Source organism: Ornithorhynchus anatinus, chromosome 7 (assembly GCF_004115215.2).
Source record: "Ornithorhynchus anatinus isolate Pmale09 chromosome 7, mOrnAna1.pri.v4, whole genome shotgun sequence".
In the NCBI taxonomy this organism is placed as follows: domain Eukaryota; kingdom Metazoa; phylum Chordata; class Mammalia; order Monotremata; family Ornithorhynchidae; genus Ornithorhynchus; species Ornithorhynchus anatinus.
The window spans coordinates 82321349-82462490 of record NC_041734.1 but is presented as its reverse complement, the minus strand read 5'-3'; the positions used below and the strand labels follow the sequence as shown (position 1 = coordinate 82462490).

Below are 141142 nucleotides of genomic sequence, written 5' to 3'. Positions count from 1 at the left end.
AGTTTCAGTTCTAAGATTATTATCTCTATCCACTCTCCCATCCTTGTACAATTGTACCGCTGCTTGTTGGAGCCCCGTTCTTGCTCCCACCATCCGCACGTCACAGGTCCATCAGTCTCCCCCAATAGATTGTAAGTCCCTCAAGGGCAGGGGCTGGGTCTCTTTCTTCTTTTGTGCTTCCCAAACATCACTGATTACTATGGGTGATGGTGACGGTGATGATGACAAAGATGACGGCGATGATGATGACGTTGACCATTTGTTCATTCGTTCAATCATATTGAATGTTTATGGTGTGCAGAGCACTGTACTGAGGGCTTGGAAAGTACAATTCAGCAACAAATAGAGACAATCCCTCCCCAACAATGGGCTCACAGTCTAGAAGGGACTAGACTTTGACTAGTGACTAGTCTAGATCACAGGTGACGAAGAAGAGGAGGACGATAATGATGATTGTAACAGTGACATTGGAGAGGGGGAGGAGGAGAAGGAGAAAGAGGAGGAGGACGGTAACAGCAACAGCACTGGTGACAATGAAGAAAATGCCAATGATGGTGATATGGAAGAGGAGAAGGGGGAGGATGGCAAAGATGCTGCCGACGGCTAGGATTAGGAAGAGGAGGATGACAATGACTTATGGTATCAGTGGTCACATTGATGATGATGATGATGATGATGATGATGTCAGCAATGTCAGAGAAGCAGCATGGCATAGTGGATAGAGCACGGGCCTGGGAGTCAGAAGGTCATGGGTTCTAATCCAGGTTCTGCCACTTGTATGCTGTGTGACATTGGGCAAGACACTTCACTTCTCTGGGTCTCAGTTCTCTATCTGTAAAATGGGGATTGAGACTGTGAGCCCCACAAGGGACAGGGACTGTGTCCAATCCGATCTGCTTGTATCCACCCCAGCATTAGTACAGTGCCTGGCATGTAGTTTAAGTGCTTTACAAATACCATTACTATTATTATTATTATTATTATTATATCGGTGATGATGAGGAGAAGAGGAGGAAGATGATGGCGACAACAATGATGAGGATGAGGAGGAGGAAGAGAAAAATGATGACAGAGACAATGGGGGTGACGGTGATGAGCTCTCTTTAACAGCATTTCCACTCTCCCAATGTTTTCCAAGTTAGTCTTGTTGTCTTAAACCGTCAAGTCATGTCCAAGCCACAGCGATGCCATGGACACATCTTTCCTAGAATGCCCCACCTCCATTTACAATCGTTCTGGTAGTGGATCCACAGAATTTTCTTGGGAAAAATCTGGAAGTGGTTTACAATTGTCACCTTCTGCACAGTAAACTCGACTCTCTCCCATACCACTGCTGCCCAGCACAGGAGAGTTTTGACTTGTAGCAGATGGCCTGCCACTCTCTAGAAGCAGTGTGGCTCAGTCGAAAGAGCACGGGCTTGGGAATCAGAGGTCATGGGTTCGAATCCCTGCTCTGCCACTTGTGAGCTGTGTGACCGTAGACAAGTCACTTCACTTCTCTGTGCCTCAGTTACCTCATCTGTAAAATGGAGATTAAGACTCTGAGCCTTATGTGGGACAACCTGATAACCCTGTATCTACCCCAGTGCTTAGAACAGTGCTCTGCACATAGTAAGCGCTTAACAAATACCATCATTATTATTATTATTATTATTAGCCACTGCCCAAGCTAGGAATGGAATGGATATGCTTCTGCTTGACTCTCCCTCTCATAGTCGAGACTGGTAGAGGACTGGAAACTCTCCAGGTGCAACCTTGAGAGGGAAAGTTAGCCTTAGCTGCCCCTAAATGTGCTGAATTTCCCTCAGCCCTTCTCTTCGGGGCAGGTTTATGGAGCGCTTGCCTGCTCTTCTTGGATCCATAGTAATGCCTTTCTCCCTCCATAGACTGTAAGCTCATTATGACAAGGGAACGTTTCTGCTAATTATCTGGTTTTGTACTCTCTCAAGCACTTAGAATGGTGCTCTGCACATAGTAAATGCTCAATAAATACCATTGATTGATTGTTTGATCTGTACCCTTTAGATGATTGGTATTCACCCTACCCTCATCCCCACAGCACCTACATCAGATATCCAAAATTTTTTATTTATATTAATGTCAGTCTTCCTATCCACACTGTGAGCTCATTGTGGGCAGGTAACGTATCTACCAACTCTGTGGTATTGTCCTCTCCTCGGTGCTTACTACAGTGTTTGGCATTCATTCATTCATTCATTCAGTCATACTTAGTGAGTGCTTACTGTGTGCAGAGCACTGTACTAAGTGCTTGGAATGTACAATTCGACAACTGATAGAGACAATCCCTACCCAACAATGGGCTCACAGTCTAGAAGGGGGAGACAGACAACAAAACAAGTAGACAGGCATCAGTAGCATCAAAATAAATATATATATATATATATAGACATCATTAATAAATAGAATAATAAATATGTACAAATATACACAAGGGCTGAGGGGCGGGGAAGGGGGTAGGACAGAGGTAGGTAGTAGGGGCGATGGGGAGGGGAAGAGAAGCAGAAGAAAAAAGGAGCTCAGTCTGGAAAGGCCTCCTGGAGGAGGTGAACTCTCAGTAGGGCTTTGAAGGCACATAGCAAGCATTCACTATATACCACTGACTGATAGATGGATTGATTCTTCTTCTTTCACCATTGCTTGTGCCTGACAGTAAAGGGATCCCCCAAACCAAACTCCCAGGGCCTTAAGCCCCCTCTCAGATTTCAGGGATAGTATGGGCGTAAGCTCCCCTATGAATTACTTGCTAAAGAACCTATAAATCATGCCCAAAATACTTGGGGAGGGGAGTAGGGCTGGGGCCTCACCGCTGGGGACCGGTAATGAGATCCAAGACTGCTCACCTGTTACGATCCATCTTGGGTCAGAAGCGAAGGAAGATCATCGCTCCGACAGGTGCCCAGATCACTTAGGAAACGGAGCCGGGGCTGGGAGCAGTTCCTCTTTGACGCGTGTCTGCCGTGGAGAAAGCATTGCCGCATTAATTGGTAACTATGTTGGCAATCTCGACAGAAATGCCATGGACGGCCGTGCCTGAGCCCCCTGCTCGCTGTTGCGCTGCGTCGGAGAGCCCGGGCACAGGAGCCAAGATTGCCCGGTTTATCCCGGGGCCGTGTCTACCCCCAAGGTTCACCCAGCCTGGGACATGACATGGCAATGGGGGTCAATCTGGCCGTGTATGGGGCCCTGGGAAAAGGGCTAATCCAGCCCTGGACTTGGCCCTGCTGCCCTATTAATCGAAGCCTTATAGTGGCAGGAGAGTTTGCATCCTCTGATGAAGCTTAGTGCTCTGCCCTATAGGGTTACCCACAATGAAAAGATCTAAGCCTAAATGCCAAACAAAGTTCATTCACCTGTGCTGGGCAGCAGGGAAACGGGAAAGAGTCAAAGGCGGATGGTTAACCCAAGACAACGACAGAGACTCAATTTTTACTGTAGGGAAGAAGGAAGTAAGCCAACTCCGGATCTTTGCAAAAAGAACTCTGGGGCTACACGTACCAGAATGACTTTAGGACAGAAGATGGGACATTCCGAAGGAGTGTCCATGGAGTCGCCTTAGGTCGGAAATGACTCGATGGCATTTGAAGAGATGTGGCCCTGGGGAAGGGGATTAAAATCCAGGCTTGTGTGCGGCCTTGAGGAAGGGCTTGGGGTGCTAATGCTGGGAGGGCTCTCCCAACCGAGACAACTGCCACCACCCCCCGAGTGTTGGGGTGTGGGCACTCCTCAGGGGTTAACCTCCCTGCGTCCTTTCCCTCACTGTAGAACCTCAGTCAATCAATCTATCTATCAGTAGGATTTACTGAGCACCTACTCTGAGCAGAGCGCTGTACTCAGCTCTAGAGACACTGTTAGCTCATTATGGGAAGCGAATGTATCTGCTAATTCTGTCATATTGCACTCTCCCAAGTGCTTAATACAGTGGTCTGCACGTAGAAGCAGCTTGGTGCTGCGGACACAGTGCGGGCCTGAGAGTCAGAAAGTCATGGATTCTAAATCCGGCTCTGCCACTTTTATGCTGCGTGACCTTGGGCAAGTCATTTTGCTTATCTAGGCCTCAGTTACCTCATCTGTAAAATGGGGGTGGAGACTGGGAGCCCCACGGGGGACATGGACTGTGTCCAATCTGATTTACTTGTGCCCACCCCAGCACCCCAGCACTTAGTACAATGCCTGGCACACAGTAGGCGCTTGACAAATATCATAATTATTTTAGAGAAGCAGTGTGGCTTAGTGGAAAGAGCATGGGTTTGGAAGTCAGAAGTCATGGGTTCTAATCCCAGCTCTGCCACTTGTCAGCTGTATGACTTTGGGCAAGTCACTTAACTTCTCTGTACCTCAGTTACCTTATCTGTAAAATGGGGATTAAGACTGTGAGTCCCACTTGGGACAACCTCATTACCTTGTATCAACCCCAGTGCTTAGAACAGAGCTTTGTACATAGTAAGTGCTTAACAAATACCATAATTATTATTATTATTATAGAAAGTGCTCAAAAAATGCCATTGATTGACAGAGAGAATACAGTAGAGTTAAATCCCTGCATTCAAGAAATTTACCATCTAGAAGAGGAGACTGACACTAAAATAGTTTCAGATAGAAGGAAGAAGGAAAGTAAATAAATATACCCATTAGTTCTTAAATAGAAGGCTCTGTAAGACGATATGAATGGGTTTCGGGTGAGTAGGAGAGCCTAAGTGCATAGTTGGTACTGAAATGCTTAGAAGGTAGAAGGGGATTGTGACCCAGGGAGACGAGAGATTGATCAGGGAAGGCCTTCTCCAAGAGATTTGATTTCAGATGGCCTTGAAGATGGGGAGAGTGGTCATTTCAGGAAGAAGGGAGGGCATCAGAGCAAGAAGGAGTGTGGTCTAGTGGATAGAACATGGGCCTGGAAGGCAGAAGGAACTGGGTTCTAATTGTAAAATGGGGATTAAGGCTGTGAGCCCTATGTGGGACAGGGACTATAGACTACCCAATTATCCTATATCTATCCCACTGCTTAGAACAGTGTTTGACACATTGTAAGAGCTTAACAAATACCACAATTTTTATTATCATCATCATTACTAATAATAATATTCCCCATTTTACAATGAGGTAACTGAGGCACGGAGAAGTGAAGTGACTTTCCAAAGGTCACACTGTAGACAAGTGGCAGATCCGGGATTAAAACACAGGTCCTTCTGACTCCCAGGCCCAAGCTCTAGCCACTTGGAAACCCTGCCTCTCAAAATCAGAAAGGAGTAACAGTAAGGAGTTTCTCTTTGATATGGAGATGGATGGGCAACCACTGGAGGTTTTTGAGGAGTGAGGAGATGCGCACAGAACAATTTGTCAGGAAAACAATGGGGGCAGCTGAGTAAAGGATGGACTGGAGAAGGGAGAGGCTGGAGGCAGGGAGGTCAGTGAGGAGGCTGATTACAGTCATCATCTGGGGATGTGACACCCCCCTGGACCAGAATAGTGGCCATTTGGTTGAAGAGAAAGGGTTGATTCTAGAGCCACTGTGAAAGAGGAACTGACAGGATTTGACAATGGACAGAATAGAGAGGAGCAGCATGGTGTAGTGGATAAAGCAAGGACCGGGGAGTCAGAACGTCATGGGTTCTAATCCTAGCTCGGCCATTTGTCTGCATTGTGGCCTTGGGCAAGTCACTTCACTTCTCTGGGCCTCAGTTACCTCATCTGTAAAATGGAGATTGAGACTGTGAACCTCACATGGGACAGGGACTGTGTCCATCCCGATTTGCTTGTACCCATCCCAGGCCTTAGTATAATATCTGGCACACAGTAAACACTTAACAAATACCATAGTTATTATTATTATGGGTGTTAGAAGGAAGAAAGAAGTCAAGGATAAAGCTCAGGTTACAGGCTTGAGACACTGGGAGGATGGTAATGTTGTCAACAGCAATGGCAAAGTTAGGTGGGAGGTGAGGATTTAAGAAGGAAGATGAGGAATTCAATTTTGGGTTTTGGACTCTGAGGGCAGAATACTTCAAAAGATCCCAAGCAATGCCACTTCTGGTGAAACCATTTCTGGGCTACCCAGCCCAAATCTTCACCTCTGAGTAGGGCCCCAGATGCATGAAGGAACTGGGTGGTAGTTGTCCTCCTGGTTAAGCCAGTCAGTCAGTCATATTTATTGAGCTCTTATTGTGTGTGAAGCACTGTACTAAGTACTTGGGAGAGTACAATATAACAATAAATAGACAGATTCCCTACCCGCAGTGAACTTCCAGTCTAGAGGGCAGGGAACACCCCACCCCCATTACAATCATAATAATTATGGTACTGCAGTGTGGCTCAGTGGAAAGAGCCTGGGCTTGGGAGTCAGAGGTCATGGGTTCGAATCCCAGCTCTGCTACTTGTCAGCTGTGTGACTGTGGGCAAGTCACTTCACTTCTCTGTGCCTCAGTTACCTCATCTTCAAAATGGGGATGAAGACTTGTGAGCCTCATGTGGGACAACCTGATTACCCTGTATCTACCCCAGTGCTTAGAACAGTGCTCTGCACATAGTAAACACTTAACAAATACCAACATTATCATTTTTATTATTATTCTGCGCTGAGCACTGTATTAAGTGCTTTGGTTGACAAAAGATAATCAGGTTAGTCCCAGGTGCTCCCCAGTCTAAGTATTAGGGAGTAGGATTTAATCTCCATTTTACAGATGAGATAATTAAGACACAGAGAAGTGATTTGCCCAAGAACACAGAGCAGAAAAGTGGTGGTCAGAATTAGAACTCAGGTCCTCTGACTCCCAGGGCCCTGCTCTTTCCACTAGGCCACGCTGCTTCCCTCTCCATTCCTGACTTTTCCCTGATGATCCAGCCCAGATCCTCCCACATTCCTATTTCCTCTCCATCCTTGACTCTCCCCAGTGAACCCGCTTGGACCATCCCACACCTCTGACTCTCCCCTCTCTATCCTTGATCCTCTCCCAGTGACCTAGCACAGTCCATCTGGCACCCCTGATTCTCTCCCTCCCTGACTCTCCCTTCTCCTTCACTCAATCAGCACTCCCCAATTTATTTAACCTTGCTAGTTTCCCACTACAACCCACCCCGCACACTTTGCTCCTGTAACACCTACCTGCTCACTGTACCTCAATCTCATTCCTCTCACCACTGACCTCTTGCTCACATCCTCCCTCTGGACTGGAACTTCTTCCTCCTTCATATCCAACAGACCACAACTGTCCCCTTCCTCGAAGTCTTATTAAAGATCATATCTCCTCCAAGAGGCCTCATTTCTCAGTCATTTGCTGCTCAGCACCAAGTGAGTGAGAAAGAAAGAGTGTGTGTGTGTGGGTGGGAGGGAAAGGTACCGCTTGAAGAAAATTTCATTCATAAGTCTTTGTAGAGAATAAAAGCCTCCCATCTCTGAAAAAAAAAACACAAGGCCACAGTCTTAGATTTCCAAAAAACTTTTCTAAGAAAAGTTTAGAAGGCAAAGGAGAAAGTAAACAGTGAGGTTGATAGTTAACTGTAGTCTCACACGCTGGAGTATAAGTTGAAAATTAGAACTCCAGAACACATCACCATAACAGAAAACCTTTGAATCTTACAAAAGGAGCAAAATATTTTAATATAACATCTGTGGATTTCTGGACTGTGGATATTGAAAATGATTTCACTTAAAAGAAATGGATACATCTAACACCTAAAAGGATGAAATAATTCCTAATTACAATCGACAGAACGTTCAAGCATATGTAGAAATATATTCAGGATGCTACAGTATAAAATTAAGGTAACAGTACTTTATTGTGAATATCAGAATATCAACAGAGGGTTTTCTGCATCATAGAGACAATGAAATTAGAGGGATTTTGGTATGGAAATAGTTTTTATCAGTACAGCATTAAAGTTATGGAACGTTGCATTTGGATGCCACGGGCAGTAAACCATATAAGTTTCATAATCACATTATGCAGCCATCACCAATCCATAAATGGACGTTAATAACATAAAAAAATAGAAAACGATAGCAATATACCCATCTAACCGCCGGCATACAGATTTTATCCAAGTCCGCCATTTAGTCTGCAAATTGTTTTCTGCGGAAGGATGAACAGCTGCTTTATGCTTTCAGCTTCCAACACACATCGTGGGGGTCGCCACCCAAAATTGTCTGTCTCTACCCTGACCATATGCCAACGGTAAATGATAAAGGAAGAATCTCTTTACAAAACAGTCTCCATTTTACTGTAGCTCTAAGGTAGCCGTGGGGCTAGGGAAGGCAGGCTGGGCATTGAGGTGGGAATTTTTCTCCCTGACTCTGAAGACCCAGCAGGTCTTTCTGGGGACATTAGAATGATGAAAGACAAAATGGGAGACGAATCAGTCCTCTCGTTGAAACACAGTGGCCTCCCCACCAAGAGAAGGCTTTGAGAAATGAACCTGAGAAAGGGGAGAGGAGGAGAGAAGAGGGAAGGAAATGATGAGGGAGAGGGGGAGGGAAGGGGAGGGCGGAGAAGGGGACGAGAGGGGAGAAGGAAGAAGAGGGCAGGAAAGGGAGGGGGAGAAGAGGGAAGAAGGAAGGAGAGGAGAGGAAAGGGAAGGGGGAAAGAGATGGGTAAGGAAGGGAAGAGGAGAGCAGGGAGGTGAGGAAAGAGATGGGGTGAGGAGAGGAGGGGAACAGGGAGGAAAGGAGACAGGGCAAACAAGAGATGGGGTGAGGAGAGGAGAAGACCATCCAGCCGGCTTAATTAGCACCATTGGCTTGGAGTCTAGCACACTGAGCTAATGTAGGGATGAGAATGGTCCCCGGAGCCTCATCCCATCCCTAATTTGTCTTCCATTTTTGGAGGAATTTCATCTTTGCAGGGATGTGGCTATAGACACCACCCATTCCAGGGTTGGAGGGTCGTCACTGCATTGCGGGGGTGAGGTTGGGGAGGGGGGAGCGCCTCTGGCCTTCTGACCAGGACCTTGCTGAGGGAACCGTGCTGAGGGGAAGAGGCGACTGTTTTCTGAAAACGTGACACTGCACCAGGCTAAGAAGAAATGCATGTGAAAGGCCACTCCTCTAATTTCCTACAAAGCAAGGAAGGCCTTCCTTCTACGAGTCGATGGCAATGTGTGAACACACATAAATGTGATTTGATTTCCTCCTTGGTTACAGAGCTCTGCTAGACTGTAAACTCTTTGAGGGCAGGGATCGTCTCTACTAACTCCACTGGATTCTCCCAGGCGCTCAGTCCAGTGCTCTGCACACAATAGACTGTAAACTCCTTGAAGGCAGGGGCCGTGTCTACTAACTCTACTGGACTCTCCAAACGCTCAGTCCAGTGATCTGCACTCAGTAGACTGGAAGCTCCTTGAGGGCAGGGATCATGTCTAGCAACTCTATAAAACTCTCCCAAGCTCTCAGTCCAGTGCTCCACACACAGTAGACCAGAATCTCCTCGAGGGCAGGGATCTTATCTAGCAACTGCTCTGCTTTCCCAAGTGCCCTCCGCAGATTCTCCTGATCGATCAATCGATTGATTGACTGTTTAATAACAGGTGTTGAGGCAGCTGGACTTTTTTTTAACGGTACTTGTTAAGCACTTACTAGGTGTCAAACCCTGTTCCTAAGCGCTGGGGCAGATGCAAGTTAATCAGGTTGGACACAGTCTCTGTTTCCCCCGGGGCTCGCAGTCTAAGAAAGAGGGAGAACTGGCAATGAATCCCCATTTTACAGTTGAGGAAACTGGCCCGGAGAAACCAAGCGACTTGCCCAAGGTCCCCCAGCAGGTGAGCGCCGGAACTGGGATTAGAACTCGGGTCGTCCCAGGCCCGTGCTCTTTCCACTAGGCCGCGCTTCCCAGCCTTTGGCCTGTTGGCGGAGGTCTCCAATGCTCTCCGGAGTGGATGGGCCGCCCCGGGGGGCCCGTGGCGGGGGAGGGGCGGACGGGGCTGGGGGACCCCGGGGGGACCCCGGCACGGGGCCGGTTTCCCAGTTTGGGAGGCGGGGAGCGGAAGCCGACCCGGCGGGTCCGGGGCAGCGGGCGCTAAGAGCAGCCGCAGCGGTCCACCACCATGGCGGGGATCTTCCCGTAGATGATCTGCTCCTTGCCATTGAAGTAGAGCATGTTGATGGGGGACATCTTTGTGGGGGTGCAGCAGGGGCCGGCCGAGCCCCCGGGGTTGGTCTGGTGGACCAGGTGGGTGTGCGGGTACTTCTGCAGGAAGACGAAGTCGCAGTCTCCGGAGCAGTAGTTGGCCTTGTAGCGTTTGGGGGCGATGACCCAGTCCCAGCCGAAGGCCTCGAAGTCCACGGTCAGGGGGTAGCGGCAGCAGCGGGACTCGGCAGAGTGCTCGTCGCAGTCCAGCCCGAAGTCTCTCCGCGACCTCCTCGGGGTGTCTATCACCCTGACCTCCAGGAAGGGGTTCTGCGGGCGAGGGGGAAGAGAATCGCTGTGGTTACCACCCACCCCCGGGGTCAGTGTGATTGAGCAACGCCATTTATTGGCGGATCACCGTTCTGGGTGCCTTCTCTGAAGAGGGACCCTCTCCTGGGCCCCCATTCTGGGCAGATCATTGTAATAATAAGAATTGTGGTATTTGTTAAGCGCTTACTCTGTGCCAGGCACTGTGCTAATTGCTGGGGTGGACACAAGCAAATTGAGTTGAACACAGTCCCTGTCCCTTGTGGGGCTCACAGTCTCAATCCCCATTTTCCAGATGAGCTAATTGAGGCCCAGATAATTTAAGTGACTTGTTCAAGGTCACACAGCAGACAAGTGATGGAGTAGGGATTAGAAGTCACAATCTTCCGACTCCCAGGCCGTGCTCCATCCACTATGCCATGTACCGGGCACCTACATTGGGTAGAGTGCTGTGCTGGCCACCTCCTGTGTACAGAGTGTTGGACCAGGGGTCTAGGTGGACAGAGAACTGGACTGGGGTCTACGGGGGACAGAGCACTCTACCTGGGGCCAACTGTAGCAGAGCACTGTACTAGGAGAAGCTGGCACAGTGGATAGACCACAGGCTTGGGAGTCAGAGTCATGGGTTCTAATTCCAGCTCCACCACGTGTGTGCTGTGTGGCCTTGGGCAAGTCATTTCACTTCTCTATACCTCAGTTACATCATGTTGTAAAAAGGGTGATTAAGACTGTGAGCCTCATGTGCGACAGGGACTGTGTCCAACCTGATCTGCCCATAGCCACCCCAGGACTTAGTACAGTGCCTGACATATAGTAAGCGCTTAACAGATCCCATAGTTATTATTATTACTAGGCATTTACCGTGTACAGAATGTTGTAGTGAGGACCAATTATGGACAGAACACTGTACCAGCGTCTACTGTGGACAAAGCATTGTATCAGGATCTTCTATAGGCAGAGCATCATATCAGGTGCCTATTGTGGGCAGAACACTGTAATAATAATAATGTTGGTATTTGTTAAGCGCTTACTATGTGCCGAGCACTGTTCTAAGCGCTGGGGTAGACATAGGGGAATCAGGTTGTCCCACGTGGGGCTCACAATCTTAATCCCCATTTTACAGATGAGGGAACTGAGGCACAGAGAAGTTAAGTGACTTGCCCACAGTCACACAGCCGACAAGTGGCAGAGCTGGGATTCGAACTCATGAGCCCTGACTCCAAAGCCCGTGCTCTTTCCACTGAGCCACGCTGCTTCTCACTGTACTAGGCATCTACTGTGGGCAGAGCACTCTACTGGGTGAATACTGTGGGCAGAGCACTGTACTAGGAACTTACTGTGTACAGTGTACTGGAGACCAATTGTGGACAGAGCACTGTACCAAGATCTACTGAGGACAGAGCACTGTTCCAGGGTCTACTATCAGCAGACCACTATATCGGGTGCCTGCTATGGGCAGAGCACTGTACCGGCCCCCTACTGTGGTCAGAGCCCTGTACTGGCCCCTTACTGTGGACAGAGCACTGTAGTGGGCACCTACTGTGGACAGAGCACTGTATCAGGCACCAACTAGGGGCAGAGCACTGTACTGGATGCCTACTGTAGACAGGGTGCAAAGATGAGTAGTTGCATTTTAGAGGCAGTGAGGCCGAGGTGCCAGTCAGACACCCAAGTGGAGAATATGATAATAATTATAACTGTGGCCTCTAAGTGCTTACTCTGGGTCAAGCACTGTATTAAGCACTGGTCCCTCATGGGGCTTACAGCCTAAGTAGGAGGAAAAACAGGTTTTGAATCCCCACTTTGCAGATGAGGGAACTGAGGCCCAGAGCAATGAAGTGACTGGCTCCGGGTCACCCAAAAGACAAGCGGCAGAGTCTGGATTAGAACCCTGGTCTTCCAACTTCCAGGCCCGGGCTCTTGCCACTAGGCCACACTGTTTCTCAGAGAAGTGCCCGAGTCAGGAGGATTGAAGCCAACTCGAACCACTAAAGGAGCCGGGGAGAAACTCGGCCTGTGCTTTTCCAGCAGCTGAGGCTCGAGGGCCCCCCAACATCTGCTCAGCAACCAATGAGCCGGATCTGTTGACGGTCCGTGTGGCCAGAGGAAGTCTTGGAGAGGAAAGGATCTGGGGGGCGTACCATCCACCACCACTGCTCCCTCCTAGGTTGGCACTCTCTGGAGTGGCATTAACCTTTCGAGGCGTCTGGGGTCCCTGCTGACCCTCTCCCTGTCCCTTCCTGCCTCATTTTTTGTTGAATTTTTTTAACGGCATTTGTTAAGCACCAAGCACTGTACAATGCACTGGGGTAGATACAAGCTAATCAGGGTGGACATAGTCCATGTCCCACATAGGGTTCACAGGCTTCATCCCTGTTTTATAGATGAGGGAACGGAGGACCAGGGAAGCAGCATGGCCTAGTGGTTAGGGCACAGGCCTGGGCGTCAGAAGGGTCTAGGTTCTAATCCCTGCTCTACCTCTTGTCTTCTGTGTGATCTTAGGCAAGTCACTTAACTCCTCTGTGCTTCAGTTACCTCACCTGTAAAATGGGGAGTAAGACTGTGTGGGATTAGCTTGTATCTCCCCCAGCACTTAGCACAGTGCTTGGCACATAGTAAGCGCTTAATAAATACCATTAAAAAAAGAGAGAGAAAGTGAAATGACTTGTCCAAGGTGACACAGCAGACAAATGACAGAGTCAGGATTAGAACCCGGGTCCTTCTGACTCATTCTCATGGCCACGGGCACGAGTCGCCCCCTGTGCACTGTGACAGGGCAGAGCTGGAACACAGCCGGGCATCTGAGGGGATAGGGCCAAGGGAAGGGAGAGTGAAAGCTCAATCACCAAGTGGCCACCTCACTGTCCTTGGGGCTTGGTAGACCCAGCTTGGGGCTCCCAGCCCAATCCCTCCTGCTGCTGTTGCTGTTGCTACTGCTGCTTCTGTCACTGCTGAGAAGAACAGCGCAGGAAGTACTGTCCCAAGCACTTAGAACAGTGCTCTGCATACAGAAAGCACTCAATAAATATGATTGATGAATTGATTGATTGAGAAGTAGCTCCTTAGGGGAGAAGGTGGTCTCTTCAGGCCAGAAGTAGTCCCTTAGAGTGGGAAGTGGTCTCTTCAGGAGCAGAAGTAGCCCCTTAGAGCAGGAAGTGGTTTCCTTGGGAACAAAAGTAGTTCCCCAGGGTCGGAAATGGTCCCCCCGAGGCAAAAAATGGTTTCTTAAGAGCAAAAGTGATAATAATAATAATAATTGGGGTATTTCTTGAGCTCTTACTACGTGCCAAGTACTGTTCAAAGCACTGGGGTAGATACAAGATAATCAGGTTGGCCATAGAAGCCCTTTTGGATCATAAGTGGTCCCCTCAGGGAAAGAAGTGGCCTCCTCAGGAGCGGAAGTAGCCCCTTAGAGCCAGAGGTGGCCTCCTCGGGACAGGAATTGGTCTCTTTGGGAACAAAAGCAGTCCCTTAGGTCTGGCAGCGGTCCCCTCGAGGTAGGAAGTGGTTTCTTTGGGGCAAGAAATGATCTCTTCAAGTTCTTCTCCAGGGAATGGCTCCAGGAACTGGGCTGGCCCTTGGGGAAAAGAGAGCCCAGGGACCTCTCTCCCCCAAGGACTTTCCCCACCGCTGGCCATGTTGGCCAGGGCCAGGGTCCATTGTCCACCCTGCCAATGACATGTTAGGATCCAAAACTGTTGATCCAGAAGAGCAGATTGCAAGTGCTGGCCTGTGAAGGGAGACTTTGGCTTGGCTTTCATAGGCAGCTGTGGGGTGAGAGGCAGTGAGGTCTAGTGGAAAGAGCCCGGGCCTGACAGTCACTGGCCCTGGGTTCTCATCTCGGCTCTGCCGTCTGCCTGCCGTGTGACCTTGGGCAAAGAAGACACTTCATTTTTCTGGCCCTCAATTTCCTCATGTTCATTCATTCATTCAATCATATTTATTGAGCGCTTACTGTGTGCAGAGCACTGTACTAAGAGCTTGGAAAGTACAATTCAGCAATAAAAAGAGAGATTCAATACTTGTTCTCCTTCCTACTCCTAGGCACGAGTGTGTGTATGTAAAAATGTGTGCACAAGAATATGCCTATGGGAGTGTGTGAACAAAATGAGTTTGAGGGTGACTGTGAGAGGGTGCAGGTGGATGAGTGTGCCAGTGTGTGCGTGCACAGTCCTGGAGGGGGGGAGTGTATGGCATAAGGGGACATGCATAGGGGGTCTCCCAGCAAGGTTTGGGGATCTGGGCCGGAGTCAGGCAGTCAGTCAATCTTATTTATTGAGCACCTACTGTGTGCAGAGCACTGCACTAAGCACTGGGGAAGGTTCAATACGATAATATAACTGACACATTCCCTGTCCACAACAAGTTTACAGTCTACAGGGAGATGAAGAGAGGGGAGGTGGTGATGGGGATGATGGAAGCAGCAAGGTACTAGTGCAAAAAACACGGGCCTGGGAGTCAGAAGGACCTGGGTTCTAATGCTGACTCTGCCACATGTCTGCTGGGAGACCTTGGGCAAGTTACTTTACTTCTCTGGTTCTCAGTTCCCTCATCTGTAAAATGGGGACTAAGAATGTGAGCCCCATGTGGGACAGGGACTCTGTCCAACCTGATTACCTTGTATCTACCCCAGCACTTAGAACAGTGCTTGGCACGTAGTAAGTGCTTAACAAGCACCATAATTATTATTATTATTATTATTATTATTATGGGGAGGTTCGGCTCAGGGCCAGGCTGGGATGGCCCCACTAGCATAGCTTGAGTCCAGATGGGCTAGAAGCAGCGGAACCAAGGAAACAGCTTTCCACCAGGAGAGAGAGCGAGCAGACCGGCCCATCCCATTCCGTGTCTATGTCTGTGCCCGGGGCCCGGGCCCTTCTGATAATCCAAAAGCCACTGCAGGGGTCCCTTAGGCCCCCGGCCAGAAGAGTATGGCTCTGCATCGGTAGAGGATTTAATCTCCCCCGGGCCAGGACCATGTCTTGTAGTCTCATCGGGTGCTCCCCAGAGCCTGGTGCCCCACTCCACCCTCAGCAGGTGCCCAGAACAGCACTCAGCAATAATAATAACTGTGGTATGGGTTAAGCACTTACTATGTGCCAGACACTGTACTGAGCACTGGGGTAGATACTAGTTTAACAAGTTGGACACAGTTCCTGTCCCACATGAGGCGCACAGCTTCAATGCCCATTTTACAGATGAGGTCACTGAGGCCCAAAGAAGTGAAGTGACTTGCCCAGGGTCACCCAGCGGAAAAGTGGCAGAGCCGGGATTAGAACCCACGACCTTCCGACTCCCAGGCCCGGCCTTATTCACTACCCCATGCTGCCCTGTACAGTGTTCTGAACATAATCCCGGCTCTGCTAATGGCTTGCTCTGTGACCTTGGGCAAGTCACTTCACTTCTCTGTGCCTCAGTTTTCTCAACTGTAAAGTGGGGATATCTGTTCTCCCTCCTACTTGGACTGTGAGCCCCATGTGGGACAGAGACTCTGACTTAACTAACTTCTGCCTAACCCAGTCTTAGAACAATGTTCGACACACAGTAAGCACTTAGAAAATACCATAAAAAAATAGGTGCACAGTACAGTGCTCAGCATACAGGAGGTGCCCAGTACAGTGCACCACGTACAACAGGCACCCAGGTAGCAACCAGCAAAGAGTAAACGCTCAACACAAAGTAGATGCCCAGTGTAGCATTCTGCCTACAGCAGGCAGCCAGTAGAAAGCTCAGCAAACAGCAAGGGTCCAGTACAGTACTCGGTCATTCAGTGGTATTTATTGAGTGCATATTATGTGCAGAGCCTAGGTGCCCGGTACAGTACTGCACACTCAGTGGGTGCTCTGTATGGCGCTATGTACACAGTCTTGAACTGCAGATTCATAAATCCTCATAAACTCTCAAACGCTTCAAAAGTTAGGTTTTCTGACATTTTCATTGGGTTTGCTTTTCAGGGGTCGAGGAGGGGGAAGGAGCATGTTTGTATGTGTGTGTGCGCGCACATGTGTGCACATGTGTTAGTGTTTGCATTTGTGTGACTGTGTGTGCATGTGTTTGAGGATGTAATTATGTGTCAACTTGAGAGTGTGTGCATGTGTGGAAAGCTCCTCCTCTAGACTCCTTTTCTGCAGAGACTGTCTACAAACTCTATTTCATTGCACTCTCCCAAGCGCTTAGCACGGTGTTCTGCACATAGTAAGTGTTCAATAAATACCACTGATTGATTGGAATGATTTATGTATGTGAATATGAGGCTTTTGTGAGTGCTTGCGTGTGTCTCTGTGCCTGTGCGCTCGTAAGCGAGTGACTGTGTGTGTGTGTAAAGATGTGTGCATGTTTGTGTTTTTATTTTTTTAATTGTATTTTGATGTGCCAGGCGTGTTCTAAGGGCTGGGGTAGATACAAGCTAATTAGTTGGGGTTCACACTATTATCCCCATTTTGTGGGCAAGGTAACTAAGGCCCAGGGAAGTGAAGTGAGTTGCCCAAGATCGCACAGCAGACAAGTGGCAGAGTGGGGATTAGAACCCAGGTACTTCTGACTCCCAGGCCCGGGGACTAGCCACTAGGCCAAGAGAGAGCAAACGAGCGAGAGAGAGAGAGTATATGTATGTGTATATGGATGTGTGTGTGCATGCACTCTAGGGGGGTTGTGTATCGGGCACTTACCAGCCCCTCCTCTCCCGGGCCTGTGAAGGTGACAGCCAGGTTGTGTCCACTCTCGTCCAGAGCCTTTATCTCGATGCCCAGGTCGGACTCGGGCTGTTTGAGCCAGTTCTGCAGCACCGTCTTCACGTCGATGCTGTGCCAGATGCCCCCGGGCCCGGGCCCGGCCCCGCCCCCGCCCCCGGTCCCGGTCCCGGCCCCGGCCCCTGCCGTGCGGGTGGGCTGCACGTGGAGTTTCAGGGAGCGGATCCCGGGGTGCCTGGAGCTGTGTTTTCCGGGCTGGACGAGCCTGAGGATCTGCACGAAGACGGTGGTGGGCTTGAGGACGGGCCGCAGGTGGACCCAGAGCCGGGCCTTGAGCACCTTGTTGGGCTGGATCCGGGGGCTCAACCTGAAGAAGCAGCACTTGGGCCTCCCTTCCGCCTGCCACAGGAGCCCCGCTGCAAGCCAAAACAGACCACAGCGTCACGCTGGACAAATGCTCAGCGGATGGATGGAGGGAGGGAGGGAGGGAGGGAGGGATAGAGGGATGGACAAGCAGATGGGTGGATGGACAGACGGATAGACGGATGGATGGACTGATGGGAACAGCTGGCTGCCAGAGCGTCGTCCTGCGCGGCAGATGTGTCTGCCGACTCTGTTAGATTCTTCTACCATCCCTTCCCCAACCCTTAGCCCAGTGCACACAGTAAGCGATCAAGCAATAGCACCGGGTGCTTGGTCAGAAATTCCCGACAGCCCCCAACAGCCTGCCACTCTCAGCTCTCAAAGTGCCACCCTGTCATTGCCCGGGGTTTCCTCTGGTCACTTTGGCTCTGAGACCTTGGAGACCCTTTGGCTTCCTCCCGCTCCATTTCTAAATGACTTCTGCCTGTAGGTCCATCCGTCATTCTGTCCATCCATCCCTCCATCCATCTCCTCATCCGCCTATCCATCCATCCGTTTGTCCATCCATCTATCCAACCATCTGTCCATCCATTCACCCATCCATCTGTCTCCCCATCTGCCCATCCATCAGTGCACCCACCCATCCACCCGTCCACCCATCCAGGGTATTTATTGGGCACCTACCTACTCTGCCGAGAGCATGGGGCAGTATAATAAACAGGAAGACACACACTTCCAGCCTACGAGGAGTTTGTGAAATCTTGCCTGCCCGTCGTCTCCCCTTATTAAACAGCAAACTCTTCGAGAGCAGGGAAACGCACATGTCTAGCTACTGCTACTCACTCCCAAGTATCCAGTACAGCACTCTGCCCACAGGAGGCGCCCAGTACAGCATTCTATATAGAGGAGATGCCCAGTACAGCGCTCCTCCCGCGGGAGGCACTTAGTATAACACTCTGCCCACAGAAAGTACCCTGCAAATTCCGTCGATTGCTGGGTTTCTTCATTCAGTTGTTGCATTCATCGAGCTCTTACAGCCTGCTGGGTTTGCTAGAAGCTTTCCTGACCCAGGTGCCCAAGCTTGAATGGAAAAGCCATCGTGCCGGTGGATCAATCAGTGGTATCTATCAATCAATCAGTTGATCGATCAATAGCAGGGGCCTGTAACGTCCTGAACTGAGTGTGTTTGGCGTCTCTCAGGCCTGCGGGCAAGCGGGAGGGAGCCAAGGAGCCCCCGAGGAGCAGGGCCCCCATTATTGACTTTGGCTGTCCGGCTTTGAAGGGTGTCCAGCGGCCATCAGCGGCCACCAGCAGCCAGCCGCCCTCTGCCCCCAACCCCCACCCCAACCCCAAGTTCTGGGGGAAGAAAGGCTCAGACCCTGGGGTGACACCCGACTGCACTGGGGACGGAGAGGAGGAGGACGGGGAGGATAAAGGATGGGAAGGACAGAGACGGGGAGGACGGAGCCAGGGAGGATGGGGGCTGGGGACGGGAGGACGGAGGACAAGGAGGGCGGGGACGGGAAGGACAGGGGACGGGGAGGACGGGGACGGGGAAGACGGGGATGAGAAGGACGAGGACGGGAGAAGGGAAGACGGAGAGGATGGGGATGGGGAGGGCGAGGACTGGAACAGAGAAGATGGGGGATGGGGACGGGAAGACGGAGGACAGGGAGGACGAGGAGGACGGGGAAGACGGGGATGAGGAGGACGAGGACGGGAGAAGGGAGGACGGAGAGGATGGGGATGGGGAGGACGAGGACAGGAAGAGGGGAATTCGGGGAGAATGGGAATGGGGAGGACGAGGACTGGAACAGAGAAGATGGGGGATGGGGACGGGAGGACGGAGGGCAGGGAGGACGGGGACGGGGAAGACGGGGATGAGGAGGACGAGGACGGGAGAAGGGAGGACAGAGAGGATGGGGATGGGGAGGACGATGACAGGGAGGATGGGGTACGGGAAGTACGGAGGCGGGTAGGACGCGGACAGGGAGGACCGGGGACGGGGAGGACCGCGGATGGGGAGACTAGGTCAGGGAGAAGGGAGGACGGGGAGGACGGGGAGCGCGGGGACGGAGAGGACGAGAACGGGAGAAGGGAAGTCGGGGAGGACGGGGACGGGGAAGACGAGAACGGGAGAAGGGAAGACGAGGAGGACGGAGGACGGGGAGGATGGGGACAGGGAAGATGGGGGTGGGGAGGACGAGGACAGGAAAGATGGGGGATGGAGTCGGGAGGACAGAGACAGGGAGGACGGGGGAGGGAGATGGAGGACAGCGTGAGCAGGGAATCAGAGCTAGGGAGGGACGGGAGACGGGGGCGGCGAGGGGGTCGTGCAGCAGCAGCAGCAGCAGCAGCGGGTGGCGGGGCGAGCCTGGGGGTCTCAGGACTTTTCCCGGGGAAGGTCTCCGGTCCCGGCGCCGAGAGGGAAGGGGAGACCGTGGCCAGCGGCTCAGGGCCCGAGCGGGAGGACCCGGAGGGTCCCTGACATTTGGGGCGGGGGGCTGGGGTTTGGGGGAAAGGGGCACAGAACAGGTGCCAGGCCGCGCTAAACATGGGAAGGGAGAGGGGACGGCCCAGGGGGCTGATGGAGGTGTGGAGGGAGGGAGTCTCAGGACTCCTACAATCCTTGGGCAGACCCCCGGGCCTTCCGTCCCTGGAACGGGATGCTGTAAGGGCAGCCTGGGGTCGAGAGCGCCTGGGACCCTGACCCGCCTCACTCCCCTCCGCTCGACGCCCTCACCCCCTTCACCACCATCACCTCCTTCAACCCCGGGGCCGGCGGGAGATCAGCTCTCCTTTAGGACGGGAAAGTCGCTCTCCTCGGGACCCCGGGTGCCCGCAAAGCCACGAGATCGGTCGATCGATCCATCAGTGGAGTTTATTGAGCGCTTTAGGTGGGCGGAACGCCGCACTGAGCGCTTGGGGAGAGGGCACTGCCGCACAGTTGGTAGACACGATCTCTGCCTTAACAATAATAATAATAATAATAATGGTATTTGTTAAGCGCTTACTTTGGGTCAAGCACCGTTCTAAGCGCTGGGGTAGATACAATAATAGTAATAATGGAGGTATTTGTTAAGTGCTTACTACGGGTCAAGCACTGTTCTAAATGCTGAAGTAGATACAAGGTAACGAGGGTGTCTCACGTGGGGCTCACAGTCATAATCCCCATTTTACAAGATGAGGTAACTGAGGAACAGAGAAGTTAAGTGACTTGCCCACAGTCACACAGCCGACAAGTGGCAGAGCTGGGATTAGTACTCAAGACTTCTTGACTCCCAAACCCGGGCTCTTTCCACTAAGCCACGATACAAATTAATCGGGATGGACATAATCCCTGTCCCACATAGGTTCACAACCTTAAGCCCCATTTTTAAGACGAGGGAAGTGAGGCTCAGAGAAGTGAAGTGACCTGAACAAGGCCACGCAGCAGACAAGTGGCGGAGCCAGTATGAGAATCTATGACCTTTTGATTCCCGGGCCCGAGATCTAGTCACTAGGTCATGCTGCTTTTGTGACATTCATGCTACTGTCAGGGGAGACTGACGTTAAAAGAAGAAGAAGAATAATAATGTTGGTATTTGTTAAGCGCTTACTATGGGCAGATCACTGTTCTAAGCGCTGGGATAGATACAGGGTAATCAGGTTGTCCCACGTGAAGCTTACAGTCTTAATCCCCATTTTACAGATGAGGTAACTGAGGCACAGAGAAGTTAAGTGACTTGCCCACAGTAGGACTGAGAGTGAGCGTGACTAGTAAGTGCTTAAGGCTTAAGGCGATGCAGAAGAGAGAGAGAGGAGAGAGCAGGGGGAATGAGGGCTTAGTCGGGGAAAACCTCTCGGAGGAGATGGGATTTTAACAAAATTTAGAAATTTGGGAGAGTGGTGGTCTACCAGCTATGAAGAGGCAGCTTGGCTCAGTGGAAAGAGCGCGGTCTTGGGAGTCAGAGGTCATGGGTTCGAATCCCGACTCCACCGCTTGTCAACTGTGTGACTTTGGGCAAGTCACTGTGTGACTTTGGGCAAGTCACTGTGTGTTTGGGCAAGTCACTTAACTTCTCGGTGCCTCAGTCACCTCACCTGTAAAATGGGGATTGAGACTGTGAGCCCCACGTGGGACAACCTGATTCCCTTGTGTCTACCCCAGCGCTTAGAACAGTGCTCGGCACATAGTACGTGCTTAACAAATACCAACAGTATTACTTAACTTCCCTGTGCCTCAGTTACCTCATCTGTAAAAGGGGGATTAAAACTGTGAGCCCCACGTGGGACAACCTGATCACCTTGTATCCCCCAGCGCTTAGAACAGTGCTTTGCACATAGTAAGCGCTTAACAAATACCACCATTATAATCCCGGCTCCACCACTTGTCCACTGTGTGACTTTGGGCCAGTCGCTTCACTTCTCTGGGCCTCAGTTTCCTCATCTGTAAAATGGGGATTAAGACTGAGAGCCCCTCGTGGGACGACCTGATCACCTTGTTTCCCCCGTCAGCGCTTAGAACAGTGCTTCGCACATAGTAAGCGCTTAACAAATGCCATCTTCATTATCATTATTATTATTATTATTATTATTATCATTATTAGGAAGGCATACCAGGGTAGAGGCAGGACTTGGCGAGGGGTCGGCCGCGAGATAGACGAGATGGAGGGACAGCGAGGAGGTTGGCATGACAAGAGCGAAGCGTGAGGGCTGGGTTGGAGTAGGAGATCAGCGAGGTAAGGTAGGAGGGAGCGAGGGGTTGGACGGCTTGAAAGCCGATGGTGAGAAGTATCCCTTTGATATGGAGGTGGATGAGCAACCACTGGAGGGTCTTGAGGTGCGGGAAGAAGTGGACTTTGTAGGGTTTTGTAGGATAATGATGCGGGCAGCAGAGTGAAGTATGGAGCGGAATGGGGGGTGACAGGAGGCAGGGAGGCCAGCAATGAGGCTGAAGTAAGTCATCAAGGAGGGAGAGGCTAACCGCTTGGATTAACGTGATAGCCGTTTGAATGGAGAGGAAAGGACGGATTTTAGCGAAATCGTGAAGGTGGAACCGACAGGATTTGACGACAGACTGAATATGTGGATTGAACGAGAGAAATGAATCGAGGAAAACGCCAAGGTGACGGCGCTCGTGAGACAGGGAGGAGGGCGGTGCCGTCTACGGTGATGGGAAAGTCAAGGGAATGGGGAGGACGGGGTTTGGGTGGGAAGAGGAAAAATTCACTTTGGGGAAGAGATGAGAGGGGGGCGGGTTATATCTACACGGGATCCCAGCCAGGGACAGACTGCTAGGGTGGAGGCCAGGACCGGCTTCCCGGGGAACCGACTGACCGCTCCGGGCGACGGAGGGTCCACACCAGGGGACCGAGTGACCACACGGGGGGACCGACCGACAACAGCGAGAGGACTGACTGCACTTGGGGACGGACCGAACGCCTCGGGAGACCAACCGACCTCCCCGGGGGATAAATTGATCACCCCGGAGACAGACCGACCTGCCCGAGGAACCAGCTGACCGCCCCGGGGGATGGACCGACCATCCTGAGAGACCGACGGAAGGCACCCGGGGTGGGTTGGGGGGATGAACCGCCCGACCGCCCAGGGACCCGACTGACCACCCCGGAGGCCAGACCGAGCAGCCGGGGGACGGCCTGCCGGGGCGAGGGGCGGGGGGTGGGGAGCTCTCCCACCCTCCCACCCTCCCTCCGTCCGTCCGTCCGCTCGGCCCCCGGGCCCCCCGCCCCCCGCCAGGCCCCCCGGGGCGGACTGACCCTGCTGCGAGGGCATGGTGAGGATGGTCTCGGTGGTGGCGTGGGAGTCGGCCTCCTCCAGGGAGCCGCCGCTGCTGTCGTCCCTCTGCACGTCGTACTGGTCGACGAGGTCCTGGAGGGCGGGCGCTCGGGGCAGCAACCTGCCCAGGGCCTCCCGGCTGACGTTGGGCGCCGCGTCCAGCCGCAGCTTGCTGAGGATCTGGACTTTGATGACCTCGAGGCGCGAAGCCTCGGCGCCCTGCCGCCAGGCGCAGGCCCCGCACGCGGCCTCCCCCTCGGCCTCCCCCTCGGCCTCCCCCTCGGCCCCCCGACCCCCGGCCCCCGCCCCCAGCAGCCCCAGCACGCACACCGCCACCCATCCCCATCCCCATCCCCATCCCCGACCCCGACCCCGACCCGACCCCGGACCCATCCTCCTCACCGCAGAGATGGACTCCCCCTCTCCCTCCTGACGCCCCCTCCTCCTCCTCTTCCTCCTCTTCCTCCTCCTCTTCCTCCTCCTCCTCCTCCTCCTCCTGTCCCCGCTCGCTCCCGTCCTCTCTGCCTCCCGTCCGTCCCCTTCTACCTATCTCCCCCTCCTCTCTGTCGTCCCCTCTCCCTCGGTGCCCTCCTCTCTCTGTCTCTGTCTGTCTCTGTCTCTGTGTGTGGGTCTGTCGGCCGCCCTGCCTCCCCTCTCCTCCCCAGTGCCCCCTCCCCTCCCCTCCCCTCTGCCCCCTCCTCTCTCCCCGCCTTCTCAGCCGCCCCTCTCCTCTCGCCCTCCCGTCTGTCCCCTTCTAGCTCCCCCTCCCCCCTCCCTTCTGCCCCTTCGCTCTGTCCCCTCCCTCTCGGTCCCCTCCTCTCTCTCGGCCCCCTCCACTCAGAGCCCCCCCCCCGCCCCTTCACCTCTGCCCCCACCCTCTGAGCCCCCTCCCCTCAGGACCCCCACCCTCTGGGCTCCTTCCCCTCTGGACTCCCTCCCCTCTGAGCCCCCTCCCCTCTGGGCCCCCTTCCCTCTGGGCTCCTTCCCTTCAGGGCCCCCTATTCTGAGTCCCCTCCACTCAGGACCCCCACCCCTCTGGGCTCCTTCCCCTCTGGACTCCCTCCTCTCTGAGCCCCCTCCCCTCTGGGCCCCCTCCCCTCAGGGCCACCTCCCCTTTGGGCTCCTTCCCCTGTGGGGTCCCTCCCCTCTGGGCGCCCTCCCCTCTGGGATCCTTCCCCTCTGGGCTCCTTCCCCTCTGGGCCCCCTCTCCACTGAGCCCCCTCCCCTCTGAACCCCCTCCCCTCTGAGCCCCCTCCCCCCAAAGCCCCCTCCCCTCAGGGCTCCCTCGTCCCTGGTCCTTCCCTGGGGTCGGTGGGAGGCGGCGGGCGGGCCCGGGAAGAGGCGTCGCGGGGGCGGCGGAGGCGGTGGCGGGCGGGACCGGCTCTCATGGTGTCCCCCACGTGGGCTTTTATCCGGCGTCCGGGGGGGGGGTGGGGGGGGGGGGCGGTCAGGAGGTGGGACGGGGGCGTCCCGGGGGGGAGGGGGGTCCCGGAGAGGCGGGTGCCGGGGATTGGCTGCGGCCCCGACAATGAATCTGGCTGTCAGTGCCGCGGGTCGCCTGTCACAAGCCGCCGAGCCGGGTCCGGTTGCAGTCACGGTGACCTCATTCGCTGGCCCCGAGGAAAAGTCCTGAATCTACAAATCGCGGCCGGGGCCGTGGCAACCGACCAGAGGCCCAGCGAGCCAACGAAGACGGCTCCGCCCCCTGTCCGCTGCCCCCTACCCCCTGCCCCCTGCCCCCTGCCCCCTGCCCCTTGCCCCCTGCCCTCGATCCCCGACCCTCCCTGCCCCCAGCCCCGTTCTAGGCCCGAGCTTAGCCCGGGAGGAAGGGGGTCCCTCCGAGGGCACTAAGATCCCCTCATCGGGGGGCCGATAATAATAATATCTCTGCGTGCCAAGCACTGTTCTAAGCACTGGGGTTTATTAATAAATGCCGTCGAGTCGTTTCCGATTCAGAGCGACTCCAAGGATAGACTCTCTCCGGAACGTCCCGTCCTCTGCCATAATCCGCAACCTTTCTAATGGTTCTTCCGTTATCCTTGTTAGGGTCTCTATTCTCGTAGCTGCCGGCCTGGCTCTGCCACGTTTTCCCCGGACTTTTCCTGGCATTAGTGTCTTCTCCAGAAAATCAGTCCTCATGATGATGTGTCCCAAATATACTAATCTATGTCGAGTCATTTGGCCTTCTAAAGACCACTTTGATTTCATTTGCACTAAAATCCAACTGTTTGTCTTTGGGACAGTCCATGGCATTCGCAAAAGCCTTCTCCAACACCACATTTCAAAAGAATCGATACTCTTTCTATCCCGTTTTTTCACCGTCCGTCTTTCGGGTCCATACAGTGTCAGTGGAAATTCCATAGAGTTGACTATTTGAATTTTTGTGGCAATAGTTACATCAGCACGTTTCATGACTTTTTCCAGGCTCTTCATAGCAAGTCCTCCTCACATTATCTTGGGTGTATTTCTTGGCTACTATTTCCTTTATTACTGATTATCGATCCCAGGAGAGAAAAACTGTCTTTTTCAATCTTCTCTCCATCCACTACAAATACGTTAAAACTTCAAGTTGCCATGATCTTTGTTTTCTTGACATTCGAATATAGGTCCATCTTTTTGCTCTGTTCCTTAACTTTTAATAATAAGCCTTTCAAGTCTTCTTCACTTTCCGCTAGAGCACTGGGGTACAACAAAGGTAATTGGGTTGTCCCACATGGGGCTCACAGTATTAATCCCCATTTTCCAGATGAGCTCACTGAGGCACAGAGAAGTGAAGTGACTTGCCCAAGGTCACACAACAAACAAGTGGCAGAGCCGGGATTAGAACCCAAGTGCTCTGACTCCCAGGCCCGGGCTCTTGCCACTAGGCCACCCTGCTTCTCTGCTGGAATTCTCTCTGCAGGAATTCACCTAAGGAGGAGTCTAACTTTCGGGTTCTCCGCGGGCAATAACTGAGGTTTTCCGCAGGCCATAACTGGATTTTCTTTAGGCAATTAACCTTTTTGATTTTAGGTGTTAGAATGATCATCCAGAGCTTAGAACAGTGCTTTTCACATAGTAAGTGCTTAACAAGTACCATCATTATTATTATTATCGTCAGAAAAATCAATGAAGCCATTCCAGGACGAGGACTTTTCTGGGTCCCTTGAGGGCCTTGTCACCCCCTTTGGGAGTTCTGTCCACGCTGGCATGGGGGTACACTCTCCGGAGTCACCAGAATCCCGCGAAATGGTTCGCGTGTTTTCCCCAGGGGCTCCGAGACGCTGGTTCCCTCCCCCTGGCCGTGTTGGGGGGGGGCGGGGGAGGGAGGGAGGTTCAACCTTTAGTTTGACAAAGACGGCCATGGTGCCTGGCTCCAGGCTGGAAATCCAAAATCTTGAGTTCCTGGAGGACCCCAATTCTGCGGTTGTCGGTAATCTCTTTTAGGAGAAGGTCGTGCATGAGGCTTCTTGGAAGCTCGAGTTTGGAGCCCAAGGAGAGCCAACATGGGAGGGCCCACATCTTGAGCACTTTGCCTGAGCCCAAGCTGGGGCCTCTTCTGTCCACTGCTGCTGCTGCTGCCAGGCTCTCTGATGCCCAGGCCCAAGAGTCATCCAGGTGCAGGCCTACCTGCCCGGCAGGGGGTTGGGAGGAGAGGGAGGAGGAGCATGGGGGGGGACGAGGGAGGGAGGGAGGAGGAGAAGGATGGAGAGGGGGGAGGAGGGAGGAAAGAGAGAGAGAGAGGAGGAGAAGGCACAGGGGGATGTTGGAGAGAGAAGGGAAGAAGAGGAGGAAGTGATGGGGCTTGGGTGCAGTGGCAGGAGCCCACAGGTGGTCGGGGCTCTGATCAATCGATCAATCAATCACTGGTATTGATTGAGGACTTCCTGTGCGCAGAACGCTGTACTAATTGCTTGGGAGAGTACAATATAATAGAGTTGGTAGACAAATTCCCTAGCTCACAGTCTAGAGGGGGAGGCAGACATTAATATAAGTAAATAAATGACAGCTATGGACATTATAATAGTAATACTAATAATGGTACTTGTTAAGTGCTTATGTGCCAAGCACTGTTCTAAACGCCGGGGGAGTTGCAAGGCTATCAGGTTGTCCGACATGGGGCTCACAGTCTTAATCCCCATTTTAAAGATGAGGTAACTGAAGGACAGAGAAGCTAAGTGACTTGCCCAAAGTCACACAGCTGACAAGTGGCAGAGCTGGGATTAGAACCGACACCCTCTGACTCCCAAACCCTTGCTCTTGCCGCTAAACCACGCTGCTTCTCATAAACCACGCTGCCCCATAAGCGCTGTGGGGCTGAGGGAGGGGTGAATAAAGGGAGCAAGTCAGGGCGACACAGAAGGGAGTGGGAGAAGAGGTAAGGAGGGCTTAATTAGGAAGGCCTTTTAGTAATCGTAGTATTTGTTAAGCTCTTACTATGTGCCAGGCACTGTACTAAGCGCTGGGGTACATGCGAGCAAATCAAGTTAGAGTTTTAGAGGAGGTGTGCCTTCAATAAAGCTGTGAAGTCGGGGGAGAGTGATTGGGTCAGTCAGGGCCTCCCGGAGCTAGGTCCATCGGGGTTCCAGGACACCCAGAGGGACTGGGTAGGGTGCCCTCCCCCCCACCTCCCGCTCACGGTCACTCACGGGACCCTCGGCCTTCCCTTCCAGCGCCCCGACCCCCGGGGTTGGGGGGAGCTCTAGACCCGCCTGTGCCGTAGGGCGGGGGCATCTGCAGGAGGGTAGACTATGTCGTGGGGCGAGGGGAGTGGGGGGTGGTCCAGGGAACCCCTCCTATCTCTGGGTCTCTGCATTGAGGTGGGTTTAGACGGGGTGGGGAGAGGGACCTGGGGTGGGGAGGGGCGCAAATCAGGGAGGGCTCGGGGGAAGGGGGTTGGGGGGGTAGGAAGCTAGACCCTAATAATAACAATAATAATGGTATTTGTTAAACGCTTATTATGTGCCAAGCACTGTTCTGAGCGCGGAGGGTAGCTACACGGTAATCAGGTTGTCCCACGTGGGGCTCTCAGTCTTAATCCTCATTTTACAGATGAGGAAAATGAGCCACAGAGAAGTGAAGTGACTTGCCCAAAGTCACACAGTTGATAAGTGGCGGAGCTGAAATTAGAACCCACGACCTCTGACTCCCAAGCCCGGGCTTTGCCACTAAGCCAAGCCGCTACTGACTGTAAACTCATCGTGGGCAGTGAATGTGTCTGTTTACTGTTCTGTTGTACTCTCCCGAGCGATTAGTACAGTGTTTTGCACACAGTAAGCAGTCAATAAATGTGATTGACTGAAGGAGAAGCAGCATGGGCTAGTAGAAAGAGCCCAGACCTGGGAGTCAGAGGCCCTGGGTTCTAATCCCTGCTCTGCCACTTGTCTGCTGCGTGTGACCACTTGTCGGCTGTGCGTGACCTTAGGCAAATCGCTTCACTACCCTTTGCCTCAGTTTCCTCACCTGCAAGATGGGGATTCGATTCCGGTGCTCCCTCCTGGTGAGACTGTGAAGCCCCGTGTGGGAACCGATGATCTCATATCTACCCCAGCACCGAGTGCAGTGCTTGGCGCCCAGTAAGCGCTTAATCAATACCACAGTCATTATTAGGGCTATTATTAAGCCTATTAAGAGTAGTCTCGGAGCTTGGAATGAGCCGTGGCCCTGGAGACTTTGGCTTCCGTGGAGGATGGAGGAGGTGCGGTGGGAAAGGATTGATCTGAGTTCTTAACCCAGCTTTTCCCTGGTTTCTATTTTCTCTACCTTTTCTGCCCGGGCACACCTGTACACATGCACGAATATGCAGACTCACACACAGACACTTGCACACACGAACATATACACAGACTAACAAACAGGCACTTGCACACAGACACGCTCATAGCACAGACAGACACAAACACACACAAGCACACTGGTCATTCACAAAGATACACCTGCACACAGACACACTCGTAACACAGACTCACACACACACACACATACACATGCACCCAAGCACACTGTTCATTCACACAGACATACCTGCACACACAAATACAGACATACAGACACGCCCCCACCCCATGCTCTGTACACAGCTGGCATCCACTACAGTGCTCTGTAGGAAGTAGCCGTCCAACACAGCACTCTGCACCCAGTAGGCACCCAGCAAAGTGCTCTGCACACAGAAGATACTCAAAATACATTGAGGGCAATTATGCCTACTTGTTTTGTCTTGTTTTGTTGTCTGTCTCCCCCCTTCTAGATTGTGAGCCTGTTGTTGGGTAGGGGTTGTCTCTATTTGTTGCCGAACTGTACTTTCCAAGCGCTTAGTACAGCCAGACTACTTGTTTTGTTTTGTTTTGCTTTGCTGTCTGTCTCCCCCGTTTAGACTGTGAGCCCTTTATTGGGCAGGGATTGTCTCTGTTGCTGAATTGTACATTCCAAGCGCTTAGTACAGTGCTCTGCACATAGTAAGCGCTCAATAAGTACGATTGAATGAATGCTCTGCACACAGTAAGCGCTGAAAAAAATACGATTGAATGAATGAATGAACTGAATGAGTGTAGTGTGCGCATTAGGGTATATGCGTATATGAGAATGTGTGAGCTGCCTATGCGTGTGCCAGAGGTTGTGGAAGTTGAATTAAGGAGATTGTGAAAAAGGGAAAATGGGCATCCTCCCCCTCCTCCTCGTCACCATCGATCCACACCCCACGTGGTGCCCGTGTGAGACGCCAGATTCAACCTGAATCTTCTTCCCGTGATATGCCAAGTTTCAGCCCTGGCCTGACGGCTTGAGCTCCAGGCCAACGAAGCTCGCTAGCCGCGAGTGTCCGGTGTCTGGCCCCCGGGATCTGGCACCCGGCGTCCAGCAGCTGACCCCGGGCATCTGTGACTGGGCGTCCAGGGTCTGGCCCCCTGCGATCTGCACCTGGCACCCCCGGCCAGTACCTGACCTCAGCGGGAAACCAGCGGAAGGAACACTTACCCTCAGGGTCTTCCCAGTTAATATAGCATTTAATCAGTCAGTCGATCGTATTTATTGAGCGCTTACTGGGTGCAGAGCACTGTACTAAGTACTTGGAAGAGGACAATATAGGGACTGTGAGCCCTACGTGGGACAGGAACTGTGTCCAACCCGCCACCCCAGCGCTTAGCACAGTGCCTGGCAAAAAGTACGGGCTTAACGAATACCACAATTATCATTATTATTATTATTAATAAAACAGACACATTCTTTCCCATAATGAGCGTACATTCTAGTGGGGGTAACATACATTAATATATGAATAAATTACAGATATGCACATAAGTGCTGTGGGTCTGGTGGGGGGGAATGGATAATGGGAGCAAAGCCATAAAAATAACTGTGGTATTTGTTTAGCGCTTTCTATGTGCCAGGCGCTGTACTAAGCACTGGGTTGGATACAAGAGAAGCAGCGTGGCGCAGTGGAAAGAGCACGGGCTTTGGAGTCAGGGCTCATGAGTTCGAATCCCAGCTCTGCCACTTGTCAGCTGTGTGACTGTGGGCAAGTCACTTAACTTCTCTGTGCCTCAGTTCCCTCATCTGTAAAATGGGGATTAAGACTGTGAGCCCCACGTGGGACAACCTGATTCCCCTGTGTCTACCCCAGCGCTTAGAACAGTGCTCTGCACATAGTAAGCGCTTAACAAATACCAACATTATTATTATTATTATTACAAGCAACTCGGGTTGGACACAGTTCCTGTCCCACGTGGGGATCACGGTCTTAGTCCCATTTTACAGATGAGGTCATTGAGGGTCAGAGAAGTGAACTGACTTGCCCGAGTTCACACAGCAGACAAGTGACAGAGCTGGGATTACGGTTCTAATCCCTGCCTGGTCTCTATCCACTTCACTATGAACACTTAGGCTCCGCAAAGCACCTCATTAAGCATTTGGGGGAGGACAATAGAGTTGATAGACGCGATCCCTACCCTCAAGAAGTTTACAGTCTATTATGCAGAGCTCCGCACTGAGTGCTTCAGAGGGGTCAGTAAAGTTAGTAGGCACGATCCCTGCCTTCAAGGAGTTTACACTGTACTGTTTGTGCAGCGCACTGGGATGAGCGCTTGGGAGAGACTGGTTGAATTCGTAGACACCGTCCCAGCCCTCGAGGAGCTGACGATCTAGTGAGGGGAGACATACACTGAAATAAATGACCGAACGGGGAAGCAGCTGAGTATTAAGGTATGGGCATAAGTGCTATGGGGATGGAGATGGGTTGAGAACAGCCCCAAGAGCATAAACAACGGAGAAGGGTGGGGAGAGGAGAGATTAGTCAGGGAAAGCTTCCTGGTAGAGATGTGACTTTAGTAGGGTTTTCAAGGTGGAGAGCGTGGTGGTCTGTCAAGACACTCTCCTGGAATCACTCTGTCTGACTATCATTATTATTGTTATTACTATTATCGTTATTATTAATGATTATGATAATTGTGGAATTTGTTAAACGCTTACTACATGTCGAGCACTGTTCTAAGTGCTGGAGTGGATAAAAGTTATTTCCTACATAATGTTTCCATTCACGTCTCCCCACTCCTCACGACCCTTCAGTGGTTGCCCACTTATCTCCACATCAAACAGAAACTCCTCCTCATGGACTTTGAAGCCCTCAACCCCCTTGCCCCCTCCTACCTAATAGTAATGATAATTGTGGTATTTGTTAAGTGCTTACTTTGTGCTAGGCACTGGACTAAGCGCTGGGGTGGATACAAGCAAATCGGGTTGGACACTGTCTCTGCCCCACGTGGGGCTCACAGTCTTAATCTCCATTTTACAGATGAAGAAACTGAGGTACAGAGAAGTGAAGTGACCTGTCCAAGGTCAACACAGCAGGTGGCAGGGGCGGGATTAGAACCCCTGACCTTGTGGCTCTCAGGCCTGGGCTTTATCTACTAAGCCATTATACTTCTCCACCTCCCCCTCGTTGCCACCTCCCCTCATTGCTCTTCTACTCCAACCCAGCCTGCACACTTCACTCCTCCAATGCCAACCTACTCAATGAGTCTCTGTTACATCTATCTCGCCACCAGCCTCTTGCCCACTTCCTGCCTCTGGTCTGGAACGCTCTCCCCCTTTCATGTGAGCCCGTTGTCTCCATTTGTTGCTGAATTGTACTTCCCAAACGCTTAGTACAGCGCTCTGCAAACAGTTGAGCGCTCAATAAATACGATTGAATGAATATCCGACAGATAATTCCTCTCCCCCACTTAAAAAACCTTATTGAAAGCACATCTCCTCCAGGAGGCCTTCCCCGACTGAGCCTGAGAGGAAATGATTTCCTCTTTTCCTACTCCCTTCTGGGTCACCCTTGAACTTGGATTTGCACCCTATATTCACCCCACCTTCAGTCTCACAGCACTTATGTCTGTATCCATAATGTCTTAATTTATATTAATGTATGTCTTCCCCTGTAGACTGTAAGCTCCTTTTGGGTAGGGAATGTGTCTACCAACTGTGTTAAATTGCACTCTCCCAACCACTTAATACAGTGCTCTGCACACAGGAAACACTAAATAAATATGCTTGATTGATTGATTGATATATCAAGTTGGGCACACTGTCCCACGTTGTGTTCACAGCCCAAGTAGGAGGGAGGACAGGTATTGAATCCCCATTTTACAGATGAAGAAATTGAAGCCCAGAGAAGTGAAGTAACTTACCCAAAGTCACACAGCAGACAAGCGGCAGAGACAGGATTAGAACCCAGCTCCTCTGACTCCTGGTCCCGAGCTCTTTCCCTAGGCCACACTGCTACCTTTTGGCATTCACCTCCCAGACAAACACAATATGTCCAAACCTGAATTCCTTCTCCACTCAACCTTCTCCTCCCCATCACTTTCCCATCTCAGCGGAGAGTACCCCCACCCTCCCGGTCCCAGAAGGTGGTGACCTCTCACTGTCCACCTCGTTGCCCCCCTCACCTCTTTTTTCCCCTTTTTTAATGGTATAATAACTGTGGTATTTGTTAAGTGCTTATTGTGTGCCAGGCACTGGGCTAAGTGCTGGGGTGGATACAAGCAACTTGGGTTGGACACAGACCCTGTGGGGCTCACAGTCTCAATCTCCATGTTACAGCTGAGGTAAGCGAGGCACAGAGAAGTGAAGTGACTTGCCCAAGGCCACACAGTTTATAAGCGGCGGAGATGGAATTAGAATCCTTGACCTTCTGCCTCACAGGCCTGTGCTCTATCCACTACACTGGCGCTCACTATGTTCTGGGCACAGTATCTACAAAGTGCTGAGGTAGATATAAAATAATCAGATTGGACACAGTCCCTGTCTTAATCCCCATTTCAGAGTTGTGGAAACTGAGGCCCTGAGAAGTGAAATGACTTGCCCAAGGTCACACAGCAGACAAGTGCCGGGCCGGGCACTAGCCATTAGGCCACGCTCTTCCCTGTCATTCGACAGTCACATTGAGTCCCCTGCCCAGAACTTAAGGCTCTTCAGCACAATATTCCTCCACAATATTCCTCCACACACACACCCCTTCCTCTCCACCCTAACTGCTACCACCTTGGTGCAAGCGTTTAGTACAGTGCTCTGCACACAGCGCTGCATAAATATCATCGATCAACTGACTAAAAGCTCTGGTTGGATCGCAGCTGGATTTTTGCATCAGCCTCCTCTCTGGCCTCCCTGCCTCCAGCCTCTACCCCTACTCAAGCCGTACGCTGCCCAGATCATCTCCCCGAAGCTTCGCCCGGCCCCCATCTCTCCTCCCCTCCAAGTCCTCCCCCGGCTTCTGGTGTCTCTCCGCACCGAAAAGACTCTCCTCCGGGCTGGCTTCCCGCTTCTCCCCCGCCCGGCCCCACCTCCCCACTCTGCCGTCTCGTCCCACTGTCCTCCAGCCCGCCTCCATCTCTGCTTCTCCCTCGCCCCCCGGCTCTCCAGCCTCTGTCCCTTTGCTCAAGCTGCTCCGCCGCCTGGACCCCCCCACCACAACCCAATAGTCTGAAGTGCTCCCCACTTTCCAAGTCCCCCTAATACTCCAGCCCCCTCCAACAAGCCTCCCCTGATGCTCCGAGCGACGTCGACCCAACGTTCACTTCTAGCATTTCTATACTGATTTGTTCCCATCCCAGAAATTGTCCTATATAATAATGTTGGTATTTGTTAAGCGCTTACTATGGGCAGAGCACTGTTCTAAGCGCTGGGGTAGACACAAGGAAATCAGGTTGTCCCACGTGGGGCTCACAGTCTTAATCCCCATTTGACAGATGAGGTAACTGAGGCACAGAGAAGTTAAGTGACTTGCCCACAGTCACACACAGACTCGGGAATCGAACCCACGATCTCTGACTCCAAAGCCCGTGCTCTTTCCACTGAGCCACGCTGCTTCTCAATGCTATATGCTCACTCAATGCTTTATTCTGATTACTCCTTGTAAATAGCTTTGTGTCTGCCACAGAGCGAGCTATCTGTGTGCAGGGAAATACACACATCCTCCTTCTGTTGGACTCTCCCAAATGCTTAGTACAAGGCACTGACCTCAATAAGTAGCATTATTACTACTATTAATAATGATAATGATGGTATTTGTTAAGCGCTTACTATGTGCCAAGCACCGTTCTAAGCGCTGGGGTAGATACCAGGTCATCAGGTTGTCCCACGTGGGGCTCACAGTCTTCGTCCCTATTTTACAGATGAGGGAACTGAGACACAGAGAAGTGAAGTGACTTGGCCAGGGTCACACAGCTGACAAGTGGCGGAGACAGGATTAGAACCCACAACCTCTGACTCTGCTCTTTCCATGAAGCCACGCTGCTTCTCCAAGCGGCTCCGACCTCCAAGCTGCTGCTACTATTGCAGCAGCAGCTACTGCTTCTGACGTTACTACTCCTGTTACTGCCATGGAAACTACCATTACTACTACTGTTATTGCTCCTATTACTACCACTAGAACTTCTGCCACTTCTACTATTACTGCTACTATTTATTTATTTACAATGGCATTTGTTAAGCGCTTACTATGTGCAAAGCACTGCTCTAAACTCTGGGGGGATACCAGGTCATCAGGTTGTCCCACGTGGGGCTCACAGTCTTCATCCCCATTTTACAGATGAGGTAATTGAGGCACAGAGAAGTGAAGCGACCTGCCCAAGGTCACACAGCTGACAAGTAGCGGAGCCAGGATTAGAACCCATGACTCTGTCTCCCAAGCCCAGGCTCTTTCCACTGAGCCATCCTGCTTCTACTACTGCTACTGGCACTACTAACTATTAGTGCTCCTATTATTCCTACCCCTAGTCTTTCTGTTACTACTACTATTAGGTAGTAGTAGTAGAGAAGCAGTGTGGCTCAGTGGAAAGAGCAAGGGCTTACGAGTCAGAGGTCATGGGTTCGATTCCCAGCTCTGCCACTTGTCAGCTGTGTGACTGTGGGCGAGTCACAACTTCTCTGTGCCTCAGTTACCTCATCTGTAAAAGGGGGATTCAACCTGTGAGCCTCACGTGGGACCACCTGATGACCCTGTATCTACCCCAGCGCTCAGAGCAGTGCTCTGCACATAATAAGCGCTTAGCAAATACCAATATTACTCCTACTCCTACTGCTACTGCTACTGGCACTACTACTGTTACGGCCCTATTCCTACCACTAGTCCTTCTGCCACTACTACTGTTACTCTCAGTTCCCTCATCTGTAAAATGGGGATTAAGACTGTGAGCCCCACGTGGGACAACCTTGGAGAAGCAGCGTGGCTCAGTGGAACGAGCACGGGCTTTGGAGTCAGGGCTCATGAGTTCGAATCCCAGCTCTGCCACTTGTCGGCTGTGTGACTGTGGGCAAGTCACTTAACTTCTCTGTGCCTCAGTTCCCTCATCTGTAAAATGGGGATGAAGACTGTGAGCCCCACGTGGGACAACCTGATTCCCCTGTGTCTACCCCAGCGCTTAGAACAGTGCTCGGCACATAGTATGCGCTTAATAAATACCAACATTATTATTACAACCTGATTCCCTTGTGTCTACCCCAGCGCTTAGAACAGTGCTCGGCACATAGTAAGCGCTTAACAAATACCAACATTATTATTATTATTATTATTACTCCTCCTGCTACTGCTATTGAGACTACTACTGCTACTGCTCCTATTATTACTACGACTAGTCCTTCTGTTACTACTATTATTACTCCTCCTACTACTGCTACTGGCACTATTACTATTACTGCTCCTATTCCTACCACTAGTCCTTCTGCCACTACTAACTATTACTCCTCCTCCTGCTACTGCTACTGACACTTCTACTGCTCTTATTCCTCCTCCTCCTACTACTAATAATAATAATAATGCTGGTATTTGCTAAGCGCTTACTATGTGCAGAGCACTGTTCTAAGCACTGGGGTAGATCCAGGGGAATCAGGCTGTCCCACGTGAGGCTCACAGTTAATCCCCATTTTGCAGATGAGGTAACTGAGGCACAGAGAAGTTAAGTGACTCGCCCACAGTCACACAGCTGACAAGTGGCAGAGCCGGGAGTCGAACTCATGACCTCTGACTCCGAAGCCCAGGCTCTTTCCACTGAGCCACTCTACTACTAGTCTTTCTGCCACTACTACTATGACTCCTACTAATAATCATAATGGTGGTATTTGTTAAGTGCTTACTATGTGCCAAGCACTGTTCTAAGGTCATCAGGTTGTCCCACATGGGGCTCACAGTCTTCATCCCCATTTGACAAATGAGGTGACGGAGACGCAGAGAAGTCAAGTGACTTACCCAAGGTCACCCAGCAGACAAGTGGGGGAACGGGGATTAGAACCCACGACCTCTGACTCCCAAGACAGGGCCCTTTCCAATAAGCCATTACTACTACCACTGCTCCCGACACTGCTACTGCTGCTGCTAGCGGCGGGGCTCAGTGATAAGAGCCCGGGCCTGGAAGTCGGAGGATGTGGGTTCTAATTCCGGCTCCACCACTTGCCTGCTGTTTGACCTGGGGCAAGCTACTTCACTTCTCTGTGCCTCAGTTGCCCCATCTGGAAAATGGGGATGAAGCCTGTGAGTCCCAGGTGGGACAACCTGATTACCTTGTATCTACCCCAGCACTTAGAACAGTGCTTGGCACAGAGTAAGCGCTTAACAAATACCACCATTATTATCCTTCCCCTCTGCCTTCAAACATGCCCACGTCTCCCGCATCCTAAAAAAAACCCGCTCTCGACCCCACTTCCCCCTCCAGTTATCGCCCTATCTCCCTACTACCCTTCCTTTCCAAAATCTTAGAACTCGTCGTCTACAATCGCTGCTTAGAATTCCTTAACTCCCATTCTCTCCCGGACCCCCTCCGATCTGGCTTCCGTCCCCTCCGCTCTACCGAGACTGCTCTCTCTAAGGTCACCCGTGACCTCCTTCTTGCCAGATCCGATGGCTCCTACTCCATTCTGATCCTCCTTGACCTCTCTGCTGCCTTTGACACTGTCGACCATGCCCTCCTCCTCCCTACCTTATCTCACCTCGGCTTCACGGATTCCGTCCTCTCCCGGTTCTCCTCTCACCTCTGGCCGGTCATTCTCGGTCTCCTTCGCCGGCGCCTCCTCCCCCTCCCATCCTTTAACTGTCGGAGTTCCTCAAGGGTCAGTTCTTGGCCCTCTTCCGTTCTCCATTTACACTCACTCCCTCGGTGAACTCATTCGCTCTCACGGCTTTGACTACCATCTCTACGCAGATGACACGCAGATCTACATCTCCGCCCCTGTCCTCTCCCCCTCCCTTCGGGCTCGCCTCTCCTCCCGCCTCCGGGACGTCTCCGCCTGGATGTCGGCCCGCCACCTAAAACTCGACATGAGCGAGACCGAGCTCCTCATCTTCCCTCCCGAACCCGGTCCTCTCCCGGACTTCTCTATCACCGTGGATGGCACGACCGTCCTTCCCGTCTCTCGGGCCCGCGATCTCGGTGTCATCCTCGACTCGTCTCTCTCGTTCACCCCGCACGTCCTATCCGTTACCGAGACCTGCCGGTTTCACCTTTACGATATCGCCGAGATCCGCCCTTTCCTCTCCACCCAGACGGCTAACTTACCGCTACGGGCTCTCGTTATATCCCGGCTAGACTACCGTGTCGGCCTTCTCTCCGACCTCCCTTCCTCCTCTCTCGCCCCGCTCCGGTCTATTCTTCACTCCGCCGCCCGGCTCATCTTCCTGCAGAAACGATCTGGGCCTGTCACTCCCCTTCTTAAGCACCTCCGGTGGTTGCCTATCGACCTCCGCTCCAAACAAAAACTCCTCACTCTAGGTTTTGAGGCTCTCCATCACCTGGCCCCTTCCCACCTGGGCCTCACCGTCTCAATTCCCGTTTTCCAGATGAGGTAACTGAGGCCCAGAGATGCAAAGTGACTTGCCCAAGGTCACACAGCAGACAAGTGGCGGAGCTGGGATTAGAACCCATGACCTTCTGATTCCTAGGGCCGTGCTCTATCCACTACACCATGTTGATTACCACTACTGCTACTTAATAGTAATAATAATTATGATATTTGTTAAATGCTATGTGCTGAGCACTGTTCTAAGCGCTGGGGTAGATACAGGGTAATCAGATTGTCCCACATGGGGCTCACATTTTTTAATCCTCATTTTTCCAGATGAGGTCACTGAGGCCCAGAGAAGTGAAGTGACTTGGCCAAGGTCACACAGCTGACAAGTGGCGGAGGTGGGATTAGAACCCACGACCTCTGACTCTTAAGCCCAGGCTCTTGCCACTAAGCCACACTGCTTCTCTTCTACTTCTACTACTGAAGCTACTAATACCACTATTACTATTACTACTGCTGCTGCTATACTAATAATAACTGTGGTACTTGTGATTATTAATAATAATAATAACAATAATGATGGTATTTGGTAAATGCTTACTATGTGCCAAGCACTGTACTACGTGCTGGGGTAGATACAAGATAATCAGGTCCCACACGGGGCTCATGGTCTAAATCGGAAGGTGGCTAGCTGTTGAATTCCCACTTTGCACATGAGGGGAATGAGGCACAGGGAAGTGAGGTGACTCTCCCAAGATCACACAGCAAATAAATGGCAGAACCAGAATTAGAAACCAGGTCCTCTGACTCCCAGGCCCGCGCACTTTCCACTAGGCCACCCTCAACCACTACTACTAATCCTGCTACTAACAATAATAATAACTGTGGTATTTGTTAAGCTCTTACTATGAGCCCGGCACCGTACTAAGCGTCGGAGCAGATACCAGCTAATCGGGTTAGGACACAGTCTCTGTCCCACGTGGGGCTCACAGTCTTCATCCTCATTTTACAGATGAGGAAACTGAGGCCTGGAGAAGTGAAGTGATTTGCCCAAGTACTTCTACTATTATTACTGCTACTATTTTTCTACTACTACTCCTACTGCTAGAACTACCTTACTTCTTGAGAACCACTCTGCAGCAGGGGTTTGCTCCTTGGGCCGTCCCAGCAAGGCTCTCTGTTCCCTCTCCCCCTTCTCCAGCCGCCCAGTCTCTCCAAGCCCTGCCAGGGCCCAGAGGGTCCAAAGCCCATGCATGGATTCAAGCATTTAGTACTAGGCCCTGCAATTTAGTGGACACTCAGTAAGTACTACAGTTTGACTGACTAACTATTGGCGGATGGATTCAGTCACTCAGTGAGTGTTCCTGAGAGCGTTAGTGATAATGTAAGGGATAACCTTAGTGAGAGTGTTAGCGGTAACGTTAGTGGGAGCGTTAATGATAGTGTTAGTGAGGGCGTTAGTGATAATGTTAGTTGATAACATTAGTGAGGGGGTAGTGATAGTGATAGCTTTATCTCAGCTCTACCACTTGTCTGCTGTGTGACCTTGGTCAAGTCACTTCATTCCTCTGAGCCTCAGTTACCTCATCTGCAAAATGGGGATTGAGATTGTAAACCACACTTGGGACAGGGGCCGTGTATTAGAGAAGCAGCATGGCTTAGTGGAAAGAGCACGGGCTTGGGACAAAGAGACAAATGACGGAGCCGGGATTAGAACCCACGTCCTCTGACTCTCAAGCCCGGGCTCTTTCCACTAAAACCAGGGCCAGGCCGGAGCTCCTTGACCGTCCCCCTCCCCCAGCCCCACCTCGCAGGTCGTGGGTTCTCATCACGGCTCTGCCACTGTCAGCTGTATGACCTTGGACAAGTGACTTCACTTCTCTATGCCTCAGTTCCCTCATCTGTAAAATGGGGATTGAGACTGTGAGCCCCACTTGGGACAACGTGTTAACCTTGTATCTCCCTCAGCGCTTAGAAGAGTGCTTGGCACCTAGTAAGCGCTTATCAAATGCCATTATTATAATTATCATTATTATCAAAAATAACCCGATTTGCTAGTAGAGTGTAGAGTGCCTGACATAGAATAAGCGCTTAACAAATGCCACAATTATTATTATTAGTGAGAGCGTTAACGATAATGTTAGAGTGTTCTTGATAGTGAGAGTGTTAGGGATAGTGTTAAATAAGTGATAGCGTTCGTGATAGCTGTCGTGATGACATTAGTGGCTGGCACAGTGCCACCTGCGCTCTCTCTGCACTTTTCCGCCCCTGTCCGTTGGGGTCCCGAGCGCTAGGAGCGTGGAGATGGGCAGGGGCGCCGCACATTACAAGCCGCACGGAAAAGTATCTTCCGTGCAGGCTCCGCTGAGAGCCGCAGTGACCTTAATAATAACAGTAGTAATAATTATAATAATGGTATTTGTTAAACGCTTACTATGTTCTAAACGCTGGGGTAAGTACAAAGTAATCAGATTGTCCCAGGAGGGGCTTATAGTCTTAATCCCCATTTTACAGATACTGAGGCAGAGAGAAGGGAAGAGGTTTGCCCAAGGCCACACAGCAGACAAATGGCGGAGCCGGGATTAGAACCTACGTCCTCCGGGGTCTTTCCACTAAATTAAGGGCCGACGCTAGGTCGGAGCGCTATGACCACTCTTTCCCCACCCCAGCCCCACCTTCCAGGGGGTTGCCTTGGTAACCGCTGCAGCATCCCTGCCCACGTTCCAGCTGCCCTGCAGGATTCCCGCTGGGCCCGCCCCCCCTGGCAGAAGGCCCCGGGGCTGGAGGGGCGAAGTGGGGGCGGCCCCTCGGTCAGAAACCATCTCGGTCGAGATCCCAGCTCAGGAGGCAGAGCCTGGACCGGAACCCAGTGCTCCAAACTCCCAGGAAAACCTTGCCCCTGGACCAGCCACAAGTCCGCTCCGGGGACGGGAGAGGACGCTCCCGCCCTCCATCAATCAGTCGTATTTCCTGAGGGCTTTCTAAGTGCAGAGCGCTGTACTAGCACTTAGGGGAGTACGAAACAAAAGAGTTGGTAGACACATTCCTTGTCCACAGAGGGCCCACAGGGAAGCAGCGAAGTCTAGTGGACAGAGCACAGGCCTGGGAATCAGAAGGACCTGGGTCCTAATCCCAGCTTTACCACCTGTCTTGTGACCTTGAGCAAGTCGCTTCACTTCTCTGTGCCTCAGTTACCTCACCTGCAAAACGGGAATTAAGAATGTGAGCTCCATGTGGGTAATGAACTGTGTCCACCCTGATTAGCTTGAATCTACCCCAGTGCTCAGTACAGTGCCTGGCACATTATAAATCCTTAATGAACACCATAATAAAGGAGCTTCCAATCTCCAACCTAGTCACCTTTGCCGTCCACTGGTAAATCAGTTACTAAGACCATGCAGTCTCAGGAGTATTCATCCGCAATACTTTGGCCATGTAGATTCAGTTGACTCATTTTTAATGAAAGTCTGGGATGTGCAACGCTACTACTTTTTTTTTAATGGTATTTGTTAAGCGTTTACTATGTGTCAGGCACTACATTAAGCACTGAGGTATATATAAGATAATCAGTTTGGACACCATCCCTGTCCCACATGGACTCACAGGCTAAATCAAAAGGAAGAAGATTTAATCCCCGTTTTACAGATGAGGTAACTGAGTCGCAGAGAAGTTATGAGACTTGCCCAAGGTCACTCAGCAGACCCTAAGCGCAAAGAGTGAAGGGATGTTTCTATGGCAACATAGGATGACATTCAGATGAAGGCACTGTTGACAACTAACTAATCTGTACACTCGTTATGCGCAGGGAATGTGCCCACTTTTTCTGTTGTATTGTACCCTTCCAAGCGCTTAGTACAGTACTCTGCACATAGTAAGCGATCAATAAATACCGTTGATTGACTGATAACTCCCTTTCCTCACTTGGCCCCGATAAATATTCTCAGCAACAGCGGTTTCCAACAATTCCAAGAGAAATGAGATGTAAGTAATGAACAAAAGAGAACTGAACCAGTATTTCTCTTCATAGAAGCGCAGTCTTGCTTGGTAGAACATGCTGTTGTACTGTACTCTGCTGACTCTCCCCAGGTCACGCAGCAAGCAATTTGTAGATGAAGGATTAGAACCCAATCCCCTGACTCCCTGGCCTATGCTCTCGCCAATAGGCCATGCTTCTCAGCTCATGCTACTTGATAAGGGTTTAATGTGACGTAGAATTGAGGTATCAGTTCAGCACCTACCTTGTGGCAAGCACTGAGGTCACATGCTCTGCACACAGAAGCAGCGTGGCTCAGTGGAAAGAGCACGGGCTTTGGAGTCAGAGGTCATGAGTTCGAATCCCAGCTCTACCACTTGTCAGCTGTGTGACTGTGGGCAAGTCACTTAACTTCTCGGTGCCTCAGATACCTCATCTGTAAAATGGGGATTAAGACTGTGAGCCCCACGTGGGACATCCTGATTCCCCTGTGTCTACCCCAGCGCTTAGAACAGTGCTCGGCACAGAGTAAGTGCTTAACAAATACCAACATTATTATTATTATTAAGCGCTCAATAAATAGAATTGAATGAATGAATGAAATAAGCGCTTACTTCTTTGGATTGCACAGGTACGTCCTGCCCCCTACTGGCGCCGTTAGGAATCGCAGAATTGCTCGGAGCGGTTTGCAGTCCTTAAATAAAAATAATAATAATAATAATGGCATTTGTTAAGGGCTTACTATGTGCCGAGCACTGTTCTAAACGCTGGGAGGCAACCAAGTTGTCCCACATGTGGCTCACAGTCTTAATCCCCCTTTTACAGATGAGGTAACTGAGGCCCAGAGAAGTCAAGTGATTTGCCCAAAGTCACACAGCTGACAGGCGGCGGAGCCGTGATTAGAACCCATGACCTCTGATTCCCAAGCCCGTGCTCTTTCCACTGAGCCAGGCTGCTTCTCTAAATGACTTTAATCTTGCTCAAAGAGTTTTGCAGCCTGTGGCTGACTTGATCTGGTATCTCCTTTGGGATCGGCCGCAGGAGACCGAGGTAGCTGGATCAGGGCACAGAGGGGCCGAGGCAGCAGCCTGGAACCAGGCCGGGGCGGAGGAACTCCTGGAGTGAGTTGTCTACACCCGCTGTCTCAAATTCCTCTCCTCCACTTCTCTCCTGGACCCCCTCCGATCTGGCTTCCGCCCCCTTCACTCCAAGAAACCTCCCTCTCAAAGGTCACTTATGATCTCCTTCTTGCTAGGTCCAACGGTCTCTACTCCATCCTCATCCTCCTCGACCTCTCCGCTGCCTTTGACACTGTGGACCACCCCCTTCTCCTGGAAACGTTATCCAGGTTTGGCTTCACTGACTCTGTCATCTCCTGGTTCTCCTATCTCTCTGGCTGTTCATTCTCAGTCTCCTTCGCGGGCTCCTCCTCTGCCTCCCATCCCCCAACTGTAGGGGTTCCCCAAGGGTCAGCTCTGGGTCCCCCTCTATTCTCCATCTACACCCACTCCCGTGGAGAACTCATTCGCTCCCATGGGTTCAACTACTATCTCTGTGTGGATGATCCCCAAATCTCCATCTCCAGCCCTGATGTCTCTCCCTCTCTGCAGTCTCGCATCTCCTCCTACCTTCAAAATATCTCTACTTGGATGCCCTCCCGTCATCTCAAATTTCACATGTCCAAAACAGAGCTCCTTATCTTCCCACCCAAACCCTGCCCTCCCCGACTTTCCCCTCACTGTAGATGGCCCCATCATCCTTCCCGTCTCGCAAACCCGTAATCTTGGCCTTATCCTTGACTCCTCTCTCTCTCATTCAACCCACGTATTCAATCAGTCACCATATCCTGTCGGTCCCACCTTCTCAACACGGTTAAAATCCGTTTTTTCCTCTCCATCCAAAGAATTAGCCCTTTAATCCAATCACTCATCTTCTCCCGCCGCCTGCATGACTGCATCAACCTCCTCACTGACCTCCCAGCCTCCTATCTCTCCCCATTCCAGTCCATACTCCACTCGGCTGCCCAGATTAGGGAAGCAACACGGGTTAGTGGCAAGAGCCCGGGCTTGGGAGTCAGGGGTCGTGGGTTCTAATCCCGGCTCCTCCAGTTGTCAGCTGTGTGATTTTGGGCAAGTCACTTCACTTCTCTGTGCCTCAGTTACCTTATCTGTAAAATGGGGATGAAGACTGTGAGCCCCACTTGAGACAAGCTGATTACCTTATATCTACCCCCAGAGCTTTAGAACGGTGCTTGGCACTTAGTAAGCGCTTAACAAATACATTATTATTATTATTTAATCATCTTTCTCTAGATACGTTCAGGACATGTCACCCTGCTCCTCGAAACACTCCAGTGGTTTCCCATCCACCTCGACATCAAAGAAAAACTCCTCACCACTGACTTTAAAGCCCTCCACCACCTTTCTCCCTTCTACCTCACTTCGCTTCTCTCCTTCTGCCACCCAGCCGGCACCCTTGGCTCCTCTGGTGCCTCTAACCTTCTCACTGGGCCTCCATCTCACCCGTCTCACCCCGACCTCTTGCCCACGTCCTACCTCTGGCTTGGAACGCCCAAGACTAAGCCCCAGTTTTCCTCATCTCCCACTCCCTTCTCTGTCACCCTGACTTGCTCCTTTTGCTCTTCCCCCCTCCCAGCCCCACACCACTTATGCACATATCTGTCATTTTATTTATTTGAATTGAAATCTGGCTTCCCTCCCTTTGTTTTTATGGTATCTGCTAAGCACTTATTATGTGCCAGGGAATGTACTAAGCGCTGGCGTAGATACAAGTTAATCAGGTTGGAGACAGTTCCCATCCCATATACAGCTCACAGTCTTAATCTCCATTTTAGAGATGAGGTCACTGAGGCACAGAGATGTTAAGTGACTTGCTCAAGGTCCCCCAGCAGAGAAGTGGCAGAGCCAGGATTAGGACCAAGTCCTTCTGACTCCCAGGCCCATGGTCAAGGCCCTCCACCACTAACTAACCACCCCACCGACCCAACTAAAATACCCTCAAATGACTCTTCTAATCCACCCCCAGCCCCCCACCATTACTCACATCCTTCCCTCCCCTTCTACAAGTCCCCATTCAAAACCCACCTAATTCACGGATTCTGCCCTGGTCTTATATTCCACTCAGAGTTTCCTTGTTCAACAACAACAACAATAATAATAGTAACAATAACAGTAATAATAGTATTTATTAAGCACTTACTCGGTGCCAAGCCCTGGAATAAGTACTGGGGCCAGATACGCTATAAACACACTGGACACAATTCAATCAATCAGTGATGTTTACTGAGCACATATAGTGTGCAGAACACTGTACTAAGCGCCTAGGGGAGTACAATTCAACAGAGTTGGTAGACACTTTCCCTGCCCATAACAGGCTTAGCCTAGAGGGAGGACACAACATCAATATAAGCAAATAAATTACGGGTACTTATATAAGAGTGGTGGGGATGGGAACGGATCAAAATTCCTGCCCCGAAGCAGGCTCCTGGGAATCGATACTTATAATAATGAATAATAACTGTGGTATTTGTATATTAAGCACTGGGGTAGATACCAGTACATCAGTTTGGACACAGTCTCTACCCCAGCTGGGGCTCACAGTCTCAATCCCCATTTTACAGAGGAAGTAACTGAAGCGCAGTGAAGTGACCTGCCAAGGTCACACAGCAGGCAAGAGGCAGAGCGGAGTCTAGAACCTAGGACCTTCTGACTCCCAGGCCTGTGCTGTATCCACTTCGTCAATGCTGTAAGTTTACAATTATATTTTGTGTTGTATGGACTTCTCTCCCAATAGGCCTGTGTCATGCATCTCCTTTCAAATGCTCTGTAGGGTCTAGTACAGTGCACTGCAAAAAGCACTAAGAACTATGGCGTTTCCCAAATTAGATGGAAGTGAATAATCATGTTGGTATTTGTTAAGTGTTTACTATGTGCAGAGCACTGTTCTAAGCGCTGGGGTAGATACAGGGTAATCAGGTTGTCTCACATGAGGCTCCCAGTTAATCCCCATTGTACAGATGGGGTAACTGAAGCACAGAGAATTTAAGTGACTTGACCACAGTCACACAGCTGCCAAGTGGCAGAGCCGGCATTCAAGGCCATGACCTCTGATTCCCAAGCCTGGGCTCTTTCCACTAAGCCATACTGCTTCTCCTATGGCATTTGATAAGTGCTTTCTGTGTGCCAAGCACTATTCTAAGCGCTGAGGGAGATACAAAGTAATCAGGTTGTCTCTCGTGGGACTCGCAGACAACCCCCATTTTCCAGATGAGGTAACTGAGGCATCGAGAAGTTAAGTGCCTTGCCCAAGGTCACACAGCAGACAAGTGGCGGAGCCGGGATTAGAACCCACATCCTCTGACTCCCAAGCCCAGGCTTCTTCTACTAAGCCAAGCCGCTTTTATGTGTCAACACTCTTCTAAGCACCAGGATAGGTACAAGTTAATTAGGTGGGGTACGTTCCCTGCCTATAAAGAGTTTACTCGTCCCTGGGAGTAAGGAGATGAGGGTTCTAATCCCGACTCTGCCACTGGCCTGCCGTGTGAAGTTGGGCAGATCATTTAACCTCTCTGTGACTCAGTTTTCTCTTCTGTAAAATGGGGTTTCAAAACCTGTTCTCCCACTGAGCCCCAAGTGGGACAGGGACTGTTTCCCACCTGATTATCTTATATCTATCCCAGCGCTTTGTACGGTGAGGCCTAGTGTAGTGAGTGAGGCCTTAGAAGCAGCGTGGCTCAGTGGAAAGAGCCCGGGCTTGGGAGTCAGAGGTCATGGGTTCGAATGCCGCTCCTGCCACTTGTCAGCCGTGTGACTGTGGGCAAGTCACTTCACTTCTCTGTGCCTCAGTTCCCTCATCTGTAAAATGAGGATGAAGCCTGTGAGCCCTATGTGGGCCACAATGATTACCTTGTAGCAGCGCTTAGAACAGTGCTCTGCACATAGTAAGCGCTTAACAAATACCAACATTATTATTATTATTATTGTGTCTACCCCAGCGCTTAGAACGGTGCTTTGCACATAGTAAGCGCTTAACGAATGCCATCATCATTATTATACCGTAAGCCCGTCAGTGGGCAGAGACTCTGTTCCCGATCTGTCCATTCCAAGCGCTGAGTCCAGTGCTCTGCACATAGTAAGCGCTCAATAAATGCTATTGAATGAATGAATGAATGAATGATCATCATTATTATAAAAACCCTCCCCAAAGCGGGCAAAACTTCCAGAGTGTGGGGGCACGTGTGGAGCCCCCGTGTCGGCTCCAGGTGTCCCGTCCACCTAGTTGGTCCTGGGGTCCAGTTGGGCGGGTTGGGGTCCGGGCCGTGGGTCCGGCCGCTGGGGCCTGAGGGGCAGCGGCCTCGCCCACGCGGCCGGGACCGGCCGTTTGTCAGCTCAGCGCCACCGGGGGCTGCCTGGCAACCGTCCCGCCTGGCAACCGCCCCGCCTGGCATCCTCCCCGCCTGGCAGGCCAGCGGGGAGGGGTCGCAGCGGCCCGGGAGGAAGGCCCACCCCTCTCCTCCCCTCCCCTCTCCTCTGCTCTGCTCTCCTCGGTCCCTCGGAGAAGACAGTCGTGCCCTACACTTGCCCAGGTACCGAGCCCAGCGGGCCCGCCCCTGCCAAGCGGGGGGTCCACCCCGCCCCCCACCTGGAATTCACCTTCGTGGCTGTCTTCCCCGCGACACCGCAAACTCCCCGAGGGCAGGGATCGGGTCCACTAACCGGCCTGGCCTCTGCCAAGGGCTGGCACTCAGTACAGCGGCGTGGCTTTGGCGCCCGGGCTTGGGAGTCGGAGGCCGTGGGTTCTAATGCCCGCTCCGCCACTCGTCTGCTGTGTGAGCTTGGGCGAGCCGCTTCACCTCTCTGGGCCTCAGTCGCCTTAGCTGTAAAATGCGGATTAAGACTATGAGCCCTATGTGGGACGGGGACTGTGCAGAACCCGATTAGATCGTATCTACCGCAGGGATTAGTACAGTGCCTGGCACAGAGTAAACACTTGACAAATGGCACAGTTATTATTATCGGGTCCCCGGCTGTGACCTGTGATCATTGGAGGGACCTGTGCCTCCCTGTGGGCAGGAAATGTTTCCGTTCTACTGTTATATTGTACTCTCCCGAGCGCTTAGTACAGTGCTCTGCACACAGTAAGCGCTCAACAAATACGATCAGCTGGCTGACTCTCCTCAGAATATGTCTTTTTATTATTATATTGTACTCTCCCAAGCGCTTAGCACACCGCTCTGCACACAGTAAGCACTCAACAAATACGATCAGCTGGCTGACTCTCCCCAGAATATGTCTTTTTATTACTGTACTCTCCCAAGCGTTCAGCACACTGCTCTGCACACAGTAAGCGCTCAATAAATACGACTGAAGGAATGAATGAATGCCTGGCCCAGCTCTTGCGGCACTTCAGTCCCACGTTGAAGCCAGGCACAGTAGAAGTCTGCTCTGTCCACCCCGGCAGGGGTCTGCTCTCTTCACCCCAGCAAGGGTCTGCTCTCTCCCCGCCTGGGCCTCGAGGTGCCAACAGACTGAGCATCTTCCCCCACCCCCATAATTTGGCCCCAGAGTGGCTACAGAGGGACACTGTGTCCAGTCTGATTCGCTTGAATCTACCCCGGCGCTTATTAAAGTGCCTGGCACATCTTAAACGATTAGCAGATACTATTAATAAATACTAAATAAATACCTAACGTTCTTGCAGGGAACACATCCATTCCGACCGCTTAATGAAGGGAGTCAACGTAGGTTGAAAGCAGGGTTTTGTAGAATACATTTTTTTTAATGGTATTGGTTAGGCACTTACTATGTTTCAAGCACTGTTTTAAGCACAGGGGAAGGTACGAGTGAATTAGGTGGGACAGAGTCCCTCTCCTGCATGGAGTTAACAGTCTAAGGAGGAGGGAGAACAGGTATTTAATCTCCATGTTACAGTTGAGGAAATTGAGGCCCAGAGAAGTGAAGTGACTCCCCTAAGATCACACAACAGAAAAGTGGAAGAAAAGGGATTGGAACCCAGGTCCTCTGACTCCTGGGCCCAGGGCTCTTTCCACCAGGCCATTATGCATTTCCAGAGGTGGGGTGTTGGAGCTGGTGCCCCCGGGTTCCAGGGGTGGGGGTGATGCCACCGGTTTGTGTTGGACTGATTATCTTGTATCTACTACCCTGGCGTTTAGTACAACGTTTGGCACTTAATTAAGCACGTAGACTCCCAGGCTCAGAGCCCTGGAGGCTCCAAGCCCACCTGGGAGAATAGGAGAGGGTGACCTGAGGTCAGATGTTTGTGCCCCATTAGCCCCACTTCAGCTGCCCCCACCATGGGCAACCCCTGGACCCCAAGGCTCTCAGTAGGTGTCCAGGGGTTGAGAGTGGGAGGGGGCTTCAAGCTGACACTTCTATGTGGACGCTTTTCCGAAAGGGGACAACCCAGCTACAGGGGCCCTGCCCCCAGCCTGGCACCGACCCCTGATGTCAGCCAGTCATTCAGTCAATCCTATTTATTGAGCGTGTATTGTATGCGGAGCACTGTACTCAATGCTCGGGAGAGTACAATATAACAGACATATTCTCTGCCCACAACAAGCTTACAGTCTAGAAGGGGAGACAGACATTAATATAAATAAATCAATGACAGATATGGATTTAAATGCTGTGGGGCTGGAACAGGGGATGAATAAAGGGAGCAAATCAGGGCGACACGGAAGGAAGAAGGGGAAAAGGAAGGGAGAGCCTAGTCAGGGAAGGTCTCTTGGAAGAGATGTGCTTTTGATAAGGCTTTGAATTGGGGGAGAGTCATTGTCTGTGGGATACGAGGAGAGAGTGACTAACTTCTCTGTGCCTCAGTTACCTCTTCTGCAAAATGGGGATTAAGACTGTGAACCTCATGTGGTACAACCTGATTACCCTATATCTACCCCAGCGCTTAGAACAGTGCTCTGCACATAGTAAGCACTTAACAAATACCAATGTTATTATTATTATTATTCTAGGCCAGAAGCAGGGTATGGGCGAGAGGTCGATGGCAAGATAGATGAGATAGATAGAGGCACAGTGAGTAGGTTGGCATTAGATGAGCAAAGTGTGCGGCTGGGTTGTAGAGGGAGAGTAACGAGGTGAGGTAGGAGGGGGGAAAATCAGCATGGCCTAATGGATAGAGCATGGGAGTGGGAATCAGGAGGTTATGGGTTCTAATCCCAGCTCCGCCACTTGTCTGCTGCGTGACCATGTCGCTTTATTTCTCTCTGCTTTCTCTGTCCCACCCACCCTTTCCCTCTGCTCTCCCTCCTTCCCTTCCCCTCAGCACTGTGCTCATTTGTATATATTATTTATTACCCTATTTATTTTGTTAATGAGGAGTACATCCGCTTGATTCTATTTATCTTGATGATGTTGTCTTGATTAGTTTTGTTCTGTTTTGCTTTGCTGTCTGTCTCCCCCGTTTAGACTGTGAGCCCATCACTGGGCAGGGATTGTCTGTAACTGTTGCCGAATTGTACATTCCAAGCACTTAGTACAGTGCTCTGCACATAATAAGCGCTCAATAAATACTATCGAATGAGTGAATGAATGAAAATGGTGGAGGGCTTTAAAGCCAATGGTAAAGAGTTTCTGTTTGATGTGGAGGTGAATGGGCAACCACTGGAGGATATTGAGGAATGCGGAAACATGACCTGAAAGTTTTTGTAGAAAAAATATCCGGACAGCTGAGTAAAGTCTGGACTGGAATGGAGAGAGACGGAAGGCAGGGAGGTCGGCAAGGAGGTTGATACAGTAATCTAGGTGGGATGGGATAAATGATAGGATTAAAGTAGTAGCAGTTTGGATGGTGAGGAAGGAGCGGATGTTAGGGCTGTTGTGAAGGCGGAACCAACAGGATTTAGAGATGGATTGAATATATGGATTGAATGAGAGAGAGGAGTCAAGGATATCGCCAAGGTTACAGGCTTGTGAGATAGGAAGGATGGTGGTGCCATCTACAGTGATGGGAAAGTCAGGGGAAGGACAGGATTTGGGTGGGAGTTCTGTTTTAGGCGTGTTAAGTTTGAGGTGACGGCAAGGCATCCAAGTAGCATGGTGCAGTGGGTGGAGCACGGGCCTGGAAGCAGGAGGGCAAGTTACTTCTCTGGGCCTCAGTTCCCTCATCTGTAAAATGGGGATTGAGACTGTGAGTCCCCTGTGGGATAGTGACTGTGTGCCACCTGATTTGCTTCATTCATTCAGTCGGTCATTCAATCGCAATTATGGAGCGCTTACTGTGTGCAGAGCACCGAACTAAGGGCCTGGAAAGTACCACTGGGCAACAGATAGAGACAATCCCTACCCAACAACGGGCTCACGGTCTAGAAGGGGGGAGACGGACAGCAAAACAAAACTTGATTCCACCCCAGCGCTTGGCACATAGTAAGCGCCGAACAGCCGCCACAGTTCTGATGAGGTAGAGATGTCAAGTCGAGCCGGGCGCCGGGGGCGTGGCGGCCCAACAGGGGGCGCTGCCGCTCGGCTCGGGAGCCCCGCCGCCCGCCGCGGGCCCGGGCCTGTGGCCGGCAGGGGGCGCAGCCGGACCCGGGGGGGGCGGGGAAAGGGGCGGAGCCAGAGCCCCAGGGGGCGGGGCCTGATCGAGAAGCAGCGTGGCTCAGTGGAACCAGCCCGGCCTTGGGAGTCGGAGGTCACGGGTTCGAATCCCGCCTCTGCCACTTGTCAACTGGGTGACTGTGGGCGAGTCACCTGCACTTCTGTGGGCCTCAGGTCCCTCATCTGGAAAACGGGGATGAAGACGGTGAGCCCCACGTGGGACAACCTGATCACCCTGTATCCTCCCCCAGCGCTTAGAACGGTGCTCTGCACCTACTAAGCGCTTAACAAATACCAACATTATTATTATTATTACTTGTCAGCTGTGGGACTGTGGGCGAGTCACTTCACATCTCTGGGCTTCAGTTCCCTCCTCTGGAAAATGGGGATGAAGACGGTGAGCCCCACGTGGGACAACCTGATCACCCTGTATCCTCCCCCAGCGCTTAGAACGGTGCTCTGCACCTAGTAAGCGCTTAACAAATACCTGCATCATTATTATTATTACTTGTCAGCTGTGGGACTGTGGGCGAGTCACTTCACATCTCTGGGCTTCAGTTCCCTCCTCTGGAAAATGGGGATGAAGACGGTGAGCCTCTCGTGGGACAACCTGATGACCCTGTCTCTCCCCCAGCGCTTAGAACAGTGCTCTGCACCTAGTAAGCGTTTAACAAGGGAAGCAGCGTGGCTCCGTGGAAAGAGTCTGGGCTTCGGCGTCAGAGGTCATGGGTTTGACTCCCGGCTCTGCCACTTGTCAGCTGTGTGCCTGTGGGCGAGTCGCTTCGCTTCTCTGGGCCTCCGTCACCTCATCTGTCAAATGGGGATGAAGACCGTGAGCCTCACGGGGGACAACCTGATGACCCTGTAGACTGTAAGCCCTTCAGACGACAGGGACCGTCTCTATCTGTTGCCGACTTGTTCACCCCAAGCGCTTAGTACAGTGCTCTGCACATAGTAAGCGCTCAATAAATACTATTGAATGAATGAATGACCCTGTCTCTCCCCCAGCGCTTAGAACAGTGCTCTGCACATAATAAGCGCTTAACAAATACTGACATCATTATTATCAGCAAATACCAACGTTATTCTTATTACTACGGGGCGGGGGGGGGGAGTGAGGGGCGGGGCCCGGTGGGGGGGTCCGGGGCCGGAGTGAGGGGGCGGGGCGCGGGGCGGAGCGTTGTCCGGAGCGTTGGGCGGCGGCGGCGACCTCCCGGCCGGAGCCCCCGTGTGTCCCGGAGCCCCCGGGATGGGCCCGGCGCCCGGCGGGGCTGCGGCGGCTCGGGGGGCTCGGGGGGCTCGGGGGGCTCGGGGGGCTCGGGGGCCGCGGGCCCGGACCGACCGTCCCACCGTGACCCTCCCTCCGTGACCCTCCGGCGGCGGCGGCGGCGGCGGCGGCGGCGGCGGCGGCGGCGGAGCCCTCTCGGCCCGGCGGTGAGCGGACACCGGGAGGGGGTGAGGGAGGGGGAGACCTGGCCGTCCGTTTATCCGGCCGTTCGTCCGGCCTCCGGGCGGCGATTGCAGGAGGGCGCTGCGGGGGCCCCGGCCGGGATCCGCGGGTTGCTCTGGGCCGGGGGAGAGGCGGGGGCGCGGGGGGCGGGGGGGAGGGGGGAGGGGGGTCCGCCCGGGGACCGGGCCGGGACAGGACAGCCCAGGGCAGGACAGGACAAGACAGGATGGCCCAGGACAGAACAGGACAGGATAGCCCAGGATAGGACAGGACAGGATGGCCCAGGACAGGATGGCCCAGGATAGGACAGGACAGGATAGCCCAGGACAGGACAGGACAGGATGGCCCAGGATAGGACAGGACAGGATGGCCCAGGACAGGACAGGATGGCCCAGGACAGGACAGGACAGGATAGCCCAGGACAGGACAGGACAGGATAGCCCAGGATAGGACAGGACAGGATAGCCCAGGACAGGACAGGACAGGATGGCCCAGGACAGGACAGGATGGCCCAGGACAGGACAGGACAGGATGGCCCAGGACAGGACAGGACAGGATAGCCCAGGACAGGACAGGATGGCCCAGGATAGGACAGGACAGGATGGCCCAAGACAGGACAGGACAGGATAGCCCAGGACAAGACAGGACAGCCCAGCCCAGCCCAGCGGCCGCCACCGACAGGGACCCGCATCAGGCGGCCTCCCCGCCGGGGTCCGGCCCGACATGGATGGGGGGGTGTCAGTTCGGGATCGGGTCCCCGTTCCGGTCCGAAATGGATGGGGGTCAGTCCGAGGTCCGGTCTGGGGTCTCGTCCGGGGTCCAGTCCGAGATGGATAGGGGTCAGTTCGGGCGTCAGGTCTGAGATGGAGGGGGATTGTTCCGAGTCCAGTAATGATAAGAATTATAATGATAATAGTATCTGTTAAGCATTTACCGTGTGCCAGACACTGTACCAAGTGCTGGGATAGATACAAGGAAGTCGGATTAGACACGGTCCTTGTCCCACGTGGCGCTCCCAATCTGAATCCCCATTTTACAGATGAGGGAACTGCGGCCCAGAGAAGCTAAGTGACTTGTCCAGGGTCCGACAGCAGACAAGTGGCGGAGTTGGGATTAGAACCCAGGTCCTTCTGAGACCCAAGCCCGGGCTGTAACCACTAGGCCATACTGTGGGCCAAGATGGACAGGGATAAAAATAATAATAATTAGGGTGTTTGTTTAGCACTTACTATGTGCTGAGCACTGTTCTGAGCACTGGGGTGGATACGAGGTAATCGGGTTGTTCCACGTGGGGTTCACACTCTTAATCCCCATTTTATAGATGAAGGAACTGAGGCACAGAGAATTGAAGTGACTTGCCCGAGGTCTCACAGCAGATAAGTGGCAGAGCGGGGATTAGAACCCACATCCTCTGACTCCCAAGCCCGTGCTCTTTTCGCTAAGCCACGAGAGTCCAATCTGGGATAGGTGGAGATCAGTCCAGAGTCCAGTCCCTGATCCAGGCCAGGGAATTATTAGTCCGGGGCATCAGGCTGGGGTCAAGCAGTCAGTATGATCTGTTGATCACTTTCTATGAGCAGAGCACTGTATTAAGCAGTTGGGAGGGTACGGTACACCCAACTAGGTGTAGGCAGTCCTTACCCTTAAGGAACTCATAGTCTGGAGGGGAAGAGACACATGAAAATGAATTATGATTATGGATATAAGGCTGTGGGACTGAGGGAGGGGTCAATAAAGGTGCAAGGACGACGCAAAAAGGAAGGGAGTAAGAGGCTTAGTCGGGGAGGAGATGCGATTTTAATGCGGTGAAGGTTGCAAAAGTGATTCATTCATTCAGTCGTATTTATTGAGCGCTTACCGTGTGCAGAGCACTGTTCTAAGCAGTTGGAATGTACAATTCAGCAACAGATAGAGACAATCCCTGCCCAACAACGGTCTAAAAGGATAGTCTGTCAGATATGATTCATTCGATGGTATTTATTGAACACATAATATGTGCAGAGCACTGTACTAAGCGCTTGGAATATACAATTCGGCAACAGATAGAGATCATTCCTGCCCAATGACTGGCTCATAGTCTAAACGGCGGAGAGACAGACAGCCAAGATAGAACAAAAGAAAAACAAGACAACGTCATCAAGATGAATAGAATCAAGGGGATGTAATAATAATAATAATAATGTTGGTATTTGTTAAGCGCTTACTACGTGCAGAGCACTGTTCTAAGCACTGGGGTAGACACAAAGGAATCAGGTTGTCCCACGTGAGGCTCACAGTCTTAATCCCCATTTTACAGATGAGGGAACTGAGGCCCAGAGAAGTTAAGTGACTTGCCCACAGTCACACAGCTGACAAGTGGCAGAGCCGAGATTCGAACCCATGACCTCTGACTCCAAAACCCATGCTCTTTCCACTGAGCCACGCTGCTTCTCTACACCTCATTAACAAAATAAATAGGCTAATAAATAATATATACAAATGAGCACAGTGCTGAGGGGAGGGGTAGGGGGAGGAGTAGAAGGTTGGGGGGGAGCAGAGGGAAAGGGGGAGCTCAGTCTGGGGAGGCTTCCTGGAGGAGGTGAGCTCTCAGTAGGGCTTTGAAGAGGGGAAGAGAGTTTCGCAGATGTGAGGAGGAAGGGCGTTCCAGGACAGCGGTAGGACCTGGGCCGGGGGTCGACAGTGGGATAGGCGTGAACGGGGGACGGTGAGGAGGTGAGCGGCAGAGGAGCGGAGTGTGCCGGCTGGGCTGGAGAAAGAGAGAAGGGAGGTGAGGTAGGAGGGGGCAAAGTGAAGAACAGCTTTGAAGCCAAGAGTGAGGAGTTTTTGTTTCGTGCGAAGGTGGATAGGCAACCACTGGAAGATTTTGAGGAGGGGAGTGACAGGCCCAGAGCGTTTCTGTAGGAAGATAATCCGAGCAGCGAATGAAGATTAGACTGGGGTGGGGAGAGACAGGAGGAAAGGAGATCCGAGAGGAGGCTGACACAGTAATCCAGTCGGAATATTATGAGAGCTTGTACCAGCACTATAGCCGTTTGGATGCAGAGGAAAGGGCAGATCTTGGCGATATTGTAAAGGTGAGACAGGCAGGTTTTGGTGACGGATTGGATGTGTGGGGCGAATGAGAGAGCTGAGTCAAGGATGACACCAAGGTCGCGGGCCTGTGAGATGGAAAGGATGGTCGTGCCGTCCACAGTGACGGGAAGTTGGGGGAGGACAGGATTTGGGAAGGAAGATAAGGAGCTAAGTTTTGGACATGTTGAGTTTTAGGTGGCGGGCAGACGTCCTGGAGGCAGGAGGAGATACGAGCCTGGAGGGAGGAGGAGAGGACGGGGAGGAGATGTAGATTAGGGTGTCATCTGCATAGAGATGATCCTTGAAGCCGTGGGAGCGAAAGAGTTCACCAAGGGAGTGAGTGTAGATGGAGAACAGAAGAGGGCCAAGAACCGACCCTTGAGGAACCCCTACAGTTAGGGGATGGGAGGGGGAGGAGGAGCCCGTGAAGGAGACCGAGAATGAATGGCCAGAAGGATAAGAGGAGAACCGGGAGAGGACAGAGTCCGTGAAGCCACGGTGACATAAAGTGTGGAGGAGAGGGGAAGGGAGGTCCAGGCCAGAGGCAGGACGCAGGGTGGGTGGCAAGAAAGATGAGACTGAGGTAGGTAGTATTAAAGGAGTGGAGGGTATGGGCTGGGTTGGACTAGGAAATCAGGGAGGTAAAGTAGATGGGGTAATAAATACGATTGATTGGTTGATCGACAGTAAGGAGCTTCTGTTTAATGAGGAGGTGGATGGGGAACCACTGGAAATTCTTGGGGAGTGGGGAAGCATGGACTGAATGGTTTTGTAGAAAAATGATCCAGACAGCAGAGTGAAGTATGGACTGGAGTGAGGAGAGACAGAAGGCTGGGAGGTCAGCAAGGAGATTAATGCAGTAATCAAGGCGGGATAGGGTAAATGCTTGGATTAATGTAGTAGCAGTTTGAATGGAGAGGAAAGGGAGGATTTTAGCAACGTTGTGATGGTAGAGCTGATAGGATTTGGTGACAGATTGAATATGTGGTTTGGATGAAAGAAATGAGTGAAGGACAATCCAGGGTTATGGACTTGTGAGACAGGGAAGGTTGTGGTGCCGTCTACAGTGATGGGAAAATCAAGAGGAGGACAGGGCTTGGGTGGGAAGATGAGGAATTCTGTCTTGGACATGTTTAGTTTGAGGCGTTGGCAGGACTTCCAAATAGAGCTGTCCTGAGGACAGGAGGAAATGTGAGACTGCGGAGAAGGAGAGAGATCAGGGCTGGAGATGGAGATTTGGGAATCCTCCACATAGGGATGGTAGTTGAAGCCAAGGGAGTGGGTGTAGATGGTGAATAGAAGGAAACTCAGAACTGAACTTTGAGGAACCCCTTTTTTTATTTTAATGGTATTCGTTAAGTGCTTCCTACTAAGCACTGGGGAAGACACAAGCTGATCACGTGGGGCACAGTCCCACATGGGTCTCACAGTCTTGTGCCCCATTTTACAGACGAGGGGACTGAGATACAGTTAAGTGACTTGGTCCAGGTCGCTTAGCAGACATGTGGTAGAGGCAGGATTAGAACCCAGGTCCTCTGACTCCCAGGCCGACGCTCCTTCCACTAGGCCACACTGCTTCTCACAGTTAGGGTGTGTGGGGCAAAGGAGGAGCCTGCAAAAAAGATTGAGAATGAGTGGCCAGAGTGGGGAGGAGAACCAGGAGAGGACAGCGTGAGTGAAGCCGAAGTGGGGGGCAGGGAGCGGCGGACAGGCAATGAGTCTCCCCCTTCAAAGCCTTATTGAAGTCCTATCTCCTCCGAGAGGCCTTCCCTGACTAAGCCGCCCTTTCCTTTTCTCCCACTTCCTTCTGTGTCACCGTGACTTGCTTTCTTTACTCATCTCCCCCTCCCAGCCACACAGCATTTTAGTACATATCTGTAATATACTTATGTATATTAATGTCTGTCTCCCCTCTAGGCTGTGAACTCATGTGGACCGGTAATGTGCCTGTAATATTGTATAGTGTCCTCTCCCAAGCCCTTAGGACAGTGCTCTGCGCACCGTCGGGGCTAAATAAATACCACTGATTAGTTGACCACCACTCTGTCCACCTTCAAAGCCTTCCTAATATCACATCTCCTGCAAGAGAGTTTCCCTGATTAAGCTCTCACTTCTGCATCACCTGTGCACTCAGATCTGCCCTCCTTAAAGCACCCTGATACTCAACCTACCTTCAACCCCACAGCACTTATGTCCGTATCCTTGTATCCTGCTTTTTTCCCCCTCTGTCATTTATTTCAATGTCTGTCTCCCCGTCTAGACTGCTAGCTCCTGGTGGGCAGGGATCGTGTCTACCAACTCTTTTGTACTATAATAATAATAATAAAAATAATTATGGTATTTGTTAAGCGCTTACCATGTGCCAGGCACTGTAGTAAGCACTCGGTAGATACAAGATAATTGGGTCGGACACAGTCCCTGTCCCCAATGAGACTCACAGTCTTAATCCCCATTTTACAGAAGAGGGAACTGAAGCCCAGAGAAGTTAAGTGACTCGCCCAAGGTCCCACAGCAGACAAGTGGCAGAGCCAGGATTAGAACCCCTGACATTCTTACTCCCGGGCCCGATCCACTAGGTCATGCTGCTTCTCCAGCACTTTCCCAAGTTCTCAGTACCCTGCTTAGTACCATGCTATGCACACAGGAAGCACTTGAGAAATACCACTGAACAGTTGATCGATTGATTGGAGGAGACTGGTGGGTTTGTATAATTTGAGGGATCAGGAACCAGTCGGGGAAGGTTTATTGGAGGAGGGGGGATTTTTGGAGGGATTTGAGCATGGGGAGAGCTGGGGGTCTTTCGGGTGTGAGGAGGGAGGGAGTTTCAGGCCGGAAGAGCAGCGAGAAGGAGGGGACGGGAACGGGAGAGTTGGGGGCGAGGGGTGGTTAGAAGGTGGGCATGGGAAAATGCCCAAGGTCACACTGCAGAAAAATGACGGAGCAGGGATTAGAACCCACGCCCTCTGACTCCCAAGCCCATGCTCTTGCCATTAGGCCATGCTGCCTCTTCCTGCCTGGCACATAGTAAGCACTTAAATACTGAAATTATTGTTATTATTATTATGCTGCCTGCTGCTGTCTGCCAATCTCTGGAAAGGCTTGGAGACTTTCCATGGAGCTTACACTGGGGCTCTGGGCTGGGCAAGGACATTTACTCTGGTGGCAGAGCAGTGCCATTCTGCAGGCACAGTGAATGCTCTGTCTCCGTGGCTGAACAAGGTGGGCATGGGAAAAGTGGAGACGGCAGTGGGCTGGGAGGTCAACGGGACAAGAGAGCAGAGCAGAGAGATGGGGCTGGGAGGAGGAGAGCCCGGAAGCCAGCGCGGAGGAGTTCTTGTTTGGTACGGAGAGACAGCGGGAGCCAGAGGAGGGCTTGGAGGAGCGGAGAAACACAGGTCTGTCGGAGAAACACAGGTCAGGAAAATGATCGGTGTCACGGTAGCATGAGGGGGGAGAGGCTAGAGGCAGGGAGACCAGCGAGGAGGCTGGTGCAGTAGTCTAACCCTAAAGTGACAAGAGCTTGGTTCAGGGTGGTGGCTGTTGGGTGGAGAGCAAGGAGCAGACTCCGGAGGGGAGCAGGAAGAACCGGCAGGACTCGGCAGGGGACCGAGCTGGGGGTGGAACGCTAGCCGACGGTCGAGGGCGGCACCGACGTGGCAACTGGCCGGGCTCGGCCGAGGACCGAGCTTGGGTAGAACGCTAGCCGAGAGTCGAGGATGGTGGCAACGTGGTGGGCTTCTGCCGCTGCGACGACAGTGCTGTTGTCGAGCGAGAAGGGAAGGCCCGGTGGGGGAGTAGATTTACTGGTATTTACTGAGCGCCTGCTTTGCACCGAGCATTGTGCCAAACTCTGGTGGGAGAGGACAAAAGCAGTGAGATGTCTCAGTCTGGTTCCACAGATAGAGACGCATCCGGTGAGACTGACATTAATCAATAACGAAGTGCTACTTGGGAGAAGCGGCGAGGCCTAGTGGGAAGAGCCCGGGCCTGGGACCCAGGGGACCTGGGCTTTAATCCCGGCTCTACCGCCTACCTGCTTTGTGACCTTGGGCGAGTCACTTGGCTTCTCTGTGCCTCAGCTCCCTCATCTGAAGAATGGGGATGTAAAACCTGTTCTCCCTCTTACTTTGACTGTGAAGCCAGTGTGGAGCCTGGTGATCTAGTGTCTACCCCAGTGCTTAATGCAGTGCTTGGCACATAGTAAGCTCTTAATAAATATTATTATGACTATGATGATCATTATTACTCTCTTCCCACTTTTCAGCTCATTTCATTTGCTACAAGTTGCTGAAAACCTTTAGGAATATTGTTGCATCCTTAGAATAGTCAGGAATATGAATAATTGAGTCCCCGATCTGTTTTTGTCATCAGGGTAGGCATTAAATAATGAAGAAATCAATTCAGAAAATAAAGTCGATATCTTCACAGCACCAAGGAACGTTCGAAATCATCTACATTTTGGATGTCTGCCAGATGTTCATAGATTTCAATTAAGAGCAGAAAAGCTGTGGTCGAAAGAGAAATTACTCAGACATCCAAGAGCATCAGTCTTAGTAGCTACTTCCCAGAAAATTACCCAGGCTGGATCTTGGGGCCACAGACCTGATACAACCTGATACGAGGTAATCAGGTTGTCCCGCACGGGACTCACAGTCTTCATCCCCATTTTACAGACGAGGTAACTGAGGCACAGAGAAGTTAAGTGACTTGCCCAAGGTCACACGGCAGAAAAATGACGGAGAAGGAATTAGAAGCCACGCCCTCTGACTCCCAAGCCCATTCTCTTGCCATTAGGCCATGCTGCCTCTTCCTGCCTGGCACATAGTAAGCACTTAACAAATACTGCAATTATTGTTATTATTATTATGCTGCCTGCTGCTGTCTGCCAATCTCTGGAAAGGCTTGGAGACTTTCCATGGAGCTTACACTGGGGCTCTGGGCTGGGCAAGGACATTTACTCTGTTGGCAGAGCAATGCCGTTCTGCAGGCACAGTTCATGCTTTGTCTCCGTGGCTGAACAAATGAAAGGGCCTGCAGGGCAGAGGGACCAGAAGGAGGGGCAGGGAGAGGAGGAGGGGAAGGAAGAGGAGAAGGAGGAGGAAGGAGGAGGGCTGGAGGGGCCATGGAGGTGTCCTTCCTAAACCAGGGATGTGTCTTGACCGTCAGAGAGCTGAGGAAGGGGTTGGGTGGTGGAGAGGGGTCAGACCAGCCCCAGGACCAGTCAGTCCACAGTGGCCTCTCAGACTTCCAGACTCATCGCTCAGCTTTCTAAAACATCATTTTGCCAGGCTTCCTCACTCTCCAGTAATGGCCCATTCTTCTTCGCCTCAAACGGAAACTTGTGACCACTGCCTCTATCAACCAGTCAGTCAAGTCAGTGGTATTTATCGCACACTTACTGCCTGCAGAACACTCTAGTAAAGGCTTGGGAGAGGACATTCAAGAATTGGTAGACATTCGGTCAGTAAATAATTTATTGAGTGCTGACTGTGTGCAGACACACGTGGCAGACATATTCCCTTCCCACAAAGAGCACTCAGTCAGCTCTCTCCCTGCTAACTCTCCACTCCTTTGGCTCACCACACCCCAGCTCGCACCCTCCCCTCCTCCCAAATCAATGTACTCATTGGGCCTCTCTCTGACCCCTGGGTCACCCCTTTTCTCCTGCCTTCAATTCCCTCCCCCCACAAAGCTGGCAGACCTCAGCCCTCCCCATCTTCTCCCCCTCTAGCCTATATGCTTTGCCTGGGCAAGGAAAATGTCTATCAACTCTGTTTTATTGCACTCTTCCAAGCGCTTAGAACAGTGCTCTGCACCTAGTAAGAGCTCAATAAGTACAATTGGTTGATTGATTCTGAAATCCCACCTACTCCAGGAAGCCTTCAATTAACTTTTCTTCTACTCAGGTCACTACCTCCCTCTTATCTCTGCATTTCCCTCTTCCCTCTGCACTTTTATGCAGCTTGGTTTCCACGATCTTCTCTATCCGAAGACCCCTTCTTTCTATTTGTCAGTGATCTCACGTCTATCTTCCCTGCTGGATCACAAAATCCCTGAGGGCAGGGGTCACATCTCTCATTTCCTGCCAAGGTCCTAATCCAGTACTCTGAGAAGTCGTTTCACTTCTCTGTGCCTCAGTTACGTCATTTGTAAAACAGGGATTAAAACTGTGAGCCCCGTGTGGGACAGGGATTGTGTACAACCTGATGAGCTTCTATCTACCCTAGTGCTTAGTGCAGTGCTTGGCATATGGTAAGCAAATGCCACAATTATTATTATTATTGTTATTGAATTGCTCGAGGAGCCAGATGGGGCATCTGTGTGGGCACTGGGTCTCCCGGTCACAGAGAAAGCTGGACACCACTATCCCCGCTCTACAGTGGGAGACAGTACTTTTCAGATTGGAGGAAGGTGGAGAGCTGGACATGTATAAGAGGGTTGAAATAATAATAATAACAGTAATAAGTAGTGGGATTTCTTGAGCACTTACTATGTGCCAAGCACTGGGATAGAGAGAAGCTAATCAGACTGGTCACAGTCCCTGATCCACAAGGAGTTCACGGTCTAAGTAAGAGGGAGTAGGATTGAAGCCCCATTTTACAGATGAAAAAACTGAGACCCAGAGAAGTGAAATGACTTGCCCAAGGTCACACAGCAGACAAGTGGCAGAGCCAGGATTAAGAACCAGGTCCTTTGGACTCCCAGGCCCGGGCTCTATCGACTAGGCCACGCTGCTTCCCAAAGGGTAGGGATATAAGTGAAGTGAGAAGCAGTGTGGCCTAATGGATGGAGCCCGGGCCTGGGAGTTGGAAGACACAGGTTCTAATCCCGGCTTTGCCACTTGTCAGCTGTGTGGCCTTGGGATAAACTGATTCTCTTCCCCTTTTCAAAACCCTACTTAAAACTCACCTCCTCCAAGAGGCCTTCCTAGACTGAGCTCCCCTTCTCCCTCTACTCCCTCTACCACCCCCCCTTCACCTCTCCGCAGCTTAACCCTCTTTTCCCCCCCTTTCCCTCTGCTCCTCCCCCTCTCCCTTCCCATCCCCTCAGCACTGTACTCGTCCGCTCAACTGTATATATTTTCATCACCCTATTTATTTTGTTAATGAAATGTACATCACCTTGATTCTATTTAGTCGCCATTGTTTTTACGAGATGTTCTTCCCCTCGACTCTATTTATTGCCATCGTTCTCGTCTGTCCGTCTCCCCCGATTAAACCGTAAGCCCGTCAAACGGCAGGGACTGTCTCTATCTGTTGCCGACTTGTTCATTCCAAGCGCTTAGTACAGTGCTCTGCACAGAGTAAGCGCTCAATAAATACTATTGAATGAATGAATGAACTTCTTCGGGCCTTAGTGACCTCGTCTGTAAAATGGGGATTAAGACTGTAGGCCCCATGTGGGAAAGGGACTGTGTCCAACCCGATTTGCTTTTATCCACCCCAGTGCTTAGTATGATGCCCGGCACATAGCATTTCACAAATCTTCTTCAAATGCTGTCGAGTTGTTTCCACCCCATAGATGCCATGGACACACCCTTTTCAGAACGCCCCATCTTCTGTCATAAAGTCGTTCTGTATATGTATCCAGAGAGTTTTCTTGGTAGTGGCTTAACAAATACTACTGCTATTATAATTATTATTCAGTAAGCGCTCAATCGATTGGAAAAATACAATGGATTGCTTCTGAATGGCGTTGGTTCACGGTCTCAGCGTTGGAAGCATCCCAGCCGCATCTCAGCTGCCCAGGCTCCTGAAAGAAGCAAGGGACTCCACCCCGCTGGCCGTCTGACCCCCCCTTCTACCCCAGCTGTTCTCAGGGAGCAGGGATTTAGGGCCGCCTCAGAGCTAGCTCTCTTTGCACAACTGTTTCATTGTCAAATCCATTACAATCCTTCCAAATATCTGGAAGCATTCAGGAGCGAGGGTCCGTACTACTTTACTAGAGAAAAAGCATGAACCATAAAGGTCAAGCATAAAGCATGAAGCAGCATGGCCCAGTGACAAGAGCACAGGCTTGGGAGTCATTCATTCAATCCTATTTATTGAGCGCTTACTGTGTGCAAGAGCAGTGGCAAGAGCTTGGGAGTCATTCATTCAATCCTATTTATTGAGCGCTTACTGTGTGCAGAGCACTGTCCTAAGCGTTTGGAATGTACAATTCGGCAACAGACAATCCCTGCCCCACAACGGACTCACAGTCTAAAAGGGGGAGACAGACAACAAAACAGAACAAGTAGTCAGGCATCAATACCATCAAGATAAATAGAATCATAGATATATACGCATCATTAATAAAATAGAGTAATAAATAATATATACAAATATGCACAAGTGCTGTGGGGAGGGGAAGGGGTAGAGCAGAGGGAGGGAGTAGGGGGAATGGGGGGGGGGGGTAGAGGGAAAGGGAGGGCTCAGTCTGGGAAGGCCTCCTGGAGGAGGCGAGCTCTCAGTAGAGCTTTGAAGAAGGGAAGAGAGTTAGTTTGGCAGATGTGAGGAGGGAGGGCATTCCAGGTCAAGGGTAGGATGAGGACCAGGGGTCGACGGCGGGACAGGCGAGAACGGGGGACCGTGAGGAGGTGAGCGGCGGCAGAGGAGCAGAGTGTAAGGGGTGGGCTGGAGAAGGAGAGAAGGGAGGTGAGAGAGGAGGGGGCAAGGTGATGGAGAGCTCTGAAGCCAAGAGTGAGGAGTTTTTGTTTCACGTGAAGGTGGATAGGCAACCACTGGAGGTTTTTGAGGAGGGGAGTGACATGCCCAGAGCCTTTCTGTAGAAAGGTAATCCGGGCAGTGGAATGAAGTATAGATTGGAGCGGGGAAAGATGGGAGGATGGGAAATCAGAGAGGAGGCTGATGCGATAATCCAGTCGAAATATTATGAGAGCTTGTACCAGCACGATAGCCGTTTGGATGGAGAGGAAAGGGCGGATCTTGGTGATACTGTAAAGGTGAGACCCGCAGGCGTTGGTGACCGATTGGATGTGTGGGGTGAATGAGAGAGCAGAAGTCAAGGATGACACCGAGGTTGCGGGCCTGTGAGACGGGAAGGATGGTGGTGCCGTCCACAGTGACGGGGAAGTCAGGGAGAGGACAGGGTTTGGGAGGGAAGATAAGGAGCTCAGTCTTGGATATGTTGAGTTTTAGATGGCGGGCGGACATCCAGGTGGAGACGTCCTGAAGGCAGGAGGAGATACAACCTGGAGGGAGGGGGAGAGAACATGGGAGGAGATGTAGATTATTTGGGTGTCATCTGTGTAGAGATGATCATTGAAGCCATGGGAGTCAAAGGACATGGGTTCTAATCCTGACTCTGCCACTTGTCTGCTGGGTGACTTTGGGCAGATCATTTCACTTCTCTGTCCCTCAGTTACCTCACCTGTAAAATGGGGATAAAGACTGGGAGACATGTGGGACAGGAACTGTGTCCAGCCGGATTACCTTGTATCTACCCCAGTGCTTAGAACAGTGCTTGGCATGTAGTAAGTCTGTAAAACAGGGATTTAGATGTGAACCCTATGTAGTACAGTGCTTGGTACATACAAGCACTTAGCAAATACCATTTAGAAAAAAGATGATCTTGTATGTAACCCCAATACTCAGTACATTGCCTGGCACATAGTAAGCGCTTAACAAAGTGGCATGACCTAGTGGAAAGAGCCCCGGCCTGGGAATCAGAGGACCTGGGTTCTAGTCCCAGCTCAGCCGCTTGTCTGCTGTGTGACCTTGGGCAGTCACTTCACTTCTCTGGGCCCCCAGTTCCCTCATCTGTAAAATGGGATGGACTGTTTCCAAACCAACTGTCTTGTATCTTCTCCAGTGCTCAGAACAGTGCCTGGCACGTAGTAAGCCCTCAACAAGAAGCAGCACTCTTCAACATATCAGTTTCAACATATCCCTGGCCTTGAGAAGCAGCATAGCTTTGTGGCAAGAGCCCGGGCTTGGGAGTCAGAGGACATGGGTTCTAATCCCAGCTCCGCCACTTGTCTGCTGTGTGACCTTGGGCAAGTCACTTTATTTCTCTGTGCTTCAGTGACCTCATCTGTAAAATGGGGATTAAGACTGTAAGCCACATGTGGGACAACCTGATTACCCTGTATCTTGGCTCAGTGAAAAGAGCCCGGGCTTGGGAATCAGAGGTCATGGGTTTGAATCCCAGCTCTGCCACTCGTCAGCTGTGTGTCTGTAGTCAAGTCACTTCACTTCTCTGTGCCTCAGTTACCTCATTTGTAAAATAGGGATTAAGATTGTGAGCCTCACATGGGACAACCTGATTACCCCGTATCTACTCCAGGCTTAGAACAGTGCTCTGCACATAGTAAGCCCTTAACAAATACCAACATTATTATTATTTGGTATTTGGTATTTGTTAAGCGCTTACTATGTGCCGAGCACTGTTCTAAGCGCTGGGGTAGACACAGGGGAATTAGGTTGTCCCACGTGGGGCTCACAGTCTTAATCCCCATTTTACAGATGAGGGAACTGAGGCACAGAGAAGTTAAGTGACTTGCCCACAGTCACACAGCCGACAAGTGGCAGAGCTGGGATTCGAACTCATGAGCCCTGACTCCAAAGCCCATGCTCTTTCCACTGAGCCACGCTGCTTCTTATTATTACCCCAGCACTTAGAACAGTGCTCAGCACATAGTAAGCCCTTAACAAATACCATCATCATCATCCTCATTTAACAAATGTCATGATTATTATTATGACGATGATAATTATTAGAGGTCAAATTAGTGATCAGCGGGCAATAGGGTAGTGGGGGGAATCAGGAGCTTTTGGTTTGTCTGTTCTGGGTCAGTCAGTCAATCTTACTTATCGAGTGCTTACCATATGCAGGGTCACTATATTAAGTAAGCACTTTGAAATTTTTTTTTGTGGTATTAAGCGTTTAAAGCACTGTTCTAAGAACTGGGGTAGATACAAGTTAATCAGGTTGGACACAGTTCCTGTCCTGCATGGGGCTCATAGTCTAAATACTAAGGAAATTACAGTAGGGTAGAGTTGGTAGGCAGGGTTGTGCCCTCAGGGAGGTGACAGACTACAGAAGGAGCCAGATATTAAAATAAATTACAGAGGGAAAATAGTAGGGTTTTAGGATAGGGACATAAGCATTTTGGAACTGAGGTGAATACCGAAGTCCTTGATGCAGAGGGGAGTGTGGATGGAGCAATAATAATAAACTATAATTATGGTATTTAAGTGCTTACTATGTGCCAAGCACTATTCTAAGCACTGGGGTAGATACAAGGTAATCAGCTTGTCCCACATAGATCTCACAGTCTTTATCCCCATTTTAGAGATGAGGTAACTGAGGCACAGAGATGTGAAGTGGCTTGCCCAAGGTCACAGAGCAGGAAAGTGGAGTCTTCCGACTCCCAAGTCCGGGCTCTTGCCACCAGGCCACCCTGCTTCTCTAAATGAGGAGAGTCAGGGCTGTGGGATGGTCTGTGCTGGGTCACCGGGGGAGAGTCAGGGATGAACAGGGGAGAGACGGGGGTGTGGGATGGGCCGGGCTGGGTCACTGGGGGACAGTCAGGGACGGAGAGGGCAGAGTCAGGGCTGTGGGATGGACAGTGCTGGGACACTGGGGGAGAGACGGGGGGGTGGGATGGTCCGTGTTGAGTTACCGGGAGAGAGTCAGGGATGGAGAAGGGAGAGTCAGGCGGGTGGGATGGGCCTTGCTGGGTCACCGGGGGAGAGTCAGGGGTGGACAGGGGAGAGACAGGGGGATGGGACGGTCCGTACTGGGTCACCGGGGGACGGTCAGGGATGGACAGGGGAGAAATGGGGGCCGTTGGATGGTCCGTGCTGGGTCGCTGCGGGGGGAGTCAAGGATGGATGGGGAGAGCGAGGGGGATGAGATGGTCCGTGCTGGGTCAGTGGGGGAGAGTCAGGGATGGAGAAGGGAGAGTCAGGCGGGTGGGATGGTCCTTGCTGGGTCACCGGGGGAGAGTCAGGGATGGACAGGGGAGAAATGGGGGGTGAGATGGTCCGTGTTGGGTCGGTGGGGGAGGGTCGGGGACGGAGAGGGGAGAGTCAGGGGGTTGGGATGGTCCATGCTGGGTGAGTGGGGGAGGGTCAGGGATGGAGAGGGGAGAGTCAGGGGGGTGTTGGGACGGTCGGCGCAGTGCAGGGTGAGCCGTGGAGGGTTGAACTAAGGTGCCGCTCGTCCTCCCCCAGGGCCATGGGCTGCATCAAGTCGAAGCACCCGTTCCCGCTCCCAGACTCGCTGCCCGGCGAGCGGAGAGACAGCGACGAGAGCCTGGTGCGGGACGGCCTGGTGCGGGACGGCCTGGTGCGGGACAGCCCGTCCGACACGTCCTTCCTCCCGGCCGCCCGGACCGCCTCCGCCTCCGCCGCCTCCGCCGCCGCCGCCGCCCCCGCCGCCTCCGGCTCGGCCTCCAGCGTCGTCCTGCTGCACTTCGCACACCGCCTATCGCAGGAGATCCTGGACGAGGCCGTCAAGCAGTGGGCCGCGGCCGACGGCAAGTACGGGGACATCCCGTACATCGAGAGCGACCTGCCGTGAGCCCGCGGCCCGGGGGGGGGGGGGGAGCGGGGGGGCCGAGGTTCGAGGTTCGAGGATCGGCGGAGGGCGCCAATACAGGCAGTGCACCGTGCGGCCGCAAGGCGGCGTCCCGCTTCCCTGCGCCGGCCGGGCCCTGGGGGCGTGGCCAAAAGGGGCGTGGCCAGGAGCGGGAGGGGCGGGGCGACCGACAGCCAATTACCCGACTGGCCGCTAGGGGGCGGGGCCGGGATCTGGCGGCGGAGGGGGCGGGGCCACGGGGTGATTGACAAGGTCACGGCGGGGATGGGCGAGGCCACGGCTACAGCGCCAGTTTCCCTTAACGCGGGGTGGCCGGTGGGAGGGGACACGGCGACCCCCGCGTCCTGCGTGGGTCCGACCCCCCCGGGGCAGGCGTGTCCCCCATCCCACCCCGGGACAACCGGGTGGGAGTGGGGCTGGCTACTTGAGCCCCCCACCCTGGGGACCGGCCGGGCCCACAGCCCCAGGATGGAGTTGGCTTCTTGGGGCGAGGAGGAGGCCGGGAAAAGCGGCCCCTCTACAGGCCAAAGAGCCTCTGGTCGACCCGGACCGCCCACCCCATCTGGGGGACCCTCCCTGGACGGGAGGAGAGGGGCGTCGGGGGTGAACTGGAAAGGGACCATACCCTGAGGGACCGGGGGTCATCCTGGCCGGAGGATGCCGCGCGGCAGGGTGGCCCGAGGACCTCTGGACGAAAGAGGCGAAGCCCCGTGGGCTAGTGCGGGGCCGCAGTGGCCACAACGACCGGTTCGGAGTGGATCTCCGTTTGCCCGTTACTTGGGAATCTCGCCCCCTTCAATAGGCTCCCTAGATTAGGCCCCCGTCACCTGGCCGCTCGGATGCTCGGTCCGATTGGCGGGAGGGGAGTAGGACCGAGGGATGGAGGGAGGACTCACCATCTCCCCCGCGCTGACCGCCTCAACCCCAGCATCTTCCCCGCGGGCTGCACCCCCTCCGGAGGGCGCCCGGATGATCTCTCCAACCGAGCGGGGGGGGGGCGGCGGCGGCGACCGGAGGCTGAGAGCACCTTGGGCTCGCCCAGTGCCCTCAGGAAGGAGAACTGTGGAGGGAAGGCCGGGGGAAGGTCCGGCCAGGCCGCGTCGACTCCAGGAAATCCACCCCAAGTACGTCCACGTCCGAAAATGATTGGCCCCCGGTGGCCATCCGATCCAGGCGGCTTCCCTGCTGCGGAATCACCCACGGGAAGTAGCTGGACACGCGGCCAGACAGGGGGCGGCCTGCGGGCTCGGGCCCGAGATACGCTCCCCGGGCGGCCCTCCGTCCCAAAGCACACACCACTGTCCTGCCTTGCTAAACTGAAGAGTACATTTACAGTCTATTTTTCCAAATATTTTTGTGGGAAAGTTCTTTGGAACTGCACAATAAAAATCCATCGCACCTTACAATGGGGCGGGGGGGGTTGACGTCATTGAAACGGGCACCGGGTCTTCTTATTGACGGGGCAGAGAAAGAGAGTTTCCGGAGTCAAGTCAGGCCCACTGCCCCGGAGTTTCGCGGTCAGCCGTGCTGTGTCCGTCCCAGGTGTCGGCCCTGAGCGGTTCGGGAGTAGCCAGTCGCTGGCAGGCCTGGCTGAGAGCGTCTCAGGCTCGCTTGGGGGGACAGAGGCTGGGGAGAGGAGAGCGAGGCCTCGAAGGTCAAGAAGAGGCCCAGCCCTGAGGTGACCTTCGCGTCCCTTGGGATCCTGGGCTCCTCAGCTCAAGCCTCCTGCCTCCATCTCCTCCCCGTCAGGAGTCCATCAAGCTCGTGGTCAGCACCGGTTACTCAAGGCCATCCTGGTTCGAACCAAAGCTCTCCCGTTTCTGCTAATTTCCTTTTCTCCATTAGGATTGGAGTCCGGTGGGGGGCAGCCACTTGGCCCAGGAAGACGGAAGCTGACATGGAGTGGGGGATGGGTGAGGGCTGGGCTGACCAGGTCCCTCCACCCCCACGGACTAGGGGAGAAGCCCATTCTGGACCCTCCTCTTTCCTGGAGAACTGAGGACCCTGAGAGCAGACAATTCACCCCCCCACAACAGGCACTGGACGAACCCCTCACTCTGGCCTCCAGAGAAGGTCACTGTGCTACCCCTGGAAAGGAGGTAAAACCAGGGACCGCCACCCTCCCCGCCCCATCCGAGGCAGGGAGGGGGCCCGGGGCAGAGGACCGGCCGGGCTAGGCACGGCCCTGCCCCAGGGGGCACCCAACGGGCACACCAACCCCACCCCGGCCAGGGTCACCCCAGGGCCAGTTCCGCTGCTCGCCAGCCTGGCAGCCGAGGCCTTTGGCTCCTCCCAGCCCATCTGCTCAAGGCCGCCGTCTCTGAGCCAATCGTAAGACTGGTGAACCAGCCCAAGGACTGCCCACCCTCCCCCATCTACCTCACATACAAACAGGCTGATCCTTTCTCTGGGGGAGGAGGGGGACAAGGACGAGGCCACTGCCGTCGCGGCGCACCACCGTTTGGGCTTTTATTCGTCACACCCCGGGCACGATTCTCCTTTCAGGGTAGCACGCAAGTGAGCCACCACCCACCACCAAGGCGAGCGCTCCCCCGGGGGAGGGACGGGCGGAGACAGGCGAGAGCACCCGCATCCCAGGCCCCAGCGCGGGCACCGAGTCAATACAGCCCCACAGGCCGGCAGGCGGGAGGGCGGTCAGCGATGTCAGCCCAACTTGAGATCGAGACCGCCCAAAGGCCGGAAGCAGCCATCCAAAAACTCTTCCGTCACGTCCTCCAGGGTGGCGGGCATCCATTTGGGGTTCTGGTCCTTGTCGATCAGCACTAGTGGCGGGGGTGGAAAAAGGGAAGCTGGGGTTCCCGGGGGTCAGCCGAGACCCTCCGAATCCCCATCTCCCCCCGCCCCTCCCTCCCTCCGCGCCCGCACCAGAACTGTCCCGAGCCGGGACCGGCCTCGTCCAACCCGGCGGCTCACGGCAAGATGCTCGACGGTAAGTGGGCCAGAAGGCCGAGGTCAAGGGACGCCAAGGTCTGGATGGGCCGTAGAAGCCCGTGGTTAGAACCCGCAGCTGGGACCCCCAGAGGGGACCCGTGGGGAAAGCCCACGGCCGGAGTCCACGGTGAGAATATCCCCGTTGGAGCGGATGGGAGAAGTGGTAGAAAGCAATGGCCAGGCCAAAGGCTCTTTGCGTATCTGCAGGACTCAAAGGCAGAGCGCAGGGTGCAGAGCCCAGAACGCAGAGCACACTGCGTGGGTCACGCGTGGCTCGGGGGAGAGAGCCTGGGGCTGGGAGTCGGGAGCCCTGGGTTCGAGACGCCACTCCTCCTCTGGCCTGCTGGACGACTGCGCAAGTCACTTAACCCGTCAGGGTCTCGGCTTCCTCTTCAGTGAAACTGGGGTAAAGCTAGATGGCGAGCCCGGTGCAGGACAGCGACTGTGTTTGATCTCCAGACCACGTTTCTACCCCGGAGCTTAGCACGGAGTCATCTAAGCTTACCAAATGCCATCATTAACTGCTATTATTCCCGAAATGCTTGGTTAGAAGAAAACAAAGAAGTGATAGATGTATGTGTCCGCCTTTGTGTCTTCCTCCTCTGTCCCTGTCCACGCAGGGGAAGGCGGGTCCCCTGGCACCGACCCAGGCAGCTCCAGTCCCCAATTTCTCTCCCACGAGGTCCATCGCGCCGCCCCGCCCACCCGACCCGGGCTGCTAACAACCGGGCCAAGGTCGAGGTAGACGCTGATGCATTTTCAAAGAGAAGGCAAGAGCCCAAGCCTGGGAGCGGAAGGACCCGGGTTCTAGTCCTGGCTCCGCCACTTGTCTGCTGTGTGACTTGGGACAAGTCACTTCACTTCTCTGGGCCTCACTTCCCTCATCATTAAAATGGGGATTAAGACCATGAGCCCCGTGTGAGACCTGATTAGCATGAATCTAACCCAGGGTTTAGAAGAGTGCCCAGCATAAAGTAATTGCTCAACAAATAACAGAGAAGCAGCGTGGTATAGTGGAAGGAGCAAGGGCTTGGGAGTCCGAAGACGTGGGTTCTAATCCCGGCTCCGCCACTCGTCTGCTCTGTGAGCTTGGGCAAGTCACTTAACTTCTTTGTGCCTCAGTTACCTCATCTGTAAAATGGGGATTATAAAATAAATGATGGTATTTGTTAATGCTTATTATGTGCCAAGTACTGTTCTAAGCACTGGGGTAGATCCAAGGTTATCAGGTTGTCCCACGTGGGGCTCACAGTCTTAATCCCCATTTTACAGATGAGGTAACTGAGGCACAGAGAAGTTCAATGACTTGCCCAAAGTCTCACAGCTGACAAGTGGCAGATCCGGGATTAGAACCCACAACTTCTGACTCCTAAGCCAATGCTCTTTCCACAAGACACGACTATGAGCCCCATGTGGGATAACCTGATTACCTTGTATCTACCCCAGTGCTTAGAACAGTGCTTGGCACATAGTAAGCGCTTACCAAATACCATTATTATTATATACCATGGAACGAAAAAGAAGGTGGGCCTTGCTTTCTTACCTGCACGCACCCCTTCGTAGAAGTCATGGCCTCTCTGCAAGACACAGAAATGGGTGTCAGCTGGGGTGCAGGATGGGGAAGGCATCTCCTTCCTCCCCGACACCACCTACACCTGTCAGATCCGACTGAAAAATCCATTGGAAAGGGCTTGGGCAAGGGAGCCGGGTGACCTGGGTTGTAGGCCCAGCTCCGCTCCTGCCCTGCTGGGTGACCTGAGGCACGACCCTTGACATCTCTGGCCCTCAGCTTCCTCCTTTATACGGTGGGGGAACAATCCCCACTTCTCCCTCCCTCACAGGGACTCTGTGAGGACAAAAGGAGGAAAGAATTGGGAAAGCGTTGTGGGGAAAATTTTTTAAATGGGCCAGGCATATTCAACTTCATTTTTTGAACAAGAGACGAATCTCAACATGCCCCGATCTGTTTTTGTTTTCATGTTTTGGGGCTTCCAAGGTGTCCAGGCAGTGACGTACAAGTGCCAAGAGGGTCTTACCATGCAAGCCTGACTCAGTCTGTACTCCATGGTCAATACTTCGGACAAGTCCTTTGACGCTCCCTCTTTGAACTGTCTGAAAGTCATCTTTAGGGATGTGGGTGACATCTTCTTAATTATCTGTCGAAACAAAACGTACCATCCCCGTTAGGCTCTCTCCTTTCACCGGCAACACGCGGGTGCCTCAGGCCTGACCAGAAACTGAACCCAGTTAAGCCGGGATCCCTCCCAGCTGGGACCCGATGGGGAGGGTATCTCCCAGAGGACAACTCCTGGGGCCGTCTCCAGAACAAACAGGAAACTCGGCCAGGCCCCCGGAGATGCTCCAGCAGGTCCATCGGCGGGGGCCCCAGTGCATGTTCCCGGAGGGGAGGGGAGGGTGCCTGTCCTAGCTCTCCCCATGGCCGGGCGTACTCGAGGTGTTCCGCCCCTGGGGTAAGAGCCCCGGATCCTCGCGTGGCCATCCTGACTCTGCTTCCTCAACAAGAAGTTGTGGTCTGGAAGCCTCTGGGAAACCCATTTCCCTGTGCTTTCCTCTGCTGGGCTGGGCTGAGGCTGGGGTTGAGCTGGGCTCTACCATCTCTGCACAGCCCCCCAAGATCCCAGCAGAAGCTCCCAGAGAATCAGCATTGCCTAGTGGAAAGAGCCCAGACCTGCCTGAAAGTCAGAAGGACCTGGGTTCTAATTCCGGCTCCACCGCTTGCCTGCTGTGTGATCTTAGGCAGGTAAGTCACTTCTCTGTAACTGTCACTTCTCTGTAACTCAGTCATCTCGTCTGTAAAGTGGGGACTAAGACTGTTAGCCCCAGGGGGATACGGACTGTGTCCAACCTAATAAATTCGTATCTACCCCAATGCTTTGCCTATAGTAAGCGCTTAACAAATACATGAATGACAACAACAAAAAGGTACAGTAGACAAGGAGGCAAAAGCACAAACTGCCCAAGGAAGGGCAGTTGGTAAACCCAACATGAACAGCATGACAATAATAATGTTAGTATTTGTTAAGCGCTTACTATGTGCCGAGCACTGTTCTAAGCGCTGGGGTAGACATAGGGGAATTAGGTTGTCCCACGTGGGGCTCACAGTCTTAATCCCCATTTTACAGATGAGGGAACTGAGGCACAGAGAAGTGAAGTGACTTGCCCACAGTCACACAGCCGACAAGTGGCGGAGCTGGGATTCGAACTCATGAGCCCTGACTCCAAAGCCCATGCTCTTTCCACTGAGCCACGCTGCTTCTCTATGACAACTTGTGCGTGTGCCCGGTGTGGCTAGGGCTGAGGAGTTCCTGCGTGGGCCTGTCTGCCCACCCGGTCACTCCCCGTTGGTCAGTCATTAGTCCGTCGTGCTGATGAACACAGACTCTTCCAACTCACTCCTTGTCTTCCCAACTGCCTACACCAATCCATAAATGGTGTTTATTGAGCACTTACTGTGTGCGGAGCACTGACCTAAGCACTTGGGAGAGGACAATAGAGTTGGTAGGACCAATCCCCACCCTCACGGTGCTTAACTGTGGTATTCGTTAAGTGCTATGTACCAGGCCCTGTACTAAGCACTGGGAAGGACACAAGCAAAGTGTTGGACACTGTCCATGTGCCGCAAGGGGCTCACAGTCTCAACCCCCATTTTACTGAAGAAGTAACTGAGCCGCAGGGAAGAGAAATGATTTGCCCAAAGTCACACAGCAGACAAGTGGTAGAGCCAGGATTAGAACGCTTGACCTTCTGACTCTCAGATGGGGCTCTAGCCACTAAACCAAGCTGCTTCTGCTTAAAGTCTAGACGGGGAGACAGACATTAAAAGTAATTACACACCAGGGAAATTACATGAGTATAAGGATATGGACATGAACGCTACGGGGCTGAGGTGAGTATCGAAGTGTTTAAGGGGTACAGGTCCGAATGCAGAGGTGAGGCAGAAGGAAAGGAGAATAGGGTGAGAGGATAGTTGGGGAAGCCTTCCTGGCAGAGATGTGATTTTAGTCAGGTTTAGGAGATGGGTAGAGTCCGTCAGATATGGAGGAGGAGTTCCAGGCTAGAGGGAGGGCTTGGGCGAGGGGTCGGCGGTGAGAAAGACGAGACTAAGTTACGGTGAATAGGTTGGCATTAGAAGAGTGAAGTGAGCGGGCTGGACTGTCTCCCCCGATTAGACTGTAAGCCCGTCAAAGGGCAGGGACTGTCTCTATCTGTTGCCGCCTTGTACATTCCAAGCGCTTAGTCCAGTGCTCTGCACATAGTAAGCGCTCAATAAATACTATTGAATGAATGAATGAATGAATAGTAGGAGATCAGTGAGGTAAATGTAGGAGGGAGAGAGCTGATTGAATGCCTTCATCTGGAGCCTTCTAGACTGTAAACTCTTTATTGGCAGGGAACATGTCTGCTAATTCTTTCGTGTTGTATTCTACCAAGAGCTTAGTACAGTGCTCTGCACATAATAATAATAATGTTGGTATTTGTTAAGCGCTTACTAGGTACCGAGCACTGTTCTAAGCGCTGGGGGAGATACAGGGTAATCAGGTTGTCCCACGTGGGGCTCACACACTTTTAATCCCCATTTTACAGATGAGGGAACTGAGGCACAGAGAAGTTAAGTGACTTGCCCACAGTCACACAGCTGACAAGTGGCAGAGCCAGGAGTAGAACTCATGACCTCTGACTCCGAAGCCCAGGCTCTTTCCACTGAGCCACGCTGCTTCTCCACATAGTAAGCACTTGATCAACACCATTGACTGACTGATTAAAGTTGATGGTGAGGAGCTTCTTCTCGATGCAGAGTTGGATGGGCAACCATTCTGAGGAATGGGGAGAGGCGTACAGAACAATTTTAAAGAAACTCAACTCAGGAGAAGCTCAACTCATGGGGCAAGGTAAGAAGGAGAGCGGGCTGGCTTAACAGAAGAGAAGCAGCGTGGCTCAGTGGAAAGAGCACGGGCTTTGGAGTCAGGGCTCATGAGTTCGAATCCCAGCTCTGCCACCTGTCAGCTGTGTGACTGTGGGCAAGTCACTTAACTTCTCTGTGCCTCAGTTCCCTCATCTGTAAAATGGGGATTAAGACTGTGAGCCCCACGTGGGACAACCTGATTCCCCTGTGTCTACCCCAACGCCTAGAACAGTGCTCGGCACATAGTAAGCGCTTAACAAATACCAACATTATTATTATTATTATTATTAACAGCCTATCGGCACAATTGTTTTTAGTTGAAGGTAAATGTGAAGGCTCTTGAGTCTTAAAATGCATTAGCAGGAGCTCTTCAAACAGTGAAGGGTTTTGCTTCCACACAGGTATCTGCCAACTCTGTGACAGTGAGGAGGGAGGGAGGGACAGAGGGAGAGGGAGAGAGAGATGAGTGGGTGGGAGTTGACAAGGAGGTTGAAGTGGCACGCACAGTTTCTACTTCAGAAATAAAAAAGAATTCTAATATGTTGCAGGTCCCTGAGCCTGAAAGAGATAAAAAAGATTTCAGGGATGAAGATCAGAAGGACAGTGACAGGAGGCACTGACTGTAAAGAAAGCTCCTTTTGGATGGGAAGCAGGCGGGTGCCTTGCTGCTCTCATGGTCTCCCGGATGCTTAGTACAGTGACCAGCACTCGGTAGTCGCTCAGTAAATGCCACCTACTAACTGGGTTCAGATCCTGACATATTTGGTATCGTACTCTAACAACATGGCAGAGGACTCACTAGTTATGGGCAGGGAATGTATCTGCTAATTCTGTTGTATTGTATTGGGAAGCAGCATGGCTCAGTGGAAAGAGCCCAGGCTTGGGAGTCAGAGATCATGGGTATGAATCCTGGCTCTGCCACTTGTCAGCTGTTTGACTGTGGGTAAGTCAGTTCACTTCTCTGGGCCTCAGTTCCGTCATCTGTACAATGGGGATTAAGACTGTGAGCCTCATGTGGGACAACCTGATTACCCTGTATCTACCCCAGCGCTTAGAACAGTGCTCGGCACCTAGTAAGTGCTTTACAAATACCAACATTATTATTATCATTACATTCCCAAGCGCTTAGTACAGTGTCCTGCACATAGCCAGGACTCAATAAATACCATTGATTGATGGACTGATTGGGAGCACTGCCAATGAATTCTGCCACCTAGGTATAACATTGCCTACTGATTCAAGGATTACCAAAAAAGAAGCTCACATCAAGAAATACCTTTATATTACATCCTGTTTATGGTAGGTTCTGCATAAGGAGGCAGCGTGGCCTAACGGAAGGAGCACGGGTCTGGGTGTTCGAGAGCACTGGACCCAGTTCTGCTCCTTTCCGTTTCCCTCAGGGAAAGTCATTTAATTTTCCTGGGTCTCAGTTTCCTCAGTAAAACAAGGATAGTTTTACTGCTCTCCCTCCCGCTTAGGATAATGAGCTCTGTGCACGATAGGGACTCTGTCCAATCTGTTTCCATCCCACAGCACAGGACAGTGCTTGGCACCAAGTAAACGCCGAAGAAATTCCATAATGATAATTAAGAAGTTCATCATCATGGTATTTGCTAAGTGATTACTATGTGCCAGGCATAGTGCTGGGGTAGATACAAGGTAATCAGGTTGGACATGTCCCACATGGAGTTCACAGTCTTAATCCCCATTTTACAGATGAAGCACAGACAAGTGAAGTGACTTTCCCAAGGACACCCGGCAGACAAATGGCTGAGCCAGGATTATCTCCTCCAAGAGGCCTTCCCTGACTAAGCCCTCCTTTCCTCTTCTCCCACTCTCCTTCTGCATCGACCTGAGTCGCTCCCTTTATTCATCCCCCATCCCAGTCCCATAGGACTTAACTCCACATCTTCCATTTATTTATACTAATGTCTGTCTCCTGCTCTGTCAGTTTGTTGTGGGCAGGGAATGGACCTGTTTATTTTTGTATGGTACTCTCCCAAGCGTTGAGTAGAGTGATTTGCACACAGTAGTGCTCAATATATACAGATGAATGATTAGAACCCAGGTTCTCTGACTCTCAGGCCCGAGACCTTTCCACTAGGCCACGCTGCTTCTCATCTGCCCAAAAGCAGCTCTCGTCCACGGCCGAGTGGGTTACTGGGTAGGTTCTAGGAACGGAAGGTTCGAGCCGTGGGCCCCACTGCAAACTGGAGCCATGCCGGCCCCGGACGCCACCGCCATGGAATGACGCCCACTTGGGGCCCGGAGACCCCAAGCCGCCACTGCTCTGGGGGGAGGGAAGCCGAGGAGGGAAATTCGGCCTGAGCTCGGACGGCGGAGTCGACGATGACGAGGAGCTAGTGCCCCGTCAGTATCGACGGATGAGCCTCGGGGCCGAGACTTAAGGGCCGAGGGAGACCCGGCGCGGAGGAATCGATTCTAGCGCAGGTGGCTGGCCTGATGCCACTGGGGCTCTTCCGTCCCTGCCCATCATAATCCTGCCGGGGTCTGGAGGCGGAAAGGGGCGCGGCAGATGGCGCGAGGCCCGTGGAGAACCATGAATGGCCGCAGTGACCACAGGGCAGGGTCGGAGCACCACAGCCCAGTGGGTGGTGGAGCCACTGTGGTTTCCGCTGCCTGTGCTGGCCAGCTGCTTCCCGGGATTTCCACTGGTCCCGCCGCCTCCCAGAACTCCCATGTGGCTCTAGGGACTCAGACCTTCTCCTCTGATGGCCCAGAGCCGAGGCTAGAACTCGGGTCTCCCAGTTCCCAGAGTTCCCGGATCCCTGGGCTCCCAGTGGGGTTGCCTAATAATAATAACAACAACAGTATGTGTTAAATACTTACTATGTGCTAGGACCATAGTACTACCACCCCTTCATCATTATTATTATTATTAATCAAGCAACTCGGGTTGGACCCAGTCCCTGTCCCACATGAGGCTCACGGTCTCAATCCTCGTATTACAGATGTGGCAAATGAGGCTCAGGGAAGTGAAGTGACTTGCCCAAGGTCACACAGAAGAGAAGTTGCAGAGCGAGATTAGAACTCTTAACTTCTGACTCCCAGGCCCGTGCTCTATCCACTAGGCCATGCTGCTTCTCTAGACAAATAGAACCCCGATAACATACATGAACAATACAGTGGGAACCTCATCACTTCTACAGAATGAATGGTTTTGGGGGTGGTGGGTTCCAATTTACTGGGTGGATACATCTAAGGGCTCCATGGGCCAGGGGAAGTGGACCAGAACCCGGGGGTCCAGTGTGACAGGACCCCACCGGGGGTGTGGTGGGGACCGGGGGAAGCAAGAGGAGTCGTTCCCTTGAACAAATGCCCAACAATTTCCAGCAATTTCCGGTTTCACGAGGCTAGAGCTGCATATCACGAGTCCGCCGTGAGCTAGACCTGACAGCGTCGCCTAGCGGAAAGAGCCCAGGCCTGGGAGTCAGAGGATCTGGGTTCTAATTCCGGCTCGGCCAATTGCCTGCGGTGTGACCGTGGACAGGTGTCACTTCACTTCTCGGTGCCTTAATCTCCCCCTCTGTACAATGGGGACCAGACAACCGATCTCCTCACTATTTAGACTGTGAAAGATGGGGTGCGTCTGATCTGATTATCTTGTACTTACCCCAGGACCTAGTACAGGGCTTGGGACATAGTAAGCACTTAACAAATACCATTATCAACATCATCATTATTCTGATTATTAGTAGTAAGCTGATTGTTCCGGGTCAGAGGCTAGCAAGCCGTTAGGGGCAGAGGTTAGCTGGACATTACGGGCCTGGACCCAGATGAACAAGACCGACGAGAGGCTAGCTGGACGTTATGAGTTAGAGGGCAGCCAGACGTTACAAGGCAGAAGCCAGCCAGACGTTATGGGTCAGAGCTTAGCCGGGCATTATTTGTGAGAGTGCAGCTGGATGATATGGATCACAGGCTAGCCACATATTATGGGCAAGAGGCTAGCTGGACATTACTGGTGAGAGCTTGGTCGGATGTGTCTGTTTATTGTTGTATTGTACTCTCCCAAGCGCTTAGTACAGTGCTCCGTACACAGTAAGCACTTGAAAAATACGATTGAATGAACGAATGTTAAAGGTCAGTGGCTAGCCAGGTGTAATTTGTCAGAGGCTAGCCAGACATTACAGGTGACAGGTTAGCTGGACATTTCAGCTGTGTGACTGTGGGCAAGTCACTTAACTTCTCTGTGCCTCAGTTACCTCATCTGTAAAATAAGGATTAACACTGTCTCACGTGAGACAACCTGATGACCCTGTATCTACCCCAGGGCTTTGAACAGTGCTCTGCACATAGTAAGCGCTTAACAAATACCAACATTATTATTATTATTATTATTATTATTATTACAGGTCAGAGGCTTGCCAGGCATTACAGGTCAGAGGCTAGCTGGATGCTAAAGGTCAGAGGCTAGCCGGATGTTACTGGTGAGAGGTTAGCCGGCCATTACAAGGTTGAAGTTAGCCAGATGTTATGGGCCAGAAGCTAGCCAGACGTTACAGGTGAGAGGTTAGCGAACATTACCGGTCAGGGGCTAGCCAGACATTACCTTCAACTGCTCAAGAGCAAATGGTGAGCCGTCTCGATGAAGATTCTGGATGATCTGCTCCACGCTCTCGGCTGAAAACAGACTAGAAAAGCGGAATGGCAATCAGTCCCGTGCCAACTCTGGGAAACCCAGGAGATCCATTTCCAGCTTTCCAGACAGGAAACGCTACAGAAGCTGACACCGGACCTTGCCGCTCACTGCCCGCAGGGTATGAACGTCCCGAGACTGGACGGACTTGTTTTCCACCCTCGAACCTGCCCTCCTCCTCTGAGAGAGACCTAGCCAGTCGTGAAGTCTAGGGCCCTGAGCCCCAACTTCCTTCCACTTGCTGGTCTGGCTCACGATCCCCCCACCCCCCACCCTCTGCGTTGCCCGGCGGGGACACACGCGGGAAGGACCGGAGGGTGGTGGAGGGGGCTGAGGGGACCGGGCCGGAGGGGACTGGCTGAGACGGAGGGGGTGGGATGGGGCGTGGAAGCCAACAAGCACCTGTTGATCTGGTCCTTGTGTGGCTCCAGGATGAACGGCTGGTCTCCCCCAGCTTGGCTCTGCGCGGGCAGAAAAGGAATAATAATAATCATTATGGTATTTGTTAAGTGCTTTCTATGTGCCAAGTACTGTTCTAAGCAGTGTGGTACATACAAGGTTATCAGTTTGGACAGTCTGCTGTGTGACCTTGGGCAAATCCCTTCACTTCTCTGGGTCTCAGTGTTCTCATCTGTAAAATGGGGATTAAGGCTGTGAACCCCATGAGGGACATGGACTTTTGCCCAAAGTGATTAGCTTGTATCTACCTCAGCGCTTAGCAAACAGTAAGCACTTAACAAATACCATTATTATTATTAATAATAATAAATCCAACAGGGAAAGCAGAAGCTGGTTGGTTACCTGGGCATGGTAATCATCCAGGATGCTGGCGACCTGCTCTTTGGATGGAGATTTCAATGCTACCAAATCCTTCTCCAGTGAAGCCAACTGAGAAATTTTTAAAAAAGGGATGAAGAAATTTTACATTTTTGCCAAAAAATGCTAACCAACTCCCAACCCCGAGTTTCCGAGGCATTCCAGAGTGCCCCAGAGGTCCCAGGAAGTAGATTGATGAAACTTTCTTCCCATCAGGTCCCCCACAAGACACGTTTCGAAGGAAAAAGTAAAGAGAGAGGGTGGCGTGCCACACCGGGCCCAAATCTGTCCACCCGGCCCTGGTCATCATTCACCCTCTGCCCGTTCCTAATCGTCCACCAGCAGCCCTTTGCCCCCAGCGCCTCACTCAGCTAGCTGGAAAGCCCACCCAGGGCAGGGGCTACTGGTGGGAGAGGTAGGTGAAGAGGCCCTGGGGCCCCCATCTGTATCCCAGGCATGGAGGTTTCTCGGGGAGTCAGAACTGAGCGGGAAATGGCGGAGCCACAGAAGGGATCCTCGACTCCCAACGGGGTGGTCCGAACAGTGTTTCTGGGGCTCGCTGGCCAAAGAGCACCAGGCCGAGTGCCCGGGAAAGGACCCCGGAAGTCACAGGAGCTCAGGACACAGTCCCGGATCCCCCGGAGCGATTCCTGCTGCACACCGCAGGCCGCAAGGGGCCAGGTAAGCAAAGGCCACGAAAGGCCAGAGGAGGCCAGGCCAGGTCGGACGAGGCCAGGGCAGGCCAGTAGAAGCCAGGGGAGGCTCTCACCTTCTCGGAATGGACGAAGTGTGTGGCGATTCCTCCCTTGAGCACATCTCTCCCTCTCAGCCGGAAGCCCGTGAGGGCAAGGAAATAGCCAAGCTTTCCCGGCAGCCGGGGCAGGAAGTAGCCTCCACCCACATCTGGGAACAGCCCTGCAGCCAAGGGAATCAGAAAAAACCCACTGGGCTCCCGGGCCAACTCATATCTTGCTTTCCACACAAGCTGCAGGATCAGTGTTCTAGTATCTATAGGGGGTTTTTTCATGGTATTCCTTAAGCGCTTACTATGTGCCAGGCACTGTTCTGAGTGCTGGGGTAGATACAAGCCAATCAGGTTGGACACAGTCCCTGTCCCACACGGGGCTCACAGTCTTAATCCCCATTTTACAGGTGAGGGAACTGAGGCCAAGAGAAGTGAAGTGACTTGCCCAAGGTCACACAGCAGACAAGTGGCGGAGCCAGGACTAGAACCTTCTGACTCCGCGGCCTGGGCTCCACCCATTAGGTCACACCGCTTCCCCAGTGCTGCGCCTAGACAGTAAATCAATCAATGGTATTTATTGATCAACTACTGTGGGCAGAGCCCTGTCCTAAGCGATTGGGCTCCTCCTGGCGCGGGAAGATTTGGCGGCCCCCGGTTCTTCGAGAACGCGGGTTCACGGCCCGATGGGCCCCCTGCTTACCTATCGCAGTCTCCGGCATAGCAAAAAGGGTCTTCTCTGTCGCCACTCGGAAGTGCCCATGGACGGAGAGGCCGACGCCCTGGGGAGAGAGGGCAGAGGGACAGCTTAGATTATGACACCAGAGGATATATATTTTGAAGACTTCATTCCCGGTCAGCAATTTGAACCCTGAAGAACCTGGACCCAGGCCTTCCGGGCCTCAGCACCGAGCCCATCCCGGCACCCAGGAGTCCTCCCGCTGACAGGCCCCTAGAACCGAAGGAGTTCGGAAGAGGAGTGGAGCGGAGCGGGGGGTGCTGGGGGGCCGGGGAGCCAAAGGGAGAAGCTGATGGTGTCCTCTTCCACCCCCACAACATCCTGAGTTCTGCCTTCTGCTCCCTGAAGCCCAACTCTGTCCACTGACAAACCCCACTCGTCAAGGACCCTCCGGATGCCACCCTCTTGCCGTCTCCCTTTGGGGGCTAGTGCTCGCTCAGTCTCCTTTACTAGGGACCTCTCTCTCGGCTCCTGCCACAACCAAGACGTTTATTTTACAGGACCACAGGAGCCACAGAAGCCCAGGACGCGATCCCGGCTCACCGGATCCGGCCAGGCAAGAGAAGGCCAGGTGAGGCCAGGCAACGTCGTCAAGATCCGCCCTTTCCTCTCCATCCGAACCGCTACCACGTTAGTACGATCACTCATCCTATCCCACCTGGATGACTGCATCAGCCTCCCTTCTGACCTCCCAACCTCCTGCCTCTTCCCACTTCAGTCCATACTTCACTCCGCTGCCTGGATTATCCTTCTACAAAAACATTCAGGTCATGTCCCCCCCACCCCCCTCAAAAATCTCCAGTGGTTGCCTATCCCCCTCCATATCACACAAAAATTCCTCACTATTGGCTTTAAAGCTGTCCATCACCTTGCTCCCTCCTACCTCACCCCCTTCTCTCCTACATCCCAGCCCGCACACTCCGCTCCTCTGGTGCTAACCTTTTCACTCTGCCTCCATCTTGACTGTTTCGCCGCCGACCCCTGGCCCTCGTCCTACCTCTGGCCTGGAACGCCCTCCCTCCTCAAATCCGCCAATCACTCTTCCCCTCTTCAAACCCTTACTGAAGGTATACCTCCTCCAAGAGGCCTTCCCAGACTAAGCCCCATTTTTCCTCTGCTTCCACTCCCTTCCACGTCACGACTTGCTCCCTTTGCTCTTCCCCCCTCCTTCCCCAACACTTATGCATATATCTATAATTCTACTTATTTGTATTGATGCCTGTTTACTTGTTTTGATGTCTATCTCCCCCTTTCTAGACTCTAAGTCCGATGTGGGCAGGGATTGTCTCTCTTTATTGCTGTATTGTACTTTCCAAATGCTTAGTACAGTGCTCTGCACACGTGAAGCATGCAATAAATACAACTGAATAAATGAAAGCCACAGGAGACTAGACAAGGTAGGATAAGGTCAGGACAGGTCAGTGCCCAGAGAGAGGAGTGAGGTCTGCCTGCTCCTAGGACCGATCCTACCACTCTGACTGAATGCAGCAACGTGGGCTGCCCACCCCCAGGGCTGACCATCTAGTTTAGAGGCGCTGGGGTCCACCACCATGGTGCTGTTCCCATTACCCCTGCCGCCTGGGTGCCTTTTGCCCTGGAGGGCAGAAATAAGAATAATAATTGTGGCATTTTATAGTAAGTGCTTACTATATGCCAAGCACTGTTTCAAGTACCAGGGTAATCAGTTTGGATTCAGTCCCTGTCCCAAACATGCTAGGAGCTTTAATTCCCATTTTCCAGAAGAGGGAACTGAGGCCCAGAGAAATAAAGTGACTTGCCCAAGGTCAGGAGGGAGTGGGAGAAGAGGAAAGGAGGGCTTAGGAAAGGCTTCTTGTAGAAGATGTGTTTAGTACAGTGCTCCGCACAGAGTAAGCAATCAGCACTTGGGGAAGCAGCATGACCTAGTGGATAGAGCACAGCAGACATGTGGAAAAGCTGGGATTAGAACCCATGTCCTCTGGCAAGCAGGCCCACACTCTTTCCACTAGGCCATGTTGCTGCGGGGCTTTGCCGGTACCGGACTGTGGTCCCCCTGGCCTGGCCCGGCCCGGCCCAGCCATCCCCGTTTGACTCCGGCCCCGAGCGACGCAAAGGGCCGAGGCTTTGACCCAATCCCAGCTTCCTCCAGGGCCAGCGGGGGAGAGGGACAGGCCTGTTCTGGTGTTCAAGGGACCCATGTGTGTTGGTTTGTCCACTGCATGTGCGACCAACCACATGTGACTCGTGAACGCCAGGCAGCCTGGCCTGCGGATTACAAAGAGCGAAATGGTCTCCGGCCCAGACCCTTGGGCGCACCTGGGAATGGTCCCTCCCACGGTCCAGGCCGTGGGTGGTGGTGTTGACAAAGGAAGCGGACAGGGCTGGGCTCGGGAATCAATCGATCAATCAATCAATGGTATTCATTCATTATCATCATCATCATCAATGGCATTTAATCATAACTGTGGTATTTGTTAAGACCTAACTATAATCATAATAATGTTGTTATTTGTTAAGCGCTTACTATGTGCAGAGCACTGTTCTAAGCGCTGGGGTAGAAACAGGGTAATCAGGTTGTCCCACTTGAGGCTCACAGTTAATCCTCATTTTACAGATGAGGTAACTGAGGCACAGAGAAGTGAAGTGACTTGCCCACAGTCATACAGCTGACAGGTGGCAGAGCTGGGAATCGAACCCACGACCTCTGATTCCCAAGTCCGGGCTCTTTCCACTGAGCCAGGCTGCTTCCCCTAACTATGTGTCAGGCACTGTCCTGAGTGCTGGGGTAAATACAAGGTATTCAGGTTTGGACACAGTCCCCGTCCCACATTGGGCTCACAGTCTTAATCCCCATTTTACAGATGAGGTAACTGAGGCCCAGAGAAGTGAAGCGACTTGCCCAAAGTCACCCAGTAGACACATGGTGGAGCAGGGACTGGAAGCCAGGTCCTTCTGACTCCAAGGCCCGGGCTGTATCGACTAGGCCAGGCTGCTTCCCGAAAGCCGAGTGCTGACTGTGTGCAGAGCACTGTACTAAGCACATCTCTTCCAAGAGGCCTTCCCTGACTAAGCCCTCCTTTCCTCCTCTCCCACTCCCTTCTGTGTCCCCTCTCCCAGCCCCACAGCACTTATCTCCATATCTGACATTTATTTCTATTAATGTCTGTCTCCCCCTCTAGACTGTCAGCTCGTTGTGGGCAGGGAATGTGTCTGTTTATTGTTCTACTGAACTCTCCCAAGTGCTTAATACAGTGCTCTGCACGCAGTAAGCACTCAATAAATACGGCTGAATGAATGAATGAATGAAGGAATGAATGAACTAAGCCTTTGGGAGAGTCCACTATAACAGAGTTGGTAGACCCGTTGCTTGACCACACGGTCTGGGTTGGGGCCAGGGTCGGGCTGGGGGTTGGAGCAGGGCAACCTCCGACGACTATCTTTGCTTGGGCCCAGCAAGGGGCGCGATGGATATAGTACGGCTCACTTTGTGTGGGGGCAGGTGGTCAGCAACGGGCCGGGACAAGGGTCCGGGGGAGCACGGGTCGGTGTGGAGAATGGCTCACCCAGCCCCCCTCCCACACCACTCCGCCCGTCTCACTTCTCCCCCTCCCCAAAACACTCTAAACCCAATGTCCACCGCTGGGTGCGATCACGGATCTCAGCGGCTGCGGAGGAAAGCCCGGCGGGTCGGGGGGAGGACTGTGAGCACGTTGTGGGCAGGGAATGTATCTGGTTGTTGTTCTAGTGCACTCTCCCAAGCGCTTATTACAGTGCTCTGCACACAGTAAGCACTCAACAAATACTATTGAAAGAGGTAGGGCAGTGCTCTATCCACTAGACCACCCTGCTCCCCATTCAACACTTCATTCTGCAGCTCTCTTCTTTCCTCCGTTAGCCACCGTGGAGGTTTGATATTAAGCACTTTCATTCCTGGGCAAACTCTCTTGCTAATGGCTTCCTATTTTCCTTTTCTCCGTCAAGATCTTAGAAGAGTGGGACAGCTCGGTTTCCTGCCAACTTTACAAAAGAACATCTCTAAGGAGTTTTGGCAGTGCTTTTATCCTGATGTGAAAGAGCATTTCTCTGCCTGAATATTAATGCTTTCTGGAGATCACTGTGTTCAAGGTAACAGTCGGCTTTTATTCTAAATGGACTTTTCACCTTCCCTTTCACCACTACAGAGAGTGATTTCTGAACTCTTTGCTCAGGAGGGAAGAGACATCACTGATGATGATGACGATGATAATAATACTGATTGTGCTATTTGTTAAGCACTCGCTTGGTATATGCCAAGCACTGTACTAAGCCCTGGGGTAGATAAAAGATCATCAGGTCACACTCTAAGTAGGAGGGAGAACAGGGATTGAATCCCCATTTTTCAGATGAGGGAACTGAGGCATAGAGAAGTTAAGTGACTCGCCCACGGTCACACTGTAGGTAAGTGGTGGAGCCGGGTGAGAACCCCAGTCCGCCGACTCCCAGGCTCGTGCTCTTTCTACTAGGCCATGCTGCCTCTCTGCCTCTCATTACAAGCCTGAAAGAAAGTCAAAGATCAGAGGTCCTGGGAAGATTAGCTTTAGGTCAATTCAAAGAGACCCTGGACCCGAGTCGGTGTAGACCCGCTGAAGATCCTGAACCCAGGCTGCTGAAGACATGGCCAAGGCCCCTGGATCTGGATTGGTGTGGACAAGGCGAAGGCTCCTGAACCCGGTTGGTTGGTGCAGACACGATGAAGTCCCTAGACCCAAGCTGGTGTGGACATGGTGAAGGTCCTTGGCCTTGGTTGGTGTAGACACGGTCAGGTCCCTGGACCTGGGCAGGTATGGATGTGGCAAAGGTCCCTTGACCCTCGCAGATGCTGAAGCAGCCAAGACCCCTGGACCTGGACTTGTTGTAGGCCTCGTGAAGGTCCTGAACCCAGGCTACAGTAGACAAGGTCAAGGTCCGTGGATCCGGGACAGCGTAGATCCGGTGAGAGGCCTGAACCCCGGCCTCAGTGAAGGTCCCTGGCCCGGGGTTGGTGTGGACGTGGCGAAGGTCCTTGGACCTGGTCAGTGTGGACACGGCGAAGGTTCCTGAACCCGGTTGGCATAGACACGATGAAAGGCCCTGGACCGGTGTTGGTGAGAACATGACGGAAGGTCCCTGGACCGGGAATGGTGTAGACCTGGTGAGGGTCCTGAACCCACGATGGTGTGGACTCAGCGAAGGTCCCCGGACCAGGGCTGATGTAGACGTGGTGAAGGTCCCTGGACCTGGTCAATGTAGGCACGGTGAAAGTCCCGGGAACTGGGCTGGTGTGGACACGGCGAAGGCTCCTGAACCCAGATGGGAGTGGTCCCGGCAATACCACGGGCTCTCTCGAAGCGGAACGGTAGAGCAGGAGGCCAATCTAAATGTGGAGCCCGGGGATCTGGGGCTGGGAGCTACAGTTATTTCTGGAAACTCCATCCTTAGGTGGAAGAAGCAATTTTCTCTGGGTCCAGGGTCCTAATTGGCCATTTTCCTCCTCCTCCAGCAGCAGAGCAGCAGCAGCAACAGCAGCGCACGTTACTATAAATACAAACCTTCTTCCGGGGATCAAACACGCAGTCCGTCGGTGACTCAACCGTGAATTGTTATTCCGCCGGCACCATGCTGAACAGAATAATAGTCGCACTTCGAAACGGGCCTGAGGAAACGGAGCATTCTCTGCTGCTGTTTCATCGCTCTGACAGTGACCGGAGAGGGTTGGAGGCGGGATGTGTGGGAGCAGGGGCACCTCACGAAGCACGGCCCATCCCAAGACCGGGTGGCTGCCACGGTCATTCTGTCGGTGGAAGTAGCGGGAGCCCCGGGACCGAGGTCCGGAGCTGCTGGGTCAATCCGGTCCTCGTTCCGTTCCCGTGATTCCTGCTGGGCGGCAGCTGAAAGGGCAGAGCCCAGTTTCCTGCTGAAACCCAGACGACACCAGATCCCGGGCAGGGTCCCTGGGGTGTCCAGTGCACCCCTGTCCTCCCCTGTCCATCGTCCAGGTTGGGACCCCTGAGGTGAGCAGGCCCGCGAACCCTCTGCCTTCCAGTTGCCCTCTGGCCCCGGGCGACCCGACCCGAGTGACGGCCACTGGGGCTCTCCCCCGGTGCGGGTGGACAGAGCGTACCCGGAGCTCCCCGCAGCAAAGGAAGCATCTCTGCCCGCTGGGCCTCAGCCCCCGGGCCTGGAGCGGCACCTTCTGGGGAACCGGCGCCCCTGGGTGTCTCCCCAGGGTTCTCCCCAAATCTCACGTTAGGGGCTCGTCACGCTGCCGTTCCTGAGGTATCCCACGCCACTGGCATAGTGGGGCGGACGGTTATTAATAATTATTATAATGGTATTTGTTAAGTACTTACTATGTCCCAGGCACTGTTCTAAGCACTGGGCTAGGTACAGGATAATCGGGTTGGACACAGTCCCTGTCCCACATGGGATTCACAATCTTAATCCCCATTTTACAGATGAGGAAACGGAGGCCCAGAGAAGTGAAGTGACTTGCCCACGGTCACAGAGCAGCAGACAAGTGGTGGAGGCGGGACTAGAACCCAGGTCCTTCTGACTCTCAGACCTGTGGTCTATCCACTAGGCCACGCTGCTCGCGGGCCCCCGGACACGGAGTCAAACCCGTTCTCGGGCGGGATTAGGTTTGTGTGGACACGGAGCTCCCGCTGCTGGGTTTTGCCCCCGGGGGCAGGTGGGACTGGAGAGGCCAGTCCGGACCTGACTGCGGGCCCGGCCAGGTGGGCGTGCTTGCCTTCCGCAACCACTGGACCTCTCTGTCCCACACTTGGGTCCCAGGCATCCTCGGGAATTTCTGGGGAAGTCCCGCTTCTTTCTGGCTGGCAGGGGCCCAGCGGGTGTGGGCATCCGTCCATCAAGTCATTTACCTGCTCTGTGCCTCAGTTTCCCTACCTGTAAATTGGGGATTCAATTCCTACTTAGCCCGTGAACCCCACATGGGACGGGCATGGTGTCCAACCTGATTATCTTGTATTCATTCACTCATTCAATCGTATTTATTCTCTAATAATAATAATGTTGGTATTTGTTAAGCGCTTACTATGTGCCGAGCACTGTTCTAAGCGCTGGGGTAGACACAGGGGAATCGGGTTGTCCCACGTGGGGCTCACAGTCTTAATCCCCATTTTACAGATGAGGTAACTGAGGCACTGAGAAGTTAAGTGACTTGCCCAAAGTCACACAGCTGACAAGTGGTAGAGCCGGGGTTCGAACCCATGACCTCTGACTCCAAAGCCCGTGCTCTTTCCAGTGAGCCACGCTGCTTCTCTCTATCCTAGTGCTCAGTACGGAGCGCGACACGTCAATCAGTCGACGAACCAGTGGTATTCACCGAGTGCCTACTGTGTGCAGAGCACTGCACTAAGCGCTAGCGAAAGTATACTATGACAGAGTTGGTAGACGTGACCCCTGTCACAAGGAGCAACATGGCCTAGTGGGTAGAGCGTGGACCCGGAAGTCAGAAGGACTTGGGTTCTAATCCCAGCTCCACCACAGGTCTGCTGTGTGACCTTGGTCAAGTCACTTCACTTCTTTGGCCCTCAGTGACCTTGCCTGTTCAAAATGGGGACCGAAAGTATAAGTTCCATGTGAGACATGATGTATCCAACCGCATGTGATTAGTACAAATCAGCACTTAGTAGAGAAGCAGCGTGGCTCAGTGGAAAGAGCCCGGGCTTGGGAGTCAGAGGTCATGGGTTCTAATCCCGGCTCGGCCGCTTGCCAGCTGGGTGACTCTGGGTAAGTCACTTAACTTCTCTGTGCCTCCATTACCTCATCTGTACATTATTAAAATGGGGATTAAAAACTGTGAGCCCCACGTGGGACAACCTGATCACCTTGTATACCCCAGCGCTTAGGACAGTGCTTTGCACATAGTAAGCACTTAACAGATACCACCATTATTATTACAGGGGCTGGCACATAATAAGCACTGAAAAAATATCATTAAAAAATGAGCTTACAATCCACAGGAGGAGACAGACACAAAAATAGATCAAGGATAGGAAGGCAGTAGAGCATAAGAATATTTGTATAAGTGCTGTGGGCCTGGGGGGAGTATTAAAGTGCTTAGGGGGTATGCAGCCAAGTGCATAGTCAACGCAGAGGGGTGGGTAGATGGGAGAAAATAAAGGGCTTAGTCAGGGAAGGCCTCTTGGAGATGGGATTTTAAAGGACAGTTTTGAAGGTGGGGAGGGTGATGATCTGACAGATACGAAGGGAGAGGCAATTCCAGGCCAAAGGAAGAATATAGGCACGAGGGGCTGGTGGCAAGAAAGGTGAGATCGAGGTAAAGTACATATCTGTCATTTACTTATTTCTATTTATTTATTTATTTCTATTCGTGTCTATCTCCCCCTCTAGACTGTAAGCTCGTTGTGGGCAAGGAATGTGTCTGTTATATTACTTTCCCAAGGGCTTAGCACCCTTAGAGAAGCAGCGTGGCTCAGTGAAAAGAGCACGGGCTTTGGAGTCAGAGGGCGTGGGTTCAAATCCCGGACTGGCCACTTGTCAGCTGTGTGACTTTGGGCAAGTCACTTAACTTCTCGGTGCCTCAGTGACCTCCTCTGTAAAATGGGGATTAAGACTGTGAGCCCCACGTGGGACAACCTGATTCGCCTGTGTCTACCCCAGTGCTTAGAACAGTGTTCGGCACATAGTAAGCGCTTAACAAATAACATTATTATTATCATTATTACCGTGCTCTCCACACAGTAAACGCTCAATAAATACGACCGATTGTCCGACTGATTGACTGACAGAGGATACACTGGTGTTAGAGGAGCAAAGTGTGAGGGTTGGGCTGTAGTAGATCAGTGAGGTGAGGTAGGAGGGGGAGAGCTGCTTGAGTGCCTTCAAGTCGATGGCCAGGAGTTTCTCTTTGATGCAGAGGTGGATGTGGACAGGTAACTAAGTCAAGTGCTTAGTACAGTGCTCTGCACAGAGTAAGTGCCCTAAATACCATTGATTGACTGATGGGCAGTCACTGGAGGTTGTAGGGGAGTGGGGAGAGGTGAACGGAACATTTTCTCAGGAAAATGATCTCGGCAGCAGAGTGAAGTATGGAAAGGAGGCAGGGAGGTCAGCGAGGAGGCTGATGCAGTAATCAAAGAGGATAAGTGCCTGGATCAGCACGTCAGCAATTTCGATGGAGAAATAAAAGGGAGGACTCCAGAGATCCTGGAATGGTAGAACCCGACAGGATTTGGTGACAGATTGAATGTGTGGGTTGAATGAGGGAGATGAGTCATGGATAACGCCAAGGTTATGGGCTCGTGAGACGGGGGGATGGTGGTGCCGTCTACGGTGATGGGAAAGTCACGGGGAGGGCAGGGTTTGGGTGGGAAGATGAGGAGTTCCTTTTTGGATATGTTAATTTTGAGGTTGTTGGCGGGACATCCAAGTAGTGATATCCGGAGGCAGGAGGAAATGAGAGACTGTGGAGAACCAGAGTGGTTGGGGCCGGAGAGATAGATGTAGGAATCACCCACATAGAGGTCGCAGTTGATGACATGGAAGCAAATGAGTTCTTCAAGGGAGTGGGTGCAGACGGAGAATAGAAGAGGACTCAGAACTGAACCTTGAGGGACCCCCGCTGTCAGAGGGTGAGAGGCAGAGGAGGACCTTGTGCTAAAGGTCCTCAGAGGAGAAGAGAGTTAGGAGGAGAACCAGGACAGGACAGGGAAACAGTGAAGTCTGAAGTTGGATAATGTTTCCAGGAGAAGGGGTTCGTCCACGATGTCGAAAGCAGCCGAGAGGTCGAGGAGAATTAAAATAGAGTAGAGGCCATCAGATTTGGCAAGAAGATCACCGGTGACCTTAAAGAAAGCAGTTTCTGAAACGGCAAGAGGGCGGAAGCCGAATCGGAGGGAGTAGAGGCAAAAATTGGAGGAGAATAAGTGAAGACAACGGGCGCAGTCTCAAGGGATCTGGAAAGGAATGGTAGGAGGGAGACGGGGCAATAACTGGAGGGAGCCGTGGGGTCAATTAATTGAATGCTTACTGTGCACTGTATTGAACGGTTGGGAGAGTCCGGTCCAACAGAGGCGGTAGGGTTGATCCCGGCCCACAAAGGGATATCCGACCAGCCCGTGCTCCGGTGACGTGATGTGACGTGACACGACGTGACGTGGCCCGAGTCTGGGCGCTCCCAACTTCGACACGGGACCAGCGAGCATCGCTGGGCCAAGCGAGGAGAAAATCGGGGGGGCAGGGAGGATGACGGGCTTGTACGGGTGCTAGCCATCAATCAATCAGTGATATTTATTGGGTGCTTACTGGGGGTGCAGAGCAATCAATCAGTCAATCAATTATAGTTATTGATTACTTTGTGCGCAGAGCAATCAATCGATCGATCGTAGTTATAGAGCACTTACTGTGTGCACAGCACTGTGCTGGGTGCTTGGGAGAATACAATATACCAGAGTTGGTAGACAGGTTTTCTGACCAAAGGGCACTTGCAGTCTAGAAGGGGATACAGACATTAATATAAATAAATTCCAGATATGTGCATAAGTGTTGTGGGGCTCAGGGTGGGGGTGAATAACGAGTGCTTAAAGGGGATAGAGCCAAGGGTCTAGGCAGTGAAGAAGGGAGAGGGAAAAGAGTAAGGGAAAAGAGGCTGCACTGGGGAAAGCCTCTTGGAGGAGATGTGATTTGAATAAGGATTTGAAGGACGGGAGAGTGGTGGTCTGACTTATAGGGCTCCCAGGCTATCTCGGCGGTGAGATAGCTGAGATCGGGGCAGAGGGAGCAGGCTGGGGCTAGAGGAGCGAAGTGTGCGGGTCGGGCCGGAGTAGGAGGCTGGTTGAGGTAAGGTAGGACGGGGCAAGCTAACTGAGCGTTTTCAATCAGTCAAGCAACCATTGGTGTTTACTGGGCACTTACTATGTGCAGAGCACTGTACTAAGCACTTGGGAGAATACAACGGTATCAGTGGAAATGCTCCCTACCCATATGGAGTGCTCAGTACGGTGCCAGGTCCCCTCTAAGTGCAGCTGATGGATCGGCTGATTGACTGATTAATAAGCTGATGGATAAAGGCTTGCCCAGCCCTCTATTTTTACCCCAAAGTCCAGCCCAAGGAGGAGGAGGAAGAGAGACAGGAAGTCTAAACCAAAACACAAGGTTTGGGCTCCACCTACTGGATTCTGCCAGGTCTCTTGACCGGAAAAAAACATTTCTAACTTTGCTCTCCCCTGCAGAGCGAGTCTTTGATTCTCACCTTCCCCAACACCCCAGATGGGAAGACGGTTTCTGCTAAGCCCTCTCCCTCCTCCCCCTGCTCTGAGGATTCCCAAGGGGAAGAAAGAGTGGGAACCGGGCATCACCAAACTCTCCTGCTCTACATCCGGTGGAAGCCCCCACCCACTAAAATCCCTCCATCCCCAGAAAACCTGAAACTACGGCTCCGCCTGGGAGGGATGGAGAGCGGCCCTGGCACCAAGCACGGCGTCCGCCACAGCACCCTAAACCCGGGCTGCAACCGTCTGCCCCCGCAACCGTAAGAGTCCCGGACCAAATCATTCGGGACCAGGCGACGGAAGGGCGGACCTTTGGACTGCTCAACCGGTGAGGTGGCAGGGTGGATGTGCCCAAGGGTTGGCGCTCCAGGTTGGCAACCACGAGATGAGGGCAAAACCGTGCTCTACGTTTCCGTGTCCGATTGAAGGGATACTAGCACCCCGACTGGGCTGGGGGTGCTCTGTAGCCGCTGCGCAGAGACACCAGGGGTCTGGGCCGGGCACGCCTGCCTGCTGATGCGGGGACGTCCGCGCCGTCCCCCATGTGTCTGGGCTGGGCATGCCTGCCCGCTGTGATGATAGGGGGGATGTCCGTGCCATCCCCAGAGGATCTGGGCCGAGCACGCTCGCCTACTGTGATGGGGGACAATCTGTCCCCATTGAAGCCACGAGTATGGCATTCCAGGATGCCCTGAGGTGCAGCGAGGAACGGAAAGAGGAGCTTGAGTCTCCGTCTGACTAAATGCTAGCGACCGGGACCTCGGCTGAGCTGTTTTGCTCATCCTTTACTTCCTTAGGTTACTATTGTATCCCTTTTGTATGCCACCCTGCGGGCTCTCGTTCATCCTTCATTCAGAGAAGCAGCATGGCCTAGTTGACAGAGCACGGAACTGGGAGTCAAAAGGACTTGGGTTCTAATCCCTGCTCGGCCACTTGTCGACTGTGTGACCTTGAGCGAGTCACTTCACTTCTCTGTGCCTCAGTCACCTCATCTGTAAAATGGGGAAATGTGAGCCCTATGTGGGACGGGGACTGTGTCCAACCTGATTTGCTCGTGTCCACCCCAGTGCTTATTACAGTGCCTGGCGCATAGTAAGCGCTGAACAAACACCACAATTATTATTATTATTGTTATTCTTGACTCTCAGAATCCAAAACGACCCCAGTCCTGACTCTTCCCCTTTGAGGTTGGTCAGTTATGAGGGTCCAGTACATTGCCAGCACATGGCTCAGCACATGACTCAGCACAGCACCCAACTCAGTGGCCAGTACCGGGCTCAGCAGAGCACCCAGCATGTTGAGACCGTGAGCCCCACATGGGACGGGAACCGTGTCCAACCCGACTTGCTTGTATCCACCCCAGTGTTTAGTACAATTCCTGGCACATAGTAAGCGCTTAATAAACACCATAATTATAATAATTATTATTATTATGCGGCCCAGTTCGGGGCTCGGTACAGTGCCAAACTGCCAGAAAGATAGAAGTGCTACTTACACCGCCCATGGTGATTCCATCGATGAGCGCTACGTACGGCTTCCGACAGGAGCCTAAGAGAGACGGAGTCACGGTTAGTGTTGAGATTCCAGACGCTCTTGGAATGAACTTCTCCCAACGTCTCTGGGGTGGGCACAGATTTACGCCACGCTAAGCTGCCAGATGCCGTCCTGGTTCGTAGCCGACCGAGCCCCACCGTCGAACGCCATGCTCCCCATCTTCGGTGTCCTACTAAAATCATGTCTCCTCCAGGAATCCTTCCCTGACTAACCTCTCATCTCCCCACCCTGTTTCCCCTCCTGCTGCCTCACTTCCACGTCTCATCCCCTAACCACTTAGGGACTCATCCCACACGAACCCCACGATATTTAGGTGCGCATTCTTACGCCCGTGGCTTCCCATACCTGTAACTTATTTTAATGGCAGTCTTTCCGACTAGCCTGTAAGCTCCGTGAGGACAGGGATCGCGTCTCCTAACACAATCAATCAAAACTCTGTTGTCCTCTCCCAAGGGCTCAGTCCAGTGCTCTGCACAGAGTAGAGTCACTTAACTTCTCGGTGCCTCAGTTGCCTCATCTGTAAAATGGGGATTAAGACTGTGAGCTCCACGTGGGACAACCTGATTCCCTTGGGTCTACCCCAGCGCTTAGAACAGTGCTCGGCACATAGTAAGCGCTTAACAAATACCAACATTATTATTATTATTATTACTGGAAGCTCCTTGGGGGTGGGGATTGTATCTGCAAACAGTATTGTCCTCTCCCAAGCGGTGAGTACAGTGCTTCGTTCAGAGTCAGCGCTCAATTTTGGTTTTGGGTTTTTTTTATGGTATTTGTTAACTGTTTACTGTATGTCAAGCACTGTTCTACGCGCTGGGGTAGAAACAAGTTAATGAGGCGGGACATAGTCCCTGTCCCACCTGGGGCTCACAGTCCAGGTAGGAGGGAGAATGGGTATTGAATCCCCATTTTGCAGTTGAAGAAACTGAAGCCCAGAGAAGTGAAGTGACTTGCCCAAGGTCACGCAGCAGATAAGTGAAGGAGCTGGAATTAGAACCCAGATCCTCTGGCTCCCAGGTCTGTGCCTCATCCGCCATGCCACGCTGCTTAAATCAATCACTACTACTGATCGGAAATAATTGAGAAAAACTATGGGAAGAAATGAGTGCTCTGAAAAGGACATAACGTGTCCAGTTGTCCTCTGCTATAATAACAATAATAATAATGAAGGTGCCTGTTATTAATAATAATAAAAACTGTGGTATTTGTTAAGCACTTACTATGTACTGTACTAAGCACTGGGGCAGATACAAGTTAATTGGGTTGGTTGCAATTAAGGCTTGCATTTCCCCATTTTCCAGATGAGGGAACTGAGGCACAGAGAAGTTAAATGACTTGCTCGAAGTCATACAGCAGACCAGTGGCGGAGCCGGGATTAGAACCCAGGTCCTTCTGACTCTCCGGCCCGTACTCAACCATCACTATGTGCCAAAAACTGATCTAAGCGCTGGGATAGATACAAGTCAATTGGGTAGGTCACAGCCCCTGTCCCACGTAGGGCTCACAGTCTAAGTAGAAGGGAGTAGGATTGAATCCCCATTTTCCAGATGAGGGAACCGAGGCCCAGAGAAGTGAAGTAACTTGCCCGAGGTCACCCAGCAGACGAGTGGCAGAGCCAGGATCGGAACCCAGGTTCTCTGACTCCCAGGCCCGGGCCCTTTCCGCTAGGCCACACTGCTTCTCACTCTCTCATATCTCTAGAAGGTGGTGTTCATAGGTCCGGTTCCCGCCTATTGCTGTTGATCCTGTCGAAGGGTAAAGTCTTCCCCGCCAGCTGGGGTGAAAAGCAAGCAGAGATTCTGGGAATGGGAGGCAACGGGGGGAGGAGGAGGGGCCTGGGAGGTGGGGGAGGAGAAGGAGCGGGCATGGAGGAGCGAGCTGGGAATTTGGCCCTAGGTTCATTCATTCAATAGTATTTATTGAGTGCTTACTATGTGCGAAGCACTGTACTAAGCGCTTGGAATGTACAAATCGGCAACAGATAGAGACAGTCCCTGCCCTTTGCCGGGCGCACGGTCTAATCGACGGGCTTACAGTGAATACGTGGGTGGAATGAAAGGGCTGAGTTGAGGACAACGGGCTTGTGAGCTAGGGAAGATGGTGGTGTTGTCTACAGTGATGGGAAAGACAAAGGGAGGACGGGGTATGGGGGGGAAGCCAACTCTTTATACATTTTGGCCCCCCTCTGCCCACCTCAAGTATGGACCAGCATGGCCCGGTGGATCCAGGATCAGAAGGTCGTGGGTTCTAATCCCGGCTCTGCCACTTGTCTGCTGTGTGACCTTGGGCAAGTCACTTCACTTCTCCGTGCCTCAGTTCCCTCGTCCGTAAAATGGAGTTTGAGACTGTGAGCCCCTATATGGGACAGGGACCGTGTCCAACCTGATTAGCTTGTACTGGTGCCCTCCAGTTGCCCGCCCTGTTCCTGCTGCAGAGGCAGCAGGCTCAGCGCGGGCAGCGCTCACCGCCCGACTGCGCCTCGCGGCTGGCGCCGGGGACCTACCGATGGCGTGGTTCAGCATGTACTCCTCCCGGAAGAAATCTTGAGCCAGGCTCTGCTTGGCCTTGCCGGCTTCCGTGACAGCTGGCGGAAAGGAACGGAAAACAGTTAGTTCATTCATTCAATAGTATTTATTGAGCGCTTACTATGTGCAGAGCACTGGACTAAGCGCTTGGAATGGACAAATCGGTAACAGATAGAGACAGTCCCTGCCCTTTGACGGGCTTATGGTCTAATCGGGGGAGACGGACAGACAAGAACGATGGCAATAAATAGAATCGAGGGGATGAACATCTCATTGAAACAATAGCAAATAAATAGAATCAAGGCGATGTACATTTCATTAACAAAATAAACAGGGTAATGAAGATATATACAGTTGAGCGGACGAGTACGGTGCTGAGGGGATGGGAAGGGAGGGGGGAGGAGCAGAGGGAAATGGGGGAGAAGAGGGTTTAGCTGCGGAGAGATGAGGGGGGGCGGTAGAGGAAGCAGAGGGAGAAGGGGAGCTCGGTCTGGGAAGGCCTCTCGGAGGAGGTGAGCTCTAAGTAGGGTTCTGAAGAGGGGAAGAGAATCAGTTTGGCGGAGGTGAGGAGGGAGGGCGTTCCGGGACCACGGGAGGACGCGACCCGGGGGTCGACGGCGGGATAGGCGAGACCGAGGGACGGCGAGGAGGTGGGCGGCGGAGGAGCGGAGCGTGCGGGGTGGACGGTAGAAAGAGAGAAGGGAGGAGAGGTAGGAGGGGGCGAGGTGATGGAGAGCCTTGAAGCCTAAAGTGAGAAGTTTTTGTTTTGCACGGAGGTTGATAGGCAACCACTGGAGGTTTTTAAGAAGGGGAGTGACAGGCCCAGAGCCTTTCTGCAGGAAGATGAGCCGGGCAGCAGAGTGAAGAACAGATCCCTGCCAGGCAGCCAGAGTGGGCCAGACTGGGCCAGGAAGTCAGACGGTCATGGGTTCTAATTCTGGCTTCGCCACTTATCTGCTGGGTGACCTTGAGCAAGTCACTTCACTTCTCTGCGCCTCAGTTCCCTCTCGGGGAAATGGGGATTAAGACTGTGAGCCCCACTGGGGATAGGGAAGCAGTGCGGCTTGGAGGAAAGAGCCCGGGCTTGAAGGTCAGAGGTCATGGGTTCTAATCCCAGCTCTGCCACTTGTCGGCTGTGTGACTTTGGGCAGGTCACTTAACTTCTCTGTGCCTCAGTTACCTCATCTGTCAAATGGGGATTAAGACTGTGAGCCCCAAGTGGGACAATCTCATCACCTTGTATCTACCCAGAGCTTAAAACGGTGCTTGGCACATAGTAAACACTTAACAAATACTATCATTATTATTATAGGGACTGTGTCCAACCTGATAATTTTGTATCTATCCCAGTGCTTAGAACAGTGCCTGGCACATAGTAAGCGCTTAACAAATACAAAGCCATGAGGCCAAATGGAAGTCAAGGCCACGGAAGCTGGCTCTGGGGCCGGGACCTCGAGGGGGCCGAGGTGGAGAAGGGTGGTCGCTCACCTCTGATGTCGCCGCCGGCACAGAAGGCCTTCCCTCCGGCTCCCTTGATGATGATGAGGGAAGTTTCCGGGTCATCTTCCCATCGCTGGCCGGGGGGCACGCAGGAGAAGGGGACGGGCCACGTCAGAGGCGCGGAAAACCCCGGGACCGTCCCCTCCCCAACCGAGCCCCAGGCTGCCCGTGGAGTTGGGGGAGGGGAGGCTTGGCTACAGTGCCTGGCACATGGTAATTGCTTAACGCACAGCCCTTATGACAAAATCTGTCACTGATTTATTTCTCTTAAAGTCCGTCTCCCCAACTAGCCTGTCAGCTCCTTGTGGGCTGGGACTGGGTCTGTTTTAGTGTTATATCGTACTCTCCCAAGAGCTTAGTACAGTGCTCTGCACACAGTAAGCGCTCGACAAATAGGACTGACTTTCCCACCTCTCCTGGAGGCTCAGCATCACGACAGCCATTTGCAGAGGCAAACTGGGATTCATCCAATGCTCTGCACGCAGTAACTGCCTGGCTTGGGTTCCAAACACTCAATCAGTTACTCCAATCCCTTGTCTGCTGAGTGACCTTGGGCAAGTCACTTTGCTTCTCTGGGCCACAGTTCCCTCAACTTGAAAATGGGGATTAAGGCTGTGGGACAGGGACTACGTCCAATCCGACTAGCTTGTATCTACCCCAGTGCTTAGCACAGTGCCTGGCAGATAGTAAACGCTTAACAAATGTCATTAAAAATTTAAAAAGGGGGGCCTCCAGTCTAAAGGGAGGGAGGAGGGAGGCCTCTGGGGGCGAGGCGCAGTTGGGCCTGGGGCGCACACGGCTTCCGGGGGACTGACGGACCTTCAGCTGGGGGTGGATGTGGCGGATCATGCCGAGGTTCAGGGCGTTCAGCGCCTTGGGCCTGTTGAGGGTGACCACCCCGGCGCAGCCTCGCTTGTCCAGCAGCACCTCGCCCGCCTCCGCGGCCGTGGACATCCCCCGCGGACCCGCATGCGCTGAAACCCGTCCGATCGCGCCGCTTGGCTGCTGGCAAAAAAGGGGCAGTGATGCCAACCCCCGCCCCGCCGCCCGCCAGACCCCCACCCCGGGCCACGCCGAGTGTCCCCCACAGAGGCAGACCGGAGAGGGTCCGGCCAGATCTCGGCGACGCTCGCCCTCCCAGCCGGCCGGCCGCCTCGCGGGGTGCCCCGCTGAGCCCGGGGAGCTGGGTGAGAGAGGGCGGATGGCCCGGAGTGAGCCCTCGCCGTGGCCGCACAGATGCCCGGCCCGAGCGCCGGCCCTCTGTGGGCAGGACACACCTCTCCCCTCCGGTCTGTTGCTCTCCCAGATGGCAGGGGGTCAGAGGAGGTGCACGACGGTGTTTGGGGGGAGCCGGTGTGCGAGGGAGCTAGGGATGGTCAGCTCCCCCCGGCCGCCGGTGCCCCCGGACACCGTCCCACGGCCTGCCGCGACCCCCTCACGCCAGAGGACCTCTCTACCCTGAACCCGGGCTACCAATCGGCACCTCCTCAATCTGGGGGCTCTTCACTGATTTAAGGGACTGCTCCCAAGGTGGACGGTTTTAACAAGGCTAGAGCCCGGGCCCGGGAGTCAGAAGGTCACGGGTTCTAATCCTGCCTCTGTTACTTGTCTGCTGGGTGACCTGGGGCAAGTCACTTCACTTCTCTGGGCCTCAGTTCCCTCATCTGTAAAATGGGGATTGAGACTGGGAGCCCCACGTGGGACAGGGACTATGTCCAACCCGATTAGTTTGTATCCATTCCGGTGTTTAGAGCTGTGCCTGACACATAGTAAGCTCTTAAAAGATACCATAACTATCATTATTATCGCACACAACATACACACACTCAGATCACACATAAACACACACGCATGCACACTCAGATCACCCATAAACATACACAAACACGCACCAACTCACACACACATACACAATTACACATACACAAGCTCTCACAGCCCCCACCCTCTAGCCACTGATGGGTGAAATCTGTAGCGGGGCCTAGTGGAAAGAACACAGGCTTGGGAATCAGAGGACCTGGGTTCTAATCCCGACTCCACACTTGTCTGCCAAGTGACCTTGAGCACTTCTCTGGGCCTCACTTCCCTCTTCTGTGAAATGGGGGTTAAGACTGTGAACCCCGGGTGGGACATGGACTGTGTCCTACCTGATTAATTTGTATCTAGTCCAGTGCTTAGAATGGTGTGCCTGGCACACAGTGAGCGCCTAATACCCTACGAGGAAAAAAAACCCCGCTTACCACATGGCGCAGAATCACCTGGCTCCGGTGGAACAGGCTCAGTCTGAAATAAAAAAAGGGACATGATGATAATAATAATTACGGTATTTGTTAGATTTGAAAGAACATGAGTTCTAATCCTGGCCACGCCACTTGTCTGCTGCGGGACCTGGCTCAAATCACTTTGCTTCTTCAGGCCTCGGTTTCCTCATTTGTAAAATGGGGGTTCAACTGTTTTCCTTCCCCTGACTTAAGACTGTAAGCCCAAGGTGGGACAGGGACTGTTTCCAACCTGCTTGGTCTGTATCTACCCCAGTGCTTAGGACAGTGCCTGGTACACAGTAAGTGCTTAACAAAGATCACAATTATTATTCGTTTTATTATTTTTATATTTATTATTAACTACTTCCCACCCTCCTTAGGGCTCATGTAGCACATCTGTCCCCTCAGTTATTTACTTTGACCTCTCTAGTTGCAGCATGGCTCAGTGGAAAGAGCCCAGGCTTGGGAATCAGAGGTCATGGGTTCGAATCCCGGATCTGCCACTTGTCAGCTGTGTGACTGTGGGCAAGTCACTTAACTTCTCGGTGCCTCAGTTACCTCATCTGTAAAATGGGGATTAACTGTGAGCCTCACGTGGGACAACCTGATTTCCCTGTATCTCCCCCAGTGCTTAGAACAGTGTTCTGCACATAGTAAGCGCTTAACAAATACCAACATTATCAATATTTTGATATTTGTTCTCCCAGTTAGAGTGGAAACTCCTTGAGGGCAGAGAATGTGTCACTTGCATATTCTGTAATCTCTGACCACATAGGACAGTGTAGGCACCAAATGGACATTTAGTAAATGCCATTACTATGACTGCTGCTGCTTCGGCTATTACTACTAGAAGCAGCATGGTGTAGGGGACAGAGCATTGTGTGCACAGCACTGTACTAAGCGCTTGGGAGAGGACAAGAGAACAATAAGCAGACTAATGCCCTGCCCAAAACGAGCTTACAGTCTAGGGGGACTAAGAGTTGTCTGCTGTGTGACCTTGGGCAAGTCACTTTACTTCTGTGGGCCTCCATTACTTCATCTGTAAAATGGGGATGAAGACTGTGAGCCCCATATGGGACAGGGACTGTGTCCAGCCCAGTTTGCTTGTCATAATAATAATAATAATAATAATAATGCTGGTATTTGTTAAGTGCTTACTATGTGCCAAGCACTGTTCTAAACGCTGGGGGAGATACAAGGTAATCAAGTTGTCCCACTTAGAACAGTGCTCGGCACATAGTAAGCGCTTAACAAATACCATCATCATTATTATCATCATCATTATAATGCTCGGCACATAGTAAGCCCTTAACAAATACCATCATCATCATCATCATCATCATCATCATAATAATAATGTTGGTATTTGTTAAGCGCTTACTATGTGCCGAGCACTGTTCTAAGCGCTGGGGTAGACACAGGGGAATCAGGTTGTCCCACGTGGGGCTCACAGTCTTAATCCCCATTTTACAGATGAGGGAACTGAGGCACCGAGAAGTTAAGTGACTTGCCCAAAGTCACACAGCTGGCAAGTGGCAGAGCTGGGGTTCGAACCCATGACCTCTGACTCCAAAGCCCGTGCTCTTTCCAGTGAGCCACGCATCATCATCATCATCAACAAAGCAACACAGCCTAGGGGAAAGAGCACGGGCCTGGGAGTTAGAGAGCCTGGAGAAGCAACGTGGCTCAGTGGCAAGAGCCCGGGCTTGGGAGTCAGAGGTCATGGGTTCTAATCCTGGCTCTGCCGCTTGTCAGTTGTGTGACCTTGGGCAAGTCACTTTGCTTCTCTGGGCCTCAGTTACCCCATCTGTAAAATGGGAATGAAAACTGTGAGCCCCACGTGGGACCTGACCACTTTGTATCCCCCCCAGAGCTTAGAACAGTACTTGGCACATAGTAAGCGCTCAATAAATACTACTGAATGAAGTGAGTGCTTAACAAATGCCACCATTATCATTATTATTATTAATGTTATTTATCATGGTATTTGTACTCTTCATGGAAGGTTGCAGGACTCGGTGAGGACCAGTAGACGGCAGTGCAGTTCTCGAACTCATTGCGCGTGCGCGATGGATTTTTTTTTTTTAATTTAATGGTATTTGTTTCTCGCTATGTTCCAGGTGCTGTGCTAAGCGCTGGGGTAGATGCAAACTAATCAGATTGGACCCAGTCCACGTCCCACACGAGGCTCACAGTCTTAACCCTATTTTACAGATGAAGTCACCGGGGGCCCTGAGAAACAGCGTGGCTCAGTGGAAAGAGCCTGGGCTTGGGAGTCAGAGGTCATGGGTTCGACTCCCGGATCTGCCACTTGTCAGCTGGGTCACTGTGGGCGAGTCACTTCACTTCTCTGGGCCTCAGTTCCCTCATCTGTAAAATGGGGATTAACTGGGAGCCTCACGTGGGACGACCTGATGACCCTGTATCTCCCCCAGCGCTTAGAACAGTGCTCTGCACGTAGTAAGTGCTTAACAAATACCAACATTATTATTATGTAGTACAGTGACTTGCCCAAGGTCACACAGAAGACAAGTGGCACAGCACCATTGGAACCCAAGCCCTCTAACTCCCTCGCCCGTGCTCTTTCCACTGGGCCACGTTGCTCGGTTGATGATGATGATGGTATTTGTTAAGCGCTTACTATGTGCCGAGCGCTGTTCTAAGCACTGGGGTAGATACAAGGTCATCAGTTTGTCCCACGTAGGACTCACAGTCTTCATCCCCATTTGACAGATGAGGTCACTGAGGCACAGAGAAGTGAAGTGGCTTGCTCAAGGTCATACAGCTGACAAGTGGCAGAGCTGGGATTAGAACCCACGTCCTCTGACTCCCAAGCTCGGGCTCTTGCCACGAAGCTACGCTGCTTCTCAAGGGCAGGGATATGTTCAAACCGATAAATTGAGGAGTCCTGCTTCTTGTTAAGTGCTTACTATGTTCCAAGCACTGTACTAAGCACTGGTGAAGATACAAGACAGTTGGTTTGGAAACAGTCCATCTCTATTTTACAGATGAAGGAACTGGGGGCCCAGAGAAGTGAAGTGACTGCCCAGGTTCACACAGCAGATAAGTGGCGGAGCTGGGATTAGAACCCAGGTCCTCTGACTCCCTGGCCCGGGCTCTTTCCAATGGGTCATGCCACTCTGTTAAGTGTTTACTATGTGCCAGGCAATGTACTGAGTGTCGGGGTAAATACAAGATCATCTTTTTTCTAAATGGTATTTGCTAAGCGCTTACTATGTGCCAGTACACTGTACTACATAATAATAATAATGTTGGTATTTGTTAAGCGCTTACTATGTGCAGAGCACTGTTCTAATGTTCTAAGCGCTGGGGTAGATACAGGGTGATCAGGCTGTCCCACGTGAGGCTCACAGTTAATCCCCATTTTACAGATGAGGGAACCGAGGCACAGAGAAGTGAAGTGACTCGCCCACAGTCACCCAGCTGACAAGTGGCAGAGCCGAGATTCGAACTCAGGACCTCTGACTCCCAAGCCCGTGCTCTTTCCACTGAGCCACGGGTTCACATCTAAATCCCTGTTTTACAGATGAGGTAACTGAGGCCCAGAGAATAATAATAATAATAATAATAATAATAGTGATGGCATTTGTTAAGCGCTTACTATGTGCAAAGCACTGTTCCGAGCGCTGGGGAGGATACAGGGTGATCAGGTGGTCCCACGTGGGGCTCACGGTCTTCATCCCCATTTTACAGATGTAGGAACTGAGGCACAGAGAAGTGACTTGCCCAGAGTCACCCAGCTGACAAACGGCTGAGCCGGGATTTGAACCCATGATCTCTGACTCCCCAGCCCGTGCTCTTTCCACGGAGCCACGCTGCTTCCCTCTCCAATATTCTGGACTGGATAGATTGTTGTGCCCCCTTAAACTACGTGAAGCCCAAACTATTTCCTCTGGATAAATCTCAATTTATTCACCCTGAGAATGGGAAGTTTGTACTTAGGTTGAAACACCCTCCGACCCCTTCCCCAGATAAGGCCCTCCTCACTGTCATTTCCGTGGTTTAGTGCTCAATCCCGCCACCGCGCTCTTCCACATCTCGATGGGTTTTACAGCCTCTTCTCCCTGTTCCCATCTTCTTTCCAGGAGCACGGCGTTCTCAATGGCTCTGCCTTTCCCACTGGACTGATAATAATGCTGGTATTTGTTAAGTGCTTACTATGTGCGGGGCACTGTTCGAAGCACTGGGGTAGATTTAAAGGATAATCAGGTTGTCCCACGTGAGGCTCACAGTTAATTCCCATTTTACAGATGAGGGAACTGAGGCAAAGAGAAGTGAAGTGACTCGCCCACAGTCAAACACAGCTGACAAGTGGCGGAGCCGGAATTCGAACCCATGACCTCAGACTCCCAAGCCCGGGCTCAGCCCCCTGAGGGCAGGGGGTCTGTCATCCGACTCAACTGTACTCTCCCCAGCGCTCGGTTCAGTGCTCTGCGCCCAGTAGGCATTGAGAAACAGCGTGGCTCGGTGGAAAGAGTCCAGGCTTGGGAGTCACAGGACGTGGGGTTCTAATCCCCGCTCCGCCACCTGTCTGCTGTGTGACCTTGGCTAAGCCACGTCACTTCTCTGGGCCACAGTTCCCTCATTTGCAAAATGGGGGTGAAGACGGTGAGCCCCATGTGGGACAATTTGATTACCTTGTATCTACACCAGCGCTTAGAATAGCGCTTGGCACATAGCCAGCGCAGCATGGCTCAGTGGAAAGAGTCCGGGCTTGGGAGTCAAAGGTCATGGGTTCGAATCCCGGCTCTGCCACTTGTCAGCTGTGTGACTGTGGGCAAGTCACTTAACTTCTCTGGGCCTCAGTTACCTCATCTGTAAAATGGGGATTGAGACTGGGAGCCCCATGCGGGAAAGGGACTGTGTACAACCCTAGCTGCTTGTATCCACCCTAGCACTTAGTATAGTGCCTGGCACATAGTAAGTGCTTAACAAGTATTATTATTATTAATAATAATAATGACTTCTCTGGGCCTCAGTTGCCTCATCTGGAAAACGGAGATTGAGACTGTGTGCCCCACATGGGACGGGGACTGTGTCCAACCTGATTTGCTTGTATCCACTCCAGTGCTTAGTACAGTGCCTGCCTCATAGTAACTGCTTAACCAATACCATTATTATTATTAAATACTTGCCATTTGGCCAGGGAAAAAACACTCAATTTTGCTAAATTGCAGCAGAAAAAGGGTCTCTGGCTGGAATCCCATGGTCCCAGACAGAAACAATCACAAGGTTTCAATAAAAATAATAATGTTGGTATTTGTTAAGCGCTTACTATGTGCCAAGTACTGTTCTAAGCGCTGGGGTAAGTATAACGCAATCAGGTTGTCCCACGTGGGGCTCACAGTCTTTATCCCCATTTTGCAGATGAGGTAACTGAGGCCCAGAGAAGTTAAGGGACTTCCCTGAGGTGACACAGCTGACAAGCGGTGGAACCGCGATTAGAACCCATGACCTCCTTTCCACTGGGTGAAATGACACAGAGCACCCCGACTTTGATCCTGGCAATTATCAGAGCTCCCCCGACTACTACTTATTAAGTCTCATCTCCTCCAGGAGGCCTTCCCTGATTAAGCCCCTCCCCTTTCCTCTTCTCCCACTCCCTTCTGCATCACCCGGAATTGTTCCCTTTCCCCCCCGGCCCCCGACCAGCCCCACAGCGCTTACGTCCATATCTGAGCCCCGGATTCACCCCTCTAGACTCTAAGCTCAATGTGGGCAGGGAATGCGTCTGTTTCCCTCTCCCAAGCGCCTAGCACAGTGCTCTGCACACAGTATGTGCCGGATAAATACGACTGAATGAATGAATATCGTTTATTGATTTATAGTTAACGTCTGCCTCCCCACCTCTAGACTGTAAACTCATTGCGGGCAGGGAACGTGTCTGTTTACGTTGCGTCGTACTTTCCTAAGAGCTCAGGACAGCGGTCGGCACATAGTAAGCGCTCAATAAATACAATCGAACGAAGGAATGAATAATAGGAATACGGTTATGATTTGCTAAAGCCAATGGGAAGAAAGTGTCCTTGAAAAGGTTGGCCTCATGGTCCCGGAAGGCCAGGCCCTGCTATTGCTGGAGCTATTCTTAGTACCTGCCGCTGGCCCAAAACACTGCCATTTCACCGAAGGACACCGCCGGCCCAGGTCACCCGGGAGCGTTTGCTTAGTCTGACTTCTGCAATCCCTCGGCAGATCGCCTCCATTCATTCATTCATTCAATAGTATTTATTGAGCGCTTACTATGCGCAGAGCACTGGACTAAGCGCTTGGAATGGACAAATCGGCAACAGATAGAGACGGTCCCTGCCCTCCGACGGGCGCACGGTCTAATCGGGGGAGACGGACAGACGAGAACAATGGCAATAAATAGAGTCGAGGGGAAGAACGTCTCATCAAAACAATAGCAAATAAATAGGATCGGGGTGATGGACATCTCATTAAATAGGGTGATGAAGTTCTATACAGTTGAGCGGACGAGTACAGTGCTGAGGGGAGGGGACGGGAGTGGGGAGGAGCAGAGGGAAAGGGGGGAGAAGAGGGTTTAGCTGCGGAGAGGTGAAGGGGGGGTAGAGGGAGCAGAGGGAAAAGGGGAGCTCAGTCTGGGAGGGCCTCTCGGAGGAGGTGAGCTTTAAGTAGGGATTTGAAGAGAGGAAGAGAATTAGTTTGGCAGAGGCGAGGAGGGAGGGCCTTCCGGGACCGCGGGAGGACGTGGCCCGGGGGTCGACGGCGGGATAGGCGAGACCGGGGGACGGTGAGGAGGTGGGCGGCGGAGGAGCGGAGCGTGCGGGGTGGGCAGGAGAAAGAGAGAAGGGAGGAGAGGTAGGAGGGGGCGAGGGGATGGACAGCCTTGAAGCCTAGAGTGAGAAGTTTTGTTTTGTGCAGAGGTTGATAGGCAACCACTGGAGGTTTTTAAGAAGGGGAGTGACACGCCCAGAGCGTTTCTGCAGGAAGATGAGCCGGGCAGTGGAATGAAAAATAGACTGGAGCAGGGAGAGAGAGGAGGAAGGGAGATCAGAGAAAAGGCTGACACAGTAGTCTAGCCGGGATATTACAAGCCTGTAGCAGTAAGGTAGCCGTTTGGAGGGAGAGGAAAGGGCGGATCTTGGCCTCCAGACTCAAATGGGCAGTGGGATCGTCCGGGATCCAGGACAGGGACCTCCGAGAACTTCTCACGAGAGGCAGTTTGGCCTAGCGGTCGGAGCCCGGGCCTGGGAGTCAGGAGGACCTGGGTTCTAATCCCGGTTCCGCCACTTGTCTGCTCCGTGTCCTTGGGCGAGTACTGAACTTCCCCGTGCCTCTGTTACTTCATCTGTACAACGGGGATTAGGACTGTGAGCTCCGTGTGGGACGGGGTGATTGGCTTACTAGAACAAGCGCTTAATAAATACCACAGTTATTATTGAGTCCTCATTTCTCTTCAGTCACGCTTGAATTTGCTCCCTTTATTCACCCCTCCTTTCTGTACATAACCAATAATGCATTTATTATACATTGGAGCCCCACAGCACTTTTGTACATATCCAATAATGTATTTAGTTATTTTATTGTCCGTCTTCCCATTTATACTGTAAACAGCTCCTTGTGAGCCGGGATTGTGGCTACCAACCCTGTTGCCCTGGACTCTCCAAAGCACTTAGCCTAATGCTCTGCACTCAGGAAATGCTCAAAAGTACAAGTGATTGATTCTCTATTACAAAATTCCCACCTCCAACCCACCGGAAAGGGTCAGTTAGGTGGTTAGTGAGTTATGACGTTTATTAAGCACTTTACAAGGTAGCGAGCGGTAGGCTAAGTGCTGCGTTTATTCAATTTTTTGTTTAGCTCTTTTGTGACTTCATCTTTTAAAAGAGCCCAGGGTCACCTGAGCTTAAATGTGATGTGACATCGCATTCTAGAGAAGCAGCACGGCGTAGTGGGTAGAGCCCGGGCCAGGGAGTCAGAAGGTCATGGGTTCTAATCCCAGCTCGGCCACTTGTCTGCTATGTGACCTTGGGAAAGTCACTTCACCTCTCTGGGCCTCGGTTACCTCGTCGGCAAAATGGGGACTGAGACCGTGAGCCCCGTGTGGGACGGGGACTGTGTCCAATCTGATGACCGCGTATCAACCCCGGTGCTTAGAACAGTGTTTGTCACATAGTAAGGGCTTAATAAATACTACTATTATCATTCTATATTTCCACAGTCAGACACATTGTTATGATGCCAATCTGGACAGTTTGGCCCCAGATGTTCATTTTTCAAGGTAATTCATGGGGGAATGTGTTTCTTCGGAGAATGGTAGGCCAAGCAGGGGGCCAAGTGACAAAGAGAGGAAAAAATTGAGCAGTGCACACCCCTGCTAGGTGAGTGGGAATGACTCTATGGGTGCCTGTGGGGTGTGCAAGAACTGGGAGTGTGGGTGAGTGTGGAAGTGCAAGGGCTGGGAGGGTGCATGAGTGTGCAAGTGTAAGGGCTGGGAAGGTGCATGAGTGTGGGAATGCAAGGGCTGTGCGTGGGTGTGGAAGTGAAAGGGCTGTGAGTGGATGTGGGAGTTCATTCATTCATTCAATGGTATTTAGTGAGCGCTTACTATGTGCAGAGCACTGGACTAAGCGCTTGGAATGGACAACTGGGCAACAGATAGAGACTATCCCTGTCCAACAACGGGCTCACACTCTAAATGGGGGAGATAGACAACAAAGCAAGTGCAAGAGCTGTGAGCGTGCATGGGTGTGGGAGCCCATTGTCGGGTAGGGATCGTCTCTGTTGACGAATCGTCCCTTCCAAGCGCTTAGCCCAGTGCTCTGCACGCAGTAAGCGCTCAATAAATGCGACTGATTAGAGAAGCAGCGTGGCTCAGTGGGAAGAGCCCGGGTTTGAGAGTCAGAGATCGTGGGGTCTAATCCCAGCTCCGCCTCTTGTCAGCTGGGTGACCTTGGGTAAGTCACTTCATTCCTCTGGGCCTCAGTGACCTCATCTGTAAAATGGGGATGAAGACTTGAGCCCCACGTGGGACCACCTGATGACCTTGTATCCCCCCCACCACTTAGAACAGTGATTGGCACATAGTAAGCGCTTAACAAATGCCAGCATTATTATAATCCTGGCTCCGCCTCGTCAGCTGTGTGACCTTGGGCAAGTCATGTCCACTTCTCTGTGCCTCAGTTCCCTCATCTGTAAAATGGGGATGGAGACTGTGAGCCCCACGGGGGACAACCTGATGACCTTGTATCCCCCCCACCACTTAGAACAGTGATTGGCACATAGTAAGCGCTTAACAAATGCCAGCATTATTATAATCCTGGCTCCGCCTCGTCAGCTGTGTGACCTTGGGCAAGTCATGTCCACTTCTCTGTGCCTCAGTTCCCTCATCTGTAAAATGGGGATGGAGACTGTGAGCCCCACGGGGGACAACCTGATCAGCTTGTATATCGCCCCCCTCCCAGCGCTTAGAACAGTGCTTGGCACATAATAAGCACTTAACAAATGCCAGCATTATTATTAAGAGAAGCAGTGTGGTTCAGTGGAAAGAGCCTGGGCTTGGGAGTCAGAGGTCATGAGTTCGAATCCCCACTCTGCCACTTGTCAGCTGTGTGACTGTGGGCAAGTCACTTCACTTCTCTGTGCCTCAGTTCCCTCATCTGTAAAATGGGGATTAAAAGTGTGTGAGCCCCACGTGGGACAACCTGATTCCCCTGTGTCTCCCCCAGGGCTTAGAACAGTGCTCGGCACCTAGTAAGCGCTTAACAAATACCAACATTATTATTATAATCCTGGCTCTGCCTCTTGGCAGCTGTGTGACTGTGGGCAAGTCACTTAACTTCTCTGTGCCTCAGTTCCCTCATCTGTAAAATGGGGATTAAAAGTGTGTGAGCCCCACGTGGGACAACCTGATTACACCCTGTATCTCCCCCAGCGCTTAGAACAGTGCTCTGCACATTGTACGCGCTTAACAAATACCAACATTATCATTATTATTCTCCAGGCCTCAGTTCCCTCATCTGTCAAAGGGGGATGAAGACTGTGAGCCCCACCTGGGGCCACCTGATTCCAAGCACTTAGTACAGTGCTTTGCATATAGTAAGCGCTCAATAGATACTACTGAATGGTATCTCCCCCAGCGCTTAGAACAGTGTGTGGCACATAGTAAACGCTTAAACACCAGCATTTTTCTCTTTATTATTATGAATGAGCGCGGCTTTGCGCATGTGCGGGAGGGTGTGTGGGTGTGTGACGGTGCGCGTGGGGAGGCGCCGGCTGCGCATGTGCGGAAGCACGCGGGAGGCGGGGGGGGAGGGGGCGCGCGTGAGTGTGCGGCAGCGTGCGTGCACGTGACGGCGCGTGAGAGGGCGGGTCAGGGGGAGAAACCTCGCGTGCGGGAGCGCGTGTGTGTGTTCCCCCCCCCCCCAACCCCAGGACCGGTTCGGTCCGGTCCAGTCCAGCCGCCCGCCTCGCGCCCACTCACCTGCACAGGGGCCTCAGCGCGGGCGGGACGGCGGGCAGCCCCATGGCGACCACAGCGCATGCGCGCCTCCCTCGCTCCCAGCCGCCCGGCCTCCCCGCGCGCATGCGTCCGCCGCTCGCGCCCCGGTGCACGCGCACGCCCCTCGCGCCCCCTCCCCCGGCGCACGCGACCGCGTGGAATCGAGGGGGTGGGGAAGGGGAGAGGAGAGCAGCGGGCCCGGCGGCCTAGAGAGGCCGGAAGGAGAAGGGAAGGCGCGGCTTTGGGCGCCCCCTGGGGGCTCCCACCCGCAACCGCGCCTTCCCGCGGAGGAGGAAGGAGGCCCCAGGGGGGAGGGAGGGAGGGAGGGAGGTGGAAGTCTCCCCGCCCCCTTCGTTAGGCATTCATTCAGTCGTATTTATTAATAATAATAATAATAATGTTGGTATTTGCTAAGCGCTTACTCTGTGCAGAGCACTGTTCTAAGCGCTGGGGGAGATCCAGGGTCATCAGGTGGTCCCACGTGAGGCTCACAGTTAATCCCCATTTTAATAATGTTGGTATTTATTAAGTGCTTACTCTGTGCAGAGCACTGTTCTAAGCGCTGGGGCAGATACAGGGTCATCAGATTGTTCCACGTGGGGCTCGCAATAATAATACTAATGTTGGTATTTGTTAAGCGCTTACTCTGTGCAGAGCACTGTTCTAAGCCCTGGGGGAGATCCAGGGTCATCAGGTGGTCCCACGTGAGGCTCACAGTTAATCCCCATTTTAATAATGTTGGTATTTATTAAGTGCTTACTATGTGCAGAGCACTGTTCCAAGCGCTGGGGTATACAGGGTAATGAGGTTGTCCCACGTGAGGCTCACAGTCTTCATCCCCACTTGACAGATGAGGGAACTGAGGCCCGGAGAAGTGAAGTGACTCGCCCACTGTCACACAGCTGACAAGTGGCAGAGCCGGGAGTCGAACCCATGACCTCTGACTCCCAAGCCCGGGCTCTTTCCACTGAGCCACGCTGCTTCCCGTCATCCCCATTTGACAGAAGAGGTCACCGAGGCCCAGAGAATAATAATAATGTCGGTATTTGTTAAGCGCTTACTATGTGCTGAGCACTGTTCTAAGCGCTGGGGGAGATCCAGGGTCATCAGGTTGTCCCACGTGAGGCTCCCAGTCTTCATCCCCATTTTACAGATGCAGTCACTGAGGCCCAGAGAAGTGAAGTGACTTGCCCACGGTCACACAGCTGACAAGTGGCAGAGTCAGGATTCGAACCCACGACCTCTGACGCTTATTGTGTACAGAGCACTGTAATAATAATGATAATCATTGTATTTCTTAAGCGCTTATTATGTGCCAGGCACTGTACTAAGCGCTGGGGTGGAGATAAGCAAATCAGGTTGGACACTGTTCTTTGACCCACGGGGGGCTCACAGTCTCAATCCCCATTTTGCAGATGAGATAACTGAGAAGTGAAGTGACTTGCCCAAGGTCACACAGCTGACAAGTGGCAGAGCTGGGATTAGAACTCATGACCTTCTGAGTCATACAAATACCAACACTGTTGTTGATTCGCAGGACCTCGTTCTATCCACTGTGTCATGCTGCCTCTCTGCTTCACTGTACTGAGCGCTTGGAAGACTACAATAAACTGTCCACAGTGAGCTTACAATCTAGAAGCAGCGTGGCTCAGTGGAAAGAGCCCGGGCTTGGGGGGTCAGCGGTCATGGGTTCTAATCCCGGCTCTGCCGCTAGTCAGCTGTGTGACCTTGGGCAAGTCACTTCACTTCTCTGTGCCTCAGTGACCTCATCTGTCAAATGGGGATTAAAAAAACTGTGAGCCCCACGTGGGACAACCTGATCACCTGGTATCCCCCAGTGCTTAGAACAGTGCTTTGCACATAGTAAATCAGTGACCTCATCTGTAAAATGGGGATTAAGACTGTGAGCCCCACGTGGGACAACCTGATTCCCCTGTGTCTACCCCAGCGCTTAGAAAAGTGCTCTGCACATAGTAAGCGCTTAACAAATACCAACATTATTATTATTATTATTATTAAATGCTTAACAAATACCACAATTATTAGAAGAAAGGTAGATGGGGCTGGGGGGAAGAGGGGTGGGGAGCAGGGGAGGAGGGTCCGGTTTCAGAGGGAGGATGTCGGCCAACATCCCCAGCCCTGGACAGGCAGCAGAGCCGTAAATCGGACCGGGGGCCGGGACCCTGCCGGGCCCCCTCGGCCCCTGGAGACCCCGACCCCGCCACACCACCAGGCCGAGCCCCGGGACAAGCAGCACGGCCTAGTGGAAGGAGCCTGGGGCCTGGAGGTCGGAGGCCGGGCTAGGGCGAGTGTGGCCTTGCGTGACCTTGAGCAAGTCACCTCACTTGGCCTCAGGTAATAATGTTGGTATTTGTTAAGTGCTTACTATGTGCCGAGCACTGTTCTAAGCGCTGGGGTAGACATAGGGGAATCAGGTTGTCCCACGTGGGGCTCACAGTCTTCATCCCCATTTTACAGATGAGGGAACTGAGGCACGGAGAAGTTAAGTGACTTGCCCACAGTCACACAGCCGACAAGTGGCAGAGCTGGGATTCGAACTCATGAGCCCTGACTCCAAAGCCCGTGCTCTTTCCACTGAGCCACGCTGCTTCACGCTGCTCAGGTCTCCATTCATTCAAGCAATCGTACTAATTAACCACTTATTGTGAGCCTCCTACTTAGATAATACGCAGGGACTGTCTCTATCTGTTGCCCACTTGTTCATTCCAAGCGCTTAGTACGGTGCTCGGCACATAGTAAGCGCTCAATAAATACTATTGAATGAATGAATAATAACGGTGGTATTTGTTCAGCGCTTACTATGTGCCGAGCACCGTTCTAAGCGCTGGGGGAGATTCAGGGTCATCAGGTTGTCCCACGTGGGGCTCCCAGTCTTCATCCCCATTTTACAGATGAGGGAATGGAGGCCCGGAGAAGTGAAGTGACTTGCCCGAGGTCACCCGGCCAACAAGTGGAGGAGTCGGGATTAGAACCCAGGCCCTTCTGACTCTCAGGCCTGTGCTCTATCCACTAGGCCACGCTGCTTTTCCGTGTGGGACAGTGGGACAGGGACTGTGTCTGACCGGTGGACTGCAGGAAGGTGCTCAGTGTCTGATCCAACAAGGGCATAAACTCCCACTCTAGATGGTAAGCTTGTTAACAATAATAATAATAATAATGTTGGTATTTGTTAAGCGCTTATTACGTGCAGAGCACTGTTCTAAGCGCTGGGGGAGATACAGGGTGATCAAGTCGTCCCACGTGAGGCTCACAATCTTCATCCCCATTTTGCAGATGAGGGAACTGAGGCCCAGAGAAGCGAAGTGGCTCGCCCACAGTCACCCAGCTGACAAGTGGCCGAGCCGGGAGTCGAACCCACGACCTCTGACTCCAAAGCCCGGGCTCTTTCCACTGAGCCATGCTGCTTCTCTATTATTACCATAATATTATTATTATATCATAATTGTAATTATGGTAATTATTATTACCATAATAATGGTGATTATTATTACCATAATAATTATGGTACTTGTTAAAATTTTATTGCTGTTGTTCTTGTCCGTCCGTCTCCCCCGATTAGACCGTGCGCCCGTCAAAGGGCAGGGACTGTCTCTGTTATCGATTTGTCCATTCCAAGCGCTTAGTCCAGTGCTCTGCACATAGTAAGCGCTCAATAAATACTATGGAATGAATGAATAAAATGGGCCAAGCACCGTTCTACCCCAAGCGGTGGGGTAGGTACACATTAATGAGGTTGGACACAGTCCCTGTCCCACGCGGGGCTCGCAGTCTCAATCTCCATTCGACGGATGAGGGAACCGAGGCCCAGAGAAGCCAAGTGAGTCGCCCAAGGTCACCCAGCAGACGAGCGGCAGAGCCGGGATTAAAACCTATTTTCTTCCGACTCCCAGGCCGGCGCAAATAATGTGTCTAGCAACTCTGTCGCAGTGTATTCTCCCAAGTGCCTTGGTAGGGCGTTCTGCACACGGTAAGCGCTCGATAATAAGCCCGTCGATTAGACCGTAAGCCCGTCAAACGGCAGGGACCGTCTCTATCTGTTGCCGACTTGTTCATTCCAAGCGCTTAGTACAGTGCTCCGCACATAGTAAGCACTCAATAAATAGAGAAGCAGCGTGGCTCAGTGGAAAGAGCATGGGCTTTGGAGTCAGAGGTCATGAGTTTGAATCCCAGTTCTGCCACTTGTCAGCTGTAAGAGTGTGGGCGAGTCACTTAACTTCTCTGGGCCTCAGTTACCTCATCTGCAAAATGGGGATTGAGACTGTGAGCCCCTATGTGGGACAACCTGATTCCCCTATGTCTACCCCAGCGCTTAGAACAGTGCCCTGCACATAGTAAGCGCTTAACAAATACCAACATTATTATTATTATTAAATACTATTGAATGACTGATTGATTACTCAGATTGGCTGCAAAGGCTACAGGAGGCCCTCCGTCTCCTGGGAGGACTATCCCACCGTGAACCCTGATCAGCGGAAAGAGCACGGGCTTGGGAGTCTGGCGGTCATGGGTTCGAATCCCGGCCCCCCGCCACTTAATAATAACGGTGGTATTTGTTAGAGAAGCAGAGCCGAAATTCGAACTCATGACCCCCGACTCCCAAGCCCGTGCTCTTTCCACGGGGCCACGCCGCTGCTCTGTCACACTTGTCAGCTGGGTGACTGTGGGCAAGTCACTTCACTTCTCTGGGCCTCAGTTCCCTCACCTGGAAAATGGGGATGAAAACTGTGAGCCCCACGTGGGCCCACCTGATGACCCTGTATCATCCCAGCGCTTAGAACAGTGCTCGGCACCTAGCAAGCGCTTAACAAATACCAACATTATTATTATTATTATTATTATTATTATTATTATTACCGCCCCCCGACCGGGGCTCTGCGCCCCCACAAAAGTCCGCTCCGAGAGCTTTGATCCGAGTTCTCCTTGGGATTCAACGAAAGCCCGGGCTTGGGAGTCAGAGGTCGTGGGTTCGAATCCCGCCTCCGCCGCTTGTCAGCTGGGTGACTGGGGGGCCAGTCACTTGACTTCTCTGGGCCTCCGCGACCTCCTCTGTCAAAAAATGGGGGTGAAGACGGTGAGCCCCACGTGGCACAACCCGATGGCCTCGTATCCCTCTCGGCGCTTAGAACGGTGCTGGGCACGTAGTAAGCGCTGAACCCAGACTGTTATCATTTGTGAAGGGAATCCTCACCTTCGCTGGGAGTGCCCGAGAGGGAAGGATGGCGTCCTAATAGGAATAATAAATAATAATGATGATGATGATGATGATGATGATGATGGTACCGGTTAAGGCTTCTCTTCTTTCCCCCCCCTCGCTGGCCCCGCCCCTTTCTCCCCCCTCACCCGGCCGAGGCCCCGCCCCCTTTCCCCTCGCTGGCCCCGCCCCTTTCCCCCCTCCCCCGCTGAGGCCCCGCCCTCGCATTCCCTCCCCCTCAGGCCCCGCCCCCTTTCCCCTCGCTGGCCCCGCCCCTTTCCCCCCTCCTCCGCCGAGGCCCCGCCCCTCGCTCTCCCTCCCCCTGAGGCCCCGCCCCCTTTCCCCTCCCCTCCCCTCTCAGGCCCCGCCCCTTTCTCCCCCTCCCCCCTGAGTCCCCGCCCCCTTTCCGCTCGCTGGCCCCGCCCCTTTCTCCCCAGCCGAGGCCCCGCCCCCCTTTCCCTCTTTCCCCTCCCCCCTCTCTCTGTGTCTCCCTCCCCTCTCCGGCCCCGCCCCTTTCTCCTCTCTCTCTCTCTCTCTCTTTCTCTCTTTCTTTCTCTCTTTCTCTGTCTGTCTCTCCCTCCCTCCCTCCCTCCCTCCCTCCCCCCGCGGAGGCCCCGCCCCCTCCCGCTCTCCCCCCTCCTTCCTTCCCTCCCTCCCCTCCCCTCCCTCCCTCCCTCCCCCCGCCCGGTGCGGCCCCTCTCGCTCTCCTTCGCTCGCTCGGTCGGTGCCGGTTCCCGATCCCCGGTGGAGCAGGTAGGTTTTGGGCTCGGGCTGCGGCCCCCCTTCCCCCCCCCCGCGTCTTCCTCCTCCTCCTCCTCCCCTCCCCCCCCCCCCCATCCGCCACGGCGGTTTGGGGGGCGGGGGGGCGGGGGCTTTTCGTGGGTTGGGCCCCAGACCGGACCCATCCCCCCTCCCCCTTCCCCCCCCCCGGGAGCCTTCGGGACGGGGGGAAAAGGGGGGCCCCGGGGGGGTCGAAAGGAAGGGGATGGATGGGGGTAGGGGGGATGGGTCTGGGAGGGGGGTACGGACGGATGGATGGATGGATGGATGGATGGATGGATGGATGGATGGATGGATGGATGGATGGACGGATGGACGGACGGACGATGGAGGGGGGAGTTGGGGTCAGCAGGCACAGCTTTTTCCAAGAAGCCCCCTTTTCCTTTTCCTTCTTTTCCTTCTCCTTCTTTTCCTTCTCTTTCTCCTTCTCCTCCTCCTTCTCCTTCTCCTTTTCCTTCTTTTCCTTCCCCTTTTTTTCCTTCTCCTTCTCCTCCTTCTCCTTCTCCTTTTCCTTCTTTTCCTTCTCCTTCTCCTTCTTTTCCTTCTCCTTCTCCTCCTTCCCCTTTTCCTTCTCCTTCTCCTTCTTTTCCTTCTCCTTCTTCTCCTTCTCCTTCTCTTTCTCCTCCTTCTCCTTCTCCTTCTCCTTTTCCTACTTCTTTTCCTTCTCCTCCTTCTCCTCCTTTTCCTACTTCTTTTCCTTCTCCTTCTCCTCCTTCTCCTTCTCCTTCTCCCTTTCCTTTTCCTTCTCCTTCTCCTTCTCCCTTTCCTTTTCCTTCTCCTTCTCCTTTTCCTTTTCCTTTCCCCTCTCCTCTCCTTTTCCTTCTCCCTTTCCTTCTCCTTCTCCTTCTCCTTTTCCTTTTCCTTTCCCCTCTCCTCTCCTTTTCCTTTTCCCTGTTGAGCCATCGCCTTACTTTTCCAAGGTGTCTGGTGGGCAGCGGGGCCGGGCCCTGGTCCCCGGGGGATGGGGACGGGAGGACAGACTCCTCTTACAGGCCGACCCTTCACCCCTCCCGACTGACAGCCGGATGGACACCCAGACAGGCACACCGGCACACCGCCGGCCCAGCGCTGTCACCGGGCAGAGCGACGCGCTGAGCGCTTGGGAGAGCGCCACAGAAGAGACGGAGTGGACGCCTTCCCTGCCCACGGCGAGCTTCCAGTCTAGGGGGGAGGAGGACGTTAAGGTCGATCGATCGATCGACTGTAATATAGGCGGTCACACTTCTCCAGGAAAGGCAGATTACTATCCATCGATTGTAACGTAGGCGGTCACACTTCTCGAGGAAAGGCAGATTAAGATCGATCGATTGTAATGTAGTCGGTCACACTTCTCGAGGAAAGGCAGATTACTATCGATCGATTGTAACGTCGGCAGTCACACTTCTCGAGGAAAGGCAGATTAAGATCGATCGATTGTAATGTAGTCGGTCACACTTCTTGAGGAAACGTAGATTAATATCAGTCGATACACTATAAAATAGGTGGTCACACTTCTTGAGGAAGCATAGATTAATATCTATCGATTGTAATATAGGCAATCGCACTTCTCGAGGAGACGCAGATTAATATCGATCGATTGTAATGTAGGTGGTCACACTTGTCGAGGAAAGGTAGATTGATATCGAAGCAGCGTGGCTCAGTGGAAAAAGCATGGGCTTTGGAGTCAGAGGTCATGGGTTCAAATCCCAGCTTGGCCACTTGTCAGCTGTGTGACTTTGGGCAAGTCGCTTAACTTCTCGGTGCCCCAGTTACCTCATCTGCAAAATGGGGACTAAGACTGTGAGCCCCACGTGGGACAAACTGATTCCCCTGTGTCTACCCCAGCGCTTAGAACAGTGCTCGGCACATAGTAAGCGCTTAACAAATACCAACATTGTTTATTATTTATCGATCGTTTTTAATATAGGCAGTCACACTTCTCGAGGAAACAGATTAATATCGATCGGTAAACTGTAACGTTGACCATCGGGCTTCTCGAGCACCTTCCGGGCACTGAGCCCTCGGATGAGGGGTTTAATCCCATTTGAGGAAATCTGTTCCTGGGGGTCCGATCGAAGGGAAAATCCCATTGAGTTTTAGGTGGCCATCATCGTGGAGGGGACTGGTGAAGGGATTTTGGCCCCACGGCGCTCGTGCCTGCGTCTCTAAATCCTTTATATTAACGTCCGTCTCCCCCTCTGGACCGTCAGCTCCGGGCGGACGGGGGAAAGCGTCTACCAACTCTGTAGTATTTGCTCGGCACAGAGTAAGGGCTTAACACGTGCCATCGCTATTATTTTTTATTACTTTCCCAAGAGCTTAGCACAGTACTCTGCGCAAAGTAAGCTCTCGCCTAATAACAACTGATTGACTCACGACTCCTAAAACCTGGAGAAAAATCAAAGCGGCAGGGACTAGCGGAAGGAGCCCGGGAGTCAGAAGACTTGGGTTCTCGTCTTGGCTCGGCCGCTTGTCTGCCGGGTGACCTTGGGCGAGTCGCTTCACTCTGTAGGGCCTCGGTTTCCTCACCTGTAAAATGAGGGTGACAATCCCTGCTCTCCCGTGAGCCTCGTGTGGGACAGGAGAGTAACCAACCTGATGACCCCGGCGTTTAGGGCGGGATTTATCATTGTTAGTAGATTATCATTTATCCCCAGTGGTTTCAGAAATAGAGCAGAGGAACAGAGAAGCAAGAGACTCCAAGCAAAGGGTTTTCAGCCATTAATTCCCCTCCCGCGGGACTAATGTCCAGATCTGGAATTTATTTCAGTGTCTAAGTGGCGTGACCTTGGGGATAGGGCACGGGCCTGGAAGTCAGAAGGACCTGGGTTCTAATTCCAGCTCTGCCTCGTGTCTGCTGGGTGATCTTGGTCAAGTCACTTCACTTCTCTGGATCTCAATTACCTCATCTCTGAAACGGAGATGAAGACTCTGAGCCCCATGTGGGACAGGGACCCTGTCCACCCCGATTTGCTCACATCCACCCCAGCGCTTAGAGCAGTACCTGACACCCTAGTAAGCGCTTAACGAATGTCACAATGTGTTATCATTTCTGACAGGTCAGAATTGAAGTCGGTGGTAAAATTTTGAATCGGGGTAGGTTTTAGGTCCTCGCCCTGAACCGAGAGCTTGGGAGAGGACAGTCTAGTTGGCAGATAGGATCCCTGCCCTCAAGGAGCTTCCAGTCTACTCATTCAATAGTATTTATTGAGCGCTTACTATGTGCAGAGCACTGTACTAAGCACTTTATCGTTAAAGTTAGTTTCCTCTTCTCTAAAGGGAGGATTAAATCCTACTCCCTCCTGCTTAGACTTTGACCACCATGTAGGGCAGGGACTGGGACCAACCTAATTAGTTTGTATCTATCCCAGCGCCTAGTACAGTGCTTGGCACGTAGTGAGCCCTTACCAAATACCATAAGGTATGATTAGACGCTGCCCTAAAGGAACTTACAATCCACTGCCTGCAGAGCGTTGTACTGAGCGTTTGGGAGAGGACCGTAGAGGAAGTCACGATCCCCGCCCTGATAGTAGAGCTGACAGTCTACTGAGTGCAGAGCACTGTGCTGAGCACTCGAAGAGTACGGCCATGGTGGTGGGGGGCCGTGGGGCCGTGGGGAAGAGTACTACGCTCCTCGGTGTGTGCGTTGAACCTTTCTTGCTAGCCTCTTCACTCTGTCTTGGGTTCGTCTCTCTCGATGCCGACCTCTTGCCCCCTTCACGTCGGGCAGACCACCGCTCTCCGCAGCTTCCAGACCCTTCTGAAACCCACTCCTCCAGGGAGCCTTCCATCGTCACCGGGATTTATTGAGCGCTTACCGTGTGCAGGGCACTGTATGAGCGCTGGGGAGAGTCCTGTACAACAGAGTCGATAGACACATTTCCTGCCCTCAAAGAGTTTGTAGTCTAGAGGGAGAGGCAGAGGTGAATATAAAATGTATAGCTGTGTACATCAGAGCTGTGGGGTTGAGGGTGGGACGAATAGCAAATACCCAAAGGTCACAGATCCGAGTTCCCGGATGACAGGCGCGCGCGCGCGCACACACAAACACAGTCCTCTGTCATCTCCCCACCCTATTTCCTCCCCAACTGCTGCTTCGACACTTCCGTGACACCTACACACTCGGGTCGTATTTGTATTCGTGCCTGTCTTCCCCTCCGTATGATGATGATGGCATTTCTTAAGCGCTTACCGCGTGCCAAGCGCTGTTCTAAACCCGGGGGTGGATGCGAGCTAATCAGGTAGGGCCCGGTCCCTGTCCCACACGAGGCTCCCAGTCTTCGTCCCCATTTTACTGAGGTAACTGAGGTCCGGAGAAGTGAAGTGACTTGCCCGTGGTCACCCAGCAGACAAGTGGAAGATCCAGGATTAGAACCCAGGTCCTTCTAAGTCCCGGGCCCTGTGCTCTAACCACCAGGCCATGCTGCTTCTGTAGATGGTAAGCTCGTTGTGGGCGAGGAGGATCTTCCAACTAGGTTGTATTGTCCTCCCCCAGGTGCTTAATACAGTGCTCTGCACAGAGTAAGCGCTCAGTAAATACCCTTGATGATGATACTCACCCCCACCCTCTCACCCTGGTTGCATTTACGTTCTCATGCTTCCTCCTACCTGTCATTTATTTGGATATCTGCCCCCCTCCTCTAGATTGTATGGTCCTCGAGGGGAGGGATCCTGCCTACTAATTCTCTCATAGTCTCCCAAGCGCTCAGTACAGTGTCCCGCCTACAGCGAGCAGCTCGATATGTACTGTCGACGGAGAGGACCTGGGTTCTGACCCCAGCTCTGCCCCTGACCAGCTGTGTGACCTTGGGCGCCTCACCTTATCTGTCCGGGCCCCAGTTTCCCCATCTTTAAAATAGCCAGAGGGAGCCCGGCGCCTCTCAGGGTGTTGCGACGATGATGACTGCGGCATTCGTTCAGCGCTTACTATGTGCCAGGTACTGTACTGAGCACTGGGGTGGAAACAAGCTAATCAGGTCCCACGTGGGGCTCACGGTCCAAGTAAGAGGGAGAACAGGTGTCGGGGGATGAGAGGAAATAAATGCTTCAAGGGAACAAAGCTCAGGGAAAAAGGAGCGTTCTCCAAGTCGAAGGTGAGCGCAGTTGCCCGTCTTCCCTTCTTTGAGTAGAGTCCTCTTGTGCCAACCTCCTCACTGTCCCTCCATCTCTCCTGTCTCACCCCCGACCCCTCGCCCGCGTCCTGCTTCTGGCCTGGAACGCCCTCCCTCCTCAAATTCACCAGACAATGACTCTCCCCGCCTTCAAAGCCTTACTGAAGGCCCATCTCCTCCAAGAGGCCTTCCCTGACTGCGCCCTCCTCTCCTCTTCTCCCACATCCTTCTGCGTCGCCCCGACTGGCTCCCTTTCTTCATCCCCCTCCCGGCCCCACACCACGTACGTCCATATCTGTCATTTTATTTGTTGATATTAACGTCTCTCTCCCCCTCTAGACTGGAAGCTCACTGTGGGCAGGGAATGTGTTCTGTCGGACTCTCCCAAGCGCTTAGTACAGTGCTGTGCACACAGTAGACGCTCGGTAGAAAGGATTGGCTGACGTAGGACTCGGGCTTGGTGGGCGGCGGGGGTACGCGGGTGTCCCCCGAGGGCCACGTCTCCCCCTGGAGCAGCTCCGGGTGGACCTGCAGGTCGGGGAAAGGGGAGAGAGGCGGCTCTTCTGATACCAGGTGCGGTCCAGCCTCCCCTACCCCAAGGACCGCCAAGTACTATGTGCCAAGCATTCATTCATTCAATAGTATTTATTGAGCGCTTACTATGTGCAGAGCACCGTACTAAGCGCTTGGAATGTACCGTACGGCAACAGATAGAGACCATCCCTGCCCAAGATGGGCTCACGGTCTAATCGGGGGGAACCCTGTTCTAAGCGCTGGGTAGGTACAATGTAGGTTAGAGAAGCAGCGTGGCTCAGCGGAAGGAGTCCGGGCTTGGGAGTCAGAGGTCAGGGGTTCGAATCCCGACTCTGCCCCTTGTCAGCTGTGTGACTGTGGGCAAGTCACTTCACTTCTCTGTGCCTCAGTTACCTCATCTGTAAAATGGGGATGAAGACCGTGAGCCCCACGTGGGACAACCCGATTCCCGTGTCTACCCCAGCGCTTAGAACAGTGCTCTGCACATAGTAAGCGCTTAACAAATACCAACATTATTATTATTATTATTAGCCAGGTTGTCCCCCGTGGGGCTCACAGTCTTCATCCCCATTTTACAGATGAGGGAACTGAGACACAGAGAAGCAAAGTGACTTGCCCAGGGTCACACAGCAGACAAGTGGCAGAGTATTTGTCCTGGAAATATGTCGTCCTTAGTAGTAAGGGGAGATTACTCCCGGAGAGGGAGAAGGTGCCTGTATTTTTCTGATGTTACCTTAGGGTAATTACCAGACTGCCTCTCCAGCCAGCCTGTCATTTTTCTTTATCAGCAGTTTTTGAAGGGCTAATAGTCCTGAGCAATTATCTGGAGTGTTGATCTTCAGAGCCTTCTGCAAACCTCTCCAGTTAATTAGCCATCTCACCGCTTTGACATTTAAAAAAGATGATTTGCCCTTAAAACCTGCGCTCTGGAAGTAAGCGGGGCCCAGTGGCCAAGCGGGGTTTGGGGGGGAAAGGGGAGCAAGTTGTCCGTCAGGGCCCGGCGCGGTGGGGACGTCTCCCAGAAGCCCCAGCCTGACATGGCCGGGGGCGAGGGGGCGAATGTCCGTCCGTCGTGGACATGCTTCATGCATTCAGTTGTATTTATTGAGCGCTTACTGTGGGCAGAGTGCTAGGAGCTTGCAAGAGTGCACTAGATCAATCAACAGACCCCTTCCCTGCCCGCGACGGGCTTCCAGTCGCACGGCAGCCCCGTGGGGACTGGCATCGGCCCAGCCGGGGGGGGCGTCTCGTCACCCGATCAGCTTCGTGCGGTGCCCGGGGGCTCGGCGCTCCGTCCTCTGGGCCGACTGTCGCCGGGCCCACCCCCCGCCGCCTCCCGGCTGAGCCGCTCTCTGGCTTCTGGTTGCGTGGCCGGCCTGGCACACGCTCCCCTTGCCCCCCCTTCACTGCCCGCTAGCCACCAGACCCGATAGGTGGCAGAAACAGGACGGCAAACCCCACGCGCTGTCCACAAGTCCCCACCCCCTTACCATCCATTACAACATTGGGAAATTTCCAAACTGGGAGATGAGGAAGTGGGCTGTTGGGTTTTAGCTTAGATGCACGTATGTCCATTTATGAGCTTTATATATATATATATGTATATATTTTTTAAAAATGGTATTGGTTAAGCACTTACCATGTGCCAAGCACTGTTCTAAGCGCTGGGTTAGAGTTAAGGTAATCGGTTGTCCCACGTGGGGCTCCCAGGCATCATCCCCATTTTACAGATGAGGACACTGAGGCCCAGAGAAGTGAAGTGACTTGCCCAAAGTCTCACAGCTGATGAGCGACGGAGGCTGGATTAGAACCCCCGACTTCTGCCTCCCAAGTCCGGGCTCTTTCCACTAAGCCACGCTGCCTCTTATATTGGTGTGTCTCCCCCTCTAGTCGGTAAGCTCACTGTGGGCAGGGAATGTGTCTGTTTATTGTTCTACTGTCTTCTCCCAAACGCCTAGTACAGTGCTCTGCACACAGTAAGTGCTCATTAAATAGGATCGAATTGAATGAAAATCTCCCAAAGAGCTGATGCCAGGCTGCAGCTCTACCTTCAAGGCCCAGCTTGGCGGGGTATCGAGAGGGGCATTATTAGCTGGACTAGGGGCACATCTGCTGGTAGCTTGACCCAGTCCGTGGGATCCAGAGCACCAACTATGTGCAGAGCACTGTACAATAATAATAATCATTATGGTACTGGTTAAGTGCTTCCTATGTGCCAAGCACTGTTTTAGACACTAGGGCAGATACAAGTTGATCAGCTTGGACACGGTCCCTGTCCCACGTGGGGCTCACACTCTTGATCCCTATTTTACAGATGAGGTAACCGAGCCACAGAGGAGTGAAGTGACCTGCCCAAAGTCACTCAGCAGACCCGTGGCGGAGCTGGGATTAAAACCCAGATCCTTCTGACTCCCAGCCCCGGGCTCTCTCCACTAAGCCACACTCCCCTTACTGAGCCGTGCTCCCCTTACTGTGAATTGCAGAGTGCTGTACTCGGTGTGGCCGGGGAATGTGTCCGTTTGTTGTTGTGTTGAACCCTCCCAAGCACTTAGTGCGGTGCTCTGCATACGGTAAGCGCTCAATAAATACACTTGAATGAATGAATGTATACTGTGACGTGCAGAGCGCCGCATACGAAGCACTGGGGCTAGTCCAGCTGAAGCAAGACACACAATCACTGCCCTCCAGGAGCTTCCAACCCGACGGGGGCGGTGGACGGATGGACAGACGGACGGGCGGACGGTCCGAGGGCCGTCGGGAGCTCCTGGGGGAAGGCTTCTTGGAGGAGGAGGTGCCGTGGGCTCCCGGTGGGGGGGGATTGGAGGGTGGGCACCTCTCTGTGACCCCTGCCTTCTTCACTCTGTGTCTGTGTCCCCCCGTCCCAGCAGGCGGTCGGCGTTCGGGGGAGAGTCTGCTGGCCAGCCAGGTGGGCGTCCCCAGCGCGGCCATGGCGGACGTCCTGCGGGAGCTGGTGCGGGCGTCGGAGAAAGCGGCCGACATCGCCCGGGCCTGCCGGCAGCAGGACGCCCTCTTCCAGCTCCTGGTGGAGGAGAAGAAGGACGGAGACAAGAACAAGAAGTTCGTCAACGATTTCAAAACGCTGGCGGACGTGCTGGTGCAGGAGGTCATAAAGCACCACCTGGGGCAAAAGGTGGGGTCCCCCGCCTCCCACCCCCACCTTCCTGCCAGGCCCAGGGGGTCTCCCGTCCAAGGGTCGGGTGGGACGCAGCGGCGGCCGAAGCAGAATCCCCAGATGTAGCGAGGCTAGGGAAATCCTCCGGGGGTTCCTAGCCTAAGGGACAGGGCTCCTTGGGGGATTTCTCTGTTCTCCGGGATGAACCTGCTGCAGCCTTTATTGGACACCTACTGCACGCAAAGTAAAAGAGTAAAAGAGTAAAAGTAAGAGTAAAAGTAAAGTAAGAGTAAAAGTAAAGAGTAAAAGTAAGAGTAAAAGTAAAAAGAATGCCGTCCTGGGCACCAGCTGGGGGCGGAGCATTGCACCGGGCACCGGCTGCAGTCGACGCTGTACCGTGTGCCTGCTGTGGGCAGAGCACTGTCCTGAGCGCCGGCTGGGAGCAGAGTGCTCTACCGAGTGCCTGCTGCGGGTTAGAGCACTTTACTGAGCACCGACTGGGGACAGAGCACTGTACGGGACACTCGGTGACAACGAAGTATGGTGCCCCATATGCGGGAGGTGCTCGGTAAACAACCCATCAGTAGTATTTATTGAGTGCGTACTGTGTGCAGAGCTCCGTACTGAGCGCTTGGGAGAGTACAGTGCAATAAAGACGACAGACACGTTCCCTGCCCACAGTGAAAAAGCGCTGTGAGGCTGAGCATTGGGCGAATCGAAGGGCAAAACCAAGTGCGATGAAGACTGTGAGCCCCACGTTGGGCAACCCGATGACCGTGTATCTACCCCAGCGCTTAGAACAGTGCTTGGCACATAGTAAGTGCTTAACAAATACCATTATTATTATTATTATTATTATTGTTATTATTATTACAGAACGGAGTGGGAAAAGAGGAGCTGAGGGTTTAGTTGGGGAAGGCCTCTTGGAGGAGATGTGATTTTAGTAAAGTTTGAAGACTATCAGAGGTCTATCAGATGTGAATGTAGTATAAATTATTTCTTTATTTTAATGTCTGTCTCCCTCTCTAACCTGTGGGCAGGGAACTTGCCTGCCAACTCTGTTGTAATATGCTCTCCCCAACACTTAGTACAGTGTTGTGCACACATCGACAAATACCACTGTTGATGATATGAAGGGAGGGGGAGTTCCAGGCCAGAGGCGGGATGTGGGCAAGGGACTGTGTCTGTTTATTGTTCTGTTGTACCCTCCCAAGAGCTTAGTACAATGCTTTGCACACAGTAAGCGCTCGATAAATACGACCGACCGACCGAGTGACTGCCTGAGGGGTCAGAGGCGAGATAGAGGACACCAAGGGACAGTGACTAGGTTGGCGTTAATTCATCAGTCGATTCTATATGTTGAGCACCTACTATGAGCAGAGCACTGTACTAAGTGGTTGGCGGAGGGCAATATAACAATAAACAGACACATTCCCTCCCCACAAAGAGCTCACAGTCCAGAGAGGGAGGGAGACATTCATTCAGGCGCAAGCTGGAAGTGCTTAGGGATCCCACCAAGGGCATAATCGGCCCGGGCGGAGAGCGGGAAGGTCAAATGAGGGCTTAGTCTGGGAAAGCCTCTTGGAGGATATGTGATTTTAGGAGGGTTTTTGAAGGTGGGGAGAGCGGTCCCCTGTGGGCTATGAAGAGGGAGGGAGTACCAGGCCGGAGGCAGGATGTGGGCAAGAGGTTGGTGGAGAGACAGATGAGATTGAACGGCAGAGAGTAGGTTGGCATTAGAGGAGTGGAGTGAAGCGTGCGGGCCGGGCCGTAGTAGAAGAGCGAGATGAGATAGGGAGGGGAAATCTGATTGAGTGCCTTGAAGCCACTGGTGAGAAGTTTCTGGTCGAGAAAACCACCTCAAATCACATCTCCAAGAGGACTTCCCTGACTAAGACCCCCATTTCCCCTATCCGCCTTCCCCTCTGCGTTGACTATGCACCTGATAGGGTACCTCTTAAGCCCCCCTCACCCCAGCTCCACGGCGCTTACGTCCGTAGCCTTACGCTCCTTATTTATAGTGTTGTCTTTCTCCCGCTCTTGACGGTGAGCTCCTCGTGGGCAGGGATTGTGTCTTTTATATCGCTTAGTACGGTGCTTTGCGCACAGGAAGCATTCAGTAAATACAATTGACTATTTCCCCCATCTCTAATCGATTTCAATTTCTGGCTCCCCTTTAGACCCTTGGGGGTAGGGATCGTGTCTGCCAACTTTATTGGACTCTCCCAAGTGCTTAGAACAGTGGTCTGCGCACAGTAAGTACTCGGTAAATTCCGCTGACGGATCGATTGATGGATAAAGCACCGATGATGACAACGATGGTGTCTTGGCAGAATCCAGGCAGGCGGTCGATCGATCAGTGGATCGATTGGATTTATCGAGTACTCACTGTTTGCGGAGCACTGTGCTAGGGGGTTGGGAGAGAACGATGGAAGGGTGTTGGTAGACGTGTTCCCTGCCAACGAGGACTTTACTGTCTAAAGAGGGAGATTGACATTAAGATAAATGACGGCTATGGATGAAGTTCTCTGACGATGAAGGAGGGGGAATAAAGGGAGCAAATCCAAGGGCAAGGGGGACGCGGAAGGGAGTGGGAGAAGAGGAAACGAAGGCTTAAATGGGGAAGACCTTTTGGAGGAGATGTGATTTTAAGTAGGCTCTGAAGGTGAGGAGGGAGATGATCTGTCAGATACAGAGGCAGAATGTGAGCGAAGGGTAGGCGGCGAGATAGAAGAGACGGAGGCCCAGTGAGTCGGTTGTCATTAGAGGAGCAGAGGGCGTATGTGCAGATGGCACTCTGACGTGGCAGAAGCAGCCCGGTGCAGCCGTTCCCGGGTCCCGGGGCTCCGTTCTAGGGGAGCTGGGCGTCGGGGGGGGCGATGTGGGGGAGGGTCCTCCCGTCTCTGAATCCTCACCGAATCCAGCGCCGCTGGATTCCCAGCGGTTAGGGAGCTGGGAAAATCCGTTCAGCAGCAGCCGTCCGACTGTGAGTGTTCAGTTTCCAGGGCTGGAGAAGCACGTGGCCGGAGAGGAGTCCAACGAGTTCACCAATGAGCTGGGTGAGTGCCAACTGATTGTTCCACCTCCGCTTACTCTTTGGTTCACTGGAGGAGGAGGCCGGATCCAGTCCCCTTGGGGGTGGGGGGTACGCCGGTCCAGGCACTCGGGAAGTTCAGGATGAGGCAGGGCGGCCTAGCGAGAGGAGCCTGGGCCTAGGAGTCAGAGGACCTGGGTTCTAATCTTGGCTCTGCCACTTGTCTGCTGTGTGACCGTGGGCAAGTCGCTCCCATCTTAGCAGAAGACCCCTCCCGTCAACCCCTGGGGCTGGGGCAGCGGCTGCGGGCTGGCACCCCATCGGCCGCGTGGGACTCCCAGGCCCGAGAAGTGGTCCCCGAGGCCGGAATGGGGGAGGGAAGCCGCCCTTCCCGAGGCCTCTCTGGAGCTGGAGCCAGGAAGCTCTTGACTGGTGGAGCAGGAAGCCGCCTCCCGAGGCCTCCCGGGAGAGGGAGCGGAAAGGTGGCCCCCCGAGGCCACCCAGAGCAGGAGGGGGAAGCCGGTCCCCGCCCTCCCTGGAGCGGGAGGAGAAAACTGGTCCCTGAGGCCAGAGAGGGAGCAGGAAGTTGTCTTCCAACCCCCCACCCCCGAGGCTGCTCATGCCCCCCGGCAGAGCCGGGTCCTCGGAGGGGCCCGGAGTCCGGGCCTCGGCCCGTGGGACCCCCGTAGTCTCCCCCAGGGTTCCTCCCTCTCCGAGCCCCCTAAGGAGCTGTGCGACACCCTTGAGCTTGAGGCCCGGCCACGGCGGGACCAGACAGATTTTGGCCCTCTTGGCGGCAGGGGAGAGTATCACCGTGGAGGTCCGGCCCACGGAAGCGGAGACCCAGCAGCTGCTCAGCAAGGTCCTGGACGGCCACGACCCGGCGGCCGCCGCCCTGGCCAGAGCCGTCCACCGGGATCCCGCGCCGGCCGACCCCGCTCTGGAGGCCCTGACGGTGGCCGTCCCGCTGGACAGCTTGGGGGTGTGGGTGGACCCCATAGGTGAGTGCGGGCGGGTGGGCGCGGGGGACGGCTACCGGCCTGGTTCTCGGGGCCCAGCAAGGAAACGGTTTTCCGCCGGGCGGTCGTTTCCCAGAGGAGCGAGCGGTCAGCACCCTCGATTGCAGCCGGCCCCTGAGCACGTCTGCCCTCCCCTGCCCTCTCCCCCTTTCCCTCCCTTTCTCTCTCCCCTCCCTCCCGATCCTTCCCGCTCCCTGGCGTCCCCCCCGGTTGCCCTCCCCCCCGCTCCCCGCTCTCCCCCTCGTCACCTTCCCCCGACGTGGTCTCCTCATCTCCATCTCCCGTCGGCCGCCCAGACTCCACCTACCAGTACATCCAAGGGTCCGCGGAAGTGGAGCCCGTGGAAGGCGTGTTCCCGCGCGGCCTGCAGTGCGTGACCATCCTGATCGGCGTGTTCGACCGGCGGAGCGGGGAGCCCCTCATGGGCGTCATCAACCAGCCCTTCGCGGAGCGGGAGCCCGGCACCGGCAGGTGAGCCGGGGGACGCTCGGCGCTCCAACCCCACCGGGAGGAGGGCGGCTCTCACTGGGTTCCTCCCAGTGGGCGGGAAGGCCACACCGCAGCCAGCGGGTGCCCGGGCTACGGCCCTGCACGCGGCGTACACCTGGCCCACACCCCTACACCCAGCGGGCACCTGGGCCACAGCCCTGCCCACAGCCAGTGTCCGGTGCAGTGATGATGATGATGGTATTGGTTAAGCGCTTACTATGTGCAGAGCACTGTTCTAAGCGCTGGGGGGGTGGATAGAAGGTAATCGAGTTGTCCCACGTAGGGCTCACAGTTTTAATCCCCATTTTACAGATGAGGTAACAGGCACAGAGAAGTTAAGTGACTTTGCCCAAAGTCACACAGCTGACAAGCGGCGGAGCCGGGATTAGAACCCATGACCCCTGCCTCCCACTGAGCCACGCTGCTTCTCTAATGCTCTACAAATTCAAGGGGAGAGACAGCCTCAAGTTCATAATAACTGTGGTATTTGTGAAGCACTTGCTGTGTGCCAGGCACTGTACTAAGCGCTGGGGGGGATACAAGTAAATCGGGTTGGACACAGTCCCTGTCCCACATGAGGCTCACAGTCTCTATCCCCATTTTAGAGGTGATAGGTAACTGAGGCCCAGAGAAGCGAAGTGACTTGCCCAGGACCACACGGCAGACATGAGGCCGAGCAGCACAGCCTAGTGGAAAGAGCACAGGCCTCTGAGTCAGGAGGCCTGGGTTCTAATCCTGACTTTGCCACTTTTCTACCATGTGACCTTGGGCAAGTCACTTGGTCTCTCTCCGCCTCGCTTTCCTCATCTGTAAAATGGAGAAAAGATACCTGTCCTCCCTTCCCCTAAACTGATCGCCTCACGTGGGTTAGGGACTGTGTCCAATCTGATCATCCGGTACCTATCCCAGGACTTATTACTGTGCTTGGTGCATAATAAGCTCTTAATAATAATAATGTTGGTATCTGTTAAGTGCTTACTATGTGCAGAGCACTGTTCTGAGCGCTGGGGGAGATACAGGGTAATCAGGTTGTCCCACATGAGGCTCACAATCTTAATCCCCATTTTACAGATGAGATAACTGAGGCGCAGAGAAGTTAAGTGACTTGCCCACAGTCTCACAGCTGACAAGTGGCAGAGCTGGGATTCAAACCCATGACCTCCAACTCCGAAGCCCCTGCTCTTTCCACTGAGCTACACTGCTTCTTATCACAGTCATTATTATTTATTATTAGGGTGGTATTCATTAGGGATTTTTCAATATGGTGGAAAAGAAGCCTTTTCCATTTTGTAAAAGGGAGGCTCAAGGACCCGTCATTAAGCTGAGAGATAGCAGTAGCCATATCTGGCCGAGAAAAAGAGGAATGTATTTATTCAGTCAGCCCCTCTACCCCGGGCAGCGGCTTGGTGCTGGGGATCGTGCTGGGTGCAGAGTGCCGAACTGGGCGCCTGCTACGGGCAGGGCGTTGTACTGAGCACCTGGGGAATGTTTGATGTAGGGGCGGAGGGCAGTAAATCAGTCAGCCGTTCGTATTTATCGAGCGCTTGCCGTATGCAGAGCACTGGACTAAGCACTTGGCAGAGGGCAGTAGAACAATTAAACGGACACATTCCCTGCCCACAACGAGCTTCCGGTCTAGAGGCGGGGAGACAGACGTGACTAGAAATAAATAAATGATAGATATGGACATAAGTCCTGTGGGGCCGGGATGCCTGAACTGGACGCCCGCTGCCGGCGAGGGGCTGGACTAAGCAGCTGGGAATGTGGAATAGAGGAACGTCAGGGGCAGGGGGCAGGGCCCGGGCCGACCTCATAGCGACCTGGGAGATGCGGCGGGCGGGCGGGCGGTCCGGGTCGGGGGAGCTCGCCCCCCGGCAACCAGACCCCGCTCACGAGCCGCCCTCGACGCGGTACAGGTGGAGCGGACAGTGCTGCTGGGGCCTCTCCTACCTGGGCACCAACGTTCACTCGCTGCCCCCTGCGCCCGGCGGCCCCGAGGACGCGCCCGGCCGCCCGTTCTCGGCCGTGGTCAGCTCGAGCGAGAAGGACGAGGTGCGGGCGGCGCTGGGCCGGGTCTGCGGCGGGGGCGTGCGCCACGCGGCCGGAGCCGGCTACAAGAGCCTCTGCGTCGTCCGCGGGCTGGCCGACTTCTACGTCTTCTCGGAGGACACCACCTTCAAGTGGGACTCATGCGCCGGGCACGCCATCCTCAGGGCGCTGGGCGGGGGGATGGCCGACTGGCAGGAGAGCCTCAGGGCCGGGCCCGGGCCCGCCGGGTCCCCGCCCCCCCTGCGCTACCACGTGGGCGTCCAGGGCGCGGTCGGGGTGGACCGCTGGGCCAACCGGGGCGGGCTGGTGGCCTATCGCTCGACGGCCCGGCTGCGGCGCTTTCTGGCCCAGCTGAGGGAGAGCCTGGGCCTCCCGGCCCCCGCCCCCTGAGCCGGTGCGGCCGGGCGGGCGGGAGCGGTGGAGGGAGGGACCGAGAGCCGGCCGGGGGGAGGCCGGGCCCCCGTTCGGATCCCACACTTCCCTCCCCGTCCCCCGGCCCTTCGGCGGCTCCTCCCTCTCCGCCCCCCGAGTCCGGTCAGTCCCGGTGCCCCACAGAGGGGGCCGATCTCATCGGGTGGACCCTCACGGTCGAGGCCCGGTGGCCGGAGCCTCACGGGCGAGGCCCGGCCCGCCGATCCTCACGGTCGAGGCCCGAAGGGCGGACCTTCACGGACCGGCCCGGCGGGCGGTGCCGGGCGGGCGCGGGGGTGGTGGCCGGGGTTGGGGAGCGGGAGGCGACAACCCTCACCTTCACCCGCTCCAAGCCATTTCCCCAAGAAATGTCTCGTTCTCCACGTCCGAGGCAGCTTGAGGCCGGCCGCCTCCCGGCTGCGCCCCGCTGGGCCCTGCTTCGCCCCACTGCATCCCGCTGCCTGCTAGCGCTGCCGTAAACCTGATTGTTCATCCCAAAACCCTCTTCTCCCGTGGCTTTCATTCAAGGGGGTGAAAGGAAGAGTGGCATGGTCTTTCCCTGGGGCGGGGCGGGGCGGGGGTGTGTGATGTGTACATCTCTGATGGATGTGTCCGTGTAAGACGGGTGTGTGTATGGTATGTGGCTCTGCATGTGTGTGCACGTGTGCGTGTGCGATTACCCCCCGGCACGACAGCGTCCCCGGCCATGGCATCCCTCCAGGCCCGGACGAGGGCCCACCCCGTCGTCCTCCCCCAGCCGCCCCCATCCCGTGCCAGCGTGGAAACTCTCCCCTCCTCTCCTCCCTGCCTCACTCTCTCTGCGTTTCTGTTGGCTGCGGCCCTTTCCGTTCCGCCCAGACGTCGCTCTCTGCGTTTCTGTTGGCTGCAGCGTCCCTCCTTCCGCCCCTAACTCCCTCGCCGCATTTCCCCTTGGCTGCTGCGCCTCAACAGGCCGACGTTTGAGAAATGCCGCGAGGCCGCTTGAGGCCCGGTCAGGTCCTCCACTCCGGTCAGGTGGGGCGAAGCTGGTCCTCGGGTCACTGGGCACCCACGGTGTGCAGAGCGCTGGGCCGGGCACCCGCAGCGTGCCGGGTGCCCACGATGTGCAGACCGCTTTGCCGGCTGCGATCGCCTTCCAAGCTGCCCACGGGTTTTCTCCGTCTTCCACGTTGGCTCACTTCTCCCACGGCTCCCCAGTGCAGGCTCTTTGTCCCGCCCAAGCCAGCCTTCTGGCTAACGATAACAACCGGTCTCTGTGGTGGCCGAACCCCTCTCAACTCTCCCGCCTCCGTCCCCTCGGTCACGCCGCGCCCCCGGCCGGGAACCGCCTCCCTCCCTAAACCCCCGACTGCGGCGTCAACGGCATCCAGAGCCCTCCTGTAACCCCCACCTCCTCCTTCAACAAGTCTTCCCTGATTAGAATTCGTTGATGGATTGATTAATCCTTTCATTCCCACCCTCAGCGCTATGGACATAAGTGAGCGAGTATGACTTTGTACTTTATCCGGTGTATTCGATTATTGATCCTGCTGTTCCGTCCCGATGTCTGTCGGACTTGTTGTTACAATCTTGCTCTTCCTCAGGCTCCCGTTCTTTGTAAGTCATTTGTGTCTGTCTATCTGTCGGTCGGTCAGTCGGTCGGTCAGTCGCTTTTATTCGAGCGCTCACTGTGTGCAGAGCCCTGTATTTCGCACTCGGGACGGTCCGGTAGAACAATAAACAGACACATTCCCTGCCCACGGTGAGCTTACGGTCTAAAAGGGGGAGACAGATATTAACGGTCCTTCCGAGTGGGAGCTCCTCGAGGACGGGGATCGTTGGTCTCTTGCTTCTCTTTTCCCCAGAGCTCAGTACACTGCTCTGCTCACCGTTGCCGCTCAGAAAACACTTTGGATGGATTTTTTTTTTTTAATGGTGTTTAAGAGCTTAATTTGTTCCAGAAACTGTACTGAGCGCTGCGGTAGATACAAGCTAATCAGGTTGGACACGGTCCCTGTCCCCCAGGGGCTCACAGCCTAAACCCCCATATTACAGATGAGGGAACTGAGGCCCGGAGAAGTGAAGCGACTCGCCCACGATCACCCAGCAGACGGGCGGCAGAGCAGGGATTAGAACCCAGGACCTGTGACTCCCAGGCCCGGGCCCTTGGCCCGAGCCACCCCGGTTGACCGACTGCCTCCGGGGTGGGGCAGGAAAGGCTGGGGCCCAGGTGGAGCCGGGAGAGAGAGCGAGGCCTCGGCCGCTCCCGTAATGCCTTGCCTGCCTGGCCCTGCAAGCCGAAGTCACAGCCAGAGGGACTCTCCATCAGCAAGCGTGAACCTGCCTGGTGGAAGGAGACCTGGCCTCGCTTGGCCCCCTCAGTCAAGCAGTCGATGGATCAATCAGCGGTGATTCCCGGGCACCCCGGCCCAGCTTCCCGGCTCGGCCGGCGAGGGGGGCGTGGGGTTGGGAGAGGGGTGGGCTCTTCGCCTCCCGCCCTCTTCCCATCTCACCACCTTCTTTTCTTCTCTTCTTTTCTTCTCTAGAGAAGCAGCGTGGCTCAGTGGAAAGAGCCCGGGCTTTGGAGTCAGAGGTCATGAGTTCGAATCCCAGCTCTGCCACTTGTCAGCTGTGTGACTCTGGGCAAGTCACTTCACTTCTCTGGGCCTCGGTTACCTCATCTGTAAAATGGGGATTAAGACTGTGAGCCCCATGTGGGACAACCTGATTCCCCTGTGGCTACCCCAGCGCTTAGAACAGTGTTCTGCACATAGTAAGCACTTAACAAATACCAACATTATTATTATTATTATTATTCTCTTCTCCCTCAGCTCTTCCCGTTTCCCTTTTCCCTGTGCTCACCTCATCCTTCTTCCAGCCATTTTGTGGGACTTCCTCATCTTTGGCATGGGAACCAGAGTCGCTAATGAATCAGATGCTTCACCCTCTCCTTCCTTCCCACCTTCCCTCCCTCTCTCTCTTTCTCTCATTATCACTCTCTTTTTATAATAATAATAATAATGTTGGTATTTGTTAAGCGCTTACTATGTGCAGAGCACTGTTCTAAGCGCTGGGGTAAACACAGGGGAATCAGGTTGTCCCACGTGGGGCTCACAGTCTTAATCCCCATTTTACAGACGAGGGAACTGAGGCACCGAGAAGTTAAGTGACTTGCCCACAGTCACACAGCTGACAAGTGGCAGAGCTGGGATTCGAACTCATGAGCCCTGACTCCAAAGCCCGTGCTCTTTCCACTGTGCCACGCTGCTTCTCTTTTTTATCTCCCTCTCTGCCTCCTCGCTCCCTTTCTCTTGCCCCTCCTCTCCCTCTCTCTTTCCCTCCTTCCTTTCATTCATTCATTCATTCAGTCATATTTATTGAGCGCTTAGTGTATGCAAGCACTGTACTAAGCTCTTCCTCTTTTCGTCCTTCCCTCCCTCCCTCTTCCCCCTCTTTCCTTCCCTTCTTCCATCTCTCTCTCCCCCTCCCTCTCTCCATCTCTGTCTTTCCCTCCCTCGCCCTGTTCCTCCCCTCCCTATTTCTCTCTCGCTTTCCCTCTTTCTCTCTCCCCCCAACTCTCGTTCTCTCCCCCCCACTTCTCGGCCTGCCACCAGTTTGGTAGCCTGCCCCTTGGCCAAGGCTCAGGGAGGGAGTCAGTCAATTGTATTTATTGAGCGCTTACTGTGTGCAGAGCACTGTACTAAGCGCTTGGGAGAGTATAACAATAGACATATTCCCTGCCCACGGTGAGTTTACGGCCCAGAGCGGGAGAAAGACGTTACTATAAATAAGGAGTGCAAGGCCCCGGACGGGGAGGGAGAGCCCAGGCCCGGGGCCTGTGGGGCCTGCCTCTCTGCCCAAGGCCATCTTGGGTGGGGGCCGTGGCGGAGGCCGGCAGGAAGGGGACAGCAGGCTTGGGATGGAGGAGGTGTGAAGCAGGAGCAGCGACCCTGCCAATGGCCCACCCCCTCCGGAGCGTGGCTCAGTGGAAAGAGCGTGGGCTTTGGAGTCGGGGTTCATGAGTTCGAATCCCAGCTCTGCCACTTGTCAGCTGTGTGACTGTGGGCAAGTCACTTCACTTCTCTGTGCCTCAGTTCCCTCATCTGTAAAATGGGGATTAAGACTGTGAGCCCCACGTGGGACAACCTGATTCCCCTATGTCTACCCCAGCGCTTAGAACAGTGCTCGGCACATAGTAAGCGCTTAACAAATACCAACATTATTATTATTATTATTATCACAGTGAAATGACTTGGCCAAGGTCATACGACAGGCACGGGATTGGAGCCATCCGCTAGGCCTTGCTGCCTCTTGAGGTGGGGGGTTGGAGATGGCGAGAAGCACAGCAGGAATCCCGGGAGATGGCTGGTGGACGTGGACACCGTACTCTGTAATGGGGGCTGGGTTGTGGCCCAAGCGCTTAGTACAGTGCTCTGCGTACACCGAAGCGCTCAACAAAACCCATTGGTTGGTGGCTAGTCGCTTCAGCCATCGATGGATCCTGGAGGTAAAACACGTGCGTGTGTGCGTGGCCATGTACCGTTCCCGCGGGAATATGACCGGCAGGGACCAGAGAGGGAAATGGCACCGAACGCCGACAGTGGACTCCTTCAACTCAGATTTCCAGTCCAGAATTCCCGGGGCCAAAGCCGGGTCCTCGTTCCCGGTGGGAGACTCCGTCCCGATGGTCGGTGAAGGCGCGGAAGTGAAACAGTGAAGACACCGACGCATCCCCTGCTCTTCGGGGGGACCTCGGGCCAGTTACTTCACCTCTCTCCGGGCCTTGGTTTCTTCTCACTCATTCATTCCATCCATCGTATTTATTGAGCGCTTACTATGTGCAGAGCACTGGACTAAGCGCTAGGAATGGACCGTTCGGCAACAGAGAGAGACCATCCCTGCCCGACGACGGGTCTCTCTGCCAAGAGGCCAACACCTGCCTTTCCCCATCTGTCCGGGATGCCGGGAGGACAGAGTGGGATGAGTTTGTGAAAGAACGGCTGGGAAAAAATAAAGGCGCTGGACAAAGTCGAAGTGTGAAGTGCTTCAGCCCGGGTCGCTGAGGAGGGAGAGGCGGGGGAAGAGGGGACGGTCCTTGCTGGGTCACCCTGGGGGGAGAGGGTCAGGTCAGGAGGCCCGGCCCGGTCAGTGGTGCGGGGGGAGGGGGATGCTAGAGAAGCAGTGAGCTCAGTGGAAAGAGCCCGGGTTTAGGAGTCAGGTCATGGGTTCTAATCCCGGCTCCGCCACTTGTCAGCTGGGTGACTTTGGCCAAGTCACTGGACTTCTCTGTGCCTCAGTGACCTCATCTGTAAAATGAGGGTGATGACTGTGAGCCCCATGTGGGGCAACCTGATGACCTGGTATCTCTCCCAGCACTTAGAACAGTGCTCTGCACATAGTAAGCGCCTAACAAATATCACCACCATCATCATCAATTGATTCTTGATTCTATTTATTGCCGTTGTTCTTGTCTGTCTGTCTCCCCCGATTAGACTGTAAGCCCATCAAAGGGCAAGGACTGTCTCTATCTGTTACCGACTTGTACATTCCAAGCGCTTAGTCCAGTGCTCTGCACATAGTAAGCGCTCAATAAATACTATTGAATGAATCATCGTCATTATCCTGCTCCGCCACTTGTCTGCTGTGTGACCTTGGGAAAGTCACTTCACTTCTCTGGGCCTCAGTCACCTCATCTGTAAAATGGGGATTGAGACTGTGAGCCCCATGTGGGACAGGGACTTTGTCCAACCCGATCTGTTTGTATCCACCCCAGGGCTTAGGACAGTGCCTGGCACATAGTTAAGCGCTTAACAAATAGCATAATTAAATTAAATTAAAATCATGAAGGATTTTAGGAGGTCGTCGCCTCCGAGGCGGATGGGGGCGGGGCCGGAGGGGGCGGGGCCGGA

The 141142-nt window shown here is 53.2% G+C and overlaps 4 protein-coding genes across 7 annotated transcripts; 2 read left to right on the top strand and 2 right to left on the bottom strand.

The window, feature by feature from the left end:
• Positions 1–10022: 10022 nt before the first annotated feature.
• Positions 10023–25663, bottom strand: MSTN (myostatin). Its single transcript, XM_029069690.1, has 4 exons — positions 25550–25663; positions 23212–23497; positions 17069–17505; positions 10023–10403 (listed from the first exon to the last, which is right to left on the bottom strand). The coding sequence occupies exons 1-4, from the start codon at positions 25661–25663 to the stop codon at positions 10023–10025; spliced, it is 1218 nt and encodes a 405-aa protein (XP_028925523.1).
• Positions 25664–47876: 22213 nt separating this feature from the next.
• C7H2orf88 (chromosome 7 C2orf88 homolog) lies at positions 47877–70498 on the top strand. Of its 2 annotated transcripts, none has more exons than XM_029069162.2 (2): positions 47877–48045; positions 68729–70498. In XM_029069162.2, exon 2 carries the CDS (start codon positions 68733–68735, stop codon positions 69075–69077), a length of 345 nt encoding a protein of 114 aa, XP_028924995.1. In that variant the 5' UTR covers positions 47877–48045; positions 68729–68732; the 3' UTR covers positions 69078–70498. The 2 variants fall into 2 exon arrangements, with proteins under 2 accessions (XP_028924995.1, XP_028924996.1); XM_029069163.2 differs by lacking the exon at positions 47877–48045 and adding an exon at positions 53433–53461.
• Positions 70499–71539: 1041 nt separating this feature from the next.
• Positions 71540–113593, bottom strand: HIBCH (3-hydroxyisobutyryl-CoA hydrolase). Of its 2 annotated transcripts, none has more exons than XM_029069161.2 (14): positions 113486–113593; positions 103000–103042; positions 101579–101761; positions 100748–100832; positions 99238–99318; positions 96676–96728; positions 83893–83971; positions 83217–83362; positions 82433–82519; positions 82034–82092; positions 81545–81626; positions 74084–74203; positions 73591–73624; positions 71540–71878 (listed from the first exon to the last, which is right to left on the bottom strand). In XM_029069161.2, exons 1-14 carry the CDS (start codon positions 113587–113589, stop codon positions 71760–71762), a joined length of 1275 nt encoding a protein of 424 aa, XP_028924994.1. In that variant the 5' UTR covers positions 113590–113593; the 3' UTR covers positions 71540–71759. The 2 variants fall into 2 exon arrangements, with proteins under 2 accessions (XP_028924994.1, XP_028924993.1); XM_029069160.2 differs by having other exon boundaries at positions 101579–101764; positions 113486–113592.
• A 5802-nt stretch (positions 113594–119395) lies between these two features.
• Positions 119396–136993, top strand: INPP1 (inositol polyphosphate-1-phosphatase). Of its 2 annotated transcripts, none has more exons than XM_029069600.2 (6): positions 119396–119468; positions 128008–128270; positions 131251–131311; positions 132087–132287; positions 132602–132776; positions 134711–136993. In XM_029069600.2, exons 2-6 carry the CDS (start codon positions 128067–128069, stop codon positions 135231–135233), a joined length of 1164 nt encoding a protein of 387 aa, XP_028925433.1. In that variant the 5' UTR covers positions 119396–119468; positions 128008–128066; the 3' UTR covers positions 135234–136993. The 2 variants fall into 2 exon arrangements, with proteins under 2 accessions (XP_028925433.1, XP_028925432.1); XM_029069599.2 differs by having other exon boundaries at positions 128005–128270.
• The last annotated feature ends 4149 nt before the right edge of the window (positions 136994–141142 follow it).

Coding starts and splice junctions, on each gene's coding strand:
- MSTN (XM_029069690.1), bottom strand. CDS start 25,663: ATGAAGAGCCTGGAAAAAGTCATGAAACGTGCTGATGTAACTATTGCC. Junction 17,506..23,211: donor CACCATGCCCTCGCAGCAGG/GTCAGTCCGCCC, acceptor TTTGGCTTGCAG/CGGGGCTCCTGTGGCAGGCG. Junction 10,404..17,068: donor GCCCGGGAGAGGAGGGGCTG/GTAAGTGCCCGA, acceptor CCTCGCCCGCAG/AACCCCTTCCTGGAGGTCAG.
- C7H2orf88 (XM_029069162.2), top strand. CDS start 68,733: ATGGGCTGCATCAAGTCGAAGCACCCGTTCCCGCTCCCAGACTCGCTG.
- HIBCH (XM_029069160.2), bottom strand. CDS start 113,589: ATGCGCGCGGGGAGGCCGGGCGGCTGGGAGCGAGGGAGGCGCGCATGC. Junction 99,319..100,747: donor TGCCGGCGGCGACATCAGAG/GTGAGCGACCAC, acceptor CCTTTCCGCCAG/CTGTCACGGAAGCCGGCAAG. Junction 82,093..82,432: donor TGGATGATTACCATGCCCAG/GTAACCAACCAG, acceptor CTGCCCGCGCAG/AGCCAAGCTGGGGGAGACCA.
- INPP1 (XM_029069600.2), top strand. CDS start 128,067: ATGGCGGACGTCCTGCGGGAGCTGGTGCGGGCGTCGGAGAAAGCGGCC. Junction 131,312..132,086: donor CGAGTTCACCAATGAGCTGG/GTGAGTGCCAAC, acceptor TCTTGGCGGCAG/GGGAGAGTATCACCGTGGAG. Junction 132,777..134,710: donor CGGGAGCCCGGCACCGGCAG/GTGAGCCGGGGG, acceptor GACGCGGTACAG/GTGGAGCGGACAGTGCTGCT.